Below are 144,179 nucleotides of genomic sequence, written 5' to 3'. Positions count from 1 at the left end.
ATTCCCTCCTCTGACTCTTAACTCCCCCTCTGTGTGTGATCTTGGGCAAGACACTGAACCTCTGAGTGCGATTTTTTTTAAAACACCTAAGTCACTTAAATGCTTTAAGTCATTGCTTTTGTAACCCTTCTGCCCGTCAGAGTTGGCAGCAACAAGGGCCGGGTTCAATATCTAGGGGTTCCATTCCAATAACACAATGCAAACCGGCTCGAGCCCCCACCCAGTGACCTGGGAAAAATATATACCACCCCCGCTGGGCGCCTCCAAGAGGCAATACTTCCCCTCTCGCAAGCACATAGTCTGAGTGTAGCAAAAGTCTTTTAATAACAGAGAGAAACAATGTGGCATTATGTTGGGGAAACACCACCAACAGGATTCATAACACAACCCATGAGCAAAAACAACCCCACCCCAGGCAAATTGGGGCATGCCCTTTTCCCTTTGGTTCTTGAGTCCAGCAACCCCAAATCACCCAAAGTCCCAAAAGTCCAATGCCCCAAAAGTCTCTGTCCCTGGTCAGGGCAGCCCCAGAGTTCGAAAGTTTATCGGCGGAGCTTTACCTCCCAACCTGGGTGGAAATGGGACGGGGGTAAGAGGCACCTTACGTGATCTGAAGCTGACCGCCCCATAGCTCCATAGCGGCGCTCCGCCAGCCGCCCCACGAACTCCTTCGCTCAGCTGCGCTCCGCTCCGCCAGCCGCCCCACGAACTCCTTCGCTCAGCTGCGCTCCGCTCCGCCAGCCGCCCCACAAACTCCTTCGCTCAGCTGCGCTCCGCTCCGCCAGCCGCCCCACGAACTCCTTTGCTCAGCTGCCCCACGAACTCAGCTCCACGGCCCACAAGCAGCTCCTGCCATCCACACACTGCTCCGCGTCAAACTGCTTCACCAGCCGTCCCGCAAACTGCTCCACAATATATCTTCAGGCTCCCCCACTACTTAACACAACACTCAGTGATTTCAGCTCTTAGGTGAATTCAGCTTATAGTAGGGGAGCCCCAGTGCTGGTGCACTGTCAGCCCAAAGTGAGCTCAGCAGCCTATAACTAGACTTCTAATGAAATCAAAATTAGCTCTGATATTCCACAGTGGAGAGAGGAGGAAGTGCAATCAGCATGTAAGGCCCTCACCAAGGGGCCCATGCCACCAAGTACTACTACTTGTCCCCAGCCTCTCTCCATTCACACAGTTTTGGAACCCATGACCCTTGCCTAGCGAGTGCTACTTAGTTGATGGTGAATCCCTCCATCATAACAAAAGGCCACGTACAGTTCCAAGCACAGTTCCCATAATCAGGGTAATAACAATTTATTCTTCCTGCCCCAATAACAGAGACACTGGGGATCCCACAGCAGCCAAAGTGACCATTTGGGCAGCTATGGTCTCATTCTAGGCGTGGTGGGTGTGCCTATGCAAATGAGATCGGCCCCTGAAGTTCTTTTCCACAACTTGCCACACCTCACCACCAGATGTCAGGGTGGAGCTCATCCTGACACTGCTTACATCCTCCCCCCAGCCGAGACTTTGTCGTCCCGACAAATCACACTCCCTTTATACCAACTCATTGGTTTCCTCCAAAGGGCCTCAGGAAGCCCACTTTAGCTTCCACAAGCCTGTGTGCTAAATGTATTGGCTCCTCACTAGTCACCCCAGGTGCATCATAAGTTAACCGTTTCACTGGTCTTATCACCCTGTCTCGTCTATTGAGAATCTCTGTTGCCGAGGTAGGGGGAACATCCTCTTGAGTGACGGATGGAGAGGCTTCCCTGGAGGGTCCCTCGGCTACTGGCATAGGCCCCTGCACTCCTAGTTCTAACGCTGGAGGGTCCAAGGTGCCCAGGACATCCTCTACCTGTCTGTCCCCATTGTCCAATAACCTGTGTGTGTCATCACAGGGGGGTCTCATCAGCAGCACCGGGGTATCAGAAATGGGCCTAAATAGTTCCGCCATTGGGTTTAGGGCGGAAGAGGGAAAACTCTTGTTTGGTTCAGCTGATCGAGACTGAAATCTTGTCTCCATCCCAGGATACACCAGGGTTGTGTCTTCCTCCTCAGACTCACTCTCAGATGTGCAGAATAGGGGTAAGTTAGCTGCAGGGGGCCCACTGTCTGTGTTGGATGGCGGCTTTGGTCTAGCACCTCTGTTCTGCCCGGCGGCCCTGCCGTGGCCCATCTCACAAGGGGTGCTTACCAATTCCCCCACAGGGAGCAAAAGGTTTCTATGCACCGTCTTTATTTGCCCTGGACCGTCTTCAGGTTTGATCTTGTAGACTGGCAGATCTCCCAGCTTTTCCATCACCAGGTAAGGTATTGCCTTCCATCTGTCAGCTATCTTGTGTTTGCCAGCAATACCCAAATTTCGCAGCAGGACTCTGTCCCCCGGCTGGAGCTCCTGCGAACGCACTCTAGCATCATATCGATGTTTGTTGCGGTCTGCGTTCTTCCGAGCCGCAGCGGTAGCTAAGCGATAAGCATCCCGCAGCTTTTCTCTTAGTCGGGATACATACTGCTGATGAGTTTCATAGCTATCTCCATCCTCTGATACACCAAAGCACAAGTCTATGGGTAATCTTGGTTCTCGCCCAAACATCAAGAGATATGGGGTGACTCCCGTAGCATCGTTCTTTGTGGCATTGTAGGCATGCACCAGAAATGCGACATGCTGGCTCCAGGTTGCCTTCTGCTCTGGTCGCAAAGTTCCCAACATATCTAATAGGGTTCGATTGAACCTCTCGGGCTGAGGATCACCTTGGGGGTGATAAGGCGTTGTCCTAGACTTTTTAATTCCTGCTATCTTCAGCACCTCCTTCAGAAGGTGACTCTCAAAATCCCGCCCCTGATCAGAGTGTATCCGAGCCGGGAATCCATAGACTGAGAAATATTTGTCCCACAATACTCGAGCAACGGTGGTGGCCCTCTGATCACGTGTGGGATATGCTTGTGCATACCGTGTAAAATGGTCAGTCACTACTAGAATGTTTCCAACATTCCTCTTGTCTACCTCCACAGACAAGAAATCAATGCATACCAACTCCAAAGGTTTGTTGCTGGTGATGTTCTTGAGATATGCAGCCCTCGTGGGCAGAGTTTTCCTTTGAACACATCGAGCGCAAGTCTCACATTTCCTGCGAACATCTTCAGCCATTCGGGGCCAATAGAACCTACTACGAATAAGTTCCAGGGTCCTCTCCATCCCTAAATGCCCAAAGTCATCATGCAGGGCCCTCATGGCCAGGGCTCTGTACTTTTTTGGCAGTACTAGTTGTGCTCGTTGTTTTTGTAAAGGGTCAGTGGTCATTCGGTGTAGCACTCCCTGAATCAGTTTTAGTTTGGTCCATTCTCTCAATAGTAGTTTACCCTCCGGGTTAGGTGGGACAACCGCAGCTGGGCTTCGCCCCTCCCTTTTGGCAAGTAGTGTATCACGAATGTCAATATCTTGCCGCTGGGCTTCTTGCCAGTCAGCCGCATTGAGCATGGGCAAAGGAGATTGGTCTAATGCAATATAGTTCACCGAAGCAGAAGGCATGCATTCAGGGGGCAGGCCCAAAGCTTCTGCAACACATCCCTGAAAGTCTTCACGGGCCTCTGGCTCTCGGCGACTCACACTGCAAATAGCTCTCACTCCATCTGTGGGTATCACAGCAACTTCTGGAGCCTGCGGACGCCTGGACAATGCATCTGCATCTACATTGCTTCTCCCTGATCGGTACTGAATGCTGAACTCATAGCTAGCCAAGGCGGCCACCCATCTCTGCCCTGTAGCATCCAGCTTAGCACTTGTTAACACATAAGTCAGTGGATTGTTGTCTGTCCACACCTGGAACTGAGCACCATACAAGTAGTCTCGAAATTTCTCAGTGATGGCCCATTTCAAGGCCAAAAACTCCAGCTTGTGGGTGGGATAGCGAGTTTCACTATCAGACAATCCTCGGCTGGCAAAGGCTACCGGTTTACATTTGCCTTCCACTTCCTGGTACAGGACTGCTCCCAGACCCTCCAAACTGGCATCAGTATGCAGGATAAATGGTTTGCTTGGGTCAGCAAAAACTAGGACTGGAGCATGAGTTAGGCAAGTAATGATTTCTCGAAAAGCCCTTTCACATCTCTCATCCCACCGTGGCCCAAATGGTGCAAAGGGGCCATTGTGTCTCTGCACAGGAGGCTTTGGGGACCTCCCCTTATTCTTGGACTTAGATTTGTTCTTGCTGGACTGATGTCCCCTGGTAAGATCATTCAGAGGCTTTACAATCGTAGCATAGTTTTTCACAAATCTGCGGTAGTAGCCACTAAATCCAAGGAAGGTCTTGAGTTCTCTGTAGTTACTTGGACGTGGCCATGTAGTGAGTGCTTCTATTTTATCAGGATCGGTACTCACACCTTCTTGGGACACAATGTGACCCACATACTTCACTGAGGTTCTGCAGAACTGGCATTTGTCAATTGAAAGCTTCAGACCATAATCCTCCAACCTATCAAGCACTTTAAGAAGTCTTTCTTCATGCTCCTCTAAGGTTCTTCCAAACACAATCAGGTCATCCAAATAAACTAACACTTGCAGTAAATTCATGTCTCCCACAACTTTCTCCATGAGACGTTGAAAGGTGGCAGGTGCTCCAGAAATCCCTTGGGGCATGCGTTCGAACTGATAAAACCCTAATGGGCAGATGAAGGCTGTCTTCTCCTTATCTTCTTCTCCCAGAGGGATCTGGTAGTATCCACTTCGAAGATCCAACACAGAGAACCACTGGCTTCCCAGCAAACAGTCTAAGGCGTCTTGCACTCGAGGCATAGTGTACTGGTCGACCACAGTACGGCTGTTTAGGGTGCGGTAGTCAATACACATCCGGATTTTCCCATTCTTTTTGCGGACTACCACAATGGGTGAGGCGTATGGGCTGCGGGACTCTGTAATGATGCCATTCGCAGCCAGCTCCTGAAGATGATGTCGCACATCTTCCATCTCAGAGAGAGCAATCTTCCTAGATCTCTCCCTGAAAGGTCGAGAGTCATGTAGTCTGATATTGTGCTCTACTCCTTTTGCACATCCCACATCCCACTCATGCAGAGAGAACACCTTGGATCTTTCACAAAGTTTCTTCCTCAGGCGATCTTTCCAGTCCTCGGACACTGGTGAATCTCCAAAGTCAAACTTTGCTGGGTCTATTGCCGAAACTGGAGTTTCATACTGGGGTTTTACAATCGACTCAGGCTCAAAGAGGTCTGCTATCTTTTGTCCTTGCTTCACAAAAATATCACGACTCGTTTCATTAGCAATCAGTATAGTCACCCTTTCCTGGGCTTCAGCAGGTAGGGTTATGACTCCACTGGGGACCAGCACTCCTTCAGGGAGCTCTCCTCCCATCGGCTGCTCTATCATTGCTAACGTCCCTTTACTGCCTTTCAGACAGGTACTCATGACAAGCACTTCTTGCTCCGTCCTTGCAGGCACTACTAAGGGGGTTGTGCCCGCGTACTTCAGTGCCCCAAGCGGTAGCTCAGATGTGTCCCTTTTAGCGCTCTCAATTTTCCTATAGGCTTCAGCACAAAGCGTATGGATCATCAGGGTATTCAGGTACTGGTCCCCAGCCCGCCTTCTGCAGTAATCCGCGAGTACCTTGAAGAGACTGGAGTTGGTCCCTATCAGCACAGACACATCGGAAGTCCCTTTAGGGTCAGGGCATATTAAGGCAGCTGTGTCTACCTCTTCTCTTACCCCAGCAACCTCCTCTGGGAATTCCAGGTGCACTATGACATACCCTTGATAGGGGTATTCATCCATGCTGAGGCCACATAGGCCAAGGCCAGTCAGTGGCTGTATAGGCAGGTGCCTAAGCATCTGTTGGTAGAATGACTGAAATATAATAGTCACTTGAGATCCAGTGTCAAGCACTGCTTTACACTCCACCCCTTCGATCCTCACCATGACCTCTGCTCGAGGCCCTATCAGTCCTGCAGGGATCCCAGCTGGACAGTCTTTTCTGGGGGAATCTTCAAATCCTGCAGACCTGGGGGGTCCCCGTCCCCAGACCCTCTGGCAGCTACCAGATCTCTCCCAACTGATCCTCAGCTTTCCATACACTAAGGAGGGGTTTTCTTCATTACGGCACTTGGCAGCACTGTGTCCATCCTGACCACATCGGTAGCAGAAGAATTGACCTTTCCCCCTTCGCCTGGGGGGGATGGTGGCTCTAAGTGCGGGCTTCTCAATCGCCACAGTTTGAGGCTTCTTATTCCTAGAAGTCTTAACTCGGTCAACGGTACTTTGCAGCTCAGCTATCCGTTCCGTCAGGACCTGCATTTGTTGGGCAAGTTCCTCTCTGGTGCTCACCATCAGTACACTGGCCATTTGCAGTGGTGTTGTGCTGGCTGGCTCCGATGTTTGGGCTTCCCAAAACTCACTGGCAGCCTGCCTTTCTTCCTCCTCTCTGACCTCTTTTATCAGCTGGGAGTAACTTGGGGGATGTTCCCGTCGTTCTCTTAGCCGGAGATGAAGTAGAATCGGGTTCTGATACTGAGTTCCTCTTACAATTTGAGCCAGTCTGGTCTGATCCATCTGCTCAGCAGTCACTGCTCCCCTCATGACAGCTCTCTGAAGCAGTCTCTCCAGTCTCTGTATGTAGGCTGAAGCCTTCTCGCCCTTTTGTTGTCGGGAATTAAGGAACTTACAGTAGCTGTCTTCAGGGCCCTCTACGCTCCCAAAGTTGTGTTCAAGGGCCTCTAGGCAGTCCTTCACACTGACCCCAGGGTCAATGAGCTTCAGGGTGCGAATCACATCTAATGCTGGGCCGCCAAGGCTCTCTATAAGGCATCTTCGCTTTTCTGCATCTGGTACGGCCCACTCTTGCAGCATTTCAGTGGTATGCTCTAACTAGGGTTCAAACTCCTCCTCCCCAGCAAATAATCTTAACTTACGACAAGAGTCTGACTCAGCATGGGGCAGCACAACCTTTTCCAATATTTGCCCCAGAGCTTTTGTCCAATCATCAGCCGAGGCTGCAGCCTCCGAGCTAGAAGCTGCTGAGCCAGGGCCCAACAAACCTGACATATTAGCCATTATACAAACAGTAATTTCCTCAAAATATAAGCACAAACAAAAAAAATATAAATTGTTTCCCAATGTAGTGGATCACTCAACAGGTGCTTGCGAGGGGTACTGACCCAGGCGATCCCGGACGAGCCCCCAAAAATGTAACCCTTCTGCCCGTCAGAGTTGGCAGCAACAAGGGCCAGGTTCAATATCTAGGGGTTCCATTCCAATAACACAATGCAAACCGGCTCGAGCCCCCACCCAGTGACCTGGGAAAAATATATACCACCCCCGCTGGGCGCCTCCAAGAGGCAATACTTCCCCTCTCGCAAGCACATAGTCTGAGTGTAGCAAAAGTCTTTTAATAACAGAGAGAAACAATGTGGCATTATGTTGGGGAAACACCACCAACAGGATTCATAACACAACCCATGAGCAAAAACAACCCCACCCCAGGCAAATTGGGGCATGCCCTTTTCCCTTTGGTTCTTGAGTCCAGCAACCCCAAATCACCCAAAGTCCCAAAAGTCCAATGCCCCAAAAGTCTCTGTCCCTGGTCAGGGCAGCCCCAGAGTTCGAAAGTTTATCGGCGGAGCTTTACCTCCCAACCTGGGTGGAAATGGGACGGGGGTAAGAGGCACCTTACGTGATCTGAAGCTGACCGCCCCATAGCTCCATAGCGGCGCTCCGCCAGCCGCCCCACGAACTCCTTCGCTCAGCTGCGCTCCGCTCCGCCAGCCGCCCCACGAACTCCTTCGCTCAGCTGCGCTCCGCTCCGCCAGCCGCCCCACAAACTCCTTCGCTCAGCTGCGCTCCGCTCCGCCAGCCGCCCCACAAACTCCTTCGCTCAGCTGCGCTCCGCTCCGCCAGCCGCCCCACGAACTCCTTCGCTCAGCTGCCCCACGAACTCAGCTCCACGGCCCACAAGCAGCTCCTGCCATCCACACACTGCTCCGCGTCAAACTGCTTCACCAGCCGTCCCGCAAACTGCTCCACAATATATCTTCAGGCTCCCCCACTACTTAACACAACACTCAGTGATTTCAGCTCTTAGGTGAATTCAGCTTATAGTAGGGGAGCCCCAGTGCTGGTGCACTGTCAGCCCAAAGTGAGCTCAGCAGCCTATAACTAGACTTCTAATGAAATCAAAATTAGCTCTGATATTCCACAGTGGAGAGAGGAGGAAGTGCAATCAGCATGTAAGGCCCTCACCAAGGGGCCCATGCCACCAAGTACTACTACTTGTCCCCAGCCTCTCTCCATTCACACAGTTTTGGAACCCATGACCCTTGCCTAGCGAGTGCTACTTAGTTGATGGTGAATCCCTCCATCATAACAAAAGGCCACGTACAGTTCCAAGCACAGTTCCCATAATCAGGGTAATAACAATTTATTCTTCCTGCCCCAATAACAGAGACACTGGGGATCCCACAGCAGCCAAAGTGACCATTTGGGCAGCTATGGTCTCATTCTAGGCGTGGTGGGTGTGCCTATGCAAATGAGATCGGCCCCTGAAGTTCTTTTCCACAACTTGCCACACCTCACCACCAGATGTCAGGGTGGAGCTCATCCTGACACTGCTTACACTTTTCAATGAGACTCATGCTCCTAAGTCACATAAGGTAGGATTTTCAATAGCACCGATGTCTAAATTGTGCAGACGGGAAAGAGAAACCATAAAATTCTCCCAGGATTAATCAGTACTCTGTATCTGCCAAACCCTTACCAAACACGAATGTTACTATTATCCCTTTGGCTGGTTTTCCAACCCTGTTCTTATTAGTTTACATTTCTGAATACAGAGTAGTCACTTGTACCTCTATAGTTTTCCAGGTAACTTTGGTTCATATCTCACTCCTTGCTAATACCCCCAGGAGTGCCAGCCGCTTGCTACATTCTCCATCCCTTGTGCCACCAAGGGAAAGTAAAAAAGCTGGATATCCACTGTTGCTTCCTTCCTAAAATTTCCTGAGAAGGGATTGGTTATGACTGAGTGAGGGTTGGCAGATTGTTAATTAACACTGTACTAACAGGGAGGCATTAATAGTCCTCGTCAGCAAGGGTGCTGGGTACATCCCAACCTTTTGCCAGCTATGAGATGTGGGGGTTCACTGGTACAGATTGCTCTCTGGGGCCCTCAGAATCTCTGAATGAGATTTGGACGGGGAGTGTGATGCATTTGGTCTTTCCTGGTCTGCCATTGCTTTCTGGGTACCAGAGCAACATTCCTGAATCTGATCAATTTGGTCTGCAAAACAAGATGAGAGAAACATTCAGCCATGAGATTGGGAAGCAATTCTTATTTGTGCTAGGTGCTACTTCAATACAGTCATGGATCAGGGCCTCATTGTGCTAAGCACGGTACAAATGTATAACAGACGCTATGTCTACACAGCAAAAGGTGTGCATGGCCTAGTCTACCTGAGCTAGCTTGAATACAGCTAGCAGGGCTAACAATAACAGCCAAGACCACATAGCGTGGACTTCAACACAGGTAGTACAAGCCCGGCATGGACCCTACGTGTGTACTTGGCTCACTCTGAAGTCCATGCTGTGCTGTCTTCTCTGCTATTATTACCTGCACTAGCTGGATTCAAGCTAGCTTAGGTTGGCTAGCCTGGGCACAGCTTTTGCTCTGTCAGCATACCCAAAGAGGCATTCCCTGTCCATAGACTTTACAGTCTAAGTAAACCTAGGTTAATCATTTGGCCACCTAGTAGGAACAATCCTGCTTATGCTGCAGTGGAGAAAAAGAGGCTTGCATCATGGCTGCTGCATAGACTTGTAAGATCCTAATTCTGCAAGCAATTATAGCCCTGCTACCGTTAAGACTGAGTGTAACTTTTAAAAAGATGACTCTTCTAAGTACCCTAAAATCTATGTGCTCTCTGAGATTGTCTTGAAATTTTCTGTGCCTCATGGGGGCATGGGGTAGGGTTGGTAGTCTAAATAAGAGGTCATTTGAGCCAGGGGTTCCTGAGATAAAGCCCCCTCAAAAAATCTTGTGTTCCTGAGGTAAAGCCCTGTTTAAAAAAATTATGCGTTTTACAAGCAGACTCTTATTTTACTTTAGAAGTATTGTTAAGGAAATTAGCATTAATTAAATAAAGGGAAGATGAAAGACGCCAGTAAGCAGTTATGGTGAATATAATAATGAGTCGTGCTCGTCACCCATTTCCTAAACAATGGGACTGAGTGTGAACAAAGGAAAGCAAGTCACTGGGTCATTTAGTCAAGCGGTTCCTGATACACAGCCCCCAACATGAGCTGCTCATAAGATTTTCAGGGTTTTATAATATTTTGGGGGTGCAGAGCTACGCCAACAAGGGAATCGGAGCAGTGCTGAGGAGCACTGGCACAGTGCACCAAGATGTTGAGGGTGCCAGGGTGTCAGGTGGACCCTGTCCTTTTGCCAACCTTACAGCTGTGCTCTGGCACAACTACTGAGGGGCCAGCACACCCCAGTTAGTGAAAGAAATTATTCCAACATGGTTTCTGAAAACCCAGTTCAATGACTAGGGTTTTGACAAAGAACAGGGTTTCCAAAACTGTCATTTTTCTATGATCCCTCAATGAACAAAGGATCGTCCTTGAAGGGACTTTTGCTCTCTGGGAGTGTAAAAGCGTGGACAGAGCAGAACCATGCGGGAATAAAGTAGGGCACTTTTCCCTCCCATGACGTACATTGGGTGGTGGGAGGGAGGGGCAGTAGAAACATCTGTGCCCTCCCCCATCCTACTAAAAATACCCTCCAGAGCTGCTCCACCAGGCCAAGAGAGGGAGCCCAGAGACTCCCCTTCCCTCCACTGCCCCCTGATCAGGGGACAGAACCCAGAATGCCTTTCTTTCCCATGCTACCTCCAGCTGTGGGAAAAGGACACCAGGCTCACCCTTCCCCTTGCTGCTGCTGCTTCAAAGGGAAAAGGGGAGGTCAGTGTCTTGGCGGGGGCACTTCAGATCTGCCCCCCAACCCACTGACATCCATACCCCCCTCATTTCTGTTCCACACCCACAGGTGCAGGTCTTTTTTCTTTGCCCGGGGGTGCTCAACCCCCACTCAACTCCAGGCCTGCCCCCACTCCACACCTTCCCCAAATGCTCCACCCCTGCCCTGCCTCTTCCAACCCAGTTCCACCTCCTCCCCCGAGTGCACCTCATCCCCTACTCCTCCTGCACGCCATGGAACAGCTGATTGTGACAGGTGGGAGGCTCTGGGAGGGAGGAGGAGTTGATAGGCGGGGCTGCCAGTGGGCAGGAGGTGCTGGGGGTAAGGGGGAGCTGGCTGCCGGTGCGTGCTAAGCACTAGCTAATTTTTTTCTGTGGGTGTTCCAGCCCTGGAGCACCCACGGAGTCAGCGCCTATGCCCACACTTTCAAAATATACCCCACTGGCTCTGTGTGGGTACCCTGTTCCTGCATTCTTTTCCCAGCTCCCAAACCCAAGGGGACCTTACTGACGCCCACTCCTCCCTGGGAAGGAGGGAGGACCAGGCTGCCCTGGGCAGGCAGAGAGAGAGGAGCTAAGGAGCTGATGCAAGGGTAATGAAGGGACTAACTGCAGCCAAAGCAATCTGAGGCCAGTTTAACCATTGCCAAGGAGCAAGAGGTAGTGGAGGGGGAAAACTGGGCTGTGGAACACAGGGGTGCTTAGAAATTATTTGTAAACAAACAAGAAAATGAACTACCCAAAAACTTCATTTAATGCAGAATTAAGGTGACTGATCCCCTTCCAGAAATGTTGAGTTCAGCTACACTCAAACCTCTGAAAACCAAGAGGTGAGGTCATGCCACCCCTGTAATGCCACCTTAACTCTGCCCTCCTTGCGCAATGCCTGAACATGTGCAGATTAGCCCTGTCCCCTTACAGATGCTACAGAACACTGTAGGAACAGAGCTCAGGATCTTGCAGGACAAAGTCTAACACCTTGTCGCTAAGGCCAAAGTCTGATTTAGGTCAGGCACAGTGAACAGGAGCTACTTACAGCTGGCCTACAATCAAACACTGAGCCTACACACACAAACCACCCAAGACTTGCAAAATGTTAGCACCCCTTCTCCGTTGCCCTGAAGAATCCCTCTGAGACATTGCCTTCACTTACCTATCACTGAGGCCTGGGGGCCACAGTCATGCATGACAATCCCCATGACAAGCAGACCCCTGTACACTGCTTCTTTCTGACACAAACTGAAGAACCACTCAGTGCTGAAATGCAGCATACTTGACCCTTCGGGTATACCTATGCCTCTCCTCGTGTCACAGCGACAGATCTTCCAACCTGCTCCAGCTATCCCTCCGCTCTCTAATACAGCTACACCGACACCCAGTGAATGTGACTGGAAATACATGCTGCAATTCAAATCTGGAACGCAGCACAAACAACCCCACCTTCTCATAGTCCTGCATGTCTCCCGCTTGTGGCACCACCCTTCTGTTCCTAGTTACTATTGGCGAGGGAGATGTTTTGCCTACTCAGCCATCCCCTCTAGCTATGTGAACACTGAATATTGCACTAGGACTCTTTGCTTTTCTGTGGCAATCATCACCATCATAGCTGAGGATTTGCAAACATTAATGAATTTAGTTCCCCCCCACACAAACTCCTGTGAGCAAGGGCAGTGTTATCCCTGTTTTATAGATGGGTGAAAAAGAGACATTTAGTGACTTGTCCAAGGTCACACAGGCATCCTGAGTCCAAATCAAAATGCATTCTTGCCACTACCCCACCCACACAGATTTAGGAGCTCCTGTCCTGACTAGTAATGAGACTCACTTGCCCTGCAGTAAGGAATCCAGCTCCTTATCTCTCAGCTTCACAGAGCTGAGGCGGAGCCCCTAGCCAGAGGGAACCACTAAACCTGTGCAAGACTGGAGATCTGGAAGCTTACCTTTTAAATCCATGGCTTCCCTAGATGAAGCAGTTGGTTCATTAGTCCATTTTTTCTACTATGTAATTGTCAAACCAAGAGACTCTGAAAAGTATTTCAAATCCTATTGACCTAGTCCTATGCTGTTTTATTTCATGGTGGTGTGTTTTTGAGGAACTAAAGTAGCTCAAATGGGACCTAGATACGTGTCAAGCAACAAATCTGGAAGGCCTATGCGATTATTACTCGCCATTCGTATTGTGGTCTCTCCTAGACACCCAACCTGGGATGAAGATCCCACCCCTAAGCACTACACACACATTAAAAAAAAAGATTTCCCCTGCCCTAGAGCGCTTACAATGTGAGAATAAGGCTAAAGACAACAAGTGGAGCCAACAAACAGCCAGGGGGAACACAGGGTAACAGTGAGCTGACTGTGACAAGCAATGGTCAAGCAAACCAACAATTTAATATAATGCAAATGCCTGAGCATGCCCAGGGTGAACAAGATCTTTCCAGAAGCCTGAGCCATCTTGGTATGAGCTGGCTGCTGTTGGCTTTAATAGCAGTGCTGTGTTTAGCTCCTGAATGCTAATCAGACATTTCAGCTGTCCCCTCTTTCTCCTCAGACTGGACTGGACCCTGATCAGGCAGCAGAACTCCCTCTCCCACGAGCACCTGGAAAAGGAACTTTGTCTGTGCCCCTCCAAATGCCCCCATCCCCACACTGAGGGTGAGAGTGGACAAAAGACAAGTGGCCTGGGCAATATCTTTTGTACATACCACAATTTAACATAACATCCTTCAGTTTCCTAGAGCTCTTTGTGTCTGTATCATGCACAATCGTACATGTAAAGCAAGGGCAGCTGCTGATACTTACATATTCTGTATGTGGTTTTCAGTCACTGTGAAGTGACATGTTAGCATGCCAGAGTCTCGTTCGTTTTTGGAATTAACCAGACAAATCGCTCCACCAACTAAGAACGGCCATGCACCACCCTCCTAAGAATCAAGAAAGAGCTATCAATCTGTCAATCCTTTCTGTGTCCGGGCCGGGTGAGGTTTCCTGTGTTGAGTCAAATTAAGCCGCAGGCTCCACTCCTGGTGGTGCCCTTCCGTCAATTCCTTTAAGTTTCAGCTTTGCAACCATACTCCCCTCGGAACCCAAAGACTTTGGTTTCCCGTAAGCTGCCCGGCGGCTCATGGGAATGCCCCCGGCCGTCCCTCTTAATCATGGTTCCAGTTCTGAAAACCAACAAAATAGAACCGGAGTCCTATTCTATTATTCCTAGCTGGAGTATTCCGGCGACCAGCCTGCTTTGAACACTCTAATTTTTTCAAAGTAAACGCTTCGGACCCCCAGGACACTCAGTTAAGAGCATCAAGGGAGCGCTGAGAGGCAGGGGCTGGGACAGGCGGTAGCTCACCTCACGGCGGACTGCCAGCTCGATCCCAAGATCCAAATGCGAGCTTTTTAACTGCAACAACTTTAATATACGCTATTGGAGCTGGAATTACCACAGCTGCTGGAACCAGACTTGCCTTCCAATGGATCTCTGTTAAAGGATTTAAAGTGTACTCATTCCAATTACAGGGCCTCAATAGAGTCCTGTATTGTTATTTTTCATCACTACTGAATACCAGTGAAAATGAGGTAGGACCAGAAGCCAATCTAGCAAAAGAACAAGTTAAAAATTACTTAGACAAATTAGATGTCTTCAAGTCACCAGGGCCGAATGAAATGCATCCTAGAATACTCAAGGAGCTGACTGAGGAGATATCTGAGCCATTAGCAATTATCTTTGAAAAGTCATGGAGAGACAGGAGAGATTACAGAAGACTGGAAAAGGGCAAATATGGTGCCCATCCATAAAAAAGGAAATAAGGACAACCTGGGGAACTACAGACCAGTCAGCTTAACTTCTCTACCCGGAAAGATAATGGAGCAAATAATTAAGCAATCAATTTGCAAACATCTAGAAGATAATAAGGTGATAAGTAACAGTCAGCATGGGTTTGTCAAGAACAAATTGTGTCACACCAACCTAATATCTTTCTTTGACAGGGTAATAAGCCTTGTGGATAGGGAGGAAGCGGTAGATATGGTATGTCTTAACTTCAGTAAGGCTTTTGATACTGTCTCACATGACCTCATAAACAAACTAGGGAAATGCAACCTAGATGGAGCTACTATAAGGTGGGTGCAAAACTGGTTGGAAAATCATTCCCAGAGAGTAGTTATCAGTGGTGATAGTCATGCTGGAAGGGCATATCATGTGGGGTCCCACAGGGATCCGTTCTCGGTCTGGTTCTGTTCAATATCTTAATCACTTATTTAGATAATGGCATAGAAAGTACACTTATAAAGTTTGCAGATGATACCAAGCAGGGAGAGGTTTGCAAGTGCTTTGGAGGACAGGATTAAAATTCAAAATGATCTGGATAAACTGGAGAAATGGTCTGAAGTAAATAGGATGAAATTCAATAAGGACAAAGGCAAAGTACTCCACTTAGGAAAGAACAATCAGTTGTACACATACAAAATGGGCAATGACTGCCTAGTAAGGAGTACTGCGAAAAGGGATCTGGGAGTCATAGCGGACCACAAGCGAAATAGGAGTCAATAGTGTAACACTGTTGCAAAAAAAAGCTAACATCATTCTGGGATGCATTAGCAGAAGTGTTGTAAGCAAGACACAAGAAATAATTCTTCCACTGTACTCTGCGCTGATTAGGCCTCAACTGGAGTATTGTGTCCAGCTCTGGGCATCACATTTCAGGAAAGATGTGGACAAATTGGAGGAAGTCCAGAGAAGAACAACAAAAAATGATTAAAGATCTAGAAAACATGACCTATTAGGGAAGATTGAAAAAACTGGGTTTATTTAGTCTGGAAAAGAAAATGCTGAGAGGGGACATGATAACCATTTTCAAGTACATAAAAGGCTGTTACAAGGATGAGGGAGAAGAATTGTTCTTCTTAATCTCTGAGGATAGGACAAGAAGCAAAGGGCTTAAATTGAAGCAAGTGCAGTTTAGGTTGGATATTAGGAAAAACTTCCTGTCAGGGTGGTTAAGCACTGGAATAAATTGCTAGGGAGGTTGTGGAATCTCCATCATTGGAGATTTTTAAGAGCAGGTCAGACAAACACCTGTCAGGGATGGTCTAGTTAATACTTAGTCCTGCCATGAGCGCAGGGGACTGGACTAGATGACCTCTCGCGGTCCCTTCCAGTCCTATGATTCTATATTAGCATCACCCTTTATTAAATGATAAAGCAATTTACTGACTTTGTCTCTCTTGCTTTTTTCCCTTTTTCCTCTCTTTCTTCACTCTTTTCAAGCTGAATCCTGGGGTAACTTCCCCTCCCCATTATTTTCTGTCATTCCCTTTAGTTTGATTTCTCCTTCTTATCTCTCCCTCTTTACCTGTGTTTTGTTCTTCTTCTCCCCCTAGCTTTCGTGAGAACCCCTTCCTTCCCTAGGCCTATCCATCTCTTTGTTCTTCTCCATCCCTAGTCTCTCCCTCATTCTCTTTTCTAAGCCATCCCCCTTCCAACTTCTCCAATGTCTGTCACTCACTCACTCACTGCTGCACAAACTCCTCATACTCAGCACCTATTTATTGCTTCTTCCATTCGCTCAATGCCCTTCACACACACCCATGCACGCACTCATTCTTGGCTGGTCTACACTCCCACAAACAACCACCACTAACTGCTGCCCCCAGCTCCAATCCAGACATCAACCCAGACTGTTCTCTGAACCTCCCTTCCACAGTTGCTCTGCCTTTCCACCCTATGTCCCCTTGAGGACCCTAGCTTTCCTCCACCCACTCCTGAGGACAGTGGTGCAAGTAGAATTCATTTCTTACTGGTACGGCGCACCAGCTAAAGGGGGGCGGGGGACATGACCTCCCCATGTAATCCCACCCTGCCCCCAGCCCAAGCCCGGCATTCTCCCCCTTCCCCCTACCCCATGATCCATCCCACGTTACCTACGTGGGGAGGAGGGCTCTGTCCTTCTCCCGCTGTGCTGGAGACTTCTCAACTGCAGGGCTCTCCCGGGAACTGCAGCGGCAAAAGGAGCAGAACGTCGGCTGGCCCCACACCGGCAGCTCCTCCAGCACGGCTGTACCGCCCCCAGCCCTGTCCTCTGGTGGGGCTGCTGTACGGACCCCGGACAGGAGACTCAGGCATGCAGGGCTGGGGGCGATACAGCCACGCTAGAGCATCTGCTGGCGTGGGGCCACTGTTCTGCTCCTCCTGTGTCTTTCCGGTACGCTTTACCGGCTATAAATAGCTTACTGGTACAGCGTACCTGACCGGACTGCCCTACTTGCACCCCTGCCTGAGGACTGCAGTTCCCTCCTTTGCCCAGGCCTGCCTTTCTCTTCCCTCCCCCACCCCAGCACTGGGGCCAGCAGCCCTTCGGCATCTCTTCCCCCGGGCCTATCAGTTCTGTTGTTATGAAAACAACGCATGAGCCTTGTTAAATTTAAGTCAAAATGAAAGATGAGACTTCTGGGAAATTATTTATTTCCTAATTAGTGCTAAGGTGGGAGACTAAATACAAATAACCATTAAAGCTGCCTTCATGTGGCCCTGAGCAGCACTGTAATCACCTCATTGTACCAAAACAAGTGTGTGGTGTACCTTGGACTATGCAGATAATGGGATATTTCTGAACCATAGATACTATTCCAAAGCTCCATGGAACTTCCATCTTTCCCCCACCCCCCACCTTGTTTTATTTCTTGACTCTCTTGTCATTTGCTGTGACTATTTTCTGTTTTCCCTTTAGACTAAGGAAGAAGGGTTGTGTGAGTTTAGAGGCTTTTCTTGTAGCTGTAGGTGTAAAATGCCTAGCTTGTGTCTGTAAGTGGCTTAGTAGCTCTAATTTCTCCCTCTTTATTATCTTTGAATTGTTTGTCAAGTATTGTCTCTGAATTGATGGCTGTATCAGTGGTAAATGGTTTGACTGAAGGAGGGTTAGTCTAAATTGTGGCAGGATCACATATGAGTGTCTTTCCTCTCCCATTAGGTCCCAATTCTACTCACACTGAAGGCAATGGAAAGACTCCTTTCACAGTAAAAGAAAAATATGCAGTGTTTAGAATACAGTAAAAGCCTCTCTAGATCAGCTAACACTGTATGATTGAACCATTTCAAGGCTACATGTTACAGATAAAAGTGGTTTTTAGCTGTGCATGGTTTATTCAGTGGTTCAGTGTATCCACACTAACCAGTCTGACTTGTGTAAACCAATTCAGTACACCCAGTGCTCCCTCCAGTTCTTGCTGTTCTAGTGCATTGTAGGTCTCCCAGGTACCTATTCCATAGTTCCTGCATTCTTAGGAAGGAGCTTTTAAGATAAACTGCAAAATATTGTAGCACTACAGAGGCCTTCTGGGAGATTGGATGAAGGTCCCAGAATTCACTGTAGATTGTCTCCATCCTGGAAGGTCATGCCTGACTAATCTAATCGCCTTCTATGATGAGATTACTGGTTCTGTGGATGAAGGGAAAGCAGTGGATGTATTGTTTCTTGACTTTAGCAAAGTTTTTGACACGGACTCCCACAGTATTCTTGTCAGCAAGTTAAAGAAGTATGGGCTGGATGAATGCACTATAAGATGGGTAGAAAGTTGGCTAGATTGTCGGGCTCAACGGGTAGTGATCAATGGCTCCATATCTAGATGGCAGCCGGTATCAAGTGGAGTGCCTCAAGGGTCGGTCCTGGTGCCGATTTTGTTCAATATCTTCATAAATGATCTGGAGGATGGTGTGGATTGCACTCTTAACAAATTTGCGGATGATACTAAACTAGGAGGAGTGGTAGATAAGGTGGCAGGTAGGGATAGGATACAGAGGGACCTAGACAAATTGGAGGATTGGGCCAAAAGAAATCTGATGAGGTTCAATAAGGATAAGTGCAGGGTCCTGCACTTAGGATGGAAGAATCCAATGCACCGCTACAGACTAGGGACCGAATGCCTAGGCAGCAGTTCTGCGGAAAAGGACCTAGGGGTGACAGTGGACGAGAAGCTGGATATGAGTCAGCAGTGTGCCCTTGTTGCCAAGAAGGCCAATGGCATTTTGGGATGTATAAGTAGGGGCATGGCGAGCAGATCGAGGGACGTGATCGTTCCCCTCTATTTGACATTGGTGAGGCCTCATCTGGAGTACTGTGTCCAGTTTTGGGCCCCACACTACAAGAAGGATGTGGAAAAATTGGAGAGAGTCCGGCGAAGGGCAACAAAAATGATTAGGGGTCTGGAACACATGACTTATGAGGAGAGGCTGAGGGAACTGGGATTGTTTAGTCTACGGAAGAGAAGAATGAGGAGGGATTTGATAGCTGCTTTCAACTACCTGAGAGGTGGTTCCAAAGAGGATGGTTCTAGACTATTCTCAGTGGTAGAAGAGGACAGGACAAGGAGTAATGGTCTCAAGTTGCAGTGGGGGAGGTTTAGGTTGGATATTAGGAAAAACTTTTTCACTAGGTGGGTGGTGAAACACTGGAATGCGTTACCTAGGGAGGTGGTAGAATCTCCTTCCTTAGAGGTTTTTAAGGTCAGGCTTGACAAAGCCCTGGCTGGGATGATTTAATTGGGGATTGGTCCTGCTTTGAGCAGGGGGTTGGACTAGATGATCTCCTGAGGTCCCTTCCAACCCTGATATTCTATGATTCTATGATTCTATGATTCATCCTGGACCATCTGCGTCATCTGCTTGCAGTGGACTCAGTTAGAAGTGGGGCTTGCTGAGCAATGCAGAAACAAAATGGTTTCTGCAGTTCAAAGTTGGCAGTGGGCATTCAGCTATGACTGAGGGCTGCTAGAATGCAAGAACTAGTAGACTCTGATCTCACTGAGGGCAAAGAGTCTGGGCTGCAACTGCCAATGCTATTCAGGAATTGGGACAGATATTGGGATGCCAACACCCAGTGCTTAATATGTAATGAAAGCAGTGCCGGGGCTCAAGCAATTAGGTGGCAGGTCAGGATTACATCCAGTGGCTGGCAGAAGAGGGTCAAATTAAAGACCCCTAGAGTGTAGGAAAAATAACTGTCGAACTGCTGACGGTTAAAGGAGAGTTTTTCCTCTTGCTGGAGTGAGGTTATCCTGCCACAGGAATGCCAGGCTGTCTGAAAGAGTTCAGGTCACCACGGACAAGAGAATGGTAACTGCTCTGTGGAAGCTGTAAATGCAGGCAATTATTGATCGGGGGACATTCATTTGGAGTTGGGAAATGCTCAGTGTGGACTGCTGTGCTGGAGACAGAGTTGTGTATGGCAATATGTGTATGGCATGCTGCTGGGGCATGTGACAAACACACAAAACATCCCTGAGATCATTGTGGAATTTTAAAAGCTGAGTTTCCCAAAGAGAAACAAGGCTAATGATGGCACTTGTTCTTGTTTGTCCTCCCCCATGCAAGCCAGCACAATGTGTCATCTGAAAAGAATGCAACTCCCCAATGATGCAGTCCCTAGTGGATTGCTGCAGTTGGTTCCTAAATACATTGGTTTGCCTGGCAACCTGCATGTTGTCTGCATTGTCAAGAACTATGTGTGAATGGCATACTCTTCCCAGCCCACACCACAGAGAGCCATGTGGAGCTGTAACCATATTGTGATTCTCAAAGGCCTGGTACCCACCTCTGCCTCCGGCTTATGAAACCCTACACTGATTTCATCAGTGTCACTTCAGTCAAGGCAGGGGCACAATGGTGGGTTAGTGTGAGAATCTGGAAGGCAGAAGGCAAAATGGAGGTGTCTTGACGATCACTGCTCTTGAAAATCTCTCTTATTTCTCCTCCACTCCTATTATTTCAACCTGCTGTATTGTGCATATTTGTTTTCTTAGAGCGAAAGGGAAGATAGCAAGGAGAAAACCAAAGCTGAGGAAGCAACAGAATTTACCAGGAAAAGCAACTATCTGTGGTTCAGGACTACACAGCAGCTGCATACCTCCAGGTTCTACCACTCTCCCAATATGTTGGGACTGCCAACATTTTCTTGGGGGCAGTGGCTGTTTTGAGCCAGAGTGTGTTCCAGCTCACTGAAGAAGAGGCAGGTTTGCCTTTCTGGAGCAAAGTTCCTGTTACTGTCCTGTGCCTTAATGAACTACACCAATTTGTCCTTGTGGAACTTGGCACTGCGCTTCATCTCAAGATAGGCAAGCTACTGGGGCACCTTTGTATGTACTAAGATGTTCCAGACACTGGAGTTCAGCTCACACTAGATCTCCACACTGCCCCAGATCCCAAAGAGGAGGATGCTAACATCCACCTTGGACCAGCTGGCATTACCATTGCAGGAAGGCTTCACGGTGGCAGGTATTATTTCAAAATCCAGAAGTAATGAGTGGAACAAGAACATGGCTCTCACACAGAAGTGGATGCTGGCAACAAGGGGAGTACTATAGTTAGCCGATGTAAGTGTGGGGCATAGTTTTCGGGTAAGAGTCTTCCTGGACTGTTGCACCATAGAATCCCTGGGCAGGGAGCACAGAGTGCAGATGGACCATTTCTCAGCATGTTACTGAGACGAGGGCCGTGGTATCGTGTGACTACTCTGGGTGGACCAAATCAACTGGGCAGCTGCAACATCTCATCGCCTCTGTTAATGGGAAATGGAAACAGCTCACACTGAATCGCTATGGGTGGGGACACTTATAAGACTTGTTTGAAACTTGTGCAATTGTAACTGTGCCTGTGTGACACTTGTGAAACATTAGGAAATCTCTCTTTATATGGCCACAAAGTATTCCAGGTACTTGTACTGGGGCCACAAATATTTTTAATGCCAGTGGAGCTTGGATGAGCCAATATTTTATATAGTAAAGTACAACCAGTAGCCCACCCCTCTCTCTCACATTTGTCAGAAGGGAGAGCAGCAGCATTATACCCTCCTTCCCTGTGCTATGCTGCCACAGTTGTGGTCAACAGGGATGCTTGAGTTGCCTCCCACCCCAGAAAAGAGATGGGGCAGCTGACAGGGGGTTCTCTGTGACAGTTTCAGGACTCAAGAACTGGCTCCCCCCTTGAAATTACCTAGATTTGGTGACCTTATGGGCAGGCTGCAAAGACCTGATTTTTTTCTGGAGCGGACTGAGGGTGTGCTTCCCATAACAATGAATGGGTGGAAAAGAGCTTCTTCTTTGAGCTGGCAGTACTCATTCTTGAATAATTATTTAAGGCTTCTGGGGTTTTGTTATCATATTAAATATATGTTAGGGCACGTAGAGTCTTTTATTGGCATCTTTTTATTATTAAAAATAAATATATGCAATAAGCCAGATGCCACTCTCTTTGCTCTCTACTGTTTCATCATCAATTCTATCCAGAGCTCTCAAGCATACCAGATTTTACAGAACGTTCTGCAATTGAAGCTGAAACAAGGTGTTAGTTAAACTAGATAAGAGACTGGCTCCAAATTTCATGCAGTCTAGGGGAAGGTGCACTGAGCAAGGAGATGGAAAATCATGAACTCTGGTCTGTCTCTGCTGACTGCCATTTGTATTTCATAGCACTTCATAACCCTTGTGACTGATCAAGACTATGTACCCCTCCCCTTCCAAACAAGTATTAGCCCCTCCAATTTTACAAATGAAGTAATGGAAAAGTTGCACATGATCACATCAGGTAGTGCTAAGATTAGAACCCACATCTCTAATATGGTAAATGAATTTTGGCCTGCTACCAACACTACTTTTCAGGCCCCAGGGGTTACACCTATATGATTTGATGAACCTATCTCTAGCTACTGCTCTGACCTCCAGATCATATTCCCTTCCCACACCAGGGGATAGAACCCAGGAATCCTGATTTCCAATATTCTACTGCTGTCCGGCAGACACTTTGTAACTACTTGGCAAATTGTGAGTCAAGTCACTCTCTACTAGCTGATCTCCATACCAACAACAATTATTCCTGTAGCTCTCCTCCGAGCATGCTTTACCAGGAATCTCAAGAGCCAAGTTCAATCTTTCCCAGTGACTCATTTAGGTGGACCTTATATTTGCATATAAACTTGTTTTTCCAGTTTTCTTTTTAAAGGGTTTATTAAATTCACATATTCAGAACATCCTTTAAAACTAAAACTTTTTAACAAATCTGTCAAATATGGTACAGCACACAACAAAATACAGGTGTTCCACACAGGGGACATTTTTCACACACTTTGGTTGTTGGGGTCCCACATGGGCAAGTTTGAAGGTTAAGAGGTATGTTTATATCATAATAGGAATCAGGAGCAGCATGGGGATGGCAGCCATGGTCTTTCGTCAATGCTTTGACTGGAGGTATGCAGTATAGGGGTCACACTATGTAATGCTTTTGTCAAGAGAGGAATGGATTCTATTACCCCTCTTCTGTGACTATACCTCACCTTTTCAACTTTGACTGTTCATGTCAACCTGCTGGTGGGGTATTTGCTGCAGGGGGCTGATGATGATCTGTGTCCTGCCTCCTTGCCTGGCCTAAATTCTGTGGTACCCACCCCACAAGCTAGGGTTGCCAAAAGTCTTATATTATGAGGAAAGTCCCTTATTTAAATATAAAATTGCCTGTCCCAGACTAAATCAATATGGAATGCCTTTCATCTTGCACTTCAGCCAGGGATGTGGTGCTGCCAGAGTGGTCCGGAGTCCAGACTGCTCCAGCACCAACACCCCCGCTCCCCCCCAATACCTGAAATGCAAGATAAAAGGCATCTGTGATGCTCCCAAGGGGTAGCCAAACTTGGGATGCACCTCACCAATGCCTGCTCTTTGCACGAGGAAGTCTTGTCTGTGCCTGATGTGGGTCAGTTCCCTGAAACCACCAGCCTCTAGCAGCACAAAGCACTACCTTCTAGAACTCCGCAGACCTTGCTCTCTCAGTACAGGTAGCAATAGGCACACACCAACCTCTGAGTCCTCCAGGCATTCCCTGTGGTATCCAGCCCCTGATCCACTGAACACTCACAAAATTATGAGGCCTGCTGTTCCCAAAGGAACAGTACACCACAGCTTATAAGTTATACCTAAGAACACAGCTCTGCTAAACGCACAGCACTTAAGATATATTTGTAGTAAAAACAAGAATATGTTTAGAGAGTCAAGTGAGAGTGAGTAAGAATACTGGAAACAAACGGTTACATACAAAACAAAATCATAACATGCTGTCTAGAGACTAAACTTAACTGACAAGTTATCCTCCTGTCTAAAGAAGCTTATCTCACCCGAAGTTCTCACCAGTGTTTTCAACCAAGCCTGGCTTAGACTCCTATTTCGTGATGCAAATACACTGTCCATTTACTTCCTAGGTGAGAGCTGACAAGGAGTCTTCTTTGACCCCCAAATACACCAGAACATCTCAAGATAGGGTTCCACCCCTGCTGCTTACCTCTTCCTGTTACTTTTCTGTCTTTGACGGTTTTTTACAATCCTTCATTAGCATTCAGTTCAGATTGGTGAGTGGAGGCCCATTGTGAACCACATAATACTCAGTGTACATGTAAATAGACAGAAGGATAAAAATCTCCTGTCTGAAAGAAAACTTGCTTTTCACCTTTGCTGGTGACCAGTCACTGGACACAGACCTTAAGAACACAATTTTCAATGTACGTATGTAACTCTTCGCATAACCTCCATATGTGTGGAAAGGGTGGCTGGCCCCCTGTGATTGAAATAGGTCCAGCACTCCTGTGTCAGAGCAGATGCTCTGAACTGAGCCAATTAAGCGAGCGGGGGCCACAGCTGGGCTATAAATGCTCAGAGGGCATTTCAGGAGAGCGTGGCTGGAAGGGTAACTGCGAGAGAAGCTGTAGGGAGAGGGTCTCCTGCAGTGCTCCCTGAAGAAAGGTGTTGGGGCTGGGGAAGAAGACCCAGCTGAGGCAGTACCAGGCTGTGCCCAGCTTAAGGCTGGATGGAGATTTCTTTTTGTGTTTGCTTTATTTGGAACTTTGTAAATAAAGAAACCACACCCTAGCAAGGGCTGTGGCTGAATGAGATGCTGTGTGAGAGGTTTGTTTAAGGAACCCTGAAGAAGGGGAAAACAGTCGTGGGGCGCACTAGAGGCACCCCTGGCCAAGAGGAGGTGCTCAGGTGGTGGCACCATGTTACTGTGCATTTTGCAATGGTATTAATGATGATTGGGACACAGGTTTTATATGAGACCTTTATGTGACACTCTGTGGTGAACTAGAATGGTATGTACCAGACCCAGGAGGAAATCAGTGTAACCCTTATGCACCCTCTCTGTGCTTTTTGCAGTTAGCATTCAGAGGGTCCTGGATCACAGCATCCTGTACTAATTTAGAATGCTGACAGAAGGGTAGCTGGGTCAAATTTGAGTCGTGTTGCTAATGGAGAAGTGACTGGGCCAAATATGATTGGCTGTGCAACCTGGTGCACGTGGTTGCAACACCACTCAAATTTGGCCCAGCTGCCCCTCGTCATGCATATTCCATATTTTTGAAAGACAATGCTGGCAACCATACCAGTAACACTCCTCTTTAATGTTAATCAGGTCCTTGATTTTCTGGTGTAGCTATTTTTTGAAAGACCATCACAGCAGCTGTTTGGGCTTCTTATAAGACTACTGGCACTATAGGCTTGTTTTCTTTAAAGCTGCTGGGTTTCTTAACTTCAGGTACAAATATGAATTTAATTGCACACCTAATGTGCACATTCAGTTGCCATGAGAGTAGATACCTGATCTGCATCAATAGCTGCATAGGCAAATTACACACTTTTTTACAAGTCTGGTCATCCCTGTGCATGCCCACACCCTTGGATCTTGGGGGGAGGAAACGTGGACAAGGATATGATGCTGCAGGAGCAGCCTCTAACAGTTTCTGGGAATTCCATGCTGCCTGTCATCTGATGCACAAACTGAAGGTGGTTATAGATGGGTGGCTAACCAGCTTCCTCACTCTCCCTTGGATTTCCACCACAGCACGTGCTGTAGGTTTGCTTTTCACACATTGTAAACGTCATCTTTTCTTTTCTTTTAAGGAATTCCACTGATAAAGCTTCAGAAAATGCACTCTCCCCAAAATCTCACAAGCACAATATTTTGATCAAAAGGGACTTTTTGTCTGACGCACTGAGGCAAATAAGAAGTCTCCAGAAATTTCACAGAAAACGGAATCAGAATCAGTTGGAGGAGAGGAATGGCAGCATTTTACACCAACATGTCCTCACCAGTTTGACACAGCTCTGATCCTCTTCCCCTTGTGCAGGTTGGGTTGCTAGGAGAGGAAAGCTCTGCTCTCATCATGAGTATGCCTAGCTCTCTCTGCTGTTTATTCAGCTCAGCTCCACCTGTTGGTTACAATCGCAAACTGCACCATTTCATTACATTGCCTTTCACCACCATAAAACAATGAAACAGCAACATAAATGTTTCCCCCTCAGTTTGAAAGGACTTAAGGGTACCCTTATACTACACTGGTTCAGAAACTGCAATTTGTAATAGTCCCTTTTCTACCTATAACCACACTTTAAAGAGTACAATAACCTTGCTTACAGAAAGTTCTAAGAGCATCAAGCCTGCAGTTTTGCCAACCTTAAGTGTTCAAAAATCATGATTCAGGACCTCCAGAATCAGGAGATTGCCTTAAAAATCATAAGATTATTTCCTAAAATACACATTGTGTTCTTTTTATTTGTATTCCAGTGTTTTGAGCCTTTGGGATGCAGTTGAGTCACATTTTTCAACTTTTTCTCCACAACATGGAAGGCTAGAAACATACTTTTTTAAAAGTAAAAGCTAAAATTTTCACAAAATCCTATGAATCCAGGAGCTGGGGCTTTAAGAAAAATATCTGCTATCATGAGAGATGGCAACCCGACTGACTGCTTGAGTTTTAAGGGTATCTAGGTATTTTGTGAGTCTGACCATGAATTGCATGTAGTGCAGGAGCAATGTGGACTACATTGGTGATAGAGTGGGGCTGAGGTGGAAGAGCAAAATATTTCAAAACAACTGCCACAAGGGAGGCAGGGGAAGAGAGCAATCAGAAGCAGACTGTATGTTATAGGAAGGAGTGTACATATCAACAAATACAAAGAGGTCCATGAAGGCAGAGCCTTGCAAGTTAAGAGTAACACATTCTAAACATAACTCTCAGCTTTCAGGGCAGCAACTTGCCTGAGGGGAAAAAAAAATTGACAAGGAACCGTGATGAGCAGAATTGTGAATGGCTGCTAAACAGGTAAGGATGAATCACTCCCTCTGTTCCTGGTATTTTTCACTGTATGTGTAAACAATGGGCCTGCTAGATGCTCCAATCCTGTGGAAGATGGAGAGTTAGTTGGGTATATGTATGAAGGCTAAATTATAATATTTACACATTATTTATATTATAGTTGTACCTATTACTTGTGTTACTGTAGGGCCCAGGAGCCCCAGACATAGATCAGAATCCCACTGTACTAGGCACTGTATAAACATAGAACAAACCAAGAAATCCCAACTGGTATCACGGTCCTATTAGAGCAGGCACTGTACATACATGTAGTAGGAAAAAGTTCCTGCCTCCAAAAGCTTACAGTCTAAATAGACAAAACAGACAACAGATGTGAGAAAGGAACATTATTCTTCCCATTTTATGAATAGGGAAGTGGGCACTGTGAAATTAAGTGACTTGCCCAAGGTCACAAAGGAAGAGCTTTTGTGGAAGAACCAGGAAGCAAGCCAGATCTCCTGAGTCATAGCCCAGTATCCCACTCACTCTATCATCTTCTCTCTGCACCAGTGATACTCAGACTGCGGCTCACGAGCCGCAAGTGGCTCTTTAATGTGTCTCCTGCGGCTCTTTGCAGCACATGATATTAAAACACTGTGTGATTTAATTACAAACCAATCTAAGTTATTAACCAATCAGGATGCTTTTACTATGTTATTAACCAATTGTAGTTGATAAAATTATAATACTTGGTCAGTCATATTGCAGTGAGAATAATACATAAATCTCAAAAAATAATAAATGAAACAAGAAATTCAATGAATGTGGTTCTTTTGGGTAATGTTGATCGCTAATGTTTGGCTCCGGAACTACTGAGATCTGAGTATCACTGCTCTACACAGAGTGTCTACTACATATAGAAGTATAATTGCCAGCCTTGTGGCTCACTTCCCATTGTAATGTGTTAACTGCAGTTCAAGGGTCAAATTCTGCCCTCATATGTACCCAGGTAGCCCCACTGAAAGGGTTCATGAGTGTAGCTGAGAGCAGAATTTGGCTTTGATCATTGACAAGAAGCTCAAGAGTTGGGTGAGTCCTTCCTACAGTGTGTCCTGAACTTTGTGAACTAGAAGATCTGTATTAGTTTGGCGAAAGGGTGAGATTATAGTGGAGCAAACCTTTTGTGTAGTGACCATTTAGCAATCGCTCCCAGAGCCTCACACACATGCTCACCAAGACTAGTGGATGTTCCATTCATTGTACCACTAGATGCGCAGCTATACTTCATGCAGGTGCACAGGCCAGACTGGCAACATTGCACCTCTCCCAGCTGCAACTGTGGTTCATGGTAACATCCTTCTGCAGAAAAGATATGCCTCCAGTATGAAGACATCAAAGTGCGCACAGCAGCACATTCAATTTTTTTAACTGGCCTGATACTTTCAGAACCCCAATATATTATCAACTAATTTATATTCAGATCAGTTGTGGGCTTGATGAAGCAAGCACTGGGTGTAATTCCATAGCCTGTATTATGCAGGTCAACTAGATGATCATAATGGTCATTTTTGGACTTAAACTCTATGAACCTCTTTTATCCATCTCAGTAAAGGAGTGTGGGGAGCAACCTCTGTCACTAGGCAACCTAGTGACAGAGGATGTGGAAAAAGCTAATACACTCAATGCTTTTTTTTGCCTCTGTCTTCACAAACAAGGTCAGCTCCCAGATGACTGCAGTGGGCAGCACAGCATGGGCAGGAGGTAAACAGCCCTCTGTGGAGAAAGAAGTGTTTCGGGACTATTTAGAAAAGCTGGATGAGCACAAGTCCATGGGGCCAGATGCGCTGCATCCGAGAGTGCTAAAGGAGTTGGTGGATGTGATTGCAGAGCCATTGGCCATTATCTTTGAAAACTCATGGCGATCGGGGGAGGTCCTGGACGACTGGAAAAAGGTAATGTAGTGCCCATCTTTAAAAAAGGGAAGAAGGAAGATCCTGGGAACTACAGGCCAGTCAGCCTCACCTCAGTTCCTGGAAAAATCATGGAGCAGGTCCTCAAGGAATCAATTGTGAAGCACTTAGAGGAGAGGCAAGTGATCAGGAACAGTCAGCATGGATTCACCAAGGGCAAGTCATGCCTGACTAATCTAATTGCCTTCTTTGATGAGATAACAGGCTCTGTGGCTGAGGGGAAAGCAGTGGACATGTTGTTCCTTGACTTTAGCAAAGCTTTTGACGTGGTCTCCCACAGTATTCTTGCCAGCAAGTTAAAGAAGTATGGGCTGGATGAATGGACGATAAGGTGGATAGAAAGCTGGCTAGATTGTCGAGCTCAACGGGTAGTGATCAATGGCTCCATGGTTAGTTGGCAGCCGATATCAAGTGGAGTGCCCCAAGGGTCAGTCCTCGGGCTAGTTTGTTCAATATCTTCATTAATCATCTGGAAGGTGGTGTGGACTGCACCCTCAGCAAGTTTGCAGATGACACTAAACTGGGAGGAGAGGTAGATATGCTGGAGGGTAGGGATAGGATACAGAGGGACCTAGACAAATTAGAGGATTGGGCCAAAAGAAATCTGATGAGGTTCAACAAGGACAAATGCAGAGTCCTGCACTTAGGACGGAAGAATCCTATGCACCGCTACAGACTAGGGATCAAATGGCTAGGCAGCAGTTCTGCAGAAAAGGACCTAGAGGTTACAGTGGACGAGAAGCTGGATATGAGTCAACAGTGTGCCCTTGTTGCCAAGAAGGCCAATGGCATTTTGGGATGTATAAGTAGGGGCATTGCCAGCAGATCGAGGGACGTGATTGTTCCCCTCTATTCGACATCGGTGACGCCTCATCTGGAGTACTGTGTCCAGTTTTGGGCCCCACACTACAAGAAAGATGTGGAAAAATTGGAAAACGTCCAAAGGAGGGCAACAAAAATGATTAGGGGACTGGAACACATGACTTATGAGAAGAGGCTGAGGGAACTGGGATTATTTAGTCTGCAGAAGAGAAGAATGAGGGGGGATTTAATAGCTGCTTTCAACTACCTGAAAGGGGGTTCCAAAGAGGATGGATCTAGACTGTTCTCAGTGGTAGCAGATGACAGAACGAGGAGTAATGGTCTCAAGTTGCAGTGGGGGAGGTTTAGGCTGGATATTAGGAAAAACTTTTTCACTAGCAGGGTGGTGAAACACTGGAATGAGTTACCTAGGGAGGTGGTGTTCCTTAGAAGTTTTTAAGGTCAGGCTTGACAAAGCCCTGGCTGGGATGATTTAGTTGGGGATTGGTCCTGCTTTGACCTGGGGGTTGGTCTAGATGACCTCCTGAGGTCCCTTCCAACCCTGATATTCTATAATTCTATTGCAGGTTAACAAATTTTGCATTTCACTATAAGGGATAAAAACTCCAAGGATGCTGCATTGAACAAACATACTATAGCAGCAACCATTATAATGGTGATGTTTTAGGGACAGGAAGTGAATATTTCCACTAGTTACAGCAACAAGAAAAAGTACAGTGGATAGGCACAATACAATAGCTCATACTGGACTCTTGTGAGTTCTGGGAACTAGTGGCCCTATACTTAAGAAATGAATTGTGTTATCTTTAAAAGCCACAAGTGACCAGGACTTTTATTTGATGTGCCATTTGAAAAATGGCATCTCTATCATAGATTATAAAGGCCAGAAGAGACCATTGTGATAATTTAATCTGACTTCCTGCATAATACAGACCACAGAAATTCACCTAGGAATGCATCTGAATCATTGAGGCATAGAATAGCATTACTCAGGAGCAGAGCTTGAGCTGTTGCCCGGCTATTGGCTAATAAGCATTATCTATCCACCCCCTTTGGTCAGTGTTTTGGCTCAGTCCTCATTACTTCATATTTTCTCCATCATCACTTCCATAAGTCCCATCATCCCCATGTCCCTACACTGGCACATGCTGAGCAGAAACGCATGGGGACTAGCTCCCCCCACAAATCACCATGTAGGTGCTACTCAGCCCCACTTATCCATCTAATGCACACAGTACAGAAGCAGTTTGATTGGATGCAGCACCTCCTACAGTGAGAAGAAGTGCTCCCCTGATATCAATAAGCCCCATCTTTTCACTGATTGATGGGAGTTGCTGTGTCCAACCAAGCTGATTTGGTGTGGCACTGAGACAGCACAGGCAGACAGGAGAGAAATCAAGTGGGAAAAAGTAAGTACAAGTGCTAAAAGGGGTGGGGGAAATGGGTTAAGACATAAGGAGGAAAAAGTGTCAGAGGAGGATAGCGTGTTGGAAGAAATACAGAAAGCAACAAGGGAAAGGAAAGATTGTCATCAGTGAGATTTAGGAGCCTCGTACTTAAGGCTGTCCTGAATTGGGACCATAAGGAGAAGAACAACAGAAAACAAGAGAAAAATTACAGAAAAGAGGGAGAGAGAGGAAATCTACCTTACCAGGAGCAGTCAGTCACAGATTAAAGGATCTGCCTCAAGATGAGCCAATTCAGGCATTAGGAAGTTTAGGAATGATAAAGGAAGACAAAGTTATCTGCCCTAAGGTAAGAAAAATGGTAAGGGAGAAACCTGAAAATAAAAAAGACACAGGGGAAGCAGAGAGGGAAAGGTGTTGGCTCTTCTTATTAGATGGAATATGGCCCAAACAGGCTATGTTTAATGTTTAACACTATGATTATTTTTCAAGACAAACTGAACATGGGTACTTATATTGATCAGGCTTTAGCCAATGGTGGTCAAGAGTGGTTCCTTTCATCTCCAAAATATTAAAAAATCCAGAGCTCTTTCTTTTTTGGGGAGAGCAGGGGGGAAAGAAATGTGGATTGCACCACAATGATCCATGCCTTTGTGACAGATGGATGAGATTACTGTAACTTGCTTTACTTGGGGTTATCCTTGAAAATGATTTGTAGGCTGTGGCTGTCATAGAACATGGTATCGGGACTACACAACAGCCTTTATCTGCAAGCCAGCAATGCCCATGTGCACAACCTTCACTGGCTGTACATAAGGAATGTTAGCAACTGCACATCAAAGTCTTACTGTTACTACTGCAAGCATTAAGTAATATGGGACCTGTCTTCTAGAAGTCTGTTGACTTTATGTGCCATTGAACAACTCCATTAGATGAAACTGGAACTGAATCATCCTGAGGTGTAATTTAGCTGCAGTTTCTAGATTATTAGAAATCAGGTCCTTCTTTGTTGTGGGTCTGCAACTCTAGAATACTCTGCCCATTGATATGTACCAGTGTAAGGCCCCCTATTCAGGACAGCACTTAAACTCATGCTTACAGCCAGGCACATGCTTAAGTGTTTTGCTGAATCAGAGCCTATAGCCATAGTATTCTTCTAATCAAAGCTTAAGACAGTTTTTGTCTACTGCTTAGTTCTATCAGGGCTGTCTGTGGTTTTATTTATAGAGTGGTACCTTATCAGGTTGGAACTCTTTCCCCAAAATTGGGTTTTATTGGTGTGTGTGTGTGTATGTTGGCTGGAGGTTCTGAATCCCTAATTTAAGGATGTATTTGCCCAGGGAGTAGGATGACAGAGGACGTAGCCTAAAAAAATGTAGTAATAACAAAAACAATATTTTTGTGCTTTTATTGGTGTAAGCACAAAAATATTGTTATTGTTATTAGTACCTTTTTTTAGGCTACGTCCTCTGTCATCCTACTCCCTGGGCAAATACATCCTTAAATTAGGGATACAGAACCTCCAGCCGATCTCGCTTCTCTTTGCATCTCTGTCCCCCTGCTGCTTCTTCCTTCCATCCTACTAATTTCAAAACATTTTAAACCTGACCAAGGCTTTGCCCCTGGATTGTGTGGAGGTAGGATGCTAAATGGATTACAAAATGCTTGACTAATAACAGGTTTGTTTTTGTTTTCCCTCACCTTGAAGTCCCAGCCTACGTGCTCCCTGAAACTCGTTTTTTCTCCAGAAGGTTGCTTTGAATCCATTTCCCCTCCTCTTTGGTATTACACTAACCTTTCAGTTCCATGCCGTCAGGAAATTGCTTAATGATTACTGAAAGGTGTTCAAATACTACAGTGATGAGTGGAGTATAAAAACTTATATAGAATAGAACAGAAAAGAAAATGTGCACATTTATACATCTGAGCCATTATTATATAACAGATGTCTCTGATTTTTCCCTCCCTTCCCCCCTTCTCTTTTCATCTCTCTTTTTGACATCTTCAGTCATTCCTCTGTCTCCCTCTCTCTTTCTCTCTTGCACTCTATCCCTCATTCTTGGTAAGTACCTAATTTACATCCTGTCCGAGTCACAAAACTTCAAATTAGGCCTGAGTAAAATTTTCTCAGTGAAACCCAGAACCATGCAACACCCTGTTTTGGGGTTTGAATATAGAGATAGTATGGGCTAGTGTTTGGATAGTCAGCTCTAAGTCAGGAGAGTTGCACTCTCTCTTCTGCCACTGATATCACTGTGACATTGGACAAGTAATTTAATCTCTCTGTGTCCCTTTCTCTGCCTAGGAAATTAGGATCCACCCTTGTAAAATCACTTTGAGATCCTTGGATGAAAGGTGCCATCCAAGTGGTGAGTATTATTATTATTTAAAATGAAATTATGGAATAAACTCACTGAGTGGTGTGCAAAACTTTTCGGTTGAGATTTGAAGCAAAACCTTTTGTTGTCTCTGGACAGGCATATGTTTTTCAAGACTGAGTTTTGTGGTTTTGTTATGAAACTTATGACAGTTGGTCATGTGGTCTGTCTTCTGGGCTGAATGAACCCTCATGAATCCATACACAATGCACAGAGCTTAGTGAATCACACCACTAAAGTTTCGGTTTGGCTTTTACTGAACTGAGTTTGCATGAACCTAAATTTCAAGGGGTGAGGAACCCTGTGAATTGAAGCCAATAAAAAAAAGTTTGCCCAAACCCATGTGAACCACAACCAACAAGTTATGCACAGCTCTGCTACAAATCCTGCCCTCAATACACATATGTAATTACCTCTGGTTCCCTCCTGGGTTTACAGGACAGGATGTGGCCAATGAGAACCTAGTACTGTGTAACCTTAGCTCCCTACTTCCTAGCTCTTATGGTTTACGCTACTTTTGACTCTCACAATTTTTCCAAGTCCAAAAATGCTTGATCTTTATAATCCTTCAGGTTGAAGTGAAAACCATCTCCTCCCAGCGCTTGCACACCTGCCCTCTGGCAGCCCATGTCAGAGGACTTGTGGTTAGAGCAGAAGATTGAAACTCAAAAGACTCCTCAGTTTTATTCCCAGTTTTTGCTACTGACTCTGTGTGTGATCTTGGACACATCACCTACATTCTCTATCAGTTCCCCCGTCTGTAAAATATAGATAATGATACTTCCCTGCCACGGGCATGGGGAGGCTTAATTAATTAAGATTAGTAGGAACTTTACAATGCTTAGGTGGGAAATGGAATGCATGGTGTTATTTAACTCTGGGGATGGTTTATGTTTAAACTAAAATCTCAACAGATTGAGGTGGAGACAATTTTGATTGGGCAAAATCCCTCCCCCCTCAAGATACAGAGTAAGCAATCTGATTTTTTTATTCCCCCCCGCTCCCCGCGTTGCTCATTTGAATAATTCCTCCCCGCACTGGGAGCCTTAAAAGAAAGAAAAAAGCTTTTGATTGCACGGTGCTGCCTGCACAGCTTCTGCCTCTGCCATTTTACTGGGACACAGCAGACAGCTTTCTCCCTGCCCCCAACCCAGCCGGGGCTCTTTCCTGTCTCTGAGCTCCCCCAGTGCAGCAGCGAGCTGAGCTGGGCTGGGCTGGGCTGAGCTGCCTGGTGTGTGTGTGTGTGTGTGTGTGTGTGTGCGCGCAGCTAGGCCTGTCACTGGAGTTTTAGTTTGCATTCTGAAGAAAGGAGGCGGGGGCAGGGCGGAGGGAGGGGGAACGTCTTGTTTGTGGCTTGTCAGCAATTGCTGGAGACAAGCTTCCATGTGTGAAAGCTACTTGGCATGAATGCCTGGGCCGTACCAAGTGCCGCGGCAGCGAGAGGGGGAGGCAGAAGGAAAACCGATCAGGCCAGAGCAGACAATAGGCCCCTAAAGTGTTCCCCCTAAGTTGCTTTGATGTTGTCCTAGTGTCTTGGTAGCGGGAGGCCGGGGACTGCGGGCGCCGGGGCTCGCTGTGTTGGCCGCCGCGGCCCCCCCCCGGCTCGGCGGAATGACTCCCCAGGAATCCCGCGCCTAGCAAGGTAAGAGCGGCCGCCGCAGACCCTGCTCCCGGCCGCGGCGGGCGGCAGCGCGGCGGAGCCGCCCGAGCGCTCCGTGCCCGCGGGGGGCTCGTTCCGCCGCTGCCGGAGCCCGCTCCCAGCCCCGCCGGCTGGAGACCCCCGAGCGGACCCCGCCGAAAGGCGCGCGACGCCTCCCCCGCCGGGGCCGGCGTGGGGGTGGGGGGGGGAAGCGGGGCACGGCCGGGCACAGCAGGCTGCTGGAGGCCTCCCGCCTCCCCAGGCTCGGCGGCGGGGCCGCCGCGGCTGCATCGCACCCTGCTGCGTCCCCGGGGGCTGGGGGAGGCGGTGCGCCAGAGCCGGGGCGCTCGCAGCCCCTGGGCCCCGGGGGCATGGCAGGCGGGGGGAAGCCAGAAACTTTTCCACGGCCGGGGGTGGGGAGGGCTCGGTGGAGAGTTTGATCTCTCGCCCTCCGTGCCTCAGTTTCCCCCTCCTCCCCCATCTGCAAACAGGAGGTGGTGAGAGTGACCTATCTCAAAGGGGCGAAATTCCATCATGTTTGTAGCCTGCCCGGCGAGCCTCAGGTGGAAGGTGCTAGAGAAGGACAAAGTATTATATATTATTTATTATTAAAGAGACCCTGGCAGAAACCGACTAGAGAGCGCAGATCCAGTGTCTCAAGGAACAAAAAGCTTTTCCCACCTGTTGGCTTCTGTCCTTGTGTCTTTTTGGAAGATTTATTGGCCGATTAATAGTGAGAATGAGGTGGGAGGAGGGGTTGGGGTTTTTCTTCTGCCTCGCCCCTTGTACATCTCTTAAAGAAAAATAGTGAGATGCCAGAGAGAGAGGAAAACCCTGGGTTTTTTGTCATTGTGTATTCCAGACCTTGTGGGTTTTTTTTGGACCTAACTGAAGCAAGGCAGATCTGTAAACTACCACAGGGCTGGAAGATTTTTATTGTGGATTTTGGAGATTAAATGAGATTTATTTACAATTGCTATTTATCGGCGAGTAAATATCTGGCTGTGTGTGAGGGTAAGAGTGTGAGGTCTGTTTACTCACTAGTGGTTTTGTGGCTATAACCTACTGCTGCTGAGGTGATGCTGCGAAAGAGCAAAAAGGGAGAGGGGGTGATGCCTGAATCCTGATTCCCAATCCTTACAAAATTAAAATCAAAATTGTTCTTGATTTTGTGAATTTTCTTTCTCTCGAGATAAATTCTGATATTATTTTACTGGAGTGAAACTTTGGCACTAGGTGGATCCTCCTGATGTCTTTTAACTTTATCACCTAATCATAATTCTAGGGTTTCCCTGATTCTTGCTATTTGTTGACAAGTAATTTACAAGAGCGTGAGCTGCACAAATGTTGATCAGCCTAGGGTCCTGACACAACCTAGGTCATGTAGGAGCTGGAATAGAGAGCAAGAGTGAGGATTCATGCTTTCCCAATCAAGGCCTGGAGGAAAGCATCATGTGTTAAAGAATCTGAGCAGAATGGGAGATGGGGGAGGGAGATGAAATTGGCCTGAGACCCTCCTCAGGCTAGCAAGGAAGATGGAGGCTCCGTATGGTGCTGCAAAAAATGTGAAGGAGAAATTCCGTTCAGTTTCCCTCTGCCTCACCCCCTTCTTGTAAAAAAAACAAAACAAAAAGCCCCCACCAAACCAAAACCGGTATTTGATATAACATGTGCTGCACTAGCTGTGTCTCATACACTCTACAGCATTAAAAAACACAGTTATGGAGGTAATAGCAGAGGGAGAATTTGAGATGTTCAGTCAGAGGAGGAAAAAAAAAATTTCAGGTCAGATTTTAAATGAGACCGACAGACAATGAGGCAGGGGGATCAAAGAAGCCTGTTCCTGGTGGCAGGACCTGCAGACGAGAAGGCTCTGGCACTTATGCCATTGAGATTGGATGAAGAGATGGAGAGGAGCACAGTGCTCGATGAACAGAGGAAGTAGGGAGAGAGGAGATCCAAGAGACAGGCTGGACCAACTCCAGGGAGGGTTTTTAAAAGAAGGGATTTTGAAGTAGATCCCGACATGAATAGGGAGCCACTGGAGTTGTCTGAGGGCAAGTGCGATGTAGCTGTACTTCATTGTACATAGGAAAAGGGAGAGAGCAACATTCTGCATAGGGTGGGATTTAGGCGGGCCATGGAGAAAGGAGTCACTGTGTCAAGGCGGGTGGAGATGAAGGCATCAGTGAGGTTTTTACCAGGGGCCAAATCAGGTATCTGGATAAACAGAGATCCTCAAGGTCTGCCTCTCATGTTAGAGATTTGTTGCTGAATTTCTATTTCTATGCTGGAATCTGGTAACCAAAATATGATCATCCTGCACTCCACATCCCCAAATAAATATGTATGTGTATTAAATAAATGTTATTTCATGTGCATGCCTCTAAACACTGCTCCTCTGCACACATGTTCACAGCAACACCACATGCGTAACCACAAATGGCTACACAGCACGTGATTCCTGCAGAAAGAACAACGCACATGGCTCATACACAGGTATGACCTGATTCTCTATTGCCCTGCAACTTATGTAGTAGTTTACGCCAGTGCACAGTGGATGCAAAATGCTGTCACATCACAACGATAGCTGTTTGCACCCACTTTGCACTGATGGAAATGTCTACACAAGATGAAGGGCAGTTGAGAATCAGATTCATGTGTTCTGTACTATAGTGACTATGTACGATACAATGGTCCTGCGCACCTAAGAAGACTCACACCACTGTTGCTGTCTTGCACATTTGTGAAACAGACATTACACACACAAACCGCATCTACCGGACCCTCGCTAGGACGCACGTCTATATAGCGCGAATTTGCATATAACGTGGTCGCAGCCATGGATCCCAAATTTAATTACTTTAATTGGAATTAATTTTAATGCAGTCCCCACTATAACGCGGTACCGTGCATGGATCCCAAATCCCACGTTCTAGCGAGGGTCCGGTGTACTACAAGACTTTTAAACTACACACACACCCCCTTTCCAGGAGTCAAACATACCACAACTTGTTCTCCTTATTAAGACGTAAAATAGGAGGAAAGGCAGTTTCTGCTCATGGGATATGTGCATATCACACTTTTCACACACAAAGAATACACACAGTCAGCGTTGCACCTGTTTAAATTCAGCCCAGGCTGGCAGTTAGTGAAAGTTACCACCTGATGGCTTTTCCATGTCCTGTGTGGCTTCAGTTTAGTTCCTAGTGGATAAAGGTCAGGTCACAAAACAAAACCCAACAATAGTGAGCACTAATTGGTCCCTTGGTGGCAGTCTTAGCAGAAAGCCGAAGGACTGAATGGGCATGAAAACTGGGGTGGTGAACCAACTGACCAAATGTTGAGAATCTGCACAAATAGTGAACAGTGAATTGGAGATGACAAAGTCAAAACCAGCACTGCATTATGGGTGTCAAGAGCTGTCCATGCTGGGGTGAGGAGAGCAAGAGGCTGCTTCCTCTTATCATCTGACAACTCAATCTGCTGTCAGCACAGAAGGAAGGCTTGTGCATATTTTATGTCACTTTCCTCCTTCCAGGAAAAACTGCTGATCTGATCAGCTCTGCACTTTAAAATCCTAGATGCACTGATCAGTAAGTATGACCTGAGGCCAAAAACAAGCAGTGGCCTCCTGCCTCTGTTTCCTTGTGAACATCAGTTGCACCTTATCCTGCCTTGCAGAGGGAGCACATGCAGAACAAACCATGTGTGCCCCTCATAAAGTACAACACAGGATGCAACTAGCTGGATGGAGACAGAGGAAGACAATGGCAATGTGTCAGGAGGACATGGGGGCAAATCGGTCATTTCTTCTTCTGTTTGATGATGTTAAAAGGAGACCAAAGTAGCAATTTGGTTTTAATTTTGAACCTTATGTGAGTTGCCCTGGTCAGTTGACGCATACTGGATTTTCATGTGCAGTTTAGGATCTGTGGGGGTTGGCAGTAAACAATTATATTTTATTGCTTCAGATTAGGTTTTTGGTTGTCTAACGCTGCCAAACAAAGGTTTTTCCTAGCCTGCTCCACCAACATTATTTCTATATAGCAGACATTCAAGTCACAAACATTATTCCTACACACCGAAGATTTGCACACCCCAAATGCTCTCTACATACCAAGAAGGTATAAATCACAAACACATTTTAAGGCTCTGGACGGACACACACACACACACACACACACACACACAAAATTCTTGTGCTCTGGAGACATATTGATCATCATAAGCACCATTCCTGCAATCTAGAGACACAAACATTTTGCTACATAGCGACATAAGCATCTCAACTAACAGTGTTCTTACTTTCTGCTTCACTGGGCCCATTTGAGAGACAGTATGTTCTAGTGGACTGAGCAAGGGGACTGAAAGCTAAGAACATTTGAGATCTTGACACTGATTTGATGTGTAGCCTTAGGCAAATCAGCGGTAAAGCTAGCATTAACCTCTGTGAGTCTCAGTCCCAATCTGTAAAATGGGGCTAATACTTACCTACCTCCTAAAGTGGTGTATTTTAGGTTGCTACGATAAAAGTTTGTAAAGTGCTAAGTGCTTTTTTTTGGGGTGTACAGTATTACAAAATCATATAACGTAAAAACATGCAAAGCATGTATTTTTAAACACATAACAGGTGAGACTCATCCTGTTAGAAATTCTAATATAAACTAACTATGCATGCACTCAGTGCTATCTTGAGTGCTCCAGGATGTTCTATTCTTTCAGCAAGAACAAAACAACTTTTCAGTGATATACATTGTATATATACCCAAGTGAGAATATTATAAACCTATTGCACACTTCATATAACAGTTACTGTCCACATTCCCATGCACAGCAAGAAATTGATTAACAAAATACGAGCGCCTGAAGCTATATCACCTCAGACTGTGATCTCCCAAATTAACCAAGGTCTGGTCAATATCTGGGTTATAAACTTGGAATGATGATGTGGGGAGCCTGGTGTTTGTTTGTGATTCAGTATGCTTCCCTCTGGGCAGTACTGAACCAATTTCTCAGTATGGTGTGAGGGGACACAGTGCTTCAGGACGTGATGGACCAATTTCATTCTTGGAATAAGCAGCCACAACTCCCACAGAAGTCAATGGGACTCACATCTGCTTATTCCCAGGGTGATTTTGTCTCTGTGTCTTTCAGATGAGATGTAAAATCTAAATCCTGACCACTTACGATCATTAAAGATTCCATGGCAATTTTTAAAAAGGGAGGGGTCTTAGCCCTTGGCTCTTGGCCAAATTCAAACTCAGGAAATTGCATTCCATCTCGATAAAATTCCCCTATAGTTTAATTGAATAAAGTATTCATCGCTTACTGTGCTAAACTGTCATATAGTGTTTCTCTGCAGCCCTAAACAGTTGCTGTATTCCACCCTAGAGATGGCCACAATTCCTTGCAGGGAGAAGCATTTTCTTTGTGTATAATTTGTAAAGCATTTTTGGGATACTTCTGGCTGCAATGTACTATTTACATTTAAGATCACTGTATGGTTCAAATGAATGTGAAAATCAATTAGCAAGCATATATGCAAGAAGATATGATGTAGTGCCATTTGCACTGTGGGCAGGTAGTTAATGAATACATATCTTTCTGAAACAGAGGAATGTGGGCCAGATTTTTAGTATTCTGCATATGCAGTTGTGTGCCTAATTTATGTGATTAGTTGTAATTGTATTTGCAAATGGTCATTAGGCATGCCATTGCCCATTTGCCTGTGCAGTTGCCATAATTGAATGCATAAATGTTGTAACTGCATGCACAGGCATACAACTCGCCATGTAAAATATTGATAATCTGGCTTTCCATGTGCAAATATGAACTAAAAATGTGAGCATCTCTCAGTTTAATTGCACTCGCCTGCATTTTTCAGTGGAATGCTTGTTTGGACATTTTGCAGTGTTGTCATTCATATTTTCACTCCAGGAAGAAAGGGTTAACTAAGTAATTAGTGGTGATTAGGTCTTTATGTTTCTCATGGTAAATGTAGAGAAAAGTTACAGGGGAGTTATGGTGAGAATTTTACAAATCATGGAGAAACTATGAAAACAGATTGTGGGAGGGGGCATTCCTACTGAAGACAATAGGACTTTCTTTAGCCTTTGAGTTCAATGGCTGGAAGAGTCAGGCTCTGACTTCTAGAACCAACTGCACCTTTAGAGATGCCTAACTATAAAAGATATGTTTGTGTTTGGACACTGTGCTGGTCACTGATGATGGACTGACAACTGTGAGGCCTGAAGTCTTTTATTTATCTCAAACAATATAAAGCATAGACCGCCACAGAACAAATTTCCTTCACACTGCCCTGCCAATGGGTTTCAACCTTGCCTGGTGGGACTACCTCTGGGGGTGAGAGAGTAGTTCAGTTTTCCTGAGTATTCATTCTTTGGCTTCTGTGGTGACATTGCTAACAAAGGGTCAGTCAATACTAGGTGATAGGAATCTCTCTTAGCTGAGTAGAGACCACTAAACCCATTTCACATATGCCTCTCAACAGCCATGAGAGAGGAGCACTTTTTGTCTTTAGCTGGCTGTGCTGGCTTTGAACTAACAACCCAGAAGTAAAAAGCTGTATAGGCCATGCAAGGCCCCTCATCTATTCAGTTCCTCCTAAATAGAATTTTAAAAATGTTTCTGGATACCTCTTGACTTCTTGGGTATCTGGCTGCTACCATTTCCACCTTACATGCCTTTCCTTGTAATCTAATCTATCAATGTATATTTAATGTACCCAGCGCCAGAGTATCTAGGCACCAGGTCTCAGCCTTCTATCACTTGTTTCCACAGATGTTGTCTTTAAGTTATAGTGGATGCTTTAATTTCACCACTTTTTTCCTTTTTGCTCTGTACTATTCTCACAGTCTCATGCTTGAAAGTCAACACCACAAGTTCCCTCTGCTCTGATTCTTTGACTTGGATTTCAGTCTAGTGGCTAGAGCAGGATACTGGAAGCTAAGACTGTTTTTTTTTCTCATCCATGCCACTGACTTACTATATTATTGTGGGCAAGCCCATTAACCTTTCTGGGCCTGTTTACGTAGCTACGTCAGAGGGGCAAAACTTAATTTACTCCAAACTCTTTTGAAGCCCACAGATACAAGGTGCTATAGAAGTGCAAAGTATGTTTTAGAAGTGTTGTCTCTGACCCTGACCGCTCCTAGTCTCCTCAACAGTCCTGTGGAATATTCTCTTTAGTCTCTTACTAAAGTTTTTTCCAATTTTTACCTGCACATTTACGCACTCTCTCCGCTGCATGTAAAAATACCAAGCTATCTGAAGTCATAGAAATATCTGTATAATCCTGACAGCTGTGACACACATTCCTCCTCAGCAATAAACAAACAACATACACAACCTGCCATTAACATAGGTTTATAGCAGCTAGACATCACTCACTGATCTGGGAGGGGGTGCTAGGCAATTCCTGTGCTAGTGAGTCTTAAAGTAGTGTTTTCTGAGGTTAGGAGTACTCAGGATTTGGTATAATTCCTGTGGGCGAGTAATTGGGGAGCCTCGTGTGGGTGTTTGTGCAAACAGGCAATAGGTGGTTGGTTTATTTGTGGCCTTACAGTGGATATGTGGCTCAAGTGTGTATGGCTTAGGGGTTTGATATTTATTTATAGGTACCAAAAAACATGTTTTCAGTAGTGCAAGTTGAAATGTATACAGTACAAATTAAACTGTAAATATATAACATTTTTCTTTAAATCAAGTCTTAGTAGATAGATTTACTTAAAGATTCTCATAACACCTGTTTTCCCTGCAACCAGCCTTCAAGCAGGTGGAGTGGGCCAGTAGCAATACCAGCATCGTTAGCACTCCCGCTCAACTGCAGAGCATTCTCTGAGCAAGCACCCCTAGCAGCCAGATTTGTATTTTGGTGTTTTTTAGATTAACTTAATATGAATATCTGTAATTCAGAGTCTCCTAAAATTGGGTTTGGTTATATATCAGAAAGTGTAGGTCTCTATCCAAACCTATGGAGGCCCCTAAGAGGACCTATGATTCTCCATTCCCACAATCTCTTTCCCTCCTAACAGGCTTTTTTCCTTCCAGTATTGCAGGGGAGTGGCCCTCTCAGATGTGTTCGGAGGGAGAATGTCAGGTCTGTTCCTTCCCCAGCACCTTACGGAGAGGACACCAGACTAGGGGTTAGAAGAGCGGGGGTCTCTTCCCAGCTTTGTCACAGACTCACTGTGCCATTCAAATATGTGTGTCAGTTCCCCCATCTTTAAAATGGGGATAATGCTTTACCCACCTTTTGTGAAGCACTTTGAGATCCATGGATATAAAGTGCTAAGAATTAATTGTGGTAATTATTATTACCTCCCCCTTCTCTTTATTCCATGAGTGGGTGAAGTGCTTCTTCTTCTGGGTCCTTACCTTACTCTCTGCCCCTTTAGGTTTTCTCAGTTTCTACTGTAATGATTTTATCTCTATCATTCTCTGGACCCTTTTATTTGCACTTTCTCTCCTTCTATGTCATTTTCCTCTCTCTCTCTCTCTGCATGCCCCCTTTATTCTGTAGCACTCTCTTCTCCTGTCTCCTCTCTTTTGTTTGTCCCCATCCCCTCCAAAATGCCTCCAACTGTGTTTTTCCACTTCGGCCCCCTTTTGTTTTCCCTCCCTCTCTCTCTCTGTCTCCTTTTCCCCGCAGCCTGGGAGATGCCAGCTGCTTCTGCAGGACTGGCTGGTGGCTGTTTCAGGAAAGGAGAATGCTCCCACAACTGTACAAAGCTGATAGGAAGCTTATCCTTTCCCTACCTCAGCCTGTTCCGCCACCAGTGTTCTGCTACTCACAGAACAACTGTGGTGGGGCAGGACTCAACCTGCTGCCTGCTCTGTACGGCAGCACCCGCCAGTTTCAGGAGTCCACCTGTATAGTTTTTGCATATTCTGTTATACTTGGTTATCTTCTCAGGACAGAGAATACCCAGGACTGAATTTAAAAGTCCAGGACGGTTAGCAAGCTGCCTGTGGCCCAGAAACCAAACAAAGCATAGTTCTGTCCAGTGCTTTACTCTTGAGCCTTATCATGCGTGAGTATTAGTGAAGAAACAAAGACTTTATCCATAAACATAGAATCGGATGGACAAACCCTAGCTGATGCTACAATCCAGGCCTCTAGCACCTGAGGGTGGAGCTTTCCCTCTGACAAAACAGGGTGAGACCCCTCTGCATCTGAGGCGGCTGTTTTTGATTGTGCATCCTGTGATCCCTTTCTGTTCTATTCTATTTTGGTTCTTTTACTGCACAGCCTACCAGAGAATCGGAGCATCTAATTTCCTTTAGAGTGCCTGATTCAGTCCCAAGTCTTGCCTCCTGAGCTCACCCTGCCTGCTACTCCTGGGACACAGCCACAGAGCTTTCCCTCTTTTAATATCACTAAATCACCACCCTTTCCTATTCCCACATCTTCTGGTCCCTGTCACAGTTTATCTGCACTCCATGCTACAAAACACAGATCATTGGCCTAGCTGGATGCAGTATGATGAACTCCTGTGGTACCTAGTTAACCATTTAGAGATAGATGCCCCGGTATCACAAAGAAAATATAGTAAAAGAGAAGCAGTTTTGAAAGAAATCCAGTGGGGACACAAAGCAGTGCTCTCTCCTAGCGAGACCAATGATCAGTGGGTCAGGAAACGGCTCTCTTTCCTAGGGAAATCCACACCCAACAAGGCAAAGAAACAGCACCAATGGATTATGGAAGTGTCCTCTCCTCCATGGCCATTGGAGAGTTACATTCTGCCAGCAAGAACCACATGCAGCAGGGCAGAGAACTACACTCTGTGTCGAGAGATCCACCACCAATGTGGGAAGAGACCTGCCCTCTCAGCCTAGACAACCACAGCAGCAGAGCTGCTTTAGGCATAATTGTTCTTGCACTTGCTTTAGAGAGCCCCTTGATACAACTTAGGGAATGTCCTGTATCTCCATTTTCCTCCAAGAAAGCCTGAGTGGATGAAACCTGCTCCTTCACCTCCTTGGAGTGACAGGAATTTTGTTGAAGGAAGATTGGCCAGAAACAGCTGGTGAGGGATTGTATTTCTTGCCTAGCCTAGTCCCCTCCCCCTCTCCTTTAACTGTTCCGTCTTCCTCAGAGTGCTTAAGTATTGAGGCACTCTTCCCCGGAAAGGCAGACTAGATGCTGCTTCCTCCACAGTTCACCCATGCTGCTCCATCAGTCAGCCGAAAGGGGATCAGTCAAGTGGGTGGGACACCAGGGTGTGGTGGGGGGTGGGGTTGTTAAAACTCAACAACCATTTTGAAGGAAGGGCTGGTGTGATTTCTCTGCCTCTCTTGGATCTTGTCCCATCTCTGGATAGTTCTACACCATCCCTGCCAGAGAGTATTTAGTCATAGGGGGCTCTTTTAGCTTCTCAACCTTCATTCTCCCATCCAATCCGCTCCTGATCCCTCTTCCGCCCCTGCAACAAACCTGACTCTCAGCCTACTCCCCTCATCTCCAGTGGAGGGCCCCAACGCGTTCTGTATCTCTCACAGCCGTTTCTCGTCCTCTTCATACCTGTTTCCCCTACTCATTCAGTCCCACTCTGGGTCTATGCTGGGTCACTGCCAGCCTTGCCATCCTGCCTTGCCTTGCCATCGTGTTCTTCTGCCTGGCCTGCCATCCTTTCTTGCTTCCCAGCTGGATGGTTGGGCTGAGAACCACCAGCCAGAAGGTGGGTGACATTGAGAACACAGACCAGAGATCAGTGAGGGCCCCTGAAAGCAGAGAGGTAGGGGAGATTGGGGCTCACTCCAGGCAAGTGACCCAATTCACCATACTTCCTTGACCTCCTACATGGGCATCCTTAGCAGCATGTGGCTAAATAACCTTTTTGATTTCCAGATGTCCTCCACCTCAGTACTAAACGGTTTCTAAAAAGCTAATTAAACCACTTCTTGCTTTCTGGGTATTCTGTATAAATGAATCTTGGGGATTGTGTAACAGCCCCATAGTACATGCAATAGCGTCCTTGGCTGCTGTCACACGGAATTCAGTTCCCAGTATCATTACTCATCCCCATGATCAACTCGTGAAAATAATGGCAATCATTCCTCCCTCATTGATGTCTCTCAGCATCATGGGAGTGAAAGCTGGAGATGGCTAACCTCTCATCGTTTCTAAACCTACTCATCCATACACCCCTACATTTCAGTGGGTCCTAATTTTCTCAAAGATTATCTTTAGGGGCTGAAATGTTTTATGTCTGGTCTCAGCCCAATAGGTGAGCTTTTTCTGGAAACCTTGCATAAAATCCATTCAGCTGTTTATGAGTCACATGAACATGAGTAGAAACCAAACCCAGAAACTAATTGTCCTGACCTTCACTGCACTCAGAATACTCAAAAAAAGACCTTGTTTTAAACCACAAACTGAGGACTCTGTTCTAGCTTTATATAACAAGAGCCTGGGTTGGGCTGGGGATGGGGGGGAAAGGATGCAAAGCCAACGGCGTCAGGCCTTGGAGGCAGCATGCAACCTATAGCAGCTCCTACACTTTATTTTTGGAGGTATAGTCTGTGCCAGCTCATGTCCACAGGCCATTATGGAAGTGGAACAAGGCCAATGGCCTTACCTCGTACCACATCCGTTTGGGGTGTTTAGTGCAGCGGGCAGCGCTGGTACTCTCCTGGTACTTGTACTCAGGGAGAGCAAGCACCATGATTGTTTCGGTCCCCTGCCCGTTCGTTGGGTTCCATACACCAGGGATTCTCAATCTTTTTCTTTCTGAGCCCCCCCCACCCACAACATGCTATAACAACGCTGTGGCCCACCGGTGCCACAAAAAATGTTTTTCTGCATATCCAGTAGATTAAAAACTAGGGCCAGCATTAGGGGATAGCAAGCAGGGTAATTGTCCAAGGCCCCATGCCACAGTGAGCTCTGCAGAGCTAAGTTGGCTTCATTCCCATGCGGCGGGGTTCAGGCTTCGGCTTTGGCCCTAGGCAGTGGGACTCAGGCTTTGGCTTTCTTCCCTGGGCTCTAGTGACTGTAACACCAGCTCTGCTTTCTGGTTTATTTTGGTGGACCCCTTGAAACCTACTCATGGCCCCCCAGGGGGCCTTGGACCCCTGGTTGAGAACCACTGCCATACACCATCTCCCTCTCATTTGCTTACCCTTGTAGACATGGCCATAGGTGCCGACTTCCCCTCTTTCATGTGGGTGCTCGACCCCCCCCTCTGCCCCGCCCCCACTCCACCCGTTCCATGAGGCCCTGCCCCTGCCCTGCCCCTTCCAACCCTTTCCCCAAAGTCCCCGCCCCAACTCTGCCCGCTCCCTGCCAATATTCCAACTCCTTCCCCAAATCCCAGCCCCTTCCCTGCCTCCTCCCCTGAGCGCGCCATGTTCCCAATCCTCCCCCACCTCCTGGAGCGTGCTAATGCTGCCAAACAGGGAGCTTGGCTGCTGGTGGGTGTGGAGCACCCATAAATTTTTCCCCGTGGGTGCTCCAGCCCCAGGGTACCCATGGAGTCCGTGCCTATGGGCATGGCCACAGTCTGGGCCTCAGCATATTGGTTGCCCTGGGTGAGGAGTATGGGCGTTGCTAAGTTTGAAAAACAGTCTGTGTTTCAAAGGACAAAGTCACGAGACATTTGAAAATGACACCACAGTGTCACCCCTCCAGCCAGGCTCACAAACTGTGACTCTTATAAAGCTCCCTAGGACTACAGGATTGTATCCCAGCAGGGTCAGCCCAATCTTGATCCTTCTGAGGGAGACAGCTGAATTCTGTGCACTGTACTGTGGGTTGGTCTTTTGTAGAAGAACATAAGAACAAGGCTCTGTTTGCCATGCATGCACAGTAGTAGTGATAGTAAATATTTATACTATGATGAGTTGGGACTGGGGCCCCGTTGTTCTGGGCAGGGTAAAAAAGCAGAAAAGAGACAATCCCTGCCCTGGGTGATTACAGTCTAAAAATGAAAGAGTCCATGATGCTGTCTGTAAGATTAAGGGTTTTGCCTTGGTGTGCTTTACCAACATTTTCCCTTTCTTCCCTCTTTTCCCTGTTGTGTAGGTGGCTTGTTTGCCTGTTTTTTGTCCTCCAGTCCCCATAGTGACTCCTGTCTGTAGAGCTTGTGCAGTACTTTGGGACATAGGTGCTGCATAAATATGTTGTTTATTACTGACTTTTCCCGATCAGTTTCAGTGTACCTATGGATTTCAGCCTCCCCTTATCCAGCTGATATTCGCTCCCACTCTAAAACTCCTGAATTCCTCCCCTTTAAACTTAAAGATGATGTTAAAAGAGGCCCAGCAAATCTGGTGTCATGATCTGCTGGACACCACCCCAATCACACCTCTTCCACCATCTAACTCAGATTTTGTATCCTCTGGTTACACTCCCATGTATAGAAATCCTCCCACCCCTACTCGTCCTATTAGTGCCCTAATATAAGCAAATGCATATATTTCAGTGTTTGATTAGATAGTTTCTCCAATGTAGGAAAGTGTGTGCATTCTGAAGATGCAATCCTATATATATATATGGATGCATTTCTGTATGTGGATGCATTTCTGCCTGTGATGGCAGCTGGCCTCTGGGGGGGGGCTGCCTGGGTGGAAGGGTTTAGTAACTGGAAAGGAGTGACAGGCTTGCCAGGAAGTGGGGGAAAGTTTGGTAGATTGAGATGGGATTGAGAAATCATCATGGATGGGAGGGGATTGGGTATGTTTAGCAACTTGAATGGGATATCAGATTTGGGACTGCCTTGTACATTAATTTATTTACCATTAATTACATTATTATTGTGGTTAATCAGACATTGACAATGATGTCCAGACAAAAAAGAAAAAAATGGACCCTGACCCCAAGGAACTTAATATTTGTTATTTCACACCCAGCTAAAAAAATCAATAAATCAGGCACTTCAGGTTGGTGTTGGAATTTTGCAAGGTTCACTTTTAAAAGGTGTTGTAGAAGAGCAGAATGTTGAGACATTTGAAGAAGAGGCAGGATAATGTGATTCATGAAAACATGATGACCATTCCAAGGATAGGGGGCAATGTGGAAGAAGGCGTGAAGATCATGGGTAAAATCTTGGCTCCAGTGGCTCCAGGTTTTCACCCTGAAATGGGAGAAAGCAAAAAAAAAGTGAGCAGTTAAGGGGGGAGTAAGAAGAAAAGCGAGAACAGATTTTACTGTGTGCAGAGTTGTGCAGGGGTTTGAAGTTAAGGCTGAGGAGCCTACATTTTGTGCAGATTGTGAGGGGAAGCCAGAGAAGGGATCTGAAGAAAGGAGTGACATGTTAAAGGAATTTAGGCAAGCTTATCCCAGCAGAGGAGATTCATACAGGGAATTCTCAAGGATGAATCAGTAAATCCAAAAGTTAAGATTCTCTTAGGAATGTTTACTTGTTTACAGGTTACAGAGTAGCAGCCGTGTTAGTCTGTATCCGCAAAAAGAAAAGGAGGACTTGTGGCACCTTAGGGACTAACCAATTTATTTGAGCATAAGCTTTTGTGAGCTACAGTTCACTTCATCGGATGCATTCAGACAGACAGACATCATCTTCCTTTCCAAATGCAGGAATGCATACGATGAAGTGAGCTGTAGCTCACGAAAGCTTATGCTCGAATAAATTGGTTAGTCTCTAAGGTGCCACAAGTCCTCCTTTTCTTTTTACGTGTCTATACTGCAGCCATGAGCTATCAGGCTCTGATCTTATCTGGTATGACAAGCTAAGCAGAAGATTGTGAAGTTCACAGATACTGCACTGTTGGGGGGCCTATAGGTACCTATGCTAGATAGATGGAGTGACCTGATCAGCACTCAGATGTGAGTTCCCTACCCAAAAAAAAAAAAAAAAAATCCAGTTGCTGCAGAAAATGATACTGGTGTTTCATAGGTTGTGTTCTTCTCTCAGTCAATACTGAACCACTGCCCGAGAATACTGGAAGGGGGGAAATATGCTGCAAGAGATATCATCTTTCAGATGAGAAGTTAAAATTGTAAAACCCTAACCACTTGTAGTTCTTAAAATACCCAGGCTAAAATATGTTTCTCTAAGGCCTTGTTTATAGGATTTTGTCTCCCCACCAATTTAGTTGTGCTGGTGTAGGCAAAGCAATAGTGGTTTATCCAACCCTTTTCAGAGCAGATCTGAATGACACAGTAATTAAGGCATCTGCTACCACTGCGTGCCTTGTCTATACTAGTGTTCTCACCATTGAAGTGGTTAAATACCTTAAGGGGAAAATATTATATACACACCTAATAGGGTTATACATTTATTATTTTCTATCCACAGGGGCAAGTAAAACTGTGCTAATACGGTTAGACCATAAACATGGTTAGTTTTGTACCACAGGGAGCACTTTGCAAATACCTGTGTTAGCCAAAACTACCCTCTTTTCCCACCCATCATATGGAGCAAGGTTCAGACACAGTTGCTAAATATAGTTAGGATGTAATTTCTAATTATATACAGCATTGATGTAAATCATATTACAGCCACACATTGTCATAACTGTATTTGAAAACTGTTTAAAAATTATTACAAACCCTAAAAAAGGGCAAGGTCTTAAAGGGAATCCCTTTTACATCTGTGTTCTGTATGACAATGCTTGTTGCCCCATGTTACAATAGAAGTAGTAGTAAGAATCCCCAGATATTGGTAAACTCACTGAGGAGGTAAAAATGAACCTGAATAGGAAATCCCTCTGTTTCTTGACTTTGTGTGAGTTTGACTGTGGTTGGACGCCACTTTGGTAGGCCAGTGTGACTGCTATAGCAGAAGGTGAAGTAGACTGATGGGGCAGAATTCCGTAGGAATGAGTTTCCCTTCAGCCGAAGAATTTGGGGGTTATTAGAGAAATGGAAGTTGACTTTTAGAAGGGTTTATCCCTTCAGAAGAAATGTTCCATTTCAAAAGCAAAATTCCGAATAGTCCAGGAATGATAAAATCACCCTTGTTTTTTCTTGTGAACTCCTAGAAGTCATCTATGTTGTATAAATGAGATCATTTGGCCTAATTAGTTCCAAGCTTAATTAGCAGTAATTATCCCAACATGGGAGTAATACCAGAGTAGGAAGTACCGAGTCCTCGATTAGATAGATCTCTAATTGGTGTTACAATATTGTAATTAAAGCATGCTTATATGCCTCTGCCTCAGCAAATGATTTGTTTTATGTCTGATTAAACAGGGAGTCCAGAAGCCTCAAGGAGGCCAGGTCTTCAGCACTGATTGAGATAGTGCATTACCCCTTGTCGTAGGAAAGAAACAATGAATCATGTATACTATAAACACCGTGGGCCAAATAATTCCTTGTGTAATACTACTGAAATTAATGAAATTGTAAGAGAGATAAATTTGGTCTGGAGTGTATAATCTAGATCTGTATAACACCCAGTTAAACACTCATTAGTGTTTCTGCAAACCAACTTCCAGGAGCATCAGATGAGCATCTGACAAGGCCCTGCTCCCTCCTCATGTCCAGGCCACCTGGCCAGTGGCTTGGCATGAGCAACTCTAAGGCTGGTAACTATGATAACAACCTTGCAGAACCTGTGTGTGTGTGTGTGTGTGTTTGTATGAATGAATGTGTGACTAAATATGAGATTGAATGGCATGTTATAGCTATAACTAACTGCTTACTATGATTCTTTCTGTATTCACAATAAATGTGGTATTTTGCCTTTTTCCCTTTAATAAGATCCTGCTGGTTTTTATTTTATTGGTACAACATTTTGGTGGAGAATTGCGAAAGGGGGAATATTGGTAAAAAACCTCAGTTATTGTAAATATTGGTGTGCACACCGCCAGCTCTACTCTGGCAATTATACATGCAGATAAATGCAAGTGACTTAATCTGCGTTTGTGGTCACTGTATTGCAGGTGTGAGTTTATTTGATTGCTGTGTGATCTTTAGATTGCACATTCCATTCAAAGTTTGCACGCTGTGGTGCCATGCATCGCAGAATGCACTCTGCTCCTCAGAACTCTGCAAACTTTGAAATTGGTGCAGCTTGATGTGTCATAAAGCGCTTAAAAGGGTGCCAACAATTTTATGCCTGGAAATGTACCTACTGTAGTTACAAGTAACACCTGAGATGACTACAACTGAAAGAAATTAACAAACAGGAAAACAAAATTGTTCTCCTTTCTTTCAGCATTGTTACTTTGTGTATAGTCTGTTTTTCCCTTGCTGCAAACACAGCTTGCTGTAAACATCAGAGAACCAGAAAAACTCATATATTTTAAAAAAGAAATTAAAAAAAATATCAGAAATGGTAATTGTCTGAAATTAGTCAGCTTCAAAGCTTTCAAGTTGTCTGTGTCTCTTTAAGAAACAACCTCCAAGGAACTCTGGAAATGCAATGCTTCATTTCTAATCTCTTTTATTATGCACCAAATTATGGAATGGGTGAGTGCACTTCCTGTTTTGATTCTTTGACATATCCTAGAACTTGTAATCATAGACATGTGGTGGACCCTACTACTCTACACCTGCAGAAAACAACAAATAATGAAGTTGCATTTCTAAACCAGCCTTTATCCAAGGATCTCAAAGTGCTTTACAGTCACTGAAAAATTAAGACTCACAATAACACCCTGGTGTATGATTCCATTTCACAGATGGGGAAATTGAGGCCCAGAGTGGTTAAGTATCTTGTACAACCTTGCATAGCAAGCATCAGGCAGAGCTTGGAATAGAACTGAGATTCTGTGCTTTAATCACAAGACCATCTTTTTACTTAGAGGAGGGGAAGAAGGAAGGAGGGAGCTGGCTTTAACTTGTACCTGAGGCTTGTAACCATGATTTTAAACAATTTCTAAAGAGAATTACACATTAAAGAGTAGTTTGCATCCACGCTCCTCCTCAAGGTCGCTGTTAGGATGACACTTGTAATACCAAAGGGTAAACTCAGTGTAAATAGTGGTTCCTTCATGCAGATGCTTACATATTTTTCTACTCCTTCCATCCCCCCTTTTTTCACTCTCTTTTTAAACAAGGAAATTAAATGCATAAAAATATGTTAATGCAATGGTAAGGGTGAGAATTTAAATGCCCCAACATCAGGACATTCAAAAGTTAAGGTTCCCACAGCAATATTAACTTGGCCATGTTGCATATGTGCTGTTTTGAATGACTGTTTATGATGTCAAATGGATACTTTAATATATATGTTCAATATGTCTAAATTAAGGTTGCCAGGGATTTTAGGGCTGAATTGTACCTGGAAGGCACAGCTCTGCCCGGTGTTAGGAAGAAACAGAACTGCATTGCCCCAGCAGGATCTGTGGAATAAACTGTGCCGTAGGCAGGCACAACTAGATCTGGTTGGGAATTTGTTAGACTGACTTTCTAATAGAAAATGCAGTTCTGTAAAATGGAAATTTTCTGTGAGAAAAGGTAGTGCAAGGACTGCAGTTGTGCTCGGCTCCTGTGTTGGGGCATGAAGGCAACACCTGGCACCATCCCTTATGAGGGCCAGGTAGATCTGATCCTTAACTTGTACTGTTCTTGGGTTATAAGATTTTTAAATTTTTAAAACCAAATTCTAAAGTGCTTCTTTGGTTTTTACTCTGTCCCCACTTCAAGAAAACTCCATTGTCACCAATGGTGGCTTTGAGTTGACTGCGTAAAAACTGAGCAAAACCTTCAGGATTTGGCCCTTAAGCCTTCATGTTATCTTACATTTTTGTAAAAGTGGATGATCCACAATACAAGGTCAAATCCTGAGGGTCTTACTCAGCCTTTGCTCAGGCCATACTTGCACTGGGCTTTTTATTGGATGTTTCTCTGAGTAAGGACCTCAGGATCTGGCTCATTTGTTATTTCTTTTTAAGGACAACATGGTTTCCCTCTCTCTCATAATAGGCATTGGATATCTACACACCCTTTATACCAAAGTGCTTAAAGAATGCTGTCATTCATAATAAGTGAAGACCTATAGACTGGTTTTATGCCATCTGCTGAAATTCATTCTTGTATGTGAGAGAAACTGTGCAGGGACGTGGAAGAGAGGAGAAGAGGAAGAGATTTTTCCATGCAGCACTGAATGGTGTTGCATACTAGATAGAGAAAAGCTGACAAATATCTGAATGTATAGAAAAGACTTCTAACCGAAAGGGAGGAGTTGTGGTTTAGGTTAAAGCCACAAAGGAAGTGAAGGAGGTTACCACTTTCCTGTGTGTGGGTAGATGGTTCTGCTCTTGCTTATCTGAAGGCCTTGCTGCAGCTCGGTCTTCCTCTAGGCCAGTGGTTCCCAAACTTGTTCCGCCGCTTGTGTAGGGAAAGCCCCTGGCGGGCCGGGCCAGTTTGTTTACCTGCCGCGTCTGCAGATTCGGCCGATCATGGCTTCAGTGGCTGCGGTTCGCTGCTCCAGGCCAATGGGAGCTGCTGGAAGCAGTGTGGGCCAAGGGACTTACTGGCCGCTGCTTCCAGCAGCTCCCATTGGCCAGGATCGGCCAAACCTGCAGACGTGGCAGGTAAACAAACTGGCGCGGCCCACAAGGGACTTTCCCTGCACAAGCGGCGGAACAAGTTTGGGAACCATTGCTCTAGGCACATATTCATCACTATATGGCATATAGAGAAACACCAGACTTATGGCTGGGTCCTGCCACGTGTTGAACATCTGCAATGTCCAGTGAAGTCAATGGGAACTGTGAGTTCTCAGTACCTCTTGGAATGAGATTCGTGGTTTAGTTTGCAGCCTCAAATATTTTAAGTTTATTTTTAAGGCCACAGTAGATTAAAAAAAACAGTGGCTTTTTTTTTTTTAAGAAATGCTTTTTTATTTCAGTCATTTAAAAAAATTTAAATTAAATACAGATTTATTTTTATAAATAAACCTATTTAAATTAAATTTGAAAAGATGACAACTTATACTAAGGCCTAAATTTACTATAATCTATTACAATAGTTTAAATATTAAGCAGTATGTTTGTTGCCCAAGTTTTTTAAAAAGTCAAACCACAGAACTGGTGGAAGTCACTGGCTAAGCACCCGGAACCAGAGTTTGTTGAAGTGCTAAACCAGTTTTTGACAGCAGTAGCCTCTTCTGCAGGTGCAGCGAGAATATTTTCAGTTCAGTTTGTTCAGTTAGTAAGGTTCAATGACTAGTTAATTCAAAGTTAAGATACCAAGTGGAAGTTGGAAAAACAGGAAAGCATGTGTTCGTCTTCCGATCTATGAATAAAAACCTAAGTCTGAGAGAACAAGATCTACTAAATCTAAAATCTTGAAGGACATGGTGATCAGAAACAATCAGTTCAGTTCACTCACTGCAGATAATACTTCCTTTGTTTAATAAATCAGTTAGTTTTAAGTGTAAAATAGGTTTTGATAAGCTTTTCCCTCCTTATGTATCGAGCACATTTAAGGTAGTTATACTGTATTTAACTAATGAAAAACAATTTTAAAATGCTGTTTTGGTGCATTTTTAATTTAACTCCAATTTCCTTCCAAATACAGCTTGACACAAATCACAAGTAAAAAATTAATCTAATAAATAAGAAATGCATAATTCACCATCTAACATTATAAAAATGTAAAACTTAATAATATTAATAAACGTATGTTAAGCTCTATAATTTCTTACACTATATTTATACACATTTATTTATCTTCCTGGTTAATACCAAATGTAAGATTATATTTAGTTGGAAATCAGCATATTTTAATGGTTACCAGCCAATGAGAAGCAACATTTCTTTAGGCAAATAACTAAACTACCAAAGCAAAACAAGATTAAAATTGATTATTTAAATCAAGGTTTCCTGCTTGCTGAGTTCAAATCACCTTGATTAAATCAATCCCCCTGTTTAAAACCCATATATTGCCATTTAGAAACTAGTTCTTGTTCCTTTCCCTATTGTTGACTTACAGTTAGCATCTCTTTGGAAGAACATAAAGGGCCATATTTGGAAATCAGTGGGATTACCTGGAGTCAAGTTAGCACAGAATTTGTCCTGAAGTTTTGGAATTGTATGCAAGTTGTGTTAAATTTTTCATATCACTTAATTTTGACCACTCTGTCTTGCACTTGGATTATTCCTTCCACCTCTCCTTTCATTGTTATTGAGTTGTGTCTTTATCCTGATGCTAGATTTAGCACTAATCTATTTGTCAAGTCAGTGCTGGTTCTGCCTGGATTTTGATTTCAAATTTCACCTATCCAGTCTGTCTGCTTACTGCAGATTCTGCATAGATTTTAGCTCCCGGTTGTTTGTGGGTGATTGACAGTTTCTGCAGCTATCCCAGCTGTGTCTGGCTGACTTGTTTGTTGATTTAGGGCAGATTCTGAATGAATTTGGGTTCCTGTACTCTGTGTTGCTGATGTTTCCCTTTGGTTTTCACTGTGTGTTTTGTTTTGTTTATGGATCAGAGGCCCTAGTTGCATCTGGCTGAAATGTTTGTTCTGTCATTGTAAGTTCTCATGGATTTCTATAGCTTTGCTCTCAATCACAGTGAGCTAGAGTGTTAGGATGGAGTGGCTGATTGAATCTGGTGTGCTGCAGAAGACATACCAGGAGACAGATGAAAGAATGTAGGATAGTGAACTAAAAGGGAACCAATACTGAGCAACCCCCACCCTCACTCTGAGCACTGGAATGTAAACCAGGCCCCCTAACCCAAGCTCTTAACTGGTTACAGCACTATCACTGACAGTGACTTTATTTTGTGCAACCTGTGCTTTCTGATGATACTGCATTATTGTACAAGAAAAGAGCATTTGAAAGCTATTCCCCGAAGAGCCATTATGTGTTATTGTAGTCCCTAACCTTCCATTAACAGCTCACCCTAACACCTAACCCTGACCTTGGGACGAAGCAGAGGCATTTCACTTACCAGGTGTGAAATCAGATTTTGCCATGTGGGGATTATTGCTCTATCAGGTGTGTTACATTATCTGGTGTTTTAAAAATGGCTTTGTTGGAAGTACAAGATACCATTAAAGATTTATGTGTGGTGAATGTGTCCTTTTTTTGCAGCGTGTTTCCTTTAAGATACCTTCACAGTATTGATTTTGAGAAGAATGTTCCCTGCTGTTTTAAAACTTTTCCTTCGCCTATGGATTTCCAGTATTATCAACTGAACTTGTGTACAGTTTCTACCCTGGCCTATACTGTAAAGCTAGAGTACCTCACTGGTGGTCTCTAGGGACCCACTTTTTAGGTTAAAAAGACTGTTAGCTCTTCATGTTCATTCAGTCCTGGACTTCCCCCAATGTTACTCCCTTCTCACTCCAAAAGATGCCTTGTCATCTAGCTAGGGCTGTGGGTCCACTTGCAAAGTCTGCCAATGGATCCAAAATCTGAGCTGGGTAGACCCTGTGTCCTGCCATCTCTTAGAGTGAGAGAAGTCATCTCAGCATGTGCATTTGTTCTTGAGCTTCCTCCTGCACCACCACTTCAGGAATCCTGACATCCCTATAATGTTTCTCTGAAAGGCGAGGTTTAAAGGGTTGAAACACAGTTTCATAGTCAGACCTAGCAATTTGAGTCAGTTAAGACCAGGATGGAGATGAAACTAAGAGATCTTGGTACCAGCAGGTCATCTTTGGCCCCACAGTCACGAACAGTGGACAGTTAAGAGATACAGCTCTTTGCAGGGCCGAGGATTTGAGAGTTTCTGTTGAATCTAGGGCTGTGTCTACACTGCCACTTTCAGCGCTAAAACTTTAGTTGTTCAGGGATGTGAAAAAACACCCCCTGAGCGACAAAAGTTTTAGTGCTGAAAAGCTCCAGTATAGACAGCGCTTTATTGTCGGGAGCCGGATTCCCGGTGATAAAGCTAGCACTGCTCGTTCGCGGTGGTTATTTTTCATCGCCGGGAGAGCTCTCCCCTGGGGATAAAGCGTGACTACACGGCCCACATCACAGTGCTGTAATGTGAGCAGTGTAGACATACACTAGGATGCCAGGAGTCCTGCTTTCATCAAGGAGAACCCTTGGGCAGCAATTCCAGGGTCAGCATTCATTCACCCATTCCTCAGCCCGAGGACGGCAGACTGTGTGGGGGGCAGGGTTCTATCTACAGCTGGAAGAGCTGTTGGTTAGTGAACTACAGATTTGAGTTCAATTTCTCATTGATGGATCATACGTGTAGTATATTGAAATCCTACATTCAGTTCCAGATGCCAAAGCACCTGGACTATGGTAACTGAACCTAATTTACTATAGCCTTTGGTCCCCAGAAAGTGCAACTCCATTGAAGTCAGAGGAGTTGTGCCTGCTTATGCCAGTGGTGAAGCTGGGCCTTTGACTGTCCCTGTAATTCTTCCAAAATGCAGAAGAGACTCCCATCAAGTCATATCATGATTTTTCAGTCACCTTACATGCAAAATAAGGAGTCAATGAAAGAAACAGCAGTCCTCTTTGGAGAGTAGTTTATAGGAGTGGTTCAAATAACAGCTTGTAGTTTTTAATGGAGGGGAAGACATAATACCAGTTAAAAGCAGAAATTACCAGGTCCCAGAGTGTCATAATGGGTCACTGCTTTTCCTTCCCTACATGCGGAGTCCCACAGTAGGTCTCAGTCCTAGCTCCACTCCTGTTTAACATCTTTCTATGGAAAATCTTTAGGAGACATTATAAGATGCCGTGGATTGTGATGCCAGCAACATGCATTCAGCACAGAGCGTGCAGTCTTCCGAATTGCAGGGAGGAAATCATAACTTGAATAAAGAACATAACTGAGCCCAGGAAACTGCCACCACTTTTCCCTCAGCTGAAGGCATCTGCACACTGGCAATTAAATATTGTTTGCAGGTGCTGGGTCATGCTGGCCTCCTTGCTGATGTTAGATACTCAAAGAAGAGCAATCATCAGCTCTGGCTAGCAAAATGGCTCAGTCTTTTCTGTTCAGAAGATGAGTTAGCCACAGCACTTGAAGCATTCCTCACCTCTAGGCCTGACTATTCTCATTCACTTTGCCTGTGTTTTAGATTGGAAGGATACAAAAGGCTACAGCTGATATATAGTGCAGCAGCCTGTCTCTTAAACCAGACAAGCCAAAGAGAGCATATCACCTCAGTGCTTCATGACCTGTGCTGGCCCCCTGTGCATTACCAGCTCCAGTCTTAAATGCTTGTTCTGGTCTATGATATCCTAGATGTGATAGGAATATACTATCTCAAGGACTGCCTTTCCTTCTGACAAGAATAGGACTGTTCCTGATCTGCTTTGGGAGGGTGTACAAGTCCTACCCTTGTCAGAAAGAGAAGCAGGCCTTGAGATAGTAGGTGCTTATCCTATCTAGGACCTTGTAGATAAGAACAAGCACTTTGGTTTGGATCTGGTAAGCCACAGCAGAAGAAACACCATAGTATGCTCTGAAACATAAGACAATGAATAAAACAAAGAGCGAGGTGGAAATCCTTATGGATGGAGCTTTTTGTTTTATATAGCCCTGATACAGCACCTAAATATCACAGTGAGTCGTGCTTTAGAAATTCATTTAATTTAATTAAATATTTTCAAAATTAAAAAAAAGCAGCTGTCCATTCACTCTAGGCTCCCTTGACATTGTTTAATCTACAAATACTGAAAATTCCTTAATTATAACTTCAGCAACTCCATTAGACCCCCAACCAGCAAACATAGACAAATTAAAGATTGAACCATCCTTCTCTCACTCCTAACCACCCACATAAGCTTCCCCCCTCTTCATAATGTGGAGAAGAAAACTGAGCTTTCCAGCGTGCCGTAATGATAATCAAAAGCAAGCTATTTTGGATTAAGCGGGGGAGCAAGTTCTGAAATCAAGGGGACTTCACCTAGAAGGACCTGCCAGCAGCGTTCTCTTATACCAAGTGGGTGCCAGTTTAAATGCTTCTGCTGATGGCAACTGCAGCAATGTGGCAAGGTGAGAGATGTGGTCTCTCCAGTAGGCAGGTCCCTGGCCACTTAGGGCTTTATATGTCAAGTGAAACATGTTAAAATCTACCTGGAAGCCAACAGTCAGCCAGTGCAGATCCTGGAGCACCAGAGTAAAAATGCTCACGGTAGGATACATGGCTTTTGAAGTGGGCTGCTGAATTCTGCACCAGCTTCAGTTTATGAATGGATTTAAAGTGCAGTGCCATGTAGAAAATATTGCAGTATTCTCATCCTTAGATGACAGAGGCATAAATGACAGTTGTCAGATCTGCGTTGGAGAGGGACTATCACTACTTCTTGGCCATATGTAAGTTTTTAAAAACCAGCGTCCTGACATTGCTGCTACCTGATCCTTTAGTAACATCTGGGAATCTAACCAGACCCCTAAGTCTGAACAAAAGCCAAACACACATCCCCAGTCAAAGAAGCAGATGTTATCTTCAACTAGATTATATTCGCTACATCTTCTGGTAGTTTCCCACAATCAGGATTGCTTCAGACTTGTCTGGATTGAACTCCAGCCAACTAGCTCTCATCCATGTCGCAGTCTCGACCAAGCAACTGCCAGTCGATAAATTAAAGAGAGAGAGTGAGAAGAGGGAGTATTGAATGGACTGGGATGGCTGCTTTATAGAAGAGGCTAGCATTGGGTAGTAAATTATAGGGATACGGGGAAGAATAGAGGCTGTGACATTAAAGACAGATGTTATTGAAGCACACAGAGAACAGAATTAGTGGATAGAGGGTTGAGTACTATAGTTAGAAATAGTCATGGATATGTGATGTGTAAGGAGAATAAGTGTACTTCAAGAACCAGTGGGAGATGAGAGTACTTCAAGCACCTTTAGGGAGCTGAGTGGCAAACTGCAGTCCAGTTCGTGCTCCAAGAACATCTGCGACCCTGTGAAATGTTGGAAAGTAAAATGTTGCAGTAACAGTGAATAAAATTTAGATCTCATCTATCTGAGCAGGAGTATCTCAAGGTGAAATAACAGAAGGAGAGGAGGCGGGAATATTGATTTCTGCCTCACAAAACAGACAACAACGCCTACGTTTTCATGGCAGGCATTTAACCATGTGACTCCCATTCACTTTAATGGACCAGTCTGGATTACAGTAAGGCATTGGTTTTTTCCTTCATGTACAATATAAAGAGGAAATCATGCTGAAGTTATTTTTATTTTATTATAGCATTGCAGTAGAGTTGTTGAGCCAAATTCCACCCTTGGAGGCTTGTGCACAACTCCCGTTTATTTCAGAGGGAGGTACAGTCTGTGGGCCTCATTCATCAATGCCTTTGGGCCAGGATGCAGGGTTGCACCCTAGAGTACAACCCCAGCTCAGAGGGCTTTCCCCAGAAGTCAAGGGTTCTGGGGTAGCCAGGTGCAAGTTGGGGTAGCACCAGAGGCCAAAGGACCCCTGGCAGCCCAAGAAGTGTGTTCTGTATTAATGCTGGGACAATTTCTCTTGTTTATTTCTATTTGAGGACAGAATTGAGCCTCCTATAGTTATTACTGCTGAGTAGGATACTTATTCATCCACAAAGAGATTACCAGAGGATTGCACAGAATGGACTCCCATAGTTGTAAACCTCCAGTAATGGAGATGCCATGTAAGAAAAAGGACACTTCTACTGAAAACTCTTTCCTTCAGCTGTTCATAATAATTTCAGAAATATTCCTTCTGTGCTGAAATTTAATTTGCTTTGTGTCAGGCCAGGGAAATACAGGGGTGTATATCAGGGCAATTGACAGGCTTTTTGATGGGTGCAGCAAGGGTGGTTTGGTGTTGGGATTGTTGTCATGGACTAGGCATGTGGTATAGTTGGATAGAGGCAGGATGTGGTTAGCTGGCAACTTGCGGGGCTGTGAGAGAATATTTTTTTAAAAAAAATCAAGGGCATTAAATAATAATAATAATAATAATAATAAAAGTCTAAGATTATAGTGTATCTTAAATGTAGAGTCCTGTGTGGACACAAAATTTATATCCGCGGATATCCATGGAGCCGCAGGGCTCTAGCGACAACGAGCGAGACCAGCAGGGCTATGGCCAGCAACTGGGCCAGGAACTGCAGTGGCGAAAGCAGCAGAATGTTGGGCCGCCACTCGCAGGAGCCAGCGCCCAGCCTGGGCAGCTCCTCCATGTGTTGCCCCCAGCCCTGCCCACTAGGGTGGGCAACAGGCTCACTGGCAGCTGTCCATAGTCACTCTGGTGTGTGCAGCTGCTTGCAAGCTCCTGGACAGGAGTTCTGTCCAACCGGTGGTGTGCGACATGCTGCTGCTCTTGCCGCGGCAGTTATTGTCCCGGTCGAGGGCCATGGCCCTGCTGGTCTCGCTCGTTGTCGCAAGATCTCTGCAGCTCCGTGGATATCCGCACCTGCGGATAGAAAGTTTGTATCCATGCAGGACTCTACTTAAATGCACAAAAGTCAGGAGATTCTGAAGCCAAGTTCCCATGGCTTGTCCACATCTAACTGCGTGTGCAAACAAATACCTTACATAGAGTATGTCCAGTGTAGCTGAGTTAACATTCCTGTGCAAACTTCAACTTTTGAATGTTCTAACTTTTGTACATTCAAGTTCTCAACCTTAATTTTGCATGAATGTATGTTATTCCATGTGTTTCATAAGCATATATTTTTCCATATTATGTTTATCTGATTTTCCTTCTGTTTTAATATATCTTCTTCTTTTTAACATGGGAGATAATGTTGAATTTTTATCTATATTGCTAGCTAAAGTTTTCAGTGTACCTGCTTAGTAACTGCCAGGGATGCTTTCGTTATAAGATGAGGGTTTCCTACAGCTGCATTTTTATAATGGATCAGGGTGGTTTTGTCTGTTTGATGTCTGGATCTGGTTAATATCTTGAAAGGGGCATCACAGAGGCCTGGAGATCAGACTAGATTATCACAATGGTCCTTCTGGATTTGGAATCTATGAATCAGAAATGTAGGCACCAATCCTGCTAAATGCTCAACGAAGTCAGACCACTGCTTCTGCACAGAACACCATTTATTTCAGGGGGGTTCCCTATAGGCATAGGGAGTTCCAGAATTGTAGAGAAGTTTTCAGGATTGGAGACCTAACAACTTTAAAATAGTTTCAGGTACTAAAACTACCTCTGAGTTCCTCTGCCAATTTTTACAATCTTTACAATAACGTTCTAATATTAACAATGTATTTCGCTCTCCTGTGGCCATATGAAGTTCCACACGAACAAGGGAAACTCAGTGGGCCTATTCACCTGAGTAAAGTCAAGCATGTGCTTAAATGTTTGCAGTAAGAGGGCATACCTGATTTTGCTAGAGGCACAATGAGGCTGACTGGACACACAATGCTGTCAAGTGCAGAAAGTAACCAAACTGGAAAAAATAGCAAAAAATATAACCTGTTATAGTAATCTTAGGAATTACTAGTAGCAGTAATCTCTAAAACATTTTTTTCAGATAGAAGAGTAGGCTTTAAATTAACAGCGGACCTTTAACTGCCTCTTTCACACTTTCCTGTTTTAGACTCTCAGCCTGCAGTGAGCTCCATGCAGAGCTCATTGCAGTATTATGGCTTTAATCACCTTGGTTTCTTATAGAATTTATTGTTACCTCTCTGGAAGGCTCATTATAACACACAGCCACGTAAAACGTAAACGTTGGAGGAGAAAAAGTCAGTGTCTGATTCTGTTGCATGCACCTTGTTCAATAACTTAAACTTGAGCAAAATGAGGTGGGGGAGGGAATACCCAAAAAAGCCTCCTGGCAATTGGAATTCTCCATTCACAACAGTGGGAGCATTTTACACCCACTTTGCACAAGTGTACTCAGGACTGCATAAGGTGCAAGGAAGTGGAGATTAGATTCTTAAGTAGTGTGTAGTGCTTCAGTGCTCTAAGGGTACGTCTACACAGCACTTACACACCTGCAGCTGGCCTGTACCTGCTGACTCGGGCTTGCGGGGCTTGGGCTATGGGGTTGTTTAATTGCAGGGTAGACATTTAGGCGCAGGCTGGAGCCCAGTCTCTAGGACTCCCCCCCCCCCCCCTCAGGGTTCTAGAGCATGGGCTCCAGTCTGAGCCCGAATGTTTACACCGCAATTTTACAGTCCCATAGCCCAAGCCTTGTCAGACCGAGTCAGCTGGCACGGGCCAGCTGTGGGCGTGTAATTGCTGTGTAGATGTACCCTAAAGGTATAACCATTTTCAAAGAGGGAAGTTGTAGTTCAACAGATAGAACATATGTGGCATAATTTTAATAGAAAGTTGTTAGAGGTAAAATGGTCTAGAACCTGAAAAGGGTAGGAAGTGTTTTATCTGCCCCCATTCTGCTCCTGTTGAAGTCAATGGTAGTGTCCTTTGACTTGAGTGGGATTGGGGCCCAAAGTGCTGCTAATGCCATAATTATATCATTTAAGTGTAAGGAAGACCTGTGATGATCTGTATGGTAACTGTCTGTAAATAATGAGTTCTTAATGGTGACTGCCTGTCTCTACTCTGGGAATAATGGTCAGTCCACTGTAAAGAAGAAAAGGAAACAGAATAATTTTAGGACTGAAGCAGTATGGCTCTGAGTCGCCTGAAGGGCCTGATCCACTTGTTCTCAAGCAAAACTTGTTTTATTTGGAACAGCAATGTGTGTCTACAGTGGTGGAGGACATTTGACTGGAGTTGATGACAGATGGACAGGGGCTACTATATAATTTTAAAAGAGATTAACAGCCCATGTGCTGACACTTACTTATGCTGTTAATTGTATTTGCCTGAGTAGCCCCATTGAATTCAATGGTTCTATACTTATGTGTGCAAATTAAGTACCTGTGTACGTTTTTGCAGGATTGGGGGCTAAAAGAATGAAAGTAGCAATCATGGTATGCAAAGCTCTGAACCATATATAGAAAGCAGAACATAAATGTATTGAGCTGGTAGGCATGTGAACCACTACTGTTATGTGGATAGAATTGGGGCTCCTCAGCTGTGTATCATAGTCCAAATTGTAGAGGATTGTGCTTTTGAGCAGAAAGATTGAGTTGTATGCCTGTTGCTGCCATGAAGTTCTAAGACCATGGTGTGCAGTGTGGTGACAGCTGTGATGTTCTGGGTGTTCTTGGATTTGTTTTAATACTGTAAAGAACCAGGAGAGTTGGATTATTTGCAACAGCTTGTAAGAACGTAAATGGGGAGGGGAAGGCCTCCTTGAGTGTTGTGTAGTTGCTGACAATCTCTAAAGCCTTGAATGGTCTGGGATTTGGCCACCTGAGAGGCTGCCTTTCCACCTTACAACCTGCCAGAGCTATTAAAATCAGCAGGGAGACTTTTGTTGTCAGTTCCCATGGTGAAACTCTTCAAGGCCAACAGTAGGGATTTCTTAGCTGAGAACTTCTGCCTTGGGAATTCACTCTGGTTGGTATTTTACTGTAGACAATTCCCAGAGAGGATAGGGCAAAGTACCAACTTAACTCTAAGGGCTTGGCTACACTTACATTTTATAGCACTCGAACTTGCTGGCTCAGGGGTGTGAAAAATCACCCCCCTGAGCGCAGCAAGTCAGAGCGCTTTAAAGCGCTAGTGTAAACAGGCTCCGAATGCTAGGAACCGTGCTCCCAGCGCTCGGAGCTAATCCTCTCAGGGAAGTGGATTGCTAGGAGTGCTGGGAGAGCTCTTTCCCAGTGCTCGTGAGTGACCACACTCGCACTTCAAAGTGCTGCCGTGGGAGCGCTCCCGCGACAGCACTTTGAAGTTTCCAGTGTAGCCGTGCCCTAAGAGTAAAGTAAAATGTTCTGATAACTGATTTCAAGAGTCCTCCAAAGAGAGGAAGGAATAGACAGAAGGTGAGATGGGAGGAGAAAAAAAGAAAGGATGGTGGCTTGATGGGGTTATTTGAGACTGAAGGAATGATTCGCCATTGCCTTGCAACTTGGCCAGTAATTTTTGCCTGTATGAGATGGTGGCTTTCTGATCTAGTAGTGTTTTACACCCATTTCATACACAAGGGGCAAGGCAGTGGAGAACCATGCATAGAAAGGTACACCTGTTAACCTGTTGCTAATTTTGTGTTTGTCACGATTAAACTGTAAGGCTGGGATTTTCAAAGGCACCTAAATGGAATGGAAACTGGGTGCCTGACTCCCTCCGGCACTTTTTAAAATCCCAGTCTAAACTGCTTGGTCTCTTAAGGAGACCCCGATTGAGTCCATGATGTCAGTAGGAACTGGGATTGGGCCCTATATGTGAATCACCAGTGATGCACTTCTATTCCTTGTTTATTACAGTAGCACTTGAAAGCCCCAACCACAGTGGGGCTCCATATTATTGAGTACACACATGCAGTGAGAGAGAGGCCCTGCCTCCGAAAAGTAGGGCTGTCAATCACGCTGTTAAATAATAATAGAATACCATTTATTTAAATACTTTTGGATGTTTTCTACATTTTCAAATATATTGATTTCAATTACAACACAGAATACAAAGTGTACAGTGCTCATTTTATATTTTTTATTACAAATATTTACACTGTAAAAAACAAAAGAAATAATATTTTTCAATTCACCTAATACAAGTACTGTAGTGCAATCTCTTTTTCATTAAAGTTACAAATGTAGAATTATGTAAAAAAAAACAACTGCATTCAAAAACAAAACAATGTAAAACTTTAGAGCCTACAAGTCCACTCAGTCTTACTTCTTGTTCAGCCAAGCGCTCAGAAAAACAAGTTTGTTTATATTTGCAGATCATGCTGCCCACTTCTTGTTTAGAATGTTACCTGAAAGTGAGAACAGGTGCTCTCATAACACTGTTGTAGCCGGTGTCGCAAGATATTTATGTGCCAGATGTGCTAAAGATTCATATGTCCCTTCATGCTTCAACCACCATTCCAGAGGACGTGTCCATGCTGATGACGAGTTCTGCTCAATAACGATCCAAAGCAGTGTGGCTTGATGCATGCTCATTTTCATCATTTGAGTCAGATGCCACCAGCAGAAGGTTGATTTTTTTGGAGGGGGGGGGGTGTTTCGGGTTCTGTAGTTTCTGCATCGGAGTATTGCTATTTTAAGACTTCTGAAAGCATGTTCCACACCTCGTCCCTGTCAGATTTTGGAAAGCACTTCAGATTCTTAAAGCTTGGGTCAAGTACTGTAGCTATCTTTAGAAATCTCACATTGGTACTTTCTTTGCGTTTTGTCAAATCTTCAGTGAAAGTGTTCTTAAAATGAACAACATGTGCTGGGTCATCATCCAAGATTGACTTAATATGAAATATATGGCAGAATGTGGATAAAACAGAGAAGGAGACATACAATTCTCCCCCAAGGAGTTCAGTCATAAATTATTTAATGCATTTTTTTTTTTAAAGAGTGTCATCAGCATGGAAGCTTGTCCTCTGGAATGGTGGCCAAAGCATGAAGGGGCATACAAATGTTTAGAATATCTGACATGTAAATACATTGCAATGCCGTCTACAAAAGTGCCATGCGAATGCTTGTTCTCACTTTCAGGTGACATTGTATATAAGAAGCGGTCAGCATTATGTCCTGTAAATGCAAACAAACTTGTTTCTCTTAGCGATTGGCTGAACAAGAAGTAGGACTGAGTAGACTTGTCGGCTCTGAAGTTTTACAGTGTTTTGTTTTTGAGTGCAGTTCTGTACCAAAAAAATCTACATTTGTAAGTTGCACTTTCACGACAAAGAGATTGCACTATAGTACTTGTATGAGGTGAATTGAAAAATACTATTTCTTATTTTTACTGTGCAAATATTTGTAATAAAAATAAAGTGAGCACTGTACACTTTGCATTCTGTGTTGTAACTGAAATCAATATATTGAAAATGTAGAAAACATCCAAAATATTTAATAAATTTCAATTGGTATTCTCTTGTTTAACAGTGCAATTAAAACTGCGATTAATCACAATTAATTTTTTTAAATCGTGATTAATTTTTTGAGTTAATCGCATTATTTAACTGCGATTAATCAACAGCCCTAACAAAAAGATTTCAATTTATGCTGTGCTTTAAGGGGAAGAAAATGGTGGTATGTCTGGAGGAGGAGGGATTGTGGACATTAATTTAAAAAAACAACAACTATGATAAATGCTGAAATAGGCAAGGTTTAAAAGTTGGTACCGATTAGGGTGGGTAAAGAAGCAGAGATTAGTTCAGGAGGAGAAAGTCTTCGACTACACTAGACTGATCTTTAAAAAGTGTTCGACTACTGCTACCACCAATGGAGCTGCTTTGGTAGTAGCCACAGTGGGACACTGTGGGTAAAAAAGACTGGTATAGGCTACCCCTCTGAGTTCAGCCTTGTGGGCTGGAAATGGAAAACTACAACTGCAAAGAGTTAATGTAGTGCCTGCTTTTAGCCTTCTCAAGAGGTGGGGGAGGGGTAAGTGAAGGGGAAGAAATTCCCAATAGATAACTGTGTGGGAGGGAACAAGGAGGTAACAACATCTTAAGAATAAGGGATGGAGAGGGAAAATATAACTACCACTTGTCTACGTGGGGAAATTGACTGTTATAGCTATAGTGGAATTATACTACTGGAATTATACTACTGAAGCTATACTGGTATAATTCTCCATGTGGACACTGTTCCAGACTAAGTGCCTTTATTCCAGTATAATTATGTTGCTTCCACAGAGCAGGGATTTATTTTAAGGGTGGGGAGCGGATAGGAAAAGGGATGGTGTCATTTGAAGAGTGAGGAAGGGAGAGAATGCTACATTTCAATACACTAACTTTATTGGCATGACAATCTATCTAAATGTTGCAAAAGTGTGACAATGCCAAAATTTGGATTTCTCTCAGTGATAAATGCAATATATCCACTGTGGTTAGTGCTCGTCTCATGATGTACAGGATTAAATATTTTGTGGGAGTGGTGGAGGGAAGGTAGTGTTTTGGGAGAAGAGGTGAGTCTTTATGAGAATCTGTATCTTTCTCAAAATGATCCACAGAATGGAAGAAGGGGGGAACCACTGCAAACCCTAAAACACTGGCCACAAGAGGGTTTCAAGTTGCATTAGCATTTAACCCCCAAAACATCAAGCATTTGCTCAGGATGGGGCTTTCCAGCACTTTTGGGGTTGATAGGTTGTGCTTATTTGTCATTCTTGTCCATTCCTTCTTATCTAGTTGTGGACTGTTGCACAACCTAGTGCATTCTTCCTCATGCTAAGGTCTAGGAATCCATTGCAATGGGTGCAAAGCCTGCTAGGGGCAGACCCAGACCTGCCAGTTACTGGCTGCGTGGGAATACCCCCTTCTGAAATTTTCTCTCCCTCCTTGCTGCAGAGCTTGTCTGAGGGAGACTCAAAATGTGGTATCATTACTGACTAACTCTTTGGTTCAATAACATGTCAATTCCCAGCAATGTCCCAGGGCTTCATTTGCCTTTTTGGGTGAATGTCCCATTAGCTCTGCTTCCCTGGTGAGGTGTTTGCAGCGGCTGATGCCCCTGCAGGCTTCAAGGAGCCAGCTAGGCTGAGAAAGCCAGAGGGTAAAGGGAGGGGCCAGTCTCCTGCTCTCCTCTCCCCTCCTCCCCCACTTTATCTAGCATCTCACTGGGGAGCTTGCCCATCTCTGGGGGCAGATAACAATTTCCCTCTCACAAATTAGCGAGGGTGGGATTACCTCTGCCTCCCTTCCTTGGGCGGGAAAGGACAGACTGAGCCAGGTAGGATTGGAGGGAGTGGAGGTGAGGGGGGGGAGACACTCTGCTGGGCAAGATGCAACCCAGGACAGGTTGACTCACCTTTATCCCTTCTCCTGCCAGGAAGGAGGCAGGCAGTATTGGGAATAAAATGGCTGGAGGGGAGGCAGTGCCCCTATCTCTGTGATGGGAGTGAAGCCAGACAGGCAGCGTGCCAAGTGGAAGATCATTCCTGAGTCCCAGTAGCTCATACCTGCAGCGATGCCTCTGATTGCGGAACTCAGCTACCTCTTCCTTCTCTGCTTCCCTCTGAGTCACGAATGGAGGGTACTGGACAGAGCATGGACACTGGCAGCACCAGAGTGCGTGATAGGAAGCTGAGCTCAAAGGTCATCTCCCTCCCCCTGGAATTCTCTTCTCATATCCTCTGCTGAGGCCTCCAGGAGAAATCAGACACATATGGACCCTATCCAGTAAAAAGTAGACCCTCTGTGAAGTCCATTCTTGAACCCTAGAAGAAGCTCCTGTTGGGCTCACAAGACAATAAATCTGGCTTCTGTGAGGGCAGGGTGATCGCTATTGAATTGAAATATTTTGGGGGTAAAGACTAAGCCCACTTTCACCCCCTCTACTGAAGCATGATCATAGGGACAAACATCCAAAGGGGAAATATAAATAAGTATTTGTTTGTATTCTCACCTTTATGGATGCAGCATGGTGCATAATCCTCAGTGCTTGGCTCCCCTGCTCACTGTGTTACAGAAACAAAAATCCAATTCTTAGGGCAACCTACTGAGAATGCTGACCTCATGTACACGTGTGTCAGTGATCCAGAGTTCATGTGAGTCCTACCCCCTAATTCCTGTTATCCCCTCTGGATCTCATCCTAGCACATCTGTTGCGAGGTCCAGTGCCTATTATCTGTTGTCCGTTCCCTCAACTGGTAAATGCAGAGAACCAGACTTTTTTGAAGGGGTCCATCCATTAGTTAACCAGGCTGCGTGATTCATATGTCAGAAGCTAGCAGGGGATCATGGAGAGGGCTCGTTGAGGACGTGATTCAATGCGGGGAATAGGTACCAAAAAGAGATCCATCCGCTGGCTGGAACACAGTGATTTATGGAGCTCTTGAAGCACTCTTCCTTCCATGTGTAACAGATCTATTCTGGTCTTGACAGTCAGCATGTCTAACGGGGCTTTAATAAATAAACTAGAAAGAACACATCAGCCCAACCCCAAGAATGAAAATCAACTTCTGTCCTGGGCAGAGCAGAGTTTCCCGTCTCTGTGTGCACAGCCCGTCGAGGGGAAGATGAAACTGTACTTTCCCCCTTCAAATAATAGTTATCGCCACCTGTGATTTCGGAAAACAGATGAGAATCATCCTGGCTGTGGAAGTTATTGCAAGCGGAGGAAACTTCAGGAGGCAGGGCATGCTCCCGCTGCCCATGACTGACAGGTCTGGCTCTGCCCCCAGGTTCAGGCAGGCTGGAGTATCCATTGTAATAGGTTCTGTGCGGACCTTCGTATTTCTAAGGAAGGCCCCGTTTCAGGTGAGCGCGGACACAGTCTCCTGGATCTCAGCCCCCGGCGCCCTTGTGCCCCCGGCGCCGGGGCAGCGCTGGGGGTGGGAGGCTGGGGGACTGTTGACAATTTGCTGCCCGAGACCATTGATCGCACCCCAGGGTGGTGGGCGCCGCCTCCCTGCCACAGCGGCGGGGGGCAGGCTCGCTCCGAGCGGGGGAGCGGCGCCGTGCTGCGTTGTGCCCCCCCCCCCCCGCCCGGGGTCAGTGGGGCCGGGCTGGGAGCGCCCCGCTTCCCTGGGGCCGGGCGCCCGCTCGCCTCGGCGCTGCCCGGCGGCTCCCGGGGCGGCCGCGTTCTGGGCAGGGCTGGGGCAGCTCCGGGCGCAGCGTGGCCGGGGCCTGCTGGGGCTTTGCAGGGGGCGGCGCGGGGAGCCCCCGGGGGAGGCCGGGCCGGGCTTTCACCTGGCTCGGGGGGGGACGGGGGGGAGTGAGTGGGCGGGCGAGGAAAGGAGGCGGCCCCGCCGCCACTGGGCGCTGGGAAGGGGCAGCGAGAGAGGGAGGCACTGGGGGAGTGTCCCTTTAAGAAGCACAATTGGGTGGCTGTCTCTTTAAAGGGGAGAGGTGGGGTGGTGCCACAGTGAGGTGGGGGATGAGCTATGTTAATTGAGGGGGCGGTACCAAGATGAATGGGGGAATGTAAGGGCGGTGCTTCGTGCAGGCGCGGAAGGGGCTTATGGATTCAGGCCTGCCTCTTTAAGAAGCCGGTTGATGCCATTGTGTGGGGGGGAGGGTATTTACAGTCTCCTCCTTTGGGACAGTACTATTCCCAGGGCGGGGTTGAGAAGCGGCACCATCCCCTCAGTAAGTAGGGGACAGTACCATTGCCGGGGCGGGGCAGAGGGGGCGACGGGTGGTACCATTCGTCTAGCTGGAATAGGGGGGGGAGGAGTGACGGGCGGTACCATGTGTGCGGAGGGGGAGCGCTGGCGGACAATGGAGCCTGTGTGTGTTTGCGGGAGGGGAATGGATCCGCCGCCACCGGGGGGAGACGCTGCGCCGCCCCCTCCCGCCCGGAGCTGAGAACCGCCCCCTCCCCTCCCGCCCGGCGCCGCTCGGTAAGTGGCGCTGTGTGTGTGCGGGAGCGGGGTCCGCGTGGTGCCGGCGGCCGGGGGGTCCCGGCAGGGCTGAGCCGCCCGCCCGCCCCGGGGAAAGTTTCAGAGTTTGGGGCTGGGTAGAGAGAGAGTGTGTGTGGGGGAGGGGGGTGTGGGGGGCTTGTGCGGTGGGGGGTGTGTGTGTGGGGAGGGCTTGTGGGGCAGGGGTGTGGGGGAGAGGGCTTGTGGGATGGGGAGGGAAGCGCCCAGTCTGGGGGTCCATGCAGAGCGGTGGGTGGGTGCATGCACTCTCCTAGCACTGTGCAGGGGGGAAGCAGGTGCTGAATCCCAGGGGAGGCGTATGGGGTGGGAGTTGCCTGGGGCTGGAACAAGGGAGTCGGGGAAATCCAGGGGAGACCCCCACGTATGGAGGTGGGAGGCTAAAAGGAAGGATTTCTTGTTGGGAGAAAAGTGGAGGGAATGCCATATCTGGGGTTGCTGGTGGAGCTTAGGAGACAACATCCTCTATCCTGATTCACCACCCATAGGTGACTTGGAGGTGAGGGTACCTCATAATGTTATGGGTAAAAATGTGCCCATTGATCAGGGAGGAAGAAGCTGCTTGAGGGGTCAGCATACCGTGATAGGGTAAATTACATGAGGAGGGCAGGTGGGAAGGGTCAAGTTGTTGGGGATGTAGGTATAAATAGAATTCATCCCCTATCCTTTCCTGGGGGATAATTGAGACTTGAAAGAGATGGTGGGTGATTAAGTGGTTAAGGTTAGAGAGGATCAGAGAGCCTGTTCTTATTTTCAGGTTTGGCAGCATGGGATAGGGAAAGGGTTATGGTTGGGGAATGATGGTTGCAGCTGGTGGTGATAGAGATGTGGACTAAGGAGTTGATCATGGAATAATTCCAACTCCACCAGATGAGGAAGATTGTATTGCAGAGAAAGCTTAGTGTTTTCAGAGTAAATGTGCATAATGCAGTGTCCCCAGCTTAATCCATTGTCCTGGAACCTAACCTACTGTTCAAGGACCTTTCTTGTGAAAGAGGAGAGAAGGACTCTCTCCTTTGGCTCGATCTTGGGAAGAAACTGCCACTCCTTGGTGATGTTAATAAGTGTCCAAACTGGTTTGGGGGGGCAGGGGGAGGGAGAATAGTCATGCCTGAATGGGGCTTTTCCCCTTAAATTCTCTAATTATTAGTTTTTCAGATATTAGTTTTAGGGAGGAGAGGAAGGTACTACACCTCACCAAGGTCCATGCTAATAATTTTTTGGGGGCTGGGATTTACAGTCACACTTTCCTATTCTGAAAAAGGTGGTTCTCTCCCAGGTTGCTGTGTGAAAGACATGAAAGATCCACACAAACATCCCAGAAAACTGACTATATGCATAGTACTCTTAAATGGACAAAATTAAGAAAAAGAAAAAGAAATGAATAGCTATCTTATTTTTGTAAATAGTGACCTGGGGTGCATGTCGTCTTAAAATAGCGTGAAAACAAACACTGAAAGCCAGAAACATCTAAATTAATAAAAAAACACACAGGAAAATATGGAAATGTAGTGTTAACCTCCCCTAGATAGCCTTAATTCTGACTCCATTCACCTCTATCCTGCTTCTACTTAATGTTATTCATTCAGTTAGGCCTTGTCTACCCTAGGAAAAAACTACCCATAGCTGACAACAGGTGTTGGTAATTTGGGCATGGGAACTTGTATAAACATAGTTTTTTGTTTTTTTTCTATATTTGTAACTAAACTGTGTTCCATGCCTGTTCACTTGCACCCATTGCCTGCAATAGGTAGATCTGCTTTTTCCTGGAAACCGTGGTACAGTGGTTGGTTTGGTGATACATAACTAGGTTGTCCAATGTATACCTGGCCAACTATGTCTGATGGCTATGGTTATTTTAAAGGTGGCCTCCAGAGATTTTAAACTGAGCTTGAGTGCTCTTTTGCTGTTTTATGTGTGTAAAGGGTCATGCTCACTCCCTTTCTCCTATGTATGCCCCCACCTCCCCATCCAAACAAACAAACAAAAAAATCTGCTTGTTTTTTAACTTAGAACTATTAGAAATGTCAGGCTTGGGTTTTCCAGATTTTGCTGGAGGACTTGTGTTATGGGGTGGGGTTGGGTCTCAGCATTATTGTTAACTCTTAACACCTTAAATGAAAGGGTGGAGAAGTTGAATCGTTAACATTTTGTATAAAGGAGGTCTTTGTTAATCATTAAACAAGTGTAAACAAAACCAAACAAAAAACTAAAGTTTTTTTTTAAACAATTGACAAAAACTCCCTCCCTCTCAATTGCTCATCTTTGGCCAGGGCAGGTCTATATATTTGCTCAGATAGCAACATCAGTTAGATGTGGGGCTTTTTGTGGCACCTCTGTTTTCAAAAGCTCTAGTATAGACACAGTTAACCAGCATAAGTGTTTTTGCAAGTGTAGTTTTAGTTTATACCATTTCCAAGTTAAATTATCCTTTCAAAATCAATCTTTTTTGCTGAAGTAAGCTGCCTCTCCACTGGGCGTTTGCCAGTATGGCTATGGTGGCAAATCTTTTCTAGTGTACATCTAGCATTTCACTCTCAGCTCTTGTGAGCTCATAATTTAATTAAAAAGAAAAGGAGTACTTGTGGCACCTTAGAGACTAACCAATTTATTTGAGCATGAGCTTTCGTGAGCTTAACATAATCTTCTAGGCTAGGTCGGACTTGAATTCCTAATGTAAAAAGTAAGCAAAAAATGCTTTATATTAATTTTTAAAAAAAAAGCCTCTTCCAGATCACCTTTATATATAATAAAGAAACAAAGTGTACAAACTCCATTTCCCCCCCCCCTTTATAAATCACCTTTAAACCCTGTATGTTCTGGTCAATTCAGATTAGGATCAGTCCATATACAAAATTTAAAGTAACAACTGGTTATGGGATTCATATTCATAGAAACATAAGTCCTATATCGGATTAAATTGGCATTTTCAAGCTGTCTGTCTAAAGTCTTACTCTCTAACTTCCAGGATTTCTCATACTTGCCTTTATAAATCTTTCTTTAAACGTTTTCCTCTTAATTTATTGATACATGTTTTCAATCCTAAAAGTCTTTCAGTCTCTCTCTTTTGGTGGGGGGATAGGGTGGGAAGAGTGTAGGAATTTCTTTAGGGTTTTAGTGTGTGGGTGGGTTTTTTTTTTGTTTTTTAAACAAAGTCAAGGGTAAAATTTTGGTATCCTCTTCATATGGAACTACTTGGGATTCTAACTGAAAGTGTGCCACTGTAGTCTTTCAAGTATAGACACTCACTGCAGCAATGGGAGGGGTTCTCTCATTGGTATAGTTAATCCACCTCCTCAAGAAATTGTAGCTGGGTCAGTAGAAGAATTCTAGTGCTGTCGACATACCCCAGGGGCTAAGTTGTCTGAACTACATTGCTCAAGGGTGTGGATTTTTCACGCCCCTGACCGACATAGCTGGGTTGACTTAAGTCTTGAATGTAGACCTGACCGTAGTCTTGACCAAATATGCAAACTTATGTCCTGCTATGTTTGGGCCATGTCCACACTAGGAGTGGTTTACTAGTATAGGAATACCAATATGCTTTACTGGCAGAGCATTCCTAGTGTGGATGCAGCTAATACTGTCAAAGCTATGCTTTACCAGTATTGGCTTATTCTACCCCCAAACAAAACAAGCTGTACTGGCAAAAGCACAGTTTTTTGCATTTACACCAGAGGCTTGTGCTGGCACAGCTGTGTAGGTCAAGGATCAGACCTCTTCACATCCCTGACCAGTATAGCTCTGCCAGCAGAAGTGTGTAGTGTAGACATGGCCTTGGTGTTTCGCTTGCTCAAACTGCATCAGTATTTCTTCAGAGGAATGCAAGCAGCCTTAAAATCCTTCAGCCTAGTTGGCTTGGCCTTGGCCTTTTTGGAAGTCCGTGCTTCAGTAAGGTCTGTGGTCTATTTCCATAGATATGAAATCCTTTAACCCAAGCAAACTTGCTAAGGACTTCGATTCCTTACTTATGAGCTCTGTATGAGTCCCTGTGGAGTTTGAGTTCTGCTAGAGAGATGAGTGCATTAAACCCAGGTTCTGGGGCCAAGTTGTGTGTGATAGAGGAATTGTGTGTACTGAATCTTTCCCCAATATCATTGTTTTGTGTAATGTAAACAAAACAAAAAAAACCCTGTTACATCTTTTGAGACTTTTCTGAAGTCCCACATTTTTGTAGACCAGGCAAAGTTCTTAAAAGCACTGGCAGACTTCATACAACTCAGCAAAAATTAGGATGGTCTTCATGAAGTCATCTGAGTCCTGACTAACCATTGTGATGTTCCTAGTTTGGCAATGAATAATTTAAAATTAGTGTTCTTCATATGTTGAAGAAATATGGTTACACATTTTAAGTTTCTAACCTCAGTGTTTTGGAAGCCTAATACCTTTTGCTTTGTTCTAAGAACCTGCCAAACTTGCCAAATATTATTTACACCTAAATTTTCCAACTTCCCTAGCTCAAACAGCTTTTTCAATTTACATCAGGTTAAAGAGGGAAGGGGAAAAATAGGACTTAAAACTGTAACCAGATTTCTATTATAACTATGGAAAAGCTTTTATCATCTCAGTACTGACTGAATGTGGAACTTCAAGATAGTGTAAATTGGTGGAATATTTGGTGCAATTGTAATTAAGCTGTGGGAGTCATTGCCACAAAATTGTTGAGACCAAGAATTAGAGATTCAAAAAGGGATTGGATATTTATAAGGATATCAAGAATATCCAGAGTTGTAATAATTGACAATACATTTTTTTTGGAAGGGCTACCAAACCATGTGCTTCAGCCAAGCCAATCTTTATTAGCAATCAGGATGAAATTTAAATGGGAGGACAAAAGTAGCTGGTGCTGGCCACTGTTGGAGATGATACTGGATTGCTGGCCTGATCCAGTGTGGTAATTAGTATGTTCCCTCTAGGGTCTTAAACTGCTGCTCTTAGTGAGAAGTAAATGTTTCCATGTGAATTTTGAATTTGCTTTCTGTACACCTTTTGTGCAGTATTCTGCCTGCTCTTGAAATCCTAATTACAGTATAAAGATTATGATCAAATGAGTACATAACTCTCATTGAAGAAGGTTCTCAAAAATACTCTGCAAATTTACAAATTACAGCTGGAGAGTGAATGGTGTCTATAGTTAAGGTAGCCTAAATGTTTCTGTTCTAAGCCCTATGTTTTTAAACAAACAACTTCTAACTGAAGAGCTGAAATTTTTCAGGCTTGGTTTCTGTCTGGGAGGAGGCGGGGAAAAGGGGAGCAGTTTGTTTGATTTTTTTTTTTTCTTTTTTCTTTTAAGCTTGAACAGAAACAGTCAACTGTTTTTTGAGAATAAGGACAATGGAAAAATACACTTGCCCTATTACAAAATTTCTTGCAAAAAAACATGGAGCTGAAATTTGGCTAAGAAATGCCCTCCTTTGAGGGAAATTGCCTTTAAGCATTCAGTGAAAATTGCGTGCTTTCTCATCTTTGAAAATAATACTTTTTTTTCAAGCACTCTTAGAAGTGTTCTATAGGACTATAATAGACTTCACTATATATGCAGTAACTTAACTTCATGTTGAATAGAGCCCTTGCCTCACTCCATGTGAAGTTCAGAGCAGCTGCAGTGCAGATGTAGCTAAATTAGCTATGCACTCAACTTTTCTTAAAACGTTGGAATACTCTGAACTGGCTTTGTTCCATTTCCATATGTTTCAGGGAGCTATAGGCCTGGTGAAAAGGTTTCTGATTGTGTCCCCAAAATGTCTCCTTAACCTGCCTGAGAGAATGTGCATACAATCTGGAGCCAGGAAGTCCTAAATTCTTGGTCCATCTTTTCACTTGGCTAGTCTTAATTCTCTGTACTTCATGACTCTCACACTTGCCCAACTATCATTACCCCATTGTATAGACAGGGTTAGTGAGGCCCAGAGACTTTTACTTAGCCAGGATTACATAGAAAGGTTGTAATGCTGGGAACAGAACCCAGAACTCTTGTAATATAAAATTATAGAATCTTAGAAATGTAGAGCTGGAAGGGACATTGAGAGATGTGGCTAGACAATTACCTAGGCCTGCCCTGGCAGGTTGTGCTCATGTTTTATCCACTAGACCACAGTGCCCCAGAAAAAATACCTTAAATCTGTGTACTTAGTTAGGCTGTCTGTAAAATGGAGCAACTGGTACTTTTCCCCTTTTATTAAGTGCTTTGAATTCGACAGATGAGAAAATCCTAATGCCAGAGCATTAATTACCTTAATGATTTGTATCTTTTATGCCACTTGGAAATTAAAAGCACTGCATAAGAGCTAACTCTGAGGCCCATTTTACTGATAGTGCAGTAGTGTTATAATGGAAAAGTTGAGGCAACCTTCTTTTGAGTAGCTCGCTACTCTTCAAAAATTTAAACTGTTCTGTTGAAATTTTCCAGGCTTTTTGTTCTTTTATGTTGGGGGTGGAGAATATGAGACAAAATGGTTAAACTGCTTTTGAGGAGAAAAATATTTTCTCTCTTTTTTTTTAAACAAAATTTTACAACCTTTTTTTCGTTAGGGATAGAAAATTGAAATTGTCAGAAAAATAGTGCCATCATTGAACAGAAATGCCTCTGAATATTCCCATAAAACTAGTTTTGACTTGCCTTTGTGTTTGCAGTACAGTTGATACTTCAGAGTACTTCAGGTTTTGCTGTGCATGTGCACCCAACTTAGAAAAATATTGAACATGTACATTTTGTGTTGTGCTCATTGAATAATGCAGGGCTTCACAGCAGCTGGATACTTGCTCACTGTACACCTTGAGACCTTGTAAAATGTATGAATTAAGGAGTTTTGATTTGAAGCCCTATAGTCCTGATTTTTGAAGTTAAACAATTCCATGTAAAAATTAAACTTCATACACAGTACTTCATGATATCTTTAAATTACATGATTGTAACATTTCTCAAATGTCAATCTCTTCTCCTCTTTCCTCCCCTCCACCCCCCCCAACCTGAAATACACACATGTAGCATCTTGTTGTTCTGTGTATGGGTTCTGTTTGCCACTTTAATTTTTTAAAATTCTTGTCCTCCTCTAAAGTGTCTTCAGCACAGCAATGACTCCTATCTAAAAAACTTGGGAAACCAACACGCAATAACACTGCATTTTGCGTCAGTTAAGATTGCTCTGTACATAATACTTCTTGTTTTCTCGCTTTTTAGTTTTTAAGGCTATCAATAATCGTCCTCCCCTCCCCCCCGTGACCCACACTTCACCAGTAGTACAACCATCATACACTACCCCATGTAGGGCTATGCCAGGTTTCCAACACTGTTTCCCAAATCTGAGTATGTGTAACTTTACAGAACTATGCAGAAAGGTTCTGTAAGTGTGAGGGGTGGGGGTTAAGTCTGGTCCATTTGGGATGGAGCTGGGTGAAATTTGGGGAAGGCAGTACTAGGAGGCAGTCATTCCTGCTGTTAAGGGTCTGGTATGGTGACTGCACTACTGGGGAGATGTGTGTCTTTGGGTGGGGGCAGGAGAGAAGGGTACAGGGTATGTCCCACTGGCATTCTTAACTTTTCATTTTCTTTAAGTTTTGTTAGTTATAGAGTAACTGACACAAAATGCAGTGGTTTTGTTTTTGTTTATTTGAGAAAGTATGGGATCATTAAAGACTATCGTTCATACACGTACAGAGCAGAGTAAAAGCTGCATCCTTGCAACCCTAATGTTCTCATTGTGTAGTGTGTTTTACTGAATGTGTAAGAATCACTGTCTTATATCACTGGAATGCAGCTACCTCTAGAGAAGCTCTAAAAGAACTCTTCACTTGGGTCAGATAAAATCAGGCTAGAAATATTTACTAGATGTCTACTAATCAGAGGCTGATATGAAAGGAGGTGAGGAGGGGACAATCGATCAGCAATTCTGAAAGGTATCATGCAGTGTATCCTTGCAGCATACTGGGGCACTGGTTCAGCAATTAATTGCCCCTACCACTTCCTGCAACAGCTGGACTTTCCTTGGAGGAGGAGGTCTGTCCACAAGCTGATCAATCCCACCGCTCTGTAACGTGTGAGAGATGACAAGATCACAGCTTGATGTGTGTTATGCCTGCAGACTCTTCATATCTTTCATTCTAGAAACTTAGTGACTGGCTGCCAAAATGAATAGAAAAAGCACTTGCCACTTTCCATACCTGGCTGATGTGCCTCATTCTTTCTGTTTAAACAATGCCGTGGTGTTGTATACTGAGGAACAAGAAGGCTTCACTTCAGTTACTCCCACCCTCGCAGCCCCTATTCAAGGGGTGCCCAATCTATGGTCCACAGGCCATACACTGCCTACCAGAGCATTTCACAAGGCCTGCTGCCTGCTTCAACACCATATCATAAAATCATAGAATATCAGGGTTGGAAGGGACCTCAGGAGATCATCTAGTCCAACCCCCTGCTCAAAGCAGGACCAATCCCCAGTTTTTGCTCCAGATCCCAAAATGGCCTCCTCAAGGATTGAACTCACAACTCTGGGTTTAGCAGGCCAATGCTCAAACCACTGAGCTATCCCTCCCCCGACCGAGCTATCCCTCCCCCCTGATTCATTAGCATTTTGTTGTCATGTTACACAAGTATGTAAATAGGTTGTTTCTATGTAGAATATTGTCTATCTCAATACAAAACAAGCTGAACTTAAAATATAAATCAATACAAGTGACTTTAAATCTTATTAAAATAGGTAGAATCTGTTTGGCCCACACAAGATTGTGCTTAGGTTTGTGTGACCCTCCTGTGTAATAAGGTTGAGCACCACTGCCCTATTCTGTTCCGTTGACTCTAGGTTCCTACTAATGTTTCGTGTTTGAGGTGAGTGGTTTTTTTTTTTCTTTTCCATGTAGTTTTGACCTGTCCTGAAGTTTGAGCTGAAATGTTAAATATCTTTTAGTTTGGTGAGTGACTTCCTTTTTGGGGGAAAGAGAGGTCACCACTGGCTTCAAGCCTGTTTCTTGCCTCATTGTGAAGGAGGCGCAAGAATTTGGAGGTGAAGATGTGGAGGCCTGCATAGGCAACATATTTGAATAGCTCCTAGCTCTGGAAGAGCCACTCTTCAAAGACCAGGGTTACCTGCTCGACATCTATGTATTGTGCTGACTGAGATTAACTTTGAGCTTCAGGCATAATTTGTTAAGCCCCAGAGGCCCTGTCTGCACTAGGGAAATGTTCCTGGTTGTTGCTAAGGGCAGTTTGGTTCCACTGTTGTTGGCAGTAACTGACGTCCATTAAGGCTGGGATATTCAGGATGGTTAGGTGACACTGGGCCCCAAAATGCTAGCAGCTGCTTGTCTGCTCATGAGTTTCAAAACATAGCTAGTACTGGTGGAACTGAAATGGTGTTAGCAATAATGGGAAACGTTTGCAGAACTTCCTTGGTGCGGACATGACGAGTGTGTATCATAGCCTGGCTCGCAAAGGCACGGGGCACTTCTACACAGCCAAAAAATACCCCAAACCCTCCTGGCTGAAAGTCCCAGAACCCAAGTCAGTGGACCCAGGTTCATGGTGTGGGGCTAAAAATAGCAATGTAGATATTCAGGTTCAGACTGAAGCCCAGGCTCTGAGACGCAGCCCTTCTTCCTGGATTTCGGAGCCTGGGTTCCAGTCTGAGCCCTACTTTTAGTCCTGTAGCACAAGTTAGTCAGTTGATCCAGGCTCTGAGACTTGCTATATGTTTCTGTTGTTTGTTGCTGTGTAGATGTACTTTAGGTGGCTTCTGGAGCAGTTAAACTGCATCAGCGGTTGCTGGGAGATAGTGTGAGCAGCATGTTGTTGATGTGATAATTGTACACTATATTAAAGGGGACAGTGTCAACTCAAAATCTAGTAACTGTAGATAGTATTCCTGCCCCTGAATCTCTTGGCAATTTTTGTGGCTTTTTAGGTCTTCGGATGTCTGTCTCTCTTGTGTGGAGAAATTGTCTAGTTATGTTCACTCTGTCCTGTACGGTTAAAGTGTTGTAAAATGTACAATTTTAAAAAGCTTTAAAAAAAAAAACACCTTAATTTTACCTGCTATTGCAAGCAATACCTTCTAATTTTCAGTAATATTATTGGTAATATTAAAAAGATTAGAGGAAAATATGCAGAAAATACATACATAGTTTAGAAGCACTTGTTCTATATTCTTTTAATTATCAAGCTGTACACATACCTACAGTTAGTAAATGCATGATTTTATTGCCCTCTCCTTAGTTCTACCTTACACCATGTACTCCCTACTGTTTGGTACCTCCCTCTGTTTTGTTGCATCTAGGAATTGTTTCACAGTGTCTTGTGAGAGAACTTCTGCTCTTCCTAAGCTCCTGTGTGGAAATGTTCTTAGCCTGCCACTAAAGTACTTCTGGTTCTGCAGGCGCCTCACTTTTGCCTGTTCCAGCTATGCCAACACATGGATCCAGTTTATGGGTGAAGATCTGTTCCTGCTTTTGGCACTGTTAATGCAGCAGTTTGTAGATGGAGGTCATGATTGAGGATGGAGAGCATTTTGGCAGTGGCTTGTGTCCCTGAGAAGGCAGTTGTAGGCCTAAGTGAGGAGATCATGAAGGCTGCATGCTGACATGATGGTGGAGACAGCTGGTATGGATTGCAGTAGCTGTGGATTTCCCCCATGTAGACTGGCCATTCTTTGCAAGACCACAAGCACAGAGTTGGGGGGACTACCTTATCATGCAGATCTGGGAGGGCTTAGAACTTTCTCATGAAGAGAGCTATGTTCATTGAGCGGTGTGACGAGCTTGCCTTCATCCTCTAGTGACAGGACCATCAGATGAGGGTGGCAAGGCCCTGCCAGTCCATCTGAAAGCTGTCTACCGAAGACTGCTATATGTCTGTGGCTAACCAGTTTGATGTTGGTAAATTGACTGTTGGTGCTGTTGTGGTTGAAGAGCAGTTATTTCTGCAGTTATTTACCACTGGGTGATGTACATTGCTAACATCCCAGAAATAATTAACTTTGTGACAAATTGGGTTCCTGAACTGTGCTGCAGCCTATCCATATAGTGCACATGCCCATTGTCTTCCCACTGCAAGGGACACATGTATATGGTAGATTTAAACAAAAAGCTGACTTTTAACAAACTCGAAGAATGGGTAGGTAAAGCCCCACAGAAAGGAAATCTAAGGGGAAAAAGGAGTTTAGGAGAGATGGTAACTTCTCAGACACTATTAGAGGCACAATAGCAAACTATCCCAATGTGAAGCAAAGAATAGTAAGAGGCCAATATGGCTCCATCTGGAGCTCTTTAGTGACCTGAAAATCAAAAGGGAATCCTACAGAAAGTGGAAACATGGACAAATTGCTAAAGAGGAGTACAAAAGAGTAGCTTGGGCATGTAGAGACAAAATCCAAAATGGCCAAGGCAGAGAATGAGTTACATCAGGAAGGATAATAAAAAGCAATAAGAATAGGTTCTGTAAATATATTAGGAGCAAGAGAAAGACAAAGGAATGTGTAGGTCCGCTATCTAGTGGGGAAGGAGAGCTAATGGACAACATCAAGAAGGGTGAGGTGTTTTATGTCTATTTTGCTTCAGTCTTGATTAAAATGTTAATGGTGACTTGATGCTTAATACAATTAATATTAATAACAAGGGGGAAGGAACACAAGCTAGAAGAGAAACAGGTTAAAGAATGTTTAGATAATTTAGATGTATTCAAGTCAGCAGAGTCTGACAAAATTAGTCCTAGGGTCCTTAAGGAACTAGCTGAAGCAGTCTTGGAACCATTAGCAATTTTATTTTCAAGAACTCACAGAGGACAGGTGAGGTCCTGGAGGATTGGAGAAGAGCAAACACAGTGGGGAGTTATAAACCAGTCAGCCTAACTTCGATACCTGGAAAGATAGTGGAACAAGTGGTTAAACAATCAATTTGTAAGCACCTAGGGGGTAACAGGGTGATAGTAATAGCCAGCATAGATTAGTCAAGAACAAATCATACCATGCCAAACCAATTTCCTTCTTTGATAGAGTTACTGGCATAGTAGATATGGTAGGGCGTTCATGGGTCTTTCCCCATCTGTCAGAGCAGGAGACCACGCCCCTTACTATGATCCCTCCTGGAGCGAGTCAGTCTGTGGGGGAATTAGCTAGGAGTCACTTGGTTCTATCCTGCAGCTGGCCGAGCAGCAGGGAGTCTATAAACCCAGGGTCCTCAATCAGGGTGGGACAGCCAGCAGTTACTGGTCCTGGCTGGTAATCAATCAGGGCAGCAATTACTCTATCTGCCCTGGGCCCTGAATCAGGGCAAGCAATCCACAGTTAACTGTTCTGGTTGGGTCTACACAGAACAACACAGCAGTTCGGGGGATGGGGGGGAATCAGCTCTTGGTTGGAGCTACAGTCAGACCTGTCTGATGCCCTAACTCTGGCAGGCGACAGACCAATACAGTCCTCCTGGCCTAACTGAGTAGATTGCCACCATTCAGGGTTGGGGTGGCCAGGGTAGGGGGATGCAGGCCCTCCCGCTCCACTGCATCCCAGCCCAGAGCCCTGTGAATGGCGGAGTGGTCTGCCACTGGGTCAGCGGGGATCCTCCCACAACACACTGGCTGGCTTACAAATCGGTCCCACAGCCAAACCCTGTTCAGCTTCCCTGGACTACCTGAGTTCCAGGGTTGTTCTCCGTCTCACTCAGGTAAACGGCAAGCAGCAGCCCCATCAGTTCATTGGTGTCTGGTACCTCTGGCAGCCCTTCTGGGTCTCAGGTACAGTGGCAGCCTCCGTCAGCTCCAGGCTCCACCAGCAGGGGAGAGGCATCCTGGTCTTCTGACATTTCTCCCCCAGCTGAGCTAAAGGGCCAGTCTTTTATAGTTCCGGTTCCTGTCCCACCTCTCTGCTTCTGGCAGGGCAGCCGTGGGTGTCCTGGCTCTGTCCACCAGGAGTAGCTTGTGGGTCTCTCGCTGTCTGTCAGGGCAGAAGACCATGCCTCCTTGCTACAGATATCTTAATTTTTTTAATAATATTTTTGATGCAGTCACACATTCCATTCACATAAACAAAGTAGGGAAATTGGTCTAGATGAAATGACTAAAAGACAGGTGCCCCAAATGGTTGAAAGACTGTACTCAAAGAGTAGTTATCAATGGTTCACTGTCAAACTGTGAGAGCATATCTAGTGGGATTCCACAGCAGTCTGTTCTGGGTCAGGTACTAACCAATATCTTCATTGATGATTTGGATAACAGAGGGGAAAATACGTTTATAAAATTTGCTGATGATACCGGGCTAGGAGGGGTTGCTAGCACTTCAGAGGATTGGAATTAAAAATGACTTTGATTAAATTAAAGAATTGGTCTGAAATCAACAAGATGAAATTCAATAAAGGTAAGTGCAAAGTACTTAGGAAGGAAAAATCAAATGCACAAACACAGAAGGGGAATAACTGGCTTTAGGCAGTAGTCCTGCAGAAAAGCAGTTGGGGGTTATGGTAGATCACAAATTGAATATGAGCTACAAAGTGATGTAGCTACAAAAAAGGCTAATATTCTGGAGTGTATTAACAAGGAGTGTCATATGCAGGAGGTAATTATTCCTACAGTGCTCTACGTGGCACTAGTGAGGCCTCAACTGGAGTATAGTGCACAGTTTTGGACACCACAGTTTGAGATGTGGAGAGAGTACAGAGGAGAGCGACAAAAATGATAAAAGTCTTAGAGAATCTGTCCTATGAGGAAAGGTTAAAAAAAAATTAGGTATGTTTAGTCTTGAGAAAAGAAGACCAAGGGGGGACATAAGTTTTTGAGTATGTTAAGGGCTTGTTATAAAAATGGTGGTCATCACTTGTTCTCCATGTCTACTGAAGGGAAGACAAAAAGTAATTCCCTTAATCTGCCACAAGGGAGACTTAGGTTAAATATTAGGCGGAAACTTTCTATCAGGATTGTTAAGCGTTGGAATAGGATTCCAAGTGAGGTTGTGGAATCCCTGTCATGGGAACTTTTTAAGAACAAGTTAGACAAACACCTGTCAGGGAGGGTCTAGGTAAACTTGGTCCCGTCCCAGTGAAAGGAGGTGGACTAGATGACCTCTCAAGTTTCCTTCCAGCCCTAAATTTCTATGATTTAATAGCAACCAGAAATACTACTATATTGTTGTTCACACCTTAGTTAACCAACAAAGGACATTCCTGATCACCACTGTGAGATGCACCAGCTGGGTATATGGCACCAGGGTGCTCAGGAGATCTGGTGTTAATCTGTTTGGACAAGAAAGGTTGTTATTGACAGGATGCCTGTGTCCACTGTTGTTTTAGGGGACTCAGCTTATTCTCTACTGCTTTGACTCGTGAAGTCGTACCCTGATTTTAGACCATGTGGCAGAAGTTTTAATTAAACACTGAGCAGTTGCAGGATGGTGATAGGATGTGCATTGGGCTGACTAAAGGCAAGGTGGCGCTGCCTACGAACCCGTTTGGATGCCAGTGTGCCCAGTGCCATTTGTACTATTGTAGACTGCAGGACACTGCACAAAATATGTGAAGGTAAGCGGGAGAGCTTTTGCTAGAAGTGGGTTCAGTATGCTGTTGCCTCTACAGGCAACTGGAAGATGCACCTCTGATCACTGGGGCTGGGTCCAGGAGAGCAGGGGAAGTAAGGAATGCCCTGCATGCCATACTAGTTTATCTATTTGCTGTTGCTTTTATGTATTTTTAAATGAGTTTGAGACTTTAAAGTTTTGGATAAAACTTCCTGCCTTTTCCTTGTTTCCCAAGCTGTCATGTTGATGTAGTGTATTAAAAATAGTTTATTAAAAACTAATCTAGGTAGCCCAGCTGCCATTATACAAAGACTGCAGAACTGAATGAAAGTTAAAAGTGCAGTGTCTGGTGAAAACCAGCAGAGAATGCCAATTAGTGCAATCTCACTGGTAACTGAAGTGCACATTGCCAACATACCTGTTTTCAGGCTAGCAGGGGCAAAGACCATGAACAAGCACATTATTGTGTGTCAATAGAAGGTAGAACATTTTTATTCTCTTTAACATGCTGCATCACAGCAAGGCTGCAGGTTGACACGAGGTGTGTCTTTATTTCATCTCTTCATCTTTGCATTTTCAAAGCCGGAGAAAGGATAATAGTTAATCAGTGATATCCACAGCTCTTCCTGCCAGAGTTTCTATCTAATTATTTATGTCTGAAAGTGCCTGGCCATCCATCACCATTAAAGGTTTATAAGTATGCTTGCATTGTCCTAAGATTGGTGAAGGAGAAAAAGCAGGTTTGGCTGGAAGATTTTACTTCTGGGTTCGGCTGCAGTAATATGGGTGGCTAATTCATAGGTGCTAGAGATGGGTCACATCTAGTCAATGTCCCGTCCCGTCCCCCCCCCACCCCCCTTCCCCGGATTATAGATTCCTAGATATTAAGGTCAGAAGGGACCATTATGATCATCTAGTCTGACCTCCTGCACAATGCAGGCCATAGAATCTCACCCACCCGCTCCCGCGATAAACCTCTCACCTATGTCTGAGCTATCGAAGTCCTCAGATCATGGTTTAAAGACTTCAAGGAGCAGAGAATCCTGCAGCAAGTGACCCGTGCCCCATGCTACAGAGGAAGGCGAAAAACCTCCAGGGCCTCTTCCAATCTGCCCTGGAGGAAAATGTTTTGCATTTAGAACTGATTTATTAAACAAAGCAAGTATTATCTGTAGTTAGTGAATTGAATTGATTGTTTCTAGTCACCATGTCGTTCAAGATAGTCATGGAACTGAACTAGCTGCATTCCCTATACTACATTTTTCTAGCCTCTTGGCAGGTAGAGACTTGAATGTCTCAAGCAGTAGAGCTCTGACCATTTCCTGTGAGGGGTTCTCCCACATCCCAGGCTGTGTCAGTGTTCCTATGACATAGTTGGCATCACCGAGACTTGGTGGGTTAATACGCATGACTGGAATATTGGTATAGAAGGGTACAGCTTGCTCAGGAAGGACAGGCAGGGGAAAAAAGGGAGGAGGTGTTACCTTGTATATTAAAAGTGTATATGCTTGGACTGAGGTTGAGACGGAAATAGGAGACAGACTTATTGAAAGTGTCTGGGTAAGAATAAAAGGCGTAAAAAACAAGGGTGATGTCATGGTAGGGGTCTATTACAGGCCACCTAACCAGGAAGAAAAGGTGGATGAGGCCTGCTTTTTTTTTTTTTTTAACTAACAATCATCCAAATCACAGGACTTGGTGGTGCTGGGGGATTTCAACTACCCAGACATCTGTTGGGAAAATAACACAGCAGGGCACAGATTATCCAACATGTTCTTGAAATGTATTGGAGACCATTTTTTATTTCAGAAGGTGGAAAAAGCTACTGGGGGGAGGCTGTTCTAGATTTGATTTTGAGAAACTGGGAGGAACTGGTTGAGAATTTGAAGGTGGAAGGCAGCTTGGGTGAAAGTGATCATGAAATGGTAGAAGTCATGATTCTTAGGAATGGTAGGAAGGAGAACAGCAAAATAAAGACCAGGAACTTCAAGAAGGCAGATTTTAGCAAATTTAGGGAATTGGTAGGTAGGATCCCATGGGAAGCAAGTCTAAGGAAAAACAGTTGAAGTCAATCAGCAGTTTTTCAGAGAGACATTATTAAGGGCACAAGAATGAACAATCCCACTGCATAGGAAAGATAGGAAGTATGGCAAGAGACCACTCTGGCTTACCCAGGAGATCTTCAATGATCTAAAAAACAAGAGTCCTACAAAACTTGGAAACTAGGTCAAATTACAAAGACTAAATATAAACAAATAACACAAGTATGTAGGGACATCAGAAATGCCAAGGCACAAAACAAGATCAAATTAGCTAGAGACATAAAGGATAACAAGAAAATGTTCTACAAATACATTAGGAGCAAGACCAAGGCCAGGGTAGGCCCGTTACTCCGTGTTGGGAGGGAAAAACAATAAAAGAAAATGTGAAAGTGGCAGAGGTTCTTAATGACTTCTTTGTTTTGGTTTTCACCAAGAAGGTTTGTGGTGATTGGACATCTATCATAGTGAGTACCAGTGAAAATGAGGTAGGACCAGAAGCCAATCTAGGAAAAGAACAAGTTAAAAATTACTCAGACAAATTAAATATCTTCAAGTCACCAGGACCTGATGAAATGCATCCTAGAATATGCAAGGAGCTGACTGAGGAGATATCTGAGCCATTAGCAATTATCTTTTGAAAAGTCATGGAAGACGGGAGAGATTCCAGAAGACTGGAAAAGGGCAAATATAGTGGCCATCTATAAAAAGGGAAATAAGGACAACCTGGGGAATTAGGACAACCTGGGGAATTACAGACCAGTCAGCTTAACGTCTCTACCCGGAAAGATAATGGAGCAACTAATTAAGCAATCAGTTTGCAAACATCTAGAAGATAAAGTGATAAGTAACAGTCAGCATGGATTTATCAAAAACAAATCGGGTCAAACCAACATGATAGCTTTCTTTGACAGTGTAACAAGCCCTGTGAAATGGGGGTGGGGGGGAATGGGGGAAGCAGTAGACGTGGTATATCTTGATTTTTAGTAAAGCTTTTGATACTGTCTTGCATGACCTGCTCATAAACAACCTAGGGAAATGCAACCTAGATGGGGCTACTATAAAGTGGGTGCAAAACTTTTCCCAAAACTGTTCCCAGAGAGTAGTTATCAGTGGTTCACAGTCATGCTGGAAGGGCATAATGAGTGGGGTTCCACAGGGATCAGTTCTGTTCAATATCTTCATCAATGGTTTAGATAATGGCATAGAAACTACACTTATAAAGTTTGCGGACGATACCAAGCTGGGAGGGGTTGCAAGTGCTTTGAAGGATAAGATTAAAATTCAGAATGATCTGGAGAAATGGTCTGAAGTAAATGGAATGAAATTCAATAAGGACAAATGCAAAGTACTCACATACAAAATGGGAAATGACTGCCTAGGAAGGAGTACTGCGGAAAGGGATCTGGGGGCCATAGTGGATCACAAGCTAAATATGACTCAACAATGTAACACTATTGCAAAAAAAGCAAACACCGTTATGGGATGTATTAGCAGGAGTGTTGTAAGCAAGACACAAGAAGTAATTCTTCCACTCTACCTTGTGTCTGTTAGGTTTCAACTGGAGTATTGAGTCCAGTTCTGGGTTCCACATTTCAGGAAAAATGTGGACAAATTGGAGAAAGTCCAAAGAGCAAAAAAATAATGAAAGGTCTAAAAAACATGGCCTATGAGGGAAGATTGAAAAAAAATTGGGTTTGTTTAATCCGGAAAAGAGAAGACTGAGAGGGGGACCTAACAGTTTTCAAGTACATAAAAGGTGGTTACAAGGAAGAGGGAGAAGAAATTGTTCTCCTTAACCTCTGAGGATAGGACATTGCAGCAAGGGAGGTTTAGGTTGGACATTAGGAAAAACTTCCTGTCAGGGTGGTTAAGCACTGGAATAAATTGCCTAGGGAGGTTGTGGAATCTCCATCATTGGAGATTTTTAAGAGCAGGTTAGACAAACACCTGTCAGGAATGAATGCTCTAGGTAATACTTAGTCATGCCATGAGTGTAGGGGACTGGACTAGATGACTTCTCAAGGTCCCTTCTAGTTCTATGATTCCTGTCTCTTTACTCATGCGAAAAGGTAAATTTGGGCTGTACTGGACAGCTGCTTAGAGCTAGGTTAGGTAGAGAGGTGTCGCTGTATTGGCACTGGCTTGGCCTGCGGGGGATTATAACTGTTGGTGTTGAAGGGATGTTGGTGTTGCTATGGCTAGGTTTTTGCTGGATTAAATGGTTTATGGCGGCAGTTGTCTTGTCAGATGCTGTTTATATGTGTGATTTATAGGGACAGTCTATCATGTTGATGGTCTCATTGTTTGATTGGGTGGAGGATGCAACTCTGTTATTTAGGACTGGCTGACTAGAATGGTGGCTTCATTGGTCTAGATATTGCTACACTGTTTAGGTCAAATTGGAACAGATGATACTTGGAGACAGAGGGAAGGGACTATAGAAGTACAAATTTTTACCACTCTTAATGAATTTAACCTCAAGTCACAACCCATGTTCCCTGTTTCACAGATGGGCTAACTGAGTTACTTCAGGTCGGACGGGAAGTCCGTGGTAGAGCTGGGAATAAAAACCAAGTCTCTTGATTCCCAATTGTGCTTTAACCACAATGCCATCCTTCCTGTGTAAATAGTAAAAGGCACATTGTGTCTTCAAACTGAACTTAGTAGAGTCGTGTATCTTGGTCAGAATGGATAGAGTGGGTAGAAGAAATAAGTCTGTAACAGGAGTTCTCTGTTTTTTCTGCCGTGACACAGAATTTACCATAGAATCCAATGACTTGCTGTAGAATTGTGCTCTGGAATCTTAAGTTTTCATTTTATAAAGTAAAACTTGCTAGATGATGTGGTTGAAGATGGTTCCTTATGTGAACTGAACATTAACTGATGTGATATATTTCTCAGTAGGGAGAGTGGAACTGATCAGTTCAGCAATGACCTCTTTGGCTATATGAGGAATAACTGGCAGCATCTGATGCTCAAAGATACCACCAAAAATGCAGCATGCCATGCTTTCAAATGGATAAGCCTCCACATGTAGACTGGTGTCTTACAGTGGAATGGTGGCCAGTGGAACATTAGATGAAGCTGCCTTACTGTCTCCTATTCTGACGCTGGCCTGATACTTCTCCTGACTGATCAAAGAGAGCACCCAGTTTTACCAGGCTATTGCATTTTCAGTCACATGTGGGCCGGCAGGCAGGCTGTCTGGCCTTGGTGGCAGGTATAATTGTGAAGAGCAGGGGTTGGCACAGGTAGCTGGGCTCGTGGAGTGAGGGGAAGGCAAACCCTTGAGCACTTAGGTGGATAAGGAAGTTGGGAGGATGCTTGTGTGGGCACTGTGCCAGTTCTTGGGAGTACAGACGGGCTCATGGGAATCAATCTAGCTGAACTGGGGGTGTGCCAAAGCAGGTCTAAGCTGTCCCTTGCTGCATTTGTTTATAACAAACATACTTGAACCAGTTAAACCTTACTGTGGCTCTCTCCCTGTAAAGGCTTTCTTAGCACTAACAAATCTTGCTGAGGTGAGCTGAAGCTTTCTTGTCAGCTGTTCAGAGAAAGCTTTGGTCTCCTTTCTGTGGCCTGGGAGGGGTCCAAAGGCTTGGGTATACTGTGATGGAGCTCTTCCTTTTTCTTCTTTTTCAGATAATCTTTCCTTGTGTGAGAAGGAGTCCTGAACTCATCACCTCTACGATGAGCACTGCAGTGTCGTGACACCAGAGGTCTTGGTGAGTTGCCTACAGGGAAGATGCTGGGTCCTATAAGATTTACAGAAACGTTGACCCCTCTGCATGGGTCTCTCGAACACTTTGCTGAAACATTTTTAAAACGTGGTTTAATTACCCACAATGGTGCCAGTCTCTGACACGAGAACAAGAATTGTTCTGCAGGTAGATGAATGGTTCTGCAAGGAAGAGCGACTCCAGCTATGTGGACTGGAGTCCATTTTCCCTGAAACTTAAATGAGAGCAAGGGAAGAGCATATCCAAGTTTAGCACAAGTGAAGAGGACTTTTAGCTTATTGGACACCGAACTCCCACAAATAAAAATTGTGATGCTTTCTATTTTGAGTCTCACAGTATTGTACAGTTCCACTGCACAGAAGGGGAAAGCAAAGGGGGAAAAATACAAGTTGACAGTCATTTTGTCATCAACAAGTAAAATGCAATACTTAGAAAAATCGAAAATTCTGTTAATATTTACCCCCTCCATTCAAATCTCTTCTTATAATTCACTCCTGCAAAGCTTGTCAGTGCTAATCCATTGAAAGATAGTGTGCGTCTTGTGTATTATATATAAAGACCACGTTAGAGGAACAATATCCAGGTTGCCAAATAAAGCAGTCGAAGTTAGGAAGTGTTGCATTTATGGTTGCCCGTTCAATCTTAATTCTGCTGCCTTTTGTGTCTGTCATGTGCACTGAATGATACAGGGGTCCTCTGGAAAAAATAGTGTGTGCTCATATAATGTATCGTAGTGCAAACACACACGGGTAGAATTAAGGCATTATTCATGAGTGAAAAACATTATAATGGAAACAACTACATAAATAACAAGAAATCCACAACACAGACTTCAATATCCTGCTTTTTGCAGCAAATTGTGCTCACTGTTATGCCATTACTCTTCCCTCCCCTGCCATGATGTGTGGGCTTTTGGTCTAACTTCAGTTTTAAGAGAGGGATCATGAGTAAAATTTTCAAATGTGCCCCAATCCCACTGACTTTCAATATGACAGGCTCCTAAGTCTTTTTTGAAAATGGAACTGAGACACTTCTGAAAATTTGAAGTCCTTTTTTCAAGAGGGACTTAGGAGCCCAAGACACAGTGAGAGTCAGTGGGATTTAGACACTTCTGAAAATTAACTCTTCATGTATGCCTGTAAAGCACCATGCACACCAATGGCATGATAGAAATAACAGTAACACTACATTGCTCTCAAAACCAATGAGATGCTCTGCTTTTGGCTCTAGAGATGCATATGGTCCCTGTGGAGTCTATGGACCTGATCAGAACTCCTCTTGCTCTGCCCAATATTATCAGGCAGAACAAATGAAGCTCTTAATGCAGGAATGTTTCCTGCATTTGTGGACTTTAGCAGGGCAGCAAAGACAGGAATATTGAGCAAACTTACTGGGGTCACCAGGATCCCTCTTTGTGTCTCCAGGCAGCAGGAGAAGCTATGGAAGGGAGAATATCTGGAGTTCTCGAGATCCACAAAATCATTACATTGTGATGTCCTGACACTGTGGATTGATGTTGCATCAAAGTGTACTGGTGTAATATCATGAGACAAGTGTGACGATGTGCCAAGATTACTTTGAGGAGCTGGAGGGCCACAAAGCTCCATACCAATGTCTTACTAGCCAGTCTTTCCTGGCAGCAATGTGATCATATGGTGGCAGGTATTTCTTAATCATCCAGTAGCAACGCATCAGTGAACCAATTTGTGTCCTCTTAATACCCTTAAAACACTAGTTCCTTCATAATAGGCAAGACCCTGCCAGCCTGATTAAATCTTACTTTGTTTCTATTGATTCATACAAGAAACTGCTTCTTCAGTGCTGAGAAGGAATACTGGGAATATTCATATTTGAATAACTTTTAACTAGCAATATTTAATACATTAACAATAAATCTTGTTTATATTCTGAATTATGTGGATTTACATCTGAGTAGGTGAGATGAACAGAAGATCTGTTAAAATATAAACAAGACAGAAAATTGGGCTAAAGAATTTTGGAACAAAGGACACAAGAAACGTAAAAGTCCAATATTTTCCTCCTCCAACAACGTAGAAGAAACAGTGTTATGCTGTTCTGTACGGCCAGCATTGTGCATGTTGCCTCTCTTCAGAAACAAGCTGAAAAGTGCTCAGTTAAATTAAAAAATGTTTTTAAATAGCTTGTATGATGTTGCTGAGAAAATTTGGATGGGCAGTTCTCTAATGATCTATCAACCTTTCAGTTAGAAACAGTAATTGACCACAAGTTCTCCTTTGTGTGCTATGCTTCATGGCATAAGCTGGTTGCTTACAGGTGGTCAGGAAGGCATTTTCTGTTCTCTCTCTCTCTCCCTCTCTCTCTCCCTCCTGTGCACCTTCCACCACACAGCATTGCGCAAATGGCTAATTGTTAGGGGTGGGGGGCGGGCGGGGGGATTTACCTTCCTCTGAGAAATCTGGTAATGGCCATTCATAGTGGGAATTCTTGATAATCAGGACTAGCAGTCTGATCTGTCTAGTTCTATGTTCCTAGTGATTTTGGTGTGGTGTATGCTTAAATAAGTCGTATGAATTCTTCCATGACTTGGATCAAAGTGTCTGGGTAAGAAGAGCTTCCCTACCTCTTTCTTCCCTGCTCTTTTGAATCCAGCATAACTCGTTTTGGGTGAAGGAAGGACTGGCTTTACCACTTGTGAGTTCTTAATACCTGCCCAGAGCTTCCTCTTAGCTGTACATTCCAACTATCTTCCAGCCAGCTGAAAATGCCAGTCCCTCACCCTCTTAGTGAAGGGGAAAGGATTGCCATCCATGGGTCTGTTTCAGGTAATTCCAGGGTTTGGAATGTATTTTACCTGTTTCCTGTTCTTTCTTTGGGGCGGTTTGGCACAGTGTGCCCTGGAGATGCGAGACTTCCCCTCAGCAGCAGGAGGCACACATTCAGAGAATGCTGGAGCTGCAGGAGGGAAGGGCCCAGTGCAACGACAGAGAGAGACAAAGAGAAAAAAGACAAGCAGACGGACAGCGGTGAGAGAAGCGTGCGGCAGAAAGTGCTTCAAAGCTGCCAGCAGCAGCAGGCCCCCTAGAGGAACTTGACAAGAGCCCAACTGTGTGTGTGTGAGCTCAGGATTTCTGTCAATGCATTCCAGTAACCCCAAAGTGAGGAACTCCCCATCAGGAAACACACAGAGGTGAGAAACTTCAGTGAACTGTTCTGGGCAGGGAGGGGGAGGTGTCCCTGCTCTACTGCAGTGTTATCCAAGGCCTGGGTCAAGCACTGGTGCTCTTTGTGCTTGCACTCCCACACAAAGTTCTCCCTGTGCGGCTGGCAGGAGCAGCATGGAACTGATTACCATTGCACAAGCCTTGTCCATGTCATTCATCTGCCTGTGCCAGACTTCATAGAATATTAGGGTTGGAAGAGACCTCAGGAGGTCATCTAGTCCAATCCCCTGCTCAAAGCAAGACCAACACCAACTAAATCATCCCAGCCAGGACTTTATCAAGCCGGGCCTTAAAAACCTCTAAGGGTGGAGATTCCACCACCTCCCTAAGTAACCCATTCCAGTGCTTCACCACCCTCCTAGTGACATAGTGTTTCCTAATATCCAACCTAGACCGCCCCCACTGCAACTTGAGACCATTGGTTCTTGTTTTGTCATCTGCCACCACTGAGAACAGCCGAGCTCCATCCTCTTTGGAACTCCCTTTCAGGTAGTTGAAGGCTGCTATCAAATCCCCCGTCACTCTTCTCTTCTGCAGACTAAATAACCCCAATTCACTCAGCCTCTCCTCATAAGTCATGTGCCCCAGCCCCCTAATAATTTTTGTTGCCTAGACTCTCTCCAGTTTGTCCACACCCCTTCTCTAGCAGGGGGACCAAAACTGGATTCAGTACTCCAGGTGTGGCCTCACCAGTGCCAAATAGAGGGGAATAATCACTTCCCTTGATCTGCTGGCAATGCTCCTGCTAATACAGCCCAATAATGCCATTGGCCTTCTTGGCAACAAGAGCATACTGCTGACTTATATCCAGCTTCTCGTCCACTGTAATCCCCAGGTCCTTTTCTGTAGAATTGCTGCTTAGCCAGTCGGTCCCCAGCCTCTACCAGTGCATGGGATTCCTCCGTTCTAAGTGCGGGACTCTGCACTTGTCCTTTTTGAACCTCATCAGATTTCTTTTGGCTCAATCCTCCAATTTGTCTCTGTCCCTCTGTATCCTGTCCCTATCCTCCAGCATGTCTACCTCTCCCCCCAGTTTAGTGTAATCTGTGAACTTGCTGAGGGTGCAGTTCATCCCATCATCCAGATCATTAATAAAGATGTTGAACAAAACCGGCCCAGGACCAAACCCTATGTCACTCCACTTAATACCGGCTGCCAACTAGACATAGAGCCCGACAATCTAACCAGCTTTCTATCTACCTTATAGTCCATTCATCCAATCCATACTACTTTAACTTGCTGGCAAGAATACTGTGGGAGACCGTATCAAAAGCTTTGCTAAAGTCAAGATATATCCTGTCCACCGCTTTCCCCATATCCACAGAGCCAGTTATCCCTTCATAGAAGGGAATCGGATTGGTCAGGCATGACTTGCCCTTGGTGAATCCATGTTGACTGTTCCTGATCACCTTCCTCTCCTTCAAGTGTTTCAAAATGGATTCCTTAAGGACCTGCTCCATTATTTTGCCAGGGACTGAAGTGAGGCTGACTGGTCTGTAGTTCCCTGTGTTCTCTTTCTTCCCTTTTTTAAAATATGGATACTATATTTGCCTTTTTCCAATCGTCCAGGACCTCCCCCAATCGCCACGAATTTTCAGAGATAATGGCCAATGGCTCTGCAATCACATCAGCCAACTCCCTCAGCACCCTTGGATGCATTAGATCTGGACCCATGGACTTGTGCATGTCCAGTTTTTCTAAATAGTCCTTAACCTGTTCTTTCACCAATGAGGGTTGTTCACCTCCTCCCCATACTGTGTTGCCTAGTGCAGCAGTCTCGGAGCTGACCTTGTCTGTGAAGACGGAGGCAAAAAAAACACCAAGTACTTCAGCTTTTTCCACATCATCTGTCACTAGGTTGCCTCCCCCATTCAGTAAGGGTCCCACACTTTCCCTGACCACCACCTTGTTGCTAACATACGTGGAGAAACCCTTCTTGTTACCCTTCACATCCCTTGCTAGCTGCAACTCCAATTGTGCCGTGGCCTTCCTGATTACACCCCTGCATACTCTAGCAATATTTTTATACTCTTCCCTAGTCATCTGTCCAAATTTCCACTTCTTGTAAGCTTCCTTTTTTAGTTTAAGCTCACTGACAATTTCACTGTTAAGCCAGGCTGGTTGCCTGCCATATTTGCTATTCTTTCTGCACATTGGTATGGTTTGTTCCTGCTCTCTCAATAAAGCTTCTTTAAAATACAGCCAGCTCTCCTGGACTCCTTGCCCCCTCATATTAGCCTCCCAGGGGATCCTGCCCATCAGTTCCCTAAGGGAGTCTAAGTCTGCTTTTCTGAAGTTCAGGGTCCGTATTTTGCTAATCTCCTTTCTTCCTTTTGTCAGGATCCTGAACTCAGCCATCTCATGGTCACTGCTACCTGGGTTGCCTCCCATTTCTACTTCTCCTACCAATTCTTCCCTGTTTATAAGCAGCAGGTCAAGAGGAGCACAGCCCCTAGTTGGTTCCTCTAGCACTTGTACCAGGAAGTTGTCCACCAACACACTCCAAAAACTTCCTGGATTGTCATTACTGTATTGCTCTCCCAGCAGATATCAGGGTGATTAAAGTCCCCCATTAGAACAATCATTCTCCATTGACTTGGAAGAGGAGAAGTTTGGAGGAAAAGCAATGCACTGGATGTATCATGTGCTTGACAGCACACCTAGGTTTGATCCTGCACCCTTGGGGTCAGCAAGAGCTGATAGTAACTTGGAGGGAGTGCTTCTGAGTCAGCTGTCTGACCAACTGAAGGAGCAACATGGACAGGCTCCATAGTGAGGCTTGCTACAGTGCACTGCCTTTTGGGCTGGGGGTGAGGGATAAAATGAGCTCCCAGCAGATCCATGCAGAAGAAAGGAGGAGGGATGACAGTGACTAGACTAAAGGGAGGAAGGAAGACTGTAATTGAGTGGAATCTAAGGAGACAAAATAGTTTTAGGATGTAGTTTGTGTAATGGGTCAGTGGGTGGGAAAAGACTGTTTTTGAGTTTCTTTTGGTAAACTCTAATGCAGTCTCCTTTACCCCATTTTGCAGGAGTGTGTGTGGAGATAGTATCCTCCTCTTTCCCCATTCAAAGGCAACTTATAGCTGGTTTAATTGTTTTCATGGTCAGAGGTTTGTATTTTCCTGGCGAGTTTCCCTGATCTGTGATGAGTGCTGCAATAATGCTGGGTTTTCCTTATGCTCTCTTGGGCTGGCTTGTGGTGGGTTTCTCTGCTCTGTGATCACAGCTGTACTGTGTCATTTGGGTCTGGATGGGTAGTGTGGTGAACTTTGTGGTGCCCTGTTTGTTTACTTTGAGCTGGTCTTGGTGTGAGATGCTTTTCTGTGTACATAGAAACCGTTGTCTTTATTGACAGAAGCCCCAGAGGTAGCTCCTCATGTGACTGAGCAGTTCCTGGGATCTGGCAGGCCTGCTGCTTGTTCTTGTGCCTCCTTGAGCACTGTGATCCCATATTGGATAATAACCCTTTCTAGGCATGTTTGAAAAAGCAGCTGGATGAAACCAAGCATGTAGGCATTTCTTACTCGGCAGTAACTGCCTTGCTCGGTAAAGGTGGCATCAGCAGTGGTTGCTGCTGCTGCTTCTCTCTAGTCCATTCCCACCAGAGTGAATCGACAGTCTAATCTCTATTTTTAATTCTCTTTTTTTCAGTAGCCCCAAATCAAAGCAGGAGGTGATGGTCCGTCCCCCCACAGTGATGTCCCCGTCTGGCAACCCCCAGCTGGATTCCAAATTTTCCAACCCGGGTAAACAGGGGGGCTCAACCAGCCAATCCCAGCCCTCTCCCTGTGACCCCAAGAGTGGAGGTCACCCCCCCAAAGTGCTCCCTGGCCCAGGTGGGAGCATGGGGTTGAAGAATGGGGCTGGAAATGGTGCCAAGGGGAAGGGAAAGAGAGAGAGGAGCATTTCAGTGGATTCCTTCGAACAGAGAGATGCTGGGACTCCCAGTGACGATTCGGAAATCAAAGGTAAGTGCAAAGTATTGGTGTGAGATGATCATTTGGCTTGGGGGTGTTAGCAAAAGCATGTCTGCCTGAGGTGGTGACTGTGTTCAGTTGAAGTACAGCCCTGATTAGGATTGGAAAGTTGTTTCATGCTAACACATGCTAAACTCCCCAAGAAGTTTTGGGAAAATAAATAAAAGCTGTTAGTCTCCTTCCACCCCACTCTGTCCTTTGGCCTCCCAGGAGCTTCTGTGTTTGAATCGGAGTATCAAAGCCAGCATGCAAGCCAGTTTTGTGAATACAGACAAGTAAGGTGTATTGGGTGATGATAATCACTTACACCTCTGTGACTGGTAGGAACACAGGACTGGGAGTCAAGACTTCAGGAGTCTGTTCTGGCTCTGCCACTGATTCATTGTGAGACCTTGGACGTGTCCTTTACCCCACTCTTTAATTTCCTAACCTGTGAAATTAGGTGCAGTATAAATAGCTGCTACTTGTGTTTCTCAGTTGTGATATTTGATTAATTGCTCTGAGATCGCCACATGAAAGGTGGCGCAGAAGTGCAAAGAATTATTACTGCCTTGTGATATTAGGTCTTCCAGAGTTTGCATTTGATAGACGCCTTGACAGAGTGGCAACAAGAGAGCTTTGGCTGTAAAAGACCTAGGTCCAGTTTGAGTTCGTTTCCAACTGGTGTGATTAGAAGCTGTGTGGTCAGTCTGACAGTATAGCAGACTAGGGTTCAGGTGGCATGAGTAAGGAGAGAAAGGTCTCATATAAAACTTCCCCCACTTTACAAGAACTTCAAATGCTTATCTGCTTGTGTGTGTGTGTCTCATATATGCTGTTTGACCTAGTCATTTGTGAATGCTAGGAAACTAGCTAGAGCTGAGACAGTATGAATTTCCTCTCAGTGGTGCCTGCAGAGTTTTTTGGAGTGTGAGGGGGAATCATGGTGTAACAGGACAGCTTCCTTAGTACTAACTGGGAGAGGAGTCTGAGCCTTCTTTATGGGAACGTTGGGTATCGTGATGCCAACTGAGAGTCAAGGGTGAGAGAAGTATCAAACTTCCTCACAGCTTCAACACTGGTGAGACCTTCCCTCCCCCCTCCTCCCCCCGACCCCTTCTTCCTTTCCAGACTGCAACTCTGCCGACCATATGAAGACCCAGGATTCCCAGCATACGCAACACTCCGTGACTCCTTCAACTGCTTCAGCCCCAAGGTCTTCCACACCCTCCCATGGCCTGACTGCCACTTCGGAGCCAGCTAGTGGACAAAAGACTCCATCCAAAGTGGTTTATGTCTTTTCTACTGAGATGGCCAATAAGTACGTAAATGTGTCCTTCATGTCTTTCCCTCCATTTGTGTTTTGCCTCATTACATTAAATTCAAAAGCATGTTTTCCTCCTTCAAATCCTTTGTGGGGTGGATAGCCATTTACAGATCATGGGGGAGCATTACTGACACGTAGCCGTGGATGAGGATTTTCAGTTTCTTCCACCTAGCCTTGTTTTTGGCAAATGTTGGCAGACAGCCTGTTTCATGAGCTACACAGTGGATGGTTTAGGGATGGGTTAAATGGTGACACGAACCCTAAATACTGATTAGCAAGATTCTGTAGATGGGAGGATTTTTCTTCTCCTTTGATTTCTCTTCTCCCAGACCTCTGGGGTCAAAAGACAGGTGGCTCAGACTTTTGCTTTCCTTTTCTCCCTGCCCCTAGTAGTTGGGAGAGAGGGGGATTTAAGAAAGATAATCATCCAACTGCAGCCTCACCAATGTCTGTCTGTCTTTACAGGGCTGCAGAAGCTGTGCTGAAGGGACAGGCAGAAACCATTGTGTCCTTTCATATCCAGAACATCTCAAACAGCAAGGCAGAGCGAAACACTCTACCCCTGGTAGGGAGCCTTTACTTGGTAGAAGGGGGAGATGGAGTGGTGTGCACATGCGTGGGGGAGGACGAGGGAGGGTGACTCCTTACGCTCTGAAAAGCATGTTCTTGGCTGGAGGGAGCACTGTGCAGAATTAAAGGATTTAGTGCTTCCAGAGTAGTTTTCCAACTTTATTATAATTGGGTGGAGTCGTTCTGGTGATATAGGAGAGAGGTGCAAACATCATCGTTTGGGTCTGTGGGTGACACATGAGTGAAATGAACATTTCATCTTTGTCCAAGACTCTAGTTTGCAAATTATATGTGAAAGGCATGAGTTCCTACAGAAAGTGTTCATAGCAGGTTTGTGTGACTAAGGTGGGGACGAGACAGTGCATCTTGATCTTTATCCCTCTCACTCTATTCACAGAGATGTAAAAAGAGCTGATTAAAATGTTCTGCTTTGTCTTTCAGAACACCCAGGTTTCTGCACTTCGAAATGAAACCAAGCCTCTGCCACAACCTCAGCCGCAGCCCCATGCTTCACAGGAACACAATCCTCCCCAGAATGCCAAAATACAGCCAACTCCACCTGTTTCGGCGCCAGCATCGAAATCTGCTGGCCCCCCGTGTCCCATGGATCAGGACAGTCCTGGAGTAGAGAGTAAAGTGATGTCTGTTGGCAGCCCTTCCAACTCCACCCCATTGCAGACGGAGGGATTTGGGCAGAGTTCAACCCCAAATAATCGAGCAGTCAGCCCAGTCTCCCAGGGGAGCAACAGTTCCAATGCAGACCCCAAAGGTCCCACCCAGCAGGTATCCGGTGGTGACCCATCCAGTTTAGGCGAGAACCCAGATGGACTGTCTCAGGAGCAGCTGGAACATCGAGAGCGCTCATTGCAAACTCTACGAGATATACAGCGCATGCTTTTCCCTGATGAGAAAGAATTCACTGGAGGGCAAAGTGGGGGGCCTCAGCAGAACTCTGGAGTTCTGGATGGTCCTCAAAAGAAACCTGAAGGGCCAATACAGGCCATGATGGCTCAGTCCCAAAGTTTAGGCAAAGGGCCAGGACCTCGGACAGATGGAGGGGCTCCATTTGGCCCTCAAGGACATAGAGACATGCCCTTCTCACCAGATGAAATGGTGCCACCGTCTTTGAACTCTCAATCTGGACCCATAGGACCAGACCACCTGGATCATATGACTCCTGAGCAAGTGGCCTGGCTGAAGCTACAGCAGGAGTTTTATGAGGAGAAGAGAAGGAAGCAAGAACAGGTTGTGGTGCAGCAGTGTTCCCTGCAGGACATGATGGTCCACCAACATGGGCCTCGAGGTGTGGTTCGAGGCCCCCCACCTCCCTATCAGATGACCCCTGGTGAGGGCTGGGGTCCTGGCGGTCCAGAGTCCTTTGCTGATGGCATGAATGTGTCTCATTCTCTACCCCCCAGAGGCATGGCCCCTCATCCCAATATGCCTGGGAGCCAGATGCGCCTGCCTGGATTTGCAGGAATGATGAATCCTGACATGGACAGCCCCAGTGTCCCAAACCCCACATCCAGACCTGGGCTTTCAGGAGTCAGTTGGCCAGAAGATGTGCCAAAAATCCCAGATGGCCGAAACTTCCCTCCAAGCCAGGGTGTCTTCAGTGGTCCTGGCCGAGGGGAGCGGTTCCCAAATCCCCAGGGCCTGCCAGAGGAGATCTTTCAACAGCAGTTGGCAGAGAAACAGTTGGGCCTGCCCCCTGGCTTGAGCATAGAAGGCATCAGGCCTGGCATAGAGATGAACCGGATGATTCCCTCCCAGAGACACATGGAGCCTGGGAATAACCCCATCTTCTCTCGCATGCCTGTTGAAGGGCCCCTGAGCCCCTCCAGGGGGGACTTCCCAAAAGGAATGCCACCTCAGATTGGCCCTGGTAGGGAGCTGGAGTTTGGGATGGGCCCTGGGAGCATGAAGGGGGACATAAGTCTGAACGTTAGCATGGGCTCCAACCCATCTATGATACCTCAGAAGATGAGGGAAGCTGGAGTGGGGCCAGAGGAGATGATGAAACTGCGTCCAGGTGTGTCAGAGATGCTCTCTTCTCAGCAGAAAATGGTGTCATTGCCATTTGGAGAGCATCCCCAACAGGAGTATGGCATGGGTCCCAGGCCTTTCCTTCCTGTGTCTCAGGGCCCAGGAGGTGGTCTCCGTAATCTCAGAGAGCAGATTGGGCCTGACCAAAGGACTAACAACCGGCTCAGCCACATGCCGCCACTACCTCTCAACACAACCAGTAACCCGAATAGCCTCAACACAGCTCCCCCTGTTCAGCGCAGCCTAGGACGCAAGCCCTTGGATATCTCTGTTGCAGCTAGTCAGGTGCATTCACCGGGCATCAACCCTTTGAAGTCTCCCACGATGCGGCAGGTCCAGTCTCCCATGCTGGGTTCTCCCTCGGGGAACCTTAAGTCTCCTCAGACTCCATCCCAGCTGGCAGGAATGCTTGCAGGGCCAACTGCTGCAGCAGCTGCTGCTTCCATTAAGTCTCCCCCTGTTTTGGGATCTGCTGCTGCCTCACCAGTCCACCTCAAGTCTCCTTCCCTCCCTGCACCTTCTCCTGGCTGGACTTCCTCTCCAAAGCCCCCGCTGCAGAGTCCTGGGATTCCCCCGAACCACAAAGCATCTCTCACCATGTCTTCCCCAGCCATGCTGGGGAATGTGGAATCAGGTCAGTGCTTCCTTTTCTATCCAAACGTAAATTCTTTGGTTCACATATGGTCATCTTGAAGTGTGACATGAGATGAGAGCTTAGAGGCTACGCAGTGTGCATTTGGGGTAGGGAGTGCAAAGAGGAGAGAGAACATGGAGTTTTTCCTGCCAGCTTGAAGCAGGTTGTGTCTAGGCTCAGAACTAAGTGAGTGGAACATGTGGGTGAGCTCCATAACAAATTGCCTCCTCTCATCTCCTCTTGCCCATGTGCACATGCTGAATACTGCCCTTGTCCCAGAGATGAGGATCAAGTATATTTGGATTGGTTGGGAGGAAAGAGAAGGGGAGGAGGAAGTCACTCTTTGCAGAAGAGCTTAGAACAGTTTGTTTGCCAGTCTGTTCTTATTGTAATATTGTAGCATTGGGGAGAAATGTTGCTGCTTAGATCATAAAGGTGCCTCAAAATAAACGGGTTTGTTAGGATAAAGGAGAAACAAAAGATACCTGTAGATAGATGTGTGCTGGCCATAGGAGCTACTGTTCACAATCTGTTCAGACACAGGTATAGTTTTACTTTACAAATTCTACTAGGAGGAGCTTTGTTGATACCAATTTGGATTTTGTCTATTTCATGTATAGTTAGAGGTAGCAGGTGGATTATCTACAGCTGCTCCTCAGAGATGTGCTGCAGGTCTGTGGGGTGGTGGTGGTATTGTTTTGTATTATCATAGCACCTGGGAGCCCCAGTCATGGCCTGGAATGCCTGGGGGAGGGACTACCAATGCCTAGCACAAAAGACCGTACAATCTAAGAACAGATCGTGTGAATCCAGAAACCTATCTGTTTGGCATTTCAGCAGCACCAGTCTCCTCTTTCATAGATTCAGAGCTTATATGTGACTGAGTCTGTTTCTGCTATAAGCTTCCAAATATGTAAATCCCTGGTGTGCAGCGTTTCCATGCAGAAGCAGCAGTGTGATGGAACCAGCTCTCAAGAGGTTTTCAGCCTGTGAAACCTCCTCCTTATTGCAGGAGTTAGTGAGGAGACTGTGAAAGATGCATGACTACATTGCCCTCTAGTGTTGCAGAATGATAACTGTATTGAAAGGGACCAGCAGGCTTTGTCCCTGTTCAAAGTGACTGGACTGCTCCTGTGGCTCAGAAATGCATGTTCTAGTGAGTTTTGAGCTCCTGTGGCAGCAATGGTTCTCACTAGAGACACTTAATGTCCATTATATGCCAATAGCTGTCATTTAGCCGTCTTATTCTGAGTCGTATGCCTAGCATGTGCCACACTGGGAAGGAGGAAGAATCTGGATGCTTGTGTCTAGAGTGGCCTCTGAGGTGGAGTGTTAAATTGGCATTGAATCTGGGCTTGAATTGCTGCAATTAGACCCAGACTCTCTAATCTGTTACTACTTTTGTGCCTAGAGGAGTATTTAATATCAGAGGTTTTTTGGTGGTGGCTTTTGCTTGTCTTAAACTTCTTCCTGAAAGCAATGACCTCTTATCCAAAACTGGGCCAGGCATCTTGAAGCTTATTGGTGAGGAGACATGGGGACTGGGAGCAGCAGAAAATTGTGTTTACACCTTTGGAAGAGGGGGGGATATTTTACAGTTACAGTCTCAAGGAGTATCTTTCCCTATTAATTTAATGAGCTTTTATATGCAAGACTTAAGCTTAAATCAAAACAGGAAACTTTGTATAAACTTTTAATAGAGCTCTCCAGAAATTGGCATGGATGCCTGTAGTGTATGACCTACTGTGGATATATGTCCTCTGGTTTCTGTCTCTGTGCTCACATTTTGAAGCATAAATGGGAAAGTTTTTTTTTCCAACTAGTTGACCATGCTTCTGGAGTTAGTATTGTCTCCTTCCCAAAAGAAACCACATGGATAGAAATCCACTGTCTAGGAGTACAGTGTGTATGTCAACCATACTTATCTGGTTGCCTCACTACTACTATTTGGATGGACTCTTGGAACCATTGAGGGGGTTTTCTGGGAGAAAAGGGGTTTATTTTAAAGGGGAGAAAAAACAGCTAAACCCTTTCCTCTTTTAGGTGGCCCACCACCTTCCACTGTCAGCCAGTCTGCTCCTGTGACTCTCCCTGGAAATCTTCCCTCTAGCAGTCCCTACACAATGCCTCCAGAGCCCACGCTCTCCCAGAATCCCCTCTCCATCATGATGTCCAGGATGTCCAAGTTTGCCATGCCCAGCTCTACGCCACTCTACCATGATGCCATCAAGACTGTGGCTAGCTCGGATGATGACTCCCCTCCAGCACGCTCCCCAAATTTGCCACCAATGAACAATCTACCAGGTAAGGCAGCTTCCCAGCCAGCCTTCTGCACGCTCTGCTTCAGTTGGAATGCTTCCCAGAAACATACACCCTCTTTTTATACAGAGGATGGAGCATGGTGACTGTCTGGCTTGTGCCAGAGTAAGGGGGGAAGCTGCTCAGTTCCTTATCCAGGCATTAGGGGAGAAGAGAAAAAAAAAAAAAAGCTCCTGTCCCTTTAGGCTTAGTGACCTGCTCTATAATGAGTGAAATGTGTTTACACTATAAGCCCCTACCCCAAATTGTTTGTTGTTCATAGGAACACAATAGAAATCTGTTGTTTTTTTTAAAAAAAAAAAAAGCCAGTTGAAAAAGATAACTCTCAGCATGGAGTATGGTAACAGGCATTTGAAGACTTTGCCTGTAGTTTACTGGTTTACAGTCTGCCCAGGACAGTAGTGATTGGAGCTGATCACATACTTGAAAAAATGACTTGATGGCAAATTGCAGCTTTCATGGACTAATTAATTTGACCAGCTCTAACAGCAGTGAGAGCTGTCTGCCTTGCAGGTACCATATGTTTGGAAGGGAGGTATTCAGTCCACTTGCAGTGGACAAATGTCTGTGTATGTTTATAAAACAACCCCCACCCCCTACACACACTTGCCACTAATTTTCCCGCTTGTTGACTGTCTTGACAAAATGGTCACAATATGGATTGGATCTAGGGTGACCTCTCCTCCTACTTTAAGAGCCCCGTTCAGTCCCATTGGAACAGTGTGAGGACAAGGTAGGGCTCCTGCAGCCCATGCTGTGTACATTTTATGGTTAAATAGAACAGTAGCCCTAGCAAGTGAAGTTTTGGCATCTTTCACTGGCACTAATTTTGTTTTTTAAATTGGAGCCAGGAACATTACACAGAGTTCTTCTATCTTCTTTGATTGTCTGTTCTAAATATGATTCTTTGTTTCTTCCTTAGGAATGGGCATTAATTCCCAGAATCCTCGAATTTCAGGTCCAAACCCAGTGGGTCCAATGCCAACCCTTAGCCCAATGGGAATGACCCAGCCTCTTTCCCATACCAATCAGATGCCCTCTCCAAATGCTATGGGACCCAGTATACCTCCTCATGGGGTCCCTGTAGGACCTGGCCTGATGTCACACAATCCAATGATGGGGCATGGTTCCCAAGATCCTCCAATGGTACCTCAAGGACGCCTGGGCTTCCCACAGGGGTTTCCTCCAGTACAGTCCCCGCCCCAGCAGGTGCCATTTCCGCACAATGGCCCCAGTGGAGGACAAGGCAACTTCCCTGCTGGAATGGGCTTCCATGGAGAAGGACCTCTGGGGCGTCCCACCAACCTGCCCCAAAGTTCAACAGATCCAGCACTTTGCAAGACTGGAGGCCCTGGGGGTCCAGACTCCTTCACTGTTCTAGGAAACATGCCTTCGGTTTTCACTGATCCAGACCTGCAGGAGGTGATCCGCCCTGGAGCCACTGGAATACCAGAGTTTGACCTGTCCAGGATAATTCCATCAGAGAAGCCTAGCCAGACACTGCAGTATTTCCCTCGTGGGGAAGTTCCAGGCCGCAAGCAGCCGCAGGGTCCTGGGCCTGGATTCTCTCATATGCAGGGAATGATAGGAGAGCAGACTCCAAGAATGGGACTTGCATTACCTGGCATGGGGGGCCCAGGGCCAGTGGGAACTGCTGATATCCCCCTCGGAACTGCTCCATCTATGCCAGGCCATAATCCAATGAGACCACCTGCCTTTCTGCAGCAAGGCATGATGGGACCTCATCATCGGATGATGTCACCAGCACAAACGGCAATGCCTGGTCAGCCCACGCTAATGAGTAACCCAGTAGCTGCAGTGGGCATGATTCCAGGCAAGGACCGAGCCCCTGCTGGGCTATATAGCCACCCAGGTCCTGTTGGCTCACCTGGTATGATGATGTCAATGCAGGGCATGATGGGACCCCAACAGAACATCATGATTCCCCCCCAGATGAGACCCCGAGGTATGGCTGCTGATGTTGGAATGGGAGGATTTAGCCAAGGCCCTGGAAATCCAGGGAACATGATGTTTTAAGCTGCTACCATAAGACTGGATGTTCTGATCCTTGTCAAGATGAGATTCCAAGTCCTGACGGCTTTTGGGGAGCTTCAGGAGTACAGTTTGGCCATGCAATAGGTGAAAAGAGACCAGAGGATGCTTTGGGAAATCTCGAATGTATGGAATTTACCTGAAAACAGATTATTCATTTTAACAGGTTTTTTTTAAGATTTATTTTTTAAAAATTATTTTTGTGGACTTCAGTATCCCATGATGGCACCTGCTTTGAGAATCTGTAGCTGTATTTTGAGAATTGCCATTTGTCACAAGTTGCACCATTCTCTGTATGTTTACGTCCTTTGGACTGGCTTCTCCCAGGACTCTCGGTTATTTTTTGGGGCTTTTTTTGTGTACTGTACTATATTGTAAAAGGGATTTTAGCAGAGACTTTAGTCTTTGGGGTGAGAGGAGAATGGGATTCTAGGCTGTTTACTTTAGGTGGAGAATCCATCTTCAGAACTTCGGACTATTTTCCTTCAACTCCAATGTATAGAAAACCAAACTACGACCTCAGAGCAGAGTATTAATGAAAAGCACAAAAAAGGAACTTAAGTTCAGTGAGGGGAATCTTTTAAAAGAAATAATAAGTTAAGGACATATTTTTCAAATTATGGAGTGCTGTCCAGCACCTTCTGTCTCTCCCTCCCACTCCTTATTAAATAGGCTTCTCTCTCCGTCCCCTTCTGTCTCCTCCTTTGGCAGCTGCAATACAATGTATTATTTTGGGGAGTAAATCTAGAAGAGCCTCTCCTCGTGGGGAGTTTTCCCACTTTCAGGAAGGGGCTGGACTTGGACACTGTTACATTCTACAGTAGTCTCTCTCACTGTTTCCTATTCTCCTTTTCTTAGAAACCCCAAGTGATTTTATTAATGTGGGAGTGGAACAGACACTAAAAGTTATCCAGGATTTTTTTTGTGGTTATTTTTTTTCCTCCCCAGCGTAAGACGTTCTGTGTAACCTCCATTAAATTTGGTACAAAACCACTCGCCAGGGCTGTGGTGTCAGAAAAATAAAATATATTGTTTCTTACAAAAACGGACTTTTTTTTTTTAATCCAGTCTAGTGGTGTCCTGTGTACTTCACATGACTGGCAAACTTTTCCTTGTTTGTTCCCTTATTAGGGTCACAACCATATTAGCTGCTAGATGGGACTATCTTTTATATCTTATAAAAGGTAGTGTATTGGTTGCTGTGTGCCTCTTTCAGTTCACTTCTCCTGTATTCATTTTACCTGTCCTGAGCTGAACTTGATTGTTTCTTTGAGTTTGGCATTATCTCAGAGGGGCAGACCTGAACGCTGGAGATGGTATCCACAGCCTCTTTCAACACTTTGAGGGCTGGAGAATTGGTTAAAAACTCTCCTGCTTCTGGACATCCTTCTGGGTTAGTGGTTCTTGGAGACACTTGCCTTGCAGTGGACCTTTCTGTTGCAACTGGGAGAAGGTCTGACGCTGTTTGCAAAGTCTGTTCACTGCCAAAGTGTCTCTGCCCAAAGGGCAACACTCAATGGTTCTTTGTCACACTGGGTTGCTGATGCGTGAGGTGGGGTTTCTGACTTGTGGATTAGAGGCTAAGGTAAAGGGGAAAGAACTAAAATAAATGACAAAGGTGATAAATTCTCAGTGAGCAGATTTTTTAACGAAACAGCCCGACTGGGTAAATTGTTGCCTTGCTGCTCTTTCATTGATCCATGTCTAATTCCATCTCTGCTTTTTTCAAACCTTTTTGAGAGAATTTCAGCAATCAAGTTTTATGTCATGTGCATGGGGAGGAGAGACTGGATACTAAAACATAGTCCTTTCTCCTGAGTAAAACTGCAATTTATTCTTAAATCCTCCTCCTGCTTTGTTTGAAGGAATGAGGTAGACTTTATTCATACAAGCTTGGCTGCTCTTTCTCCGTAGTTACGTGGGAGGAAACATTCTGCTATTCAGATTCTCATTTCAAATCTCTGCACAGCCTGATGGTGAAAAAGCCCAAAAGGTAACCCCCAGATGGCCGGTTAGCTCAGTTAGAGTGTGGTGCTAATAACACCAAGGTCGCGGGTTCGATCCCTGTACGGGCCACACCTTTGAGGGGGGAGGGATAGCTCAGTGGTTTGAGTATTGGCCTGCTAAACCAAGGGTTGTGAGTTCAATCCTTGAGGAGGCCATTTGGGATCTGGGGCAAAAATTGGGGATTGGTCCTGCTTTGAGCAGGGGGTTGGACTAGATGACCTCCTGAGGTCCCTTCCAACCCTGATATTCTATGATTCTGTGGTGAACTTCTGAAACTTAATGGTAACATCCCTGCTATATCACAAATACATGGTAAATATTTGAAATCTGTTTAAAGTCGTAGACTGTGGTATTGCAGACAGTTCATTTGTAAAGTACACATGCAATTCTCAGTATCAGGGTCTAAAAGACGGTATATTCTCTGGGTTGCAGACCATATAACAGGCTAGCTAATCTACTCAAGAACCATGCAAGTGAGGATCTGTATCTTGCATACAAATTCTCCTACCAGCTAGCTTAGTATCTGTCTTCTGGTGGTACCCACTAAGTGATGCTTCAGAAGATTTACAACATTCTTTATGCACTTGGGATCTAACCTATGTTGAATCAGAAGGTACTGGGACAGGTTACTGCCTGAGTGGCATCAGTGCCTAAGCCGCATTCTTTGATATGAATTTAGGCATCCTCATATCTTTCTTTTCTTAATTATAGATGTGACTCCTAGACAAATTATCTAGACCTCTTAAATATAGCGTCTGTTCTGATGAACTGCTAAGGCACTGTAAGCCACAGATTGCAAATATGTTGCATAAAATTTAATTTAGTCAATAAGCGCAGCACCAATAATTTAATGAAGAATCTGCTTGTTCTCTAACAGCAGAAAGAGGTGCAGCTGATTAATTTTCACTACACTTCATAATTTTGAATACATCCATCATGTCTAATGTAAATGTTCTTTTCCACATGTAATCTTTACACACTCATGTCTTCACACATAATTAAATATATGCAGTTGTCCTCTGCGAAATTTATTCACTATTTGATTTTTCTTGAAGAGAGATGAACAAAGTTGAAGGCAAGACTCCAAGTTAGAGAAGTACCATGGTCTGCTACATCAACTTGGTAGCAGCGACTCTTAAAAGATCTCATCTCACATCTGCCGTTGGCCTGTTCCCTTTATTCTCTTCCCACTTTCAGCAGTGGATCCTCCAAGTTCAAAGCTGTCCAATGTAGATAATTTACAGTATTTTTATAGCTGCCTATTGTAGACATGACACTTCAATACCTTGTGCCATATATTGTGTTTTAAACAGCTGGAGTGTCTCTCTTTAATCCTTTAAAGAAAACTCCACTAACATTTACTGTGTTGGAGCCACAGGCTCCACTTCAACTCAGTATCAGCTTCTCCTCCTCTAATGAAACTTCCACACCAAGTTTTAAGACATTCTCCCTACTAACGCCTCAGCATAGAATCATAGAATATCAGGGTTGGAAGGGACCCCAGAAGGTCATCTAGTCCAACCCCCTGCTCAAAGCAGGACCAATTCCCAGTTAAATCATCCCAGCCAGGGCTTTGTCAAGCCTGACCTTAAAAACCTCTAAGGAAGGAGATTCTACCACCTCCCTAGGTAACGCATTCCAGTGTTTCACCACCCTCTTAGTGAAAAAGTTTTTCCTAATATCCAATCTAAACCTCCCCCACTGCAATTTGAGACCATTACTCCTCGTTCTGTCATCTGCTACCATTGAGAACAGTCTAGAGCCATCCTCTTTGGAACCCCCTTTCAGGTAGTTGAAAGCAGCTATCAAATCCCCCCTCATTCTTCTCTTCTGCAGGCTAAACAATCCCAGCTCCCTCAGCCTCTCCTCATAACTCATGTGTTCCAGTCCCCTAATCATTTTTGTTGCCCTTCGCTGGACTCTCTCCAATTTATCCACATCCTTCTTGTAGTGTGGGGCCCAAAACTGGACACAGTACTCCAGATGAGGCCTCACCAATGTCGAATAGAGGGGAACGATCACGTCCCTCGATCTGCTCGCTATGCCCCTACTTATACATCCCAAAATGCCATTGGCCTTCTTGGCAACAAGGGCACACTGCTGACTCGTATCCAGCTTCTCGTCCACTGTCACCCCTAGGTCCTTTTCCGCAGAACTGCTGCCTAGCCATTCGGTCCCTAGTCTGTAGCTGTGCATTGGGTTCTTCCGTCCTAAGTGCAGGACCCTGCACTTATCCTTATTGAACCTCATCAGATTCCTTTTGGCCCAATCTTCCAATTGGTCTAGGTCCTTCTGTATCCTATCCCTCCCCTCCAGTGTATCTACCACTCCTCCCAGTTTAGTATCATCCGCAAATTTGCTGAGAGTGCAATCCACACCATCCTCCAGATCATTTATGAAGATATTGAATAAAACCGGCCCCAGGACCGACCCTTGGGGCACTCCACTTGATACCGGCTGCCAACTAGACATGGAGCCATTGATCACTACCCGTTGAGCCCGACAATCTAGCCAGCTTTCTACCCACCTTATAGTGCATTCATCCAGCCCATACTTCCTTAACTTGCTGACAAGAATACTATGGGAGACTGTGTCAAAAGCTTTGCTAAAGTCAAGAAACAATACATCCATTGCTTTCCCTTCATCCACAGAACCAGTAATCTCATCATAAAAGGCGATTAGATTAGTCATGCATGACCTTCCCTTGGTGAATCCATGCTGGCTGTTCCTGATCACTTTCCTCTCATGCAAGTGCTTCAGGATTGATTCTTTGAGGACCTGCTCCATGATTTTTCCAGGGACTGAGGTGAGGCTGACTGGCCTGTAGTTCCCAGGATCTTCCTTCTTCCCTTTTTTAAAGATTGGCACTACATTAGCCTTTTTCCAGTCATCCGGGACTTCCCCGGTTCGCCACGAGTTTTCAAAGATAATGGCCAGTGGCTCTGCAATCACAGCCGCCAATTCCTTCAGCACTCTCGGATGCAACTCGTCTGGCCCCATGGACTTGTGCACGTCCAGCTTTTCTAAATAGTCCCTAACCGCCTCTATCTCCACAGAGGGCTGGCCATCTCTTCCGCATTTTGTGATGCCCAGCGCAGCAGTCTGGGAGCTGACCTTGTTAGTGAAAACAGAGGCAAAAAAAGCATTGAGTACATTAGCTTTTTCCACATCCTCTGTCACTAGGTTGCCTCCCTCATTCAGTAAGGGGCCCACACATTCCTTGGCTTTCTTCTTGTTGCCAACATACCTGAAGAAACCCTTCTTGTTACTCTTGACATCTCTGGCTAGCTGCAGCTCTAGGTGCGATTTGGCCCTCCTGATAACATTCGTACATGCCCGAGCAATATTTTTATACTCTTCCCTGGTCATATGTCCAACCTTCCACTTCTTGTAAGCTTCTTTTTTATGTTTAAGATCCGCTAGGATTTCACCATTAAGCCAAGCTGGTCGCCTGCCATATTTACTATTCTTTTGACTCATCGGGATGGTTTGTCCCTGTAACCTCAACAGGGATTCCTTGAAATATAGCCAGCTCTCCTGGACTCCTTTCCCCTTCAAGTTAGTCCCCCAGGGGATCCTGGCCATCCGTTCCCTGAGGGAGTCAAAGTCTGCTTTCCTGAAGTCCAGGGTCCGTATCCTGCTGCTTACCTTTCTTCCCTGTGTCAGGATCCTGAACTCAACCAACTCATGGTCACTGCCTCCCAGATTCCCATCCACTTTTGCTTCCCCCACTAATTCTACCCGGTTTGTGAGCAGCAGGTCAAGAAAAGCGCCCCCCCTAGTTGGCTCCTCTAGCACTTGCGCCAGGAAATTGTCCCCTACGCTTTCCAAAAACTTCCTGGATTGTCTATGCACCGCTGTATTGCTCTCCCAGCAGAGCAGTTCTGGTTTTCCCAGAGAAAACCAGTTCTTTACTTTAACTGCTTGTTGCGCACCATCTTTAAATCAACATTGGATATGTTTTCCCCATAGTTATTATTCTTAAGTTTGAAGGACTTCTAGTTTAAAAAAACAAAGCAAACAAACCCGTCTGATGCTGCATTGAGGGGGAGATGGACTGGATGCCCTAAATGAACTTGTATTACATTAAGGCTTAGTTTTCCTTTATAGAAATTTCTCAGTTGATCATATTAGATTCAGTAATTGGCTTTACTAGTGTATCCTTAGACATACATTGCATAAACTGTAAGTAGCAGGATTCCTCTTTCTTCTCTCTTGTAGAGAGAAGCCCTGTTCTGGAGTTGATGACTTTTGAAAAATAATATCCATGTTAGCATAAATACCTCTGCTACTTCATACCTGTATTTGCTTTTTAGCAGTTGGCAGTATCCTCCAGTCCTGTAGACTTATAGCTCTTAACTTCCTCCTTTGGTATTTGTCTTTGTTTAAAACTACACTCATCTCCCATCAGAATTCCTTTCAAAACTATTATTTATAGTGGCTACAGGTCTGCTAGACATTAGATAGCTCTATAGGTCTTGGACAAAGCCCCCAGCACACAGTGCCTTTGTAGTGCTCCTGTTGCATCACTTCTGGCTGAGTGTTGAGCAGAAGAATATTACTGCTAGTCATAGACAATGAGCAAAGACAAGGGCAACTTCCTCAGCAGATCTTGGCTTAATTCTTTCATCACACCATCACCCTTCCGTTCTAATCTTGGGCTTATATTGGAGTTGTCATACTGAATTAGTCCATTTAGTCCAGTATCTTGTCTGACAGCGGCCAGTGCCAGAAACCCCATATATAACATTATGGAATAACCTGTTGAGAGCTGAAGCATGAGGGTTTTATACTTTTTCTAAGATGTATTTTATCCTACCTAGGGTAAGTGGTTCTTTTCATTAGCTGTATAGTCCTTCAAAATCTGCCTGTGTTCTTGAGTATCTTGTTGCTCTATGATGAGGGTAAACGATCTTATATTTTACCTTCTGTACAGCTTTAGTTATTGTATAGACTTCCTATAATGTCCCCTTTCCTGATAGTCCTCATGGCTTCAGTCTCCACATAAATAATTAATCTTTATGGCTGTAATCACTTCCATTGCTCTTCTTAGAATGCTTTCTGCTGTCATTCTTGAGCTAGTGGGCCCAGAGCTGAACACAGTGATCCAAATGAGGGTGTGCCATTGACTAATATGTTCAGGAGGTGTAAGAAGTTAATTGCAGTTAACACATATGATTAATTCAAAGTAAATTAAAGTTTGGGTTTTTTTTGGATGTATGCTAATTGCATACCTCTGAGATAGGGCTTGGTCGGGAGGGAGACATGGCCAGTCTTAAGGATGGGGCAGGGGGGGGCACTCTAACTGGTGTATTCCTAGAGTGCTCTTACTGAGTACAAGCTGCCATGATCCTTCCCAGTTTGTGAAATCTGCAAGTATAGGCTAGAGTAGTTCACTAAACTTCCCTGTTAAATTGAGACATCAAATTCACCTAGGCATTCATTGTGTATGTTCCCATACTTAACCTTGGCTTGGTGTAGTTATATGCTCAAAGCAGGCAAATTTCCATATGTATCATGATGATAGGGGATTCAGCAACCTCTTTACTGCCTTGGAAATGGGAGAGGTCTGCATGGACCATATACATTATCAATGGACTAGACTACTTTGAGCAAACATGCTGCTTGGGACTTAAGGTGAGATAAAGAAGGGAAGATAGCTTCTGGGCCGAGCATGGCTGCTATGGTGGGGAAAAAGAGGCAACAGTCTACATTGCTTTCAACATAAACACCAATGGAGGTACCCTGCAGAGTGTCATCTCTAGAAGAAGATAATCTGACATACTCCAGCCTTTTGCTATTAGGGAGCGGGTGCAGGGGGTGATGTTTTCCCTTCTATGTGCACAGCAGCAGGTCAGGCCAAAGCTTCTGTCTTCCTTCGCTATCTTCAGCGTGAGACACAATCTCTAACTGCCTTTGTATTTTGACAGTAGTTCATACTGGCAGATGCACTACCCAGATGTGAGGTTGAGTTACTCTATATTACACACACTACCTCCTCTTGCTGCAAATGCATGAGTTAGCAGCAGTGCATACCAGACCGGCGGAATCCTGCATCTGGCATGAACAGGTCTAGTCACCTTCATAGCAATTTGTTGGATGGCGAGAGGGAGGAAAGAGTTCAAACACCAAAGGTTGTAGGCAGGAAACTGAGTTTTATTTTAATACTACTTATGAATTAGTTTGCTAGTTCTCCTCCATGTGGGAGCAAAGGACACTGTACTTCTCTGGACTTACAGCATAGTGGGATAGAGCATTTAGAAATTCCTCCAGGGGGCAGAGAGCTGCTCTGCATCCTCTCACCAATTGTTCCTGCAGAGAGACAATCAAGTTTACACCCATTTAGTAAATGACATGTGCTTATGTTGCCAAAACCCCTTTTGTATGATCTCAAACATGATGAGGCAGAGGATAAAGAACTTTGCCAGAAGGTCCCACTGAATCAGTGGCCAGGCCAGAAAGATAATTAGGCTCCTCCCTACTCATCTTGTGGGTGAGTATTTTAATTATGTTCCCTCTGACAGCTGAAATCTCTTATTCCACAGCTTAGTGTGCTGGAAATCTGCTGCAAGACCTAGTATCTAGCCACTTGCATTGCAGAGCCACCACTGAGTCCTTACCTCTCCATTGTAAGACAGATGTACAAACCATTCTTTGGACTGGCGATGCTGATAGAGTTCCACTGTCACGTCTGCGGCATAGGGTGGCCACTTGTGATCAAAGGTCCCCAGTGCCGTCAACAGAGGGATGAGGGTAACGTCATGAGCAGCATAGAGAATGAGCTTTCTGAGGGGTGAGAGGAGAGATACTAAAACATTTTGCATTTATTTCTCTGGATATCTAGCTACCACCTGCATGCCTTTGTTAATGGTGGATTAGCTTTTAAAACTCAGATAATGGTTGCATACACAGCTGTTCCTTTACTCATGCACACTCAATGTCTAAGTAAATTGGCTCTTTACAGGTGCAGCCAGTCACTGATAGCTAGAGAGACAATTATATCGTCCTGTACCTGGCCTTTGTAGCAGGAGATGATGGATCCATTGCTTTCATTATATTCTCATGTACTGCATAGAGAAGAGGACCAACACACATCTGGAGAACCTCTCTAGAACAGATGGAATTGGAAATTAGCCTGAACAAAAAACTGTGGTCCGAACAAAAAAAGTTGGTGAACTCTTGATCTGTCCTTTTATTTCCCTTTCCTGTTTTGTTTGCTCTGATATTCGGATACTCAACCTGGGGTCATGACTATACCCTCCACTTCCATAATGGCTTGAAGGAAGGGGGAATCCTGAAACATTGTTTTAATGCAGGGTCAAAATATGGAGAGGTTGAGAACCACAGCCCTAATAAAAGGGGAAAGCATTCCCATCACCCGAGAAGAGCTGCTGGGCATTGCAGGTGGGGGACTTTTTTAAGGAAAAAATATCATGTCCTTGGGCAAAGTTAGCCTCCTATCTCCTTTTACGAACAATTGTGAAACGGTTACTCAGCTATGTATATCAGCTGAAAATGTTCTGCAAGTTGTGTGCTGCAGGCCTACTCTTCCCACCTGTATCAACCCCTCTCTTTGCAGCCCAGCTGTGCGTTACAGGTGATGCACCACCAGGATAATCCTCTGCCTGGTGGAAATCAGATTCCACACGTCTGGAATGACATCCTGCAAAAGGGATTCTTTGCTCATCCAGCCCCAGCCTCCCATACTGGAACCTTCCCCGCTTCCCCACTCAACCTAGTGAAGTGTAGAACTTTTCCTTCAGGCTGGGGTCTGGAGATATGAGACATCACCTTGAATTGTGTTCCAGAATGTAAATCATTGAGTCGATAGATCGACGTTCAATCGTTTTCAGGAAGTTCTTCAGCACGAGGCAGCTGGGCAAGTCATGTACCTGAAAGAACACGTGGGGTGTAACAACCAGTGTGCAGGTACTGAGGACACATACACACTCACACCTAAACAGGTGTTCATGGGCTAAGTTTCACACTATGCACACTTCACAGGTCTGCACTTGCTGTCGGAAACTAAATTGTGATGGGTGTTGCAGTTTTGGGGGAATTTAACATAAGGAGCTGGCCCTTATACCATCTGCAAGGTTTATATATATTTCTCCTTAAGCTTTCACTCACATAAAAAGCACTAAAGGTGCTCTTGGCACTTATGATGGACGCACAGAGCTATTCGGCTGACAGCCAGACCAGGTGAATCCTCTTAGTTCCAATGTGAATAGGGCTATAAAAAGGAGTTTGAGCCTCTCTGAGACAGGGAACTTTGAGCAAAGACAGAATCCTGCAAGAAAAAGCCCTGGAACCAGCCAAACTCAAGAGGAAGGATAGGTCAAGGTCTATGTAAGTTAACAATAAAGGCAAACTTCAGGAAGGCAGTAAATTTGGATCATATGTACCGTGGTAGGAGCCAGGTGGAAATGCTGCCTGCCTGTAGGCTCAGTTCTTTGCATGCTGATTAGAGCTAGGTAAATAATAGTAGGAAAATTTTTTGCAAATATATAGGCCAATATTTGAATTATTTACTAAGCTTTGTAAGCTGAGTAAAGGAAGAAAAATATTTCTTTACCTTATTTCAGGGGTGGGGGAGAACTTGCCATTTAAATAAATTTGTCTATTTTACAACCACATGCCTGCCAACTCTTGTTGGTTAGAGGAGAGGTTGCTCTGAACCTTGCTTCATATTAAGACAATCTTCCTCAGGCTGCTACTTTCCAAGAGCTGCATCCAGCCAACTGGGCTGCACAGGTAGATGCCTGTGGAACGCCATTGACTTTACGGGGCTCTGCATATCCACAAGGGTCTACCTGTGTGGATCAGCTTGCAGGATAGGGGCCTGACATTGCTTCAATTATGTCCAACCTCACCTGCTCAGCGAAGATGTTGTCAAGGAGAAGAAAAAAATCCACAGGCTTCTCACTGTCGATCCCCATCTCCTCTCGAATCATCTTCAAATCATCAGAGATGCCCGGCTGCAACAAGACACTTTCCATTTTACCCCTGTCAAGAAAAATGAGGCTTTTTAGATCCTCAGGCATGCTGGCAAGAGCAACAAGATAGCCACAAGAGAACCTCCCTGCTCGTTGAGTAAGGCTGTCTTCCAGGAGTGCATGGGGGAAGAGAATGGAAACCGCTTAGTGCTGGATGGTGTCCCAGCATTTGGAATGCTGACACTAGAAGAGACAGATTCTCAGTGTCTGAGCTGATGCTGAGATTTTAGATTTGTCAGTAGGACTCTAACCTGGGGAGGAGATGTTCATTCCAAGGAGGAAATCTAAATGAGACAAGCATTTCAAAAGAAAAGGACACACTCAGCAATGATTACATATCAATTGGTAGGCGGTGTCACTGGAACTCAGCCCACCTGTACCTCCAGGGAGCACTACTTTGCCAAGCTTGCCTCACAAGGAACGAGCAGTGAAAAACCTCTGGACTGACTTCTACATTTGTTGTATTTATTATAGGGGCAATGCAGAGTGATGTCTTTAGTTAACTTGGCCTCTAGCCCCTCTTTTCAATTCTTTTTAAACTGCCAGACTTCACCCATTTGGGCAGTGAATGTCCATGCTGGATCTTTGCTTCAGTCTGAATGGGGGGGCGCGGCATGTGTCAGCAAAAACTCTTCAGCCTTTTCCCAGAACTAAATTGGGGGAAAACAGCTTTATCAATGTTAAAGAAAAAAGTCTGACCATTTCTTTCAACAGCTCTAGCACCTCACAAATCCATCCCTATTTGGCAATCCTCCCAAAAATTTTTACACATCTGCAATTGTTCAGTGCTTGCTCCTTAGTGGTGTGAATGTTCCAGCTGCGGTGTGCATGTTCTCAGGCCTCACTGAGCTGCCTGCAGTAGTCAGCCTGCTTGCCTGTCCACTCCTAACCCCATCAAAATACACCCTACCTTGCAAAGCTAAGCACTCCGTTTTCATACGCCAGAATTAAGGTTGCCTCTTGGTGTGTGAGAATTCTGATACTCTACTAGGCTGTAGACATGAGCGTATCAAATAATCCAAGACAAGCCCAGTACATATGTGCAAAGGGGACAGAGTTAGATAGCACTGGCAACCGTAAATCTGGCATTTATTAACTTGAGTGCCTGACTTTGCAACCTTAATGTTCTTTTCATGTAGATTTTTATAAGAAATATTTTAAATTCTCAGATAAAAACTTTGGATTTAAGGCTGAGCACCAGTTTAACAATCAGTTAAGGGTATAAATATTACACGGATGTTGTAATGATCCCAAAACAAAACACTACACACGCCCTGGACATTCAGAGTTAAGGTTAAATTTAAAATAAATCCAAACACCTTAAAGAATGGAACTGTAGAGTTAAGGCTTCCAAGCAACCTTAACTCTGCCGTGTAGTGATGCCATGTTATAACCATACAATTATGATTTGTGCACAAGTGTCCATAGTGATTAGATTAAACTGATCTTTCAAGAGCCATTAAATATTTTTCCCACACTGTCACTAATACTTTATGCAACTGCACAGAGACAAGGAGTACAGCCATTGCAATAGGAAGAATTCAGTGAATGAGGAAAACATGGTGCTTTCAGTTATTAGCAGTGATGTGCCATGATGGGGACCTCATAAGGAGAGATGTGACTGGGGATTACCTGCTCAAATGCTTCAGGCGCCGACAGTTCTGGTAATTGGGGTAGAGGATTTCAGTGCTTGCTTCATCAGTGACAATAGTGATGGGTCCTGTGGAATGGACAAGAGGAGGCTTCTGTTATCTCTAGCATAACTGGGTTTGCCTTATACTAGATCTGCTTTCACCAGTACAGGAATACAGAATTGGGCCTTTGTGCAAGACCATCTCCTATAAAAGTCAATTTCCTTGTGCAAGGTCTCACCTTTGTCCTCATGTCCTTCCAAGGCTCTGCCAGATTCTATTTTTGTTAATCAATATTTACATTGTGGTACCACCTAGAGGCCGTTCAGTTTGGAGCCTCACTGTGCACAGCTGTGGGCATACAGATCATAAATGGCAATCTCTGCCTTAAAGAGTTTATTGCTGTAGGAATCTTAACTGAGCCAGGGTGTGCGCGCGAGTGTCTGTGTGTGGTATTTCCTACTGCTGAGTTTAGTATTACTGTGTACCACAAAATATATCCCTCCCTGTTACCCATTAAGAGAGTTATGAGCTGGTAGGTAATTTTACTGCTGCCAGGACATTCAAGCCTAGGGACCAACAGCAAATGAGATGCTCTCAAGACAGTCATATCTCTAGGGGCTGCTCCCTGTGACATTAGTCTCACATTGGTGAGCTTCAGGATGCAGGTGAAGGTGTTTCTGGATGGTCAAACTTTTAGCAGAGCTCAGGACTCTTACAAGCAGAATGCTCCAGGTTCTCTAGAGAAACATTTCGGACTTGACAATGTAATGTGGCCTACTCTTCATTTCTCATTGCCTGTTTCTGACACTGGTAAATGCTGCCCTACTCAGTCAAGCTGAGCTTGCAGCACCAGTGGGAAGGGATCAAGGATGGGCATCAACATGAAGCCAAGGAAGAGACAGACCAGAAGGCAAACTGACAACTCATGCACTAGGCAGGAGATCCTAGATGGGAGGAAGAGCAACAGAAGGGTGGTGGGGAGACAGCAACTTGGGGACCAGAGCAGTTGGGATGTGTGAGAGGAGAGTGTATCTAGGCTAGATAGAGGGTGGGAAGAAAAGTCAGAAATGACCCCTCCACACACACACACCATACCTTCTTTATGCTGTTGGAATAGCCCAGCTAGCAGACACCGAGTAGACTCCAAATTGCGAACAATATTAGTGGAACGGATGCTGAAAGAGAGAAGGCAGCTTGTGAACTGTAAACAAGGCCACATCCAAGAACAACCTGTTGGACATGGGACCTTGATCTCCTCATGAATCAGCAGCTCCAGATCCCCACTGTCAATATTAGCATCACCTGAAATGGCAACTCGGACACTGGAAGGCACTAGTGCAGTAGTTCTCAAACTTTTGTACTGGTGACCCCTATCACACAGCAAGCCTCACAGTGCAAACTCCCCCCCCCCCCCGCCCCTAGAAATTAAAAACACTTTTTAAAAAATATATTTAACACTATTATGAATGCTGGAGGTGAAGCAAGGTTTGGGGGTAGAGGCTGACAGCTCGTGACCCCCACATGTAATAACTTCATGACCCCTGCCTCCCCCCACCCGCCCCGGTTTGAGCACCCCTGCACTAGTGACTCCTGGTACAAAGTTGTACTGGCCATGTGGGAGGGGTCAGAGGCCTGCAGTGAGAAACACTGCGGGAGGAGGATGTCAGTCAGGGAGCTTTCATCCAAGAAGTAAAAGTGAGGGCTGTGGGGGGACTCATGCAGGAATTTTCAGAAACTCACAAGACCTCAGAAGGTTTGAACACTGGAGATAGAAAGTTGATCTTCTCCACATAGCTTCTCCTCAGCCTTTCCCCCAGTTCAAACATCTGCTGCATCCCCACTGTTGTCAGCTGCCCAGCAATAACACCACCCTGGGGAGAGAAACAGCAGTCACATTCAGTGCCTGGAAAGATTAAAGTCTCAAAGAGGAACCTGATCAAGGGGAAAGTCTCTCACCTTCAGTGTGGTCTTTTTGTATTGATCTTCATAAGGGGAGTGGGGTTTTGGCCCACCAGAGAGGTCAGTTACTGTGTAATCAAACTGGGTTTGAGCAGGGACTTCTAACAGAGTTGGATGCCACTCCACCTGATGCAAAAACATGAGAGAAATGCTTCAGTAGAAAATAATAATCTTCCAATCGCATCAGAACTACTCTGGGCTACACCAAAGCATGGGGGAACACACGGCGCTGCCTCTGCAATAATGAGACAGGATCAGGTAATACATAGTACATGACGCTATCATCTCCTGTTATATAGCACAGCATCTTGGAATGTATGGTGCTAGGACATCTGAGACCCTCCATTATTGAGACATGCAACATGACCTCTCTATTGCTCCTGAGAACCTCCAGCGCTGAGACAGCCATACCCCTCTAGCAGCTGACGAAATAACAGGCGACACACCTGCTACTAACAGCAAACTGAATTTCTCCTTGAGTTAAATGGTAGAGCTAGTACTCTCAGATTCAAGAGCTCCCAATCGGAGTCCACGAAAAGTTGGGTCAATCACAATGATGCCCAGGTAAGTGGGGTAGTGTAGTGCCTGTTTACTGGAGCAGCCTGCATAGCAAGTGCTCATTGCCTTGGCACAGCTCTCTGGGTCTGAGCATTGGGAGTCGAGCACTTGGTTAAAGTGGCAAGTAGAAATGGTTTTGCCACTTCAGTGGCAGGGAGCGTGAGAGGGATGATCTCTACTGCTGCTGCTGTACTGGCAAGATCTAGCCATTTTTTACTCCAAGCCCTAAATTTGTGCCACCTACAACAGAAAACTGAAGCCAGTACCCATTGTACCTGTACAAAGAAGGCGTGGACCCGGATGGATCTTGGTTCAAAAGGGCAGCAAAAAATTGGATCTAGCTGGTATTTGGCAAACACTGTAATTAAAAGTGGCTTTGTGCACTTAAACAGATACGTATCTTCTTCAGTAACAACGTGTAGTTACATACATTTGGAGAAAATGTGACACTGTAGTTGGATCTCTGCACATGACGCTATTTAAGTTAGAAGTGTGACAGACATCTTTCTGAGCGTGTCAGATGCCAAACACTATTTTATATCAGATACTGAGTGTGGCTAAGGATAGGACATCAACAGCTTCTCAGTACACAAAAGTGAATTTATAGTATTTCCATGTAGTTAAACTAGTGATCGTAATTATGTGTACTTCTACAGTAACAGAGGATCCAGTTCTGCCTCAGCTATGCACCCACACCAACTTCAATAGAATATGTTCGGGCACTCAATATTAACTACGTTTTAAATTAATACATCAGAACCATGCTAAACTGCAACTTCCTAATTCCCATGTTTAAATAAATGGTGTGAACCCTCTTCTCAGCAAAGATTTAACAGCAGACTCCTGTAGTGAGGTTTCATATTGCCAAGACTTCATTACTTTTTCACATTATTAGAGAGTACGTTTACTACTACGCCATATTGTATAAATAATTAAAATTAAACGACAGCTATCACAATAAATGAATAGAGAACACTGTAATGAAATAGCTTTGTTATTCTGTTCACTTACTAATTAAAAAAAATCAGCACTTGGTAATGGGACTCCCTGTTGTCACGCCAAATGAGCAAGGCTTTATAGTATTGTTAATTGCATCTAACTTTAATTAATTACTATTTTATCCAATATTGCTATTTTTTCCAAAATGGTATCCTAACAATTCTGACTCCCTTTATCCTGTTTGGATTTCTGTACAAGTCAATTTGAATCAGAGATCTTTCTCATCCCTGTTTTAAAGACAGCCATTACACCACCCCGGCTAACATATCTACCAAAGCCACAAATTTGATAGCAATCTAGGTCACAGTTGGAAACACATTTGGAACCAAACACTCATAAGCATAGTTGCACTGAACACACTAACATCAAATATGATCTGACCAACACTAGACAAGATGCTCCCTCTTCTTTCACCACACCAGCTCCATTTATTATCTACACAGATAGTAAAAACCTAAGATTTAGGGGCGAAAATGAACATGTTCTGATAGGATTCAGATACCACATCCAGGAGTTTGGAAGATTCACCAAGTCTGAATCCCTGCACATACAAATGTCTCTGAAGCAGGGCACTGACTATGTTTGGGATTAGATTAGATTAGGTCCATTAGACTCTTAGGTCCAAAGCCCTTGCCTAGGAATTGCAGGTGTTCTCAGCACGATGACCAAAGGGCAAGCTAACCTTGCAAAAAGACACGTGTTACCCTTCAAAGGCACTTTGGTCTTTTGGGGTGTTTAGGCTTTAGAAACAATTTATGAGATGCCCAAAACAAAACAAAAAAACCCCAGAGTCCAGGCCAGAAGCCCCACCACCAGGCAGCACCATTTCCCAGTGTTGGATGCCAGAACCACCAGGCTCCCCAAGACAAAGGGCTGCCATGTCTTCACTTTGTCAAACCCATCCTGTTCACCGAGGATCTCCTCTCCTCCTGCTAAACCACACTGCCACTTCCCTGAAGGATAACTGCTCTTCTCCTCATAAATAAGTGTAAAACACACAGCAGGTAGGGGAGAATGGTGTACAGATAAGCATTTTGTTTTTAACACTAATTGTCATTATACAGAGTAATTGATTTTGAGTTGAGAGAAGAAAACTAAAAATTAAGTGGATCCAGTAGTGGATTTCCGTCCTCTCCTCCCAAGCTTTATTGCACCAGAATGCACTGGGAACCAGACTCTTCTAGTGCAAGGGCACTGAATAGAAGTGTTGTTTGTAAGGAGCCAAAATGGCCTAATAGACTGGGGCTTAGGAGACCTGATTTCTAGTCCTAACTCTGCTGCAGGGAGGAGACCTTAGGTAAGTCATGTCCCCTTGTGCCTCAGTTTCCTCCATCTGTTAAATGAGGATAATGAGACTTCCTTTGTAAAACGCTTTAAAATCTAGTAATAAAAGAGAAGTGTTATTATTGAATGGTAAAGTGTGGGAACCAAAATACAGTTGAGTCCAGAAGAATCCAAATGCTAGATCTGAAATTTTGCTACTCTAGTTGATCTGTCAGGGTCCAAATTTTACTATTGTAGTGTCGTCAGCTATACTTGTTTATAAATATGGTACAGAAACTGGGAGTTCACTCAGAGCTCAGTCTGGACTGTGAATCAGCTGTACCAGGAAGAGTCAGAATTCACACTTTAGCACAGTAGTACTTGTCTACTTACCAGTAGACACTACAGTTTAGGAACAAAAATTACATAGATTTTACTTGAAGTCAAATTTTAAAAAACAACAAAACACTTCATGGTTGTGCTCTACTGCTCTCTAGTGCAGTGCTACTCAAAGTGGTGGTCCGTGGACCGGTGCCGGTCCGTGAGCCATTGGTTGCCCGTCTGCGCGCACATTGGAAAAAAAATTTGCCAGTCACCGCCACAACAGATAGCTTGAGAAGCACTGCTCTAGTGCACACCCTGTCACTGCAGATACTCTCCTCTCTCCCCAAGATACAGGGACAGCAGCTTCCTCTGCTCCTCAGATCAGCCACACCGCCCTCACCTCCGGAGTTTCGAGTAGCCCCCGCTCACCTGCTCTGGTTTCGGGATAGGTCTTAAAGGAGTGCGAGCTCCATGCCGAAATATGACCTGGACCAACTTCAGCTCCAGCTGAGGGCGATCGCTGCTGTATTGAGTTTTGTCCCTTCTCAGCTCAGCCAGGGCTACCCTCTTCTGGTGCACACAGAAAGCCAGGGTGCCCACGACACCCGCTCGAGCCCAGATACCCATGCCGAGGGGCTGTCCTCCCTAAGGGATGCTGCGTGTGCATTAGTTTATGTAATGGCAGCCCTGGGAAAGGCTGGCGGCGCAAGGAGGCCGCACCTCAGCCCACGAATTCAGCCGCCGCCCGCAGGCGGCTCGGGGGTGGCCAGGCAGCAAGTGTGAAAAATCAGGGCACGTTTCGGGGGTGGCGGTGGTGACAGCGGCGTTTATAAAGGCAAAGTCCCTAATATGGGAACATCTGGTGGTCACCCCAGCTGGGGGGCAAGGGGGAGGTTGTTGCCCCCCCCCGCCCCTTTCCTTTAGCGCAGCCCGTGAGCGAGGTGCCCGGGCTAAGCCCAGCTCCGCCCGGGGCGAGCAGGGGAGCGAGGCAAAGCGTCACGTCGCAGCCACCGCCTCCTCTCCTTGCCGCAGCCCCGCTCCTGGCGCGCTGGGGGGGCGGGAGGGGACGGAGCGGACCCGTCCCCGCTACAAACTCCGGAGCCTCCCAGCCGGCCCCGAGGCCAGTTCGATCACCCCGGACGGTGAGAAGAGCGGAGCTACGCAGAGGATTATGGGAAATGTAGTTTTCCCACCAGCGTGTTCCCTTGCTGGGAGCCCGCGGAGAGACTACAAGGCCCAGGAGGCAGCGCGGCGAGGGGCCCCCTCCTCTTTCCTGGTGGCGTTCGCTGCGCGCTCACCTGTGAACTGGGAGGGCGACGGGACGAGCGCTGTGGGGATAGCGCATGCGCAGAAGAGGGACTCTCGATTGCGGGGGTCTCGCGCTGTGGCTGGGCCGCGAGCGCAAGTTCCCGCAGGGCTGGGCGCGAGCTGAGGCGAGGCGTGTGCATTGGCGGGTGCCCTGGCCTTGGGGCTGGGCCACGCCCCCGCAGCTGGTAGCATCTCTCCCTCCCTTTTCTTGTGTGCAGTCCACAGTGAGCGGCTCCCTTTGCCCGCTGCAGAGATCATTCTTCCTTGCTCCTCAGAGACTGCAGAGGGCAGGGCCACCCACCCTCTGCAACCGTCTTCTCCAACACCCCCAAGCTGGTCCCCTCCATAGTCTCCCATGCACCACAAGATGTTCAGGAAGTCCCCCCGCCCGGACACCCCAAGATGTTCAAGAAGCCAAACACTCCCCACAAAAAATAGGCTTACAAGAAGTGGAAGATTGGACAAACGACCAGGGATGAGTATATAAATATTGGTCAGGCATGTAGGAATGGAATCAGGAAGGCTAAATCACACCTGGAGTTGCAGCTAGCGAGGGATGTTAAGAGTAACAAGAAGGGTTTCTTCAGGTATGTTGGCAATGAGAAGAAAGCCAAGGAAAGTGTGGGCCCCTTACTGAATGAGGGAGGCAACACAATGACAGAGGATGTGGAAAAAGCTAATGTACTCAATGCTTTTTTTGCCTCTGTCTTCACGAACAAGGTCAGCTCCCAGACTACTGCACTGGGCAGCACAGCATGGGGGGGAGGTGACCAGCCCTCTGTGAAGGAAGAAGTGGTTCGGGACTATTTAGAAAAACTAGACGTGCACAAGTCCATGGGGCCGGATGTTTTGCATCCGAGAGTGCTAAAGGAATTGGCGGATGTGATTGCAGAGCCATTGGCCATTATCTTTGAAAACTCATGGCGATCGGGGGAAGTCCCAGAAGACTGGAAAAAGGCTAATGTAGTGCCAATCTTTAAAAAAGGGAAGAAGGAGGATCCTGGGAACTACAGGCCAGTCAGCCTCACCTCAGTCCCTGGAAAAATCATGGAGCAGGTCCTCAAGGAATCAATCCTGAAGCACTTAGAGGAGAGGAAAGTGATCAGGAACAGTCAGCATGGATTCACCAAGGGACAGTCATGCCTGACTAATTTAATTGCCTTCTATGATGAGGTAACTGGTTCTGTGGATGAAGGGAAAGCGGTGGACGTGTTATTCCTCGACTTCAGCAAAGCTTTTGACATGGTCTCCCACAGTATTCTTGTCAGCAAGTTAAAGAAGAATGGGCTGGATGGATACACTACAAGGTGGTAGAAAGTTGGCTAGATTGTCGAGCTCAATGGGCAGTGATCAATGGCTCCATGTCTAGTTGGCAGCCGGTATCTAGCGGAGTGCCCCAAGGGTCAGTCCTGCGGCCAGTTTTGTTCAATGTCTTCATAAATGATCTGGAGGATGGTGTGGATTGCACCCTCAGCAAGTTTGCGGATGACACTAAACTGGGAGGAGTGGTAGATACGCTGGAGGGTAGGAATAGGATACACAGGGACCTAGACAAATTGGAGGATTGGGCCAAAAGAAATCTGATGAGGTTCAACAAGGACAAGTGCAGAGTCCTGCACTTAGGACGGAAGAATCCAATGCACCGCTACACATTAGGGACTGAATGGCTAGGCCGCAGTTCTTCAGAGAAGGACCTAGGGGTAACAGTGGACGAGAAGCTGGATATGAGTCAGCAGTGTGCCCTTTTTGCCAAGAAGGCCAATGGCATTTTGGGATGTATAGGTAGGGGCATTGCCAGCAGATCGAGGGACGTGATCGTTCCCCTCTATTCGACATTGGTGAGGCCTCATCTGGAGTACTGTGTCCAGTTTTGGGCCCCACACGACAAGAAGGATGTGGATAAATTGGAGAGAGTCCAGCGAAGGGCAACAAAAATGATTAGGGGTCTAGATAACATGACTTATGAGGAGAGGCTGAGGGAACTGGGATTGTTTAGTCTGCAGAAGAGAAGAATGAGGGGGGATTTGATAGCTGCTTTTAATTACCTGAAAGGTGGATCCAAAGAGGATGGATCTAGACTATTCTCAGTGATAGCAGATGACAGGACAAGGAGTAATGGTCTCAAGTTGCAGTGGGGGAGATTTAGGTTGGATATTAGGAAAAACTTTTTCACTAGGAGGGTGGTGAAACACTGGAATGCATTACCTAGGGAGGTGGCGGAATCCCCTTCCTTAGAAGTTTTTAAGGTCAGGGTTGACAAAGCCCTGGCTGGGATGATTAGTTGGGATTGGTCCTGCTCTGGGCAGGGGGTTGGACTAGATGGCCTCAAGAGGTCCCTTCCAACTCTGATATTCTATGATTCTATGAAATCCAATCCCCTACTGTCATACCTGGACTCAGCTTCCTACGCTATGTCTAAAGGCTTGTCTACACTTGAAAATTCATTTGGATTAAGGTAGGGTGTGAATTTAAAACACAACAGCTCTTCCAGAATAGTCCCCTGTGTGGACATTCTTATTCCCAAATAAGAGTGTTCACGTGGGTTGGTTAATTTCTCCCAAGCAGATGAGCCCTTAATTAGGAAAAGAGAGAGAAATTAGGTTGGTGGTGGGTAATGTTGACCTCTTTTCCTCATCTGGACATATCCCTAGATACCAAATGTGTAGCAAGGCACTTCTCCACCCTTTAAACCAGGAGTGGGCAAACTACAGCCTGGGGGCCACATCCGGCCCTTCAGACATTTTAATCCAGACCTCAAGCTCCCACCAGCACTCAAGGGTCAGGGTCTTGCCCCACTCCTTGCATACCGTGGCTCCGCGCAGCTCCCAGAAGCAGCGGCATGACCCCCCTCCAGCTCCTACACGTAGTGGCAGCCAAGGGGCTCAGCCCACTGCCCCTGCCCCAAGTGCTGCTCCCGCAACTTCTATTGGCTGGGAACCATGGTCAGTGGGAGCTGTGGGGGTGGCACTTGTAGACAGGGCAGCATGCGCCTCCGAATAGGAGCTGGAGGGGGGACATGCTGCTGCTTCTGGGAGCTGCTTGAGGTAAGCACCACCCGCAGCCTGCACCCCGACCCCCTCCCAACCTCTGTCCCACCCTGTATCCCCCTCCTGCCCTCTGAACCCCTTGATCCCAGCCCAAAGCACCCTCCTTCATCCCAAACCCCCATCCTCCTCCCTACCCCAGAGCCTGCACTACCAGCCAGAGCCCTCACCCCCCCTGCACTCCAACCACCTGCTCCAGCCCAGAGCCCTCTTGGACACTGACCTCTTCATTTCTGGATCCACTACAGAGCCTGCACCTCCCCCAGCCAGAGCCCTCCCCCCTCCTGTACCCCAACCCCCAGTTTTGTGAGCATTCATGGCTCTCCATAAAATTTCCATACCCAGATGTGGCCCATGGGCCAAAAAGTTTGCCCACCCCTGCCTTAAACTATCTGCATCCAGCTCTAGAACTGTACTTCCCATTCCATGCGTTTTAGTGACTGCTATAAAAAATGTTTGGAGGGCCTGTACTACACATTTGTGCTGGAATATAGTGGTCCTATTGATTTGTCAATCGCAAAAGTCCTGTTTATTTTCACAGAGCCAGGATTTCACTCTTGGTCTGTTAAGATACGAGCACACCTTGATCTGAGCTGAGATACCAGCTAACGGGCACAGTAGAACTCAAGATGCCATGCTCAATCTCTCGGCATAATCTAGGGTGATGGTATTGTGTGCTGGAACTTGTCATCTCCATGATATACTTGTCCGTATTATGAATGAAGTTGGTTGCAAGCTGTTCCATTTTATGCTGGTTTCGGGCAGCTTGGCAAATTGCCAGTGTACCTCCCTCAGGTGGGCAGTTTTTTAGGTGCCTCTGTATTAACCAGCAGAGCCTTTCCTGTGCAAATATCACTCTTTTTGTAGGCCCTGTTCCTTATGTTCTTGTAAAAATGGTTCAAATATACCTTTTTCCCCCTGGCCCTCAGGCTTGAAATATGATGGAGGATCTGTTAGGAATCCAGAGAGAGATGCTGAAGTCTAGTGAGTTTTATTGTCTGAAAAATAAATAAATAAAATCAAATAACCTCACAGTCCACTGGAGGGCTACAGTGAGCGCTGGAAAGGATTTGTACTGCTTGCTGAGAGTGTAATGAAGAAAGTGACCATGGCAGAGAAAACAGTCCATTCACCTTTTTTATCTGGAAGGCAAACATTTAACATCCCCCAAGTTAGGGATTATGGGGTGGTCAGCTAGAACGCCTGTTTGATCTCCCTAGAGAAGGTGAAGGGGATTTGTGAGAGATTGTTGCAGGTATTTTGAAAGGTGGCACCGATAAGAACAATGTCTTGACAGCAGGTAGTTGAGAGTATTAGTGTATTCTGTCTGCTTTTAAAATATTGGAAAGGCAGAGAAGTGCGTGGGTGTTGGTAAGAGATGGTTTGTTGAGGAGAGACAGATACAATGTCAGAGACATTTAAGAGAGACTCTGTAGTGGTGCTGTGCACTACCATCTGACTGGGAGGCAGAAGCCTCTAGGGAGAAGAAAGGAAGGAAGAAGGGCCTAAAAGGGTGGTCTGCGCAGTAGTGGCTCAAAATGAGGCCACCCCAACCACCGCTGCTAGGACCCAGGGAAATGATCTTTCCTTTCTTTAGATAAAGGGGTTGGGAGCTCTACTGTCAGCACTTCATGTTGTAATTCTCTGATCTCCCCAGCTGCCTCCATGCTGGGCCTGCCATATGCACTGGCCTCCTGGCATTGGGGTGTCTCTGATGAGAACCTATAAAGCATAACACAATAGCCTGCTGCCTTCAAACACAGTGGGCAACAGAGGACAGTGAGATCCAGCTCCCTCCTCCAGCCAGTGTCCTCACCTTTTGTGCTTCCTGAATCCAGTCTTGTCCACTGGAATGCCCTGGCCCCCCAAATTGATCTGTGTATCTAAGTTCTGTTGGATGCTGGGTCCCCTTCTAGCGTAATCAATGCCACTCCTTGGTGGGGCCTTGGGGATCTCCAAGTCCTGGAGCCTCCTGGGAAATTTCTCTATAGCCTTATAGACCAGTTCAGGCATGCTGTGGAGACACCTTTACAGCAGAACCGCCATCCTGGAACTCAGGTGACCATCCTTACTTCCCTGCTTCAGTTACCTGCTCTCCTGTCTGCTGCACTATCCTGCTTCAGTTAGCTCATGGAGGATCATCAGGTAGGAACACAAAAGAAAACTAACTGAATATTTATGCTGGCTGCAGAACTATTATAATTACAATAGAAAACCCTAATTAAATAAACAGGTAAAAAAATGGGGAGGGCATTGTAATGCTGCCTCCTGTGACTCAAGAGTACCAACCTCAGGGCAGATTGTTAAGAACCAGGGCACAAACCCCAAACTGGTTGTGAGTTCTGTATTTAGATTTCACCAATCCGTTATCAAATGCAAGCTCCTCAGGCACTATAACAAACTTAATGTGGAGTCACAGACAGCGTCTCTGGGTACTCTATCTATCTTGCTACTCAGGTGAGCTTTGTGATAGATGATTCTTACACCAAGAATCACAGCAATATTCGGTTGCTTCCAGTTCCAAAGGACTAGTCACTTATCCCAGGTCAATTGCACCAAAAACAGTGCTTGTAGTCAATCCTGTTATAAATTATATAAAGATATATTAAATAGAACAAGGAAACCAAAGAGTTATTTACAAAGTTAAAGCAGGTAAACATACACACACAAATGAGTTACAATTTTAAGTTTTAAAAGGTAATAAAAAATTTCTGTAATCAGCAAGCTCTATATGTCCTCTAGGCCTAACCCAAGCTAAGCAGCTAGGGATCTCTCACGTATGCCTAGAAACATCCTCCACCCCCACTCTTACTTCAAGCAGCACAGAAATATGAAATTCCTTTTGTTTGGGGTTTTTATCCTCCTGCCATGTGATCTGTGCTGCAAACTCACCTGATGGTAGGAATCCACTTGTATGATCCATCTTCACAAGGAAGAGAACAGGACAACAAAAGTCTTTTGTCCTCTTGTTGACAGTATGTAGGGAAATTCCAGTTACAAAATCTGTCTGGTATCAGTGGACCTTTCCTATTGGGAAGGGTGTAACACCTTCTTTTGAAGATCAGTCCTACACAAGAGTTAGCCTTTCTCTTCTGTCTGGTGACTTACACAGTCACAGAGGCTCACAATGTAACCACTCAAATACCACCTTACAATATGGGATACAGATGTTATAAGTGAGATTAATGCATGCAGCAACTCATAAGCATTCAATGAAGTCTAAACACATTCTTATATTTCTAATGCCTATTTTAACAATACTAACACACAGGTGAGACAGACTGATTCCAGCTCTGTATTTGTCAGTGTTCAAATGAGACGTGGGGACCTTGGCATGAGCTGGCACCTGGTCTGCCAGCATCACAAGTATATCTGAGAGGGGAGAGGCAGGTAGAAGCAGACCAAAGGTGGATCTGAATTGTCAGTCTAGAGATGAAATGTTCCATATTCCATTTTTACTCCTTTCAAACATTTAGTTCCCCTTGTTTAGTGGCGTTTTGCAGCACGGCATGGAGTCTACAGATAGGTTCTCGAATATCATTTCAGTATAAATATATACTAACTTAAATATATAATGAAGCTATGTAGCATATTTATTAATAAATCTTTTCTCTCCTTTTCTTTTGTAAAGGAGTTTAAGGTTTGAATCACACAGATTCCTTTCTTGTTAATTCCTATGAGCCTTTTGTTTAAGAATGCCCGGTTGTTGTACCAATAAAATAAAAACCAGCAGGATCTTATTAAAGGGAAAAAAGGCAAAATACCACATTTATTGTGAATACAGAAAGAATCATAGTAAGCAGTTAGTTATAGCTATAACATTCCATTCAATCTCATATTTATTCTCACATTCATTCATTCATACAAACACACACACACACACACATACACACCCACACACACAGGTTCTGCAAGGTTGTTATCATAGTTACCAGCCTTAGAGTTGCTCATGCCAAGCCACTGGCCAGGTGGCCTGGACATGAGGAGGGAGCAGGGCCTTGTCAGATGCTCATCTGATGCTCCTGGAAGTTGGTTTGCAGAATCAGACCCCAAAGTTCTCACTTTTTAGAGTCTATTTTTATAGGAATTTCTTCCTATGCCAGTCTATGGGAATTGCTTCATCATGCTGTTGCTGAATCAATCAGCAGATAGCACATTCCTGACGGCTCCAAGATGTTATCTTGTTCTTTGGTTCTCCCATTCTTGAGGCTGTTGGGTGGACTCCAGTCTGCCCACCGGGGGTGGTCCTCTGATTATTTCCACTTGACGCCTTCTTCAGCCGATGGACACTGGATTCTTAGGCTGGCACCTCCCTGATCATTCAGTTATTATCCACACCAAGCATCCATCCACATACATCCTCTATCTCTATTTTAATCACAATTGTTAATACAACAAAAGGGTGGGGAGTCTCTGGGTGCTGTTTCTGTTGTTAGAGTATTGCTTTGAGTCTCTCTCTCTGTGAATTGCTTTGAGAACAGACTCTGTCTTAGAATGTACTAACACAATTAGCAGCTTGCAAGTTTCACACATAGAGGGAGAGAAACGGTACCGAAAACCAAGAGACCTCTTAATTAGTAATACCCTGGAATTGAAACTCTGGGGAATCAAACTCATTTGTGATTTTAATACAGAACTTCTTTAATATGATCCAACACGGTGACCATTCTCTCCTCCATTCCACCCAGGCTTTTCCCTGTTTCCCTGCGCCATTCGCCTTCTTTCTCCCCTCCTTTGGTTCTTTCTCTTTCAGGATGTCAAATTTTAAACTTCATTGGGTGGATGGGGTTGTTTTACGCTGGAAGCGTTCATGGCTGTTATCGGCAGGCTCTTTGATTTATAGACAATTACAGAGGTGGTTCAAGGTGCTAGCTCTGCTGTCCGGATGGCGGGGGCTCTGGGATTAAAAAAACCTCAGAACTGAGTCTCAGGTCCTGGGTCAGCTGACTCAGGCTTGCAGGGTTTAGGCTGGGCGGGGGGGGGGGTTTAAAAATAGCCATTTAGACATTTGGGGTCTCACAGCCTTGGCTCCAGCACGAGCCTAAACACAGCCCAAGCCCCACAAACCTGAGCCTAAGGAGGACTTCAAAGAAATGGAGGAATGAGGTTCACCTCAGCATTATATTAATATCTTCAGGGCCTCATAATATGGCCATGTTTTTCTTATCTGGATTAAGAAATTCCTCTTACACCTTATCATCTTTCTAATCAAAAACATTCTTTTCTTTAATAAGAATCTGACTCCCAAAAAGAGAGCCAAACACTGGGCTTTTCTGACTTACACTCTTAAGCTTCCTGTTTACATTGGTTTGAAACTCACAGGTCTGCTAAGCCATCTGCCTGAACTGTGAGCTTCTTGCATTAGCAACTTTCCACCACAGTTCTGCTGACAAAGCAAGATTTGGGGTGCCAGCCCAGCCCTAGAGGGAGGGTATCAGTGCCTTTCCCAGTGTCCCTTTCCCAGGTGGGGTTCCAAAGCTGCCTGATGATGCCTTCTCTCCCCCTTACTTTTATCTCCATATATGGCCCCCATCACCATAATATCTCAGCACTTGACAAACATTAATGAATATATTCTCATAACAGCCCTCTGAGTACAATTACTGTTAGTCCCATATACCCAAATCAGGAACTGAAGCACAGAGAGACTGCGATTTGCCCAAAGTCAGGTGGAAAAGTCAGGAATTGGACCCAAGATCTTCTGAGTGCCAATCCTGTGCCATGATCACAAGACCATCCTTCATCAGCTCCCTATACTGCCTAGACCAAGTGAGGGACTTAAGGGCCTCTTGGAGGAGCACTCTTCTCTCTTTCTCATGTCGACGTGGTCCCCTGTGGCTTTCTACCCTGCCGATGTGATTCAGGCAGAGCACACAATGCAATGCTGCTGAGTGGAAGGGTTGATGAAGCTTAGCAGACTGGTGGTATACATTACTGTGGTCTCATGAAGCTGGCAGGATTTGGGTGCATGGAGCAGGACAAAGATGTGGGAATGGGCAGGATTGAAGATAGGGTCTAGCAACCTGCATAGAACTTGGAGAAAGGAGGACAGGTTGGAGGGGGTACCGGGAAGTCAATCTGTGTGTGGATGGCCAGTATGCTAGCTACAATTGTAGCACCTCTGTGAATAGTTCTGTTAATAAAGAGCCAGCTTAGTTTTATAATCATGGAGTCCTTGCATTTTATTAACCCAGCAGGCAGTATATGAAACATAGGGGAGAGGAAAAAACAGAGAGAAACAAAAAGGAATGAACAGGGGGAGGAGAGAGGAAAGAGACCCAGGGAAGAAAGTGAGACCAAGGCAACAAAACAAGGAGAAAGAAGAAGCTGCTCCAAACTGTGGGGTGGGTGTGGATGTGGTCAGGGCAGAGTATTATGTTTTCAGTCAGAAAATAAATGTGTGAAGGAATTAGTAAAAAGAGAGAAAATAGCAGCAGATCAAACAGAGAGTGGAATAATGAAATATAAGTAAGGCCCACAGCTTTTAGATTAGTGAATCACCTTAATTTGTTTTGCTTTCTGTGCTAGTATTTCCCTGGCAGATAGCCCACAGCTCTGTAAATCTGCAGGGAGAGAGATAACATAATGTTGCCTCTCTGGGGATTTGACTCTTGCTGCTTTGTACCATTCCTGGTAAGCGTATATTTTAAAATATAACATGCCACAGCAGGTGTGTGCAATTAGAGGAGGGCTCCCCAAAATAGCAGACGGCTGTCCATTTTTTAGCATATGGTGTTGCCCTTTTTTCCTTTATCCAACTGTGCAGAAATTTATTCTAAGATGCATCGTATTTTCAAAAACATATTCTAACTAACCTATCTATCTCCCTCCATCTATTCTAATATGACCAGGAAAAGGGGAACTGCTATTTAAAATGCCAACCTTCATGTAGTTTGTGTTAGTGGTAAGAGTTAGTTCTACTCCAGTAGCTAAACAGATTTCAGGCAAACTTGCCTCCCAAAAGTGGATTCCAAATTTCCCTCTGGCTGAAATTTAGCAGCACTGCACAGACCTGCACCTCTTCAATTATTATTATTATTTATTATTTATTAATTTCTAAATACATATTTTGTCTTTCTATAGAGTTTCCAAACAGTGAATTAAGTCTCACAACTCCCTTGTAGGGTAGGTCAGTATTAAGATCCTCACTTTACACAAGGGGAAAACTGAAGCATAGAGAATTTGTGGTTTGCTCAACAGTGAGTGCGTGTCTGTTCTGTGAATAGAATCAGGCCTTTCTGTCCATTGCTTTGAGCACAAGATCAACCTTCCTGATTATTATTATTGTATTATAATGTGATTTTAAATGTAAATATGCTTAAAAACAGTTTAGCATTAAAAGTTCAAGTCTGGCTTTTATTCCTCATAGGGTTACATGTAGGTTGCTGGAGAGGAAGTGCCATCCTCCCAGACAAAGGTTTATAGTCACCCTATGTGTAAAGCCACTAAATCAATGGAGCTGCACCAGTGATGAACCTGTCTGAAAGCATCTGCACCAAATGTAGTGGCATGTAGTTTAGGCCCCCAGTGCAGGTTTTTTTTTTAAAAAAAAAAGTAAGTGGAAAATGGAGGGATTGTAAGACCTAAGGGCTTCTTTCATTATCTTTTAGGTAGGGTGGTGGTTTGCCCTGAGTGGGAAGGAGAGAGAAGGCAGATTAAAATAGTCTCCTACAGTACTCGGAAACCAAAAACAATAACAGCATCCTGCTAATGCAGGAAAGCCTGCAAGTGAAACTAACTATGAGCAGAAAGTGAAAGCTGATCAGACTGATTTCATTGTCCACTTTGAATGAATTGCAATATGTAAATAAAGTACCAAAATGGTGAAAAGGATTTCTTGACTTTCTAATGCCATTTTCCCAAATTCACTGGAAGTCACTAGCTCTCTATGTTCTGCTAATTAGGTAACATAGCTAAGTGCTGCCTGTCTTCCATTGGCCACTCGTAATTATTCATGGCTACATAATAAGCACACAGTGACTGTGGTTGTCAGCTCACCACATATACAGAACAGAACTTGCAGTCTTCAGCTTCAAAAACACAGGCCTCTAATACTGCAGCCAAAAGAAACTTCCCCTGTTACCCATCAGCAGAGATAATGACTATATCCTTGTTGTTTAGAGTCTCCAATCACTGTAGTGAAGATTACTATTATAACCACATAGGCACATTAACTGTATTCTATCCATAGAGGGCAGAAGTGCATTTATAAATGAGTATAATACACTGTATTGCATCTTAGCTCGCTGTAGTTAGTAAGCGACTTAATCTACTCAGTCTGGCTATTGCAGCTTCTATAACCAACTCCTTTGTGAGCAAGTCAGGTCTGAAATGGAAGGAATGTTGCCATTTCTAACTTGTATGATCCACAGGGGTTGAATTGGAAAAAATAATTATGGTACTCTCCTAAATACCACTGCAAAGCAAGTCCCTCCCACTTCAGACACCAAAATGAGACACCACTGGTAGCAGATCTTTGTGGTATCCCTCTCTGGTTTTTGCATGTTCTGCATGCACCAACATCAGCTTATTACTCATCCGCTTTTTTTAATTTGATTAGCAAAGAAATAATGTAAATGTCAACACTAAAAAAAACCCACTATGCTTCATAGCTAACATGACATTCAGATGAATAGGGGTAGTTCACACCACTCATCTCTATTGCTTCTGGCTGTCTGCAGACTCAGGCAAACAGCACAGCAGTTAACAGCACTAAGTAAACAGCAAGGAAGTTATAGAAATTAGAGATTTTTTTGTCGAGGAAGGTTTAGATTCAGAAGTAACACTCTCTAAGAACTAAGCAAGGTAGCACCATCTAAAAACTAGCTTGACAAGGTGGTATAAGCCATCCTACTTTGATCCCTGGTGATTGGATAGCAAAATTGTGCAGGTTCACTATGGGTACTTTTCACCTTTCCCTGAAGCATCAGATACAGGCTACTGCCAACACAGGATACCGCAGTTGATGGTCCAGTGCTCTGAGTTGCTATGGCAAATTTATGTTTCAATAGCTATATTTAACTGTTTCACATTCTTAACCTCTGCCACTTCAATTGCTATTTTGTGCTAGTTTGAAAAGTGTTTGGGGATGATTTGGAAAGTGAGAGGTGATGATATACATGTCAGTTATTATAACTATTCCTCTGCCCTTGGAGGGGTGGGAAGCACCAATTCTGAGCATTACAAAATGGTCCTGGTCTAACAATTGATTATAATATGCTTTCATATACGGATATAAGCTTCTGAAAAATGGAACTGGTGTGTGTGGTGTAACCTGCAAACTGTGCCTATACCTCCCTACCCATACACTGCATCAAGAGTGGGTGAGAAGTGATAAAATGGAACCTAGGGGGGGAAACATCATCTCTTCATTTTGATGCAGGCCTAGGTAAATCTTGAAACGTTAAAGGCCCCTTATTGATCAGACCATTGTTGTTGGCAGAACATAGTGGGTTTCAGCATAAACTCAGACATGATATCCAATGGCGCATGAATCCTTTGTCTTGCCCCTAGTACTCTGAATTGTTTTCTATTTTAATGTAGACCCCTACGCTTGATGTGGGTGGGGATCAGCAGGGGGTGGGGGCAGAAAAGAGGACACAAGCCTTGTCTTGGGGGCTATGGTATTTACATTCAAGACATTTCTGTCCACACCAGCTGTTCCGTGCATGTTATTTTCAGATATCCAGTAATCCCTGAGAGGTCAGAGGGTGGAATAGTGTGAATATATTGGGTGACTGAGGTGAAAAGTCTTGAGAGTCCTCAGGCCCTGACACAGGGGAGCTTCAGTCCTCTGGGGAGAGATGATTATGGCTTGCAAACTGGGAGAATCCTGAAAGGAAGGAGGGAATGTGTGATGATTTTGCTGTTGGTCAAGTCTGCTCAGTTGGTGTTTGCATGCATGGCTCTTCTTTTTATACACTGCCTGCAAAGAGCACCTGTTCTTTCCTTAACAATGTGTATGTATATATATATATAATATATATATATTTCTGCATTTATATTTAGCCCAATTTAAAAGTCCCCAACAAGTCTGAAAGATGTTGTGGCTTAGAGTGGTGCCTAGAGGCATTGCTAGAGTTCAGGGTTTGTCAGAGTTTCCATTGTAAATCTCCTTTTTGAAAGCTTTATAACTCATCATCCTATTCTGAGCTGATGGGTTCTCTCAAACTGGGAATACACTTTTATTTTTTATTCTCCCAAAGTATGATGAAAATCAGTTTGCTGACCTATGAGGTATGCACAGCCAAGATTTTCCAAAAGGATTAATGATTTTGGTTCCCTCCATTTTTGGGTGCTTAGCTTGCCACAACTTAAAGCAGCCTGATTTTCATCACGTTCTGAGCACCTGCCCTCTGAAAATCAAGCCTCTTTCAAGTGTCTCAAAGGAAGACACACATTTTATTTTGGCAAAAAAAATTTTTTCCAGCCAAACTTGACTGTTATCTGATAGTATTACAAAATGAATGGATGAAGGGAACTTGGTAGATCTTTTAGTAAAGATGTTATCACACGATATCTTACTCTCAATAGCATTAATTCCAATTGGGTTGCTAATGCACATTTGTCAAATGGATTTAAAACTGATTGGAACACTGTAAGCAAAGCACAATAATAATAAACCAGTCTATCAATCTGAGGCAAGGTTTTCACAGGTTGGCAGATTTTGAGGCCAGAAGGACAGCCTAGTCTGACCCCACAGGCCAAAGAAGAAACTCATCCAATAATTTCTGTGTCAAGCCCATAACTTCTGACTGAGCTGTAGCTATATATTTTTTAAAAAATATAAGTCATGATTTACAGACTACAAGTGAAAAAAAATTCACTGTATCCCTTTGGGAAGGTGTTCCAATGGTTAATTACCCGCTCTGTGACGAATTTGGCTCTTGTTACGCATTTTCTGCTAGGTTAAAGAGCTGTCTACTCTTTCCAGTATAGGTTCTTGTAGACTATGATCAAGTCACATCTTAACCGTCTCTGGGATAAACTAAATAGATTGAGCTTTATGCTCTCACTATAAAACATATTTTCCAGGCCTTGAATAAATCTCATAGCCCTTCTGTGAACCTGCTCCAATTTGTCAATATTCTTTCTGAAGTGCAGATTCCTGAACTTGGACGCAGCATTCCAGTAAAGGTCTTATTAATGCCATACCCAGAGGTAATGCCACCTTCTGACCCATTTTTTTTTATAGTCCCCCGCTTATACATCCAAGAATCACATTCACCTTCTTAGCTACAATATGCACTGGTACTTAAGTTGTCAATGTCCAGCAGGATACTGCTAGAATTATTGTTAGGTCTTTGCGTAGCTAATAAATATATTGATGATCTAGAGAGGAGTAAAACAGCACACTGTTAATTTCACATATAGTACTCAAATGGGAAACATTGGAAACATCAGAAAATAATAAAAAAGGAACCTAGAGAAACTAGAAATATGGGGAGGAAATAAAAAAAATGAGTAAGATCCTGGGAAAAGAGAAACTCATACTTTTAGGGAAAAATAATCCAAAACACACATTTAATGGGAAGGAAAAGCAGAGAAACAGTAATACTTAGAGAAACCTAGGATGAGAGCAAACAGCAAATTAAATTGTGTTTTTGCTGTGAGATGGAGCTGAAAATCTAATGCATTTTTGGTCTGCTACATAATGTTATAAAGTGGGGAGATGATAATACCATCCTATATGCCCATGCATAAGTGCTTTGCTGCACTGGAGCCTGAAGCAGGAAAAAAGCAAGGTGGAAATCAGACACAATTTTATTGAAATAATACTTGCACTTTACATTTTCAACCACTTTTCAAGAATTAGTGAAGACTTACAGCACCGTTGGGAAGTGAATATGTATCATTCCCATTTCAGAGATGAGAAAACTGAGAGATATAAAAAGTTAAGATCAAGATTTTCAAAAATAGGATCCTAGAACTAGGCTTCTAAATCCATATTTGGACTCCTAAATAAGTGATTTTAAAAAACAATGCCGAGCACGCTGTGGCTCTGGGATTTATCTTGGCCCTGCATTCTGGGTGCCCAGCAGTTCTGAAAATCCAGGCCACTTATATAGTCATGTAAAAATGAAGTTAAGAAGCTCCTGTTTTTGAAAATCTTGGCCAAAAGCACCCAGTAAGCCCCATGGCAGAACTCTGAGTAGATCTCATTTCTTTTAGATCATGCTGTCGTTAAGACCTGGTATCTTGTGACCTGCCAGGCCTTGAAATGCTCTGGCTGATCAATACATCTCTGGTCACTCGATTAGAGACCTAAAAGTGACAGTTCTTCAACAAAAAAACTTCAAAAACAGACTCCAACAAGAGAGTGCTGAATTGGAATTAATTTGCAAACTGGATACAATTAACTTAGGCTTGAATAGAGACTGGGAGTGGATGGGTCATTACACAAAATAAAACTATTTCCCCATGTTTATTCCCCCACCCCCCACTGTTCCTCAGACGTTCTTGTCAGCGGCTGGAAATGGCCCATGTTGATTATCACTACAAAAGGTTTTCTCCTCCTCCCCCCGCCCCCCCGCTGGTATTAACTCATCTTAAGTGAGCACTCTCGTTACAGTGTGTGTATGGTAACATCCATTGTTTCATGTTCTCTGTATATATAAATCTCCCCACTGTATTTTCCACTGAATGCATCCGATGAAGTGAGCTGTAGCTCACGAAAGCTTATGCTCAAATAAATTTGTTAGTCTCTAAGGTGCCACAAGTACTCCTTTTCTTTTTACAAATTCTCTCAGGAACTGTAAACTTTCCTCACAGATCCTGGATCTATGATCAGAAAGAAAATATTGTGATTGCCTGTGTGTGTATGTACCATCTTTATATATATGAATTACCAGACATTAGAGAGTTAGGTCAAGATTTTCAAAAACAGCTGCTTAAAGTTATCTTGGTACATCCATATGTAGGCCCGAAGTTGACGGCCTAGTTTTCAAAAGTCCTGAGCACTGAGTCCTGCTAGGTCACTAGCTTTGGTGCCTGAATATGGATTTAGAAGCCTAACTTTAGCCATCCATTTTTGAAAATCTTGGCTGTAGCCTGGCATGCATCAAACTGATTGGGTTAAGGGTATTTTTCATGTTTAACTCCAAGTTTGTTTCCAGAAGTGAACAGCTGGCACAGCATCTACTTCAAAAAACAAAAATAGCAGGCATGCCTCTGACCCAGAGCTGCCTCCCTGCTAATCTGATTCCTTTTAAGGGTAGGAGCTGGTGGCAACTAAGCAATT

The 144,179-nt window shown here is 44.9% G+C and overlaps 2 protein-coding genes and 1 long non-coding RNA gene across 8 annotated transcripts; 1 reads left to right on the top strand and 2 right to left on the bottom strand.

The window, feature by feature from the left end:
• Positions 1-35,021: 35,021 nt before the first annotated feature.
• Positions 35,022-109,880, top strand: BCL9 (BCL9 transcription coactivator). Of its 4 annotated transcripts, none has more exons than XM_084616711.1 (9): positions 35,022-35,287; positions 92,640-92,722; positions 95,608-95,906; positions 99,595-99,911; positions 101,031-101,220; positions 101,692-101,791; positions 102,238-104,476; positions 106,520-106,780; positions 107,718-109,880. In XM_084616711.1, exons 3-9 carry the CDS (start codon positions 95,854-95,856, stop codon positions 108,830-108,832), a joined length of 4,275 nt encoding a protein of 1,424 aa, XP_084472837.1. In that variant the 5' UTR covers positions 35,022-35,287; positions 92,640-92,722; positions 95,608-95,853; the 3' UTR covers positions 108,833-109,880. The 4 variants fall into 4 exon arrangements, with proteins under 4 accessions (XP_084472837.1, XP_084472840.1, XP_084472839.1 ...); XM_084616714.1 differs by lacking the exon at positions 35,022-35,287 and adding an exon at positions 71,295-71,345; XM_084616713.1 differs by lacking the exon at positions 35,022-35,287 and adding an exon at positions 72,158-72,176.
• On the bottom strand, positions 49,074-70,580 carry LOC311514270. 3 transcript variants are annotated; one of them, XR_014709860.1, is made up of 5 exons: positions 70,492-70,580; positions 70,046-70,258; positions 63,447-63,515; positions 60,991-61,049; positions 49,074-49,383 (listed from the first exon to the last, which is right to left on the bottom strand). It is a non-coding gene; the product is annotated as an uncharacterized lncRNA (long non-coding RNA). The 3 variants fall into 3 exon arrangements; XR_014709861.1 differs by lacking the exon at positions 70,492-70,580 and having other exon boundaries at positions 69,895-70,485; XR_014709862.1 differs by lacking the exon at positions 70,492-70,580 and having other exon boundaries at positions 70,046-70,483.
• A 7,109-nt stretch (positions 109,881-116,989) lies between the features above and the next one.
• On the bottom strand, positions 116,990-127,732 carry ACP6 (acid phosphatase 6, lysophosphatidic). The gene is made up of 10 exons (XM_084647214.1): positions 127,017-127,732; positions 123,441-123,569; positions 123,225-123,355; positions 122,580-122,659; positions 121,483-121,570; positions 119,728-119,860; positions 118,646-118,746; positions 117,867-117,962; positions 117,475-117,640; positions 116,990-117,166 (listed from the first exon to the last, which is right to left on the bottom strand). The coding sequence occupies exons 1-10, from the start codon at positions 127,212-127,214 to the stop codon at positions 117,041-117,043; spliced, it is 1,248 nt and encodes a 415-aa protein (XP_084503340.1). The 5' UTR covers positions 127,215-127,732; the 3' UTR covers positions 116,990-117,040.
• Positions 127,733-144,179: the final 16,447 nt, after the last annotated feature.

Source organism: Lepidochelys olivacea, assembly GCF_965140295.1.
Source record: "Lepidochelys olivacea isolate rLepOli2 genome assembly, chromosome: 1".
Classification (NCBI taxonomy): Eukaryota; Metazoa; Chordata; order Testudines; family Cheloniidae; genus Lepidochelys; species Lepidochelys olivacea.
This window is presented reverse-complemented; position numbering and strand designations above follow the sequence as displayed.

Bases quoted from the DNA above. Each gene is read 5' to 3' on its own strand.
- BCL9 (XM_084616711.1), top strand. From the start codon at position 95,854: ATGCATTCCAGTAACCCCAAAGTGAGGAACTCCCCATCAGGAAACACA. The intron at 101,792-102,237 runs GTAGGGAGCCTT...TTTGTCTTTCAG, and splicing joins AGCGAAACACTCTACCCCTG to AACACCCAGGTTTCTGCACT. The intron at 104,477-106,519 runs GTCAGTGCTTCC...TTCCTCTTTTAG, and splicing joins GCTGGGGAATGTGGAATCAG to GTGGCCCACCACCTTCCACT.
- ACP6 (XM_084647214.1), bottom strand. From the start codon at position 127,214: ATGGGTATCTGGGCTCGAGCGGGTGTCGTGGGCACCCTGGCTTTCTGT. The intron at 117,963-118,645 runs GTGATGTCTCAT...CATCTGTTCTAG, and splicing joins ATTCTGGAACACAATTCAAG to AGAGGTTCTCCAGATGTGTG. The intron at 117,641-117,866 runs GTACAGGACGAT...CTCACCCCTCAG, and splicing joins TCTCCTGCTACAAAGGCCAG to AAAGCTCATTCTCTATGCTG.